The sequence below is a fragment of the Acomys minous genome, assembly GCF_964271855.1.
Source record: "Acomys minous genome assembly, chromosome: 5".
NCBI classification, from domain to species: Eukaryota; Metazoa; Chordata; class Mammalia; order Rodentia; family Muridae; genus Acomys; species Acomys minous.
Genome location: NC_140494.1, coordinates 129,619,079 through 129,740,974, shown reverse-complemented (window position 1 = coordinate 129,740,974; position 121,896 = coordinate 129,619,079). Strand labels below are relative to the sequence as shown.

General features: G+C 45.2%; 2 protein-coding genes and 1 pseudogene across 20 annotated transcripts; all 3 read left to right on the top strand.

The window, feature by feature from the left end:
* Positions 1-12,982: 12,982 nt before the first annotated feature.
* On the top strand, positions 12,983-98,915 carry RNF111 (ring finger protein 111). Of its 17 annotated transcripts, none has more exons than XM_084782703.1 (15): positions 12,983-13,088; positions 61,074-61,966; positions 65,994-66,120; positions 68,341-68,501; positions 70,492-70,545; positions 72,725-72,919; positions 78,311-78,630; positions 81,108-81,363; positions 84,345-84,678; positions 86,751-86,903; positions 88,135-88,261; positions 92,680-92,772; positions 93,870-93,965; positions 94,972-95,099; positions 97,237-98,915. In XM_084782703.1, the coding sequence occupies exons 2-15, from the start codon at positions 61,093-61,095 to the stop codon at positions 97,352-97,354; spliced, it is 3,036 nt and encodes a 1,011-aa protein (XP_084638829.1). In that variant the 5' UTR covers positions 12,983-13,088; positions 61,074-61,092; the 3' UTR covers positions 97,355-98,915. The 17 variants fall into 17 exon arrangements, with proteins under 17 accessions (XP_084638829.1, XP_084638828.1, XP_084638842.1 ...); XM_084782702.1 differs by lacking the exon at positions 12,983-13,088 and adding an exon at positions 17,850-17,942; XM_084782716.1 differs by lacking the exon at positions 12,983-13,088 and adding an exon at positions 18,177-18,470.
* LOC311598000 (heterogeneous nuclear ribonucleoprotein K-like) lies at positions 68,516-70,485 on the top strand (annotated as a pseudogene). Its single transcript has 2 exons — positions 68,516-69,131; positions 69,297-70,485. The product of its transcript is annotated as a heterogeneous nuclear ribonucleoprotein K-like (transcript).
* Positions 98,916-103,386: 4,471 nt separating the features above from the next.
* Positions 103,387-117,632, top strand: CCNB2 (cyclin B2). Of its 2 annotated transcripts, XM_084783428.1 has the most exons (9): positions 103,388-103,563; positions 105,904-106,032; positions 106,119-106,232; positions 110,959-111,129; positions 111,231-111,389; positions 114,669-114,905; positions 115,497-115,637; positions 116,164-116,274; positions 117,308-117,632. In XM_084783428.1, the coding sequence occupies exons 1-9, from the start codon at positions 103,540-103,542 to the stop codon at positions 117,416-117,418; spliced, it is 1,197 nt and encodes a 398-aa protein (XP_084639554.1). In that variant the 5' UTR covers positions 103,388-103,539; the 3' UTR covers positions 117,419-117,632. The 2 variants fall into 2 exon arrangements, with proteins under 2 accessions (XP_084639555.1, XP_084639554.1); XM_084783429.1 differs by lacking the exon at positions 114,669-114,905 and having other exon boundaries at positions 103,387-103,563.
* Positions 117,633-121,896: the final 4,264 nt, after the last annotated feature.

The following is a 121,896-nucleotide window of genomic DNA, read 5'->3' as shown; positions in this document are numbered from 1 at the left end:
CATTGAGCCACCTTTCCAGCCACAAGTTAGTGTAATCTTAGGAAACAACTGCTGTACACATGACCCACTGCTGAACACAGATATACATTCAATTTGCCTGCCTCTGCCTCCCAAGTGCTGGGGTTTTAGGCATGCACCACCATGCCCAGGTAATTTTATATGTTTTTAATACTTATGATAAATCTAGATACTATTTACTCTTTGGGGGTCTCTCTCACACACCACAATTTGTGAAGTGATGTTGGTGCATGTATCAATAGTCTGTTTTGCTGAAATATGCTGCGTGATGTTACATCGTCTGAATTTACCACAGTTAATGACTCAGTTTCCTCTCAATAGTTACTTAGACCATTCACAGTTTGTGGCTGTTGTAAGAAACGCTGAGGATGACTGAAGAGGGCACCCTCTAACTAGACAAGTCTCCCAGTAGAGGGAGGGGAACACCAGCCCACCCACAAAAACTTCAACCTAAAATTCACCCTGCCTACAAGATGTACAGGGATAAAGATAGAGCAGATAGAACTAGAGGTTGAGGGAAGGTCCAGCCGGTGCCTGGCCCAGCCCAAACCCAGCCCGTGGGAGAGAGCAACCCCTGATACTACTAGTGATGCTCTGCTATGATTGCAGAAAGGAGCCTAGCAGACCTGTCCTCTGAGAGGCTCCACCCAGCAGCTGTTTGAAACAGATGCTGAGACTCACAGCCAAGCACTGGGTGATGCATAGGGAGTCTTATAGAAAGGTTGGAGGAAGAAGAAAAGGACCTGGAGGTGACAGGGGCTCCATAAGAAGACCAACAGAGCCAACCAGCCAGGGCCCAGAGGGACTTGCTGAGACTGAAGCACCAACCAAGGACCGTCCATAGCATGGACTTAGGCCTCCTATACAGATCAAGCCAACGGGCAGCTCAGGCTTCATGTGGGTCCCCTAGTAAGGGGAGCTGGGGCTGCATCTGATATAGACTCTGATGCCAGATTTTTGACACTTCCTTCTGGCAGGACTGCCTTGCCAGGTCCCAGTGGGAGACGACACACACAGTCCTGATGTGACTCTATGAGCTGGGGTGGATGGGAAGGGGGCTCCCCTTTTCTGAGGAATAGGAGAAAGGAGGGGGAAAGAGGGAGAGACGGTGGGGTTTAGAGGAGAGGATGGGTGGGGCTATGACCAGGATGTGAAGTGAAGAAAGAAAGAGAGAAGAGAGAAAGAAATCTGAAAAATAAGGCTATGAAAATTCTTGTGGCTGGGCAGTGGTGGCGCATGCCTTTAATCCCAGCACTCAGGAGGCAGAGGTAGGTGGATCGTTGTAAGTTCAAAGCCATCCTGGTCCACAAAGTGAGTCCAGGACAGCCAAGGCGACACAGAGAAACCCTGTCTTGAAAAGAAAAAAGAAAAGAAAAGAAAAGAAAAGAAAAGAAAGAAAAGAAAAAGAAAAAAAAACCAAAGGAAAAAGAAAAGAAAATTCCTTTGGTTGTCTTTGCTGTTGTTGTGGGCAAACTTTGGTAAGGAAATGCTTTCCTGGTTCCTTCTTCTCCAGTCTGTTCAGGCATGCTTCTAACAACATCAGAATCCGCTGGATTCGTGACAGTGTGCATTCTGGGTAGTATTTTCCACATGCTGTGCCCAGCTCAGTATTATTGCCCCTGCACTAAAGGACACTGGTTCTGGCCAACATGACATAGTATTCTATTTCAGATTTTCTCTATGCAAGTCAGTTGGCAGGAATGACTAGCTGTGCTTTGCCCTGACTGGTCTCCAGAGTCAGCTTGTACCCCAGCATGTACTGTCCGCTTTTCATAAAAACTTGTAGCTATAGTTGATCGATGCCAGAAACTTTTCGTCACCTTTGTGGTTACCATCTTCCTGATTTAAGTGCAAGGTGGCTCCCAACCAAGAATGATCGCCATCCGGGCAGTGGTGGCACATGCCTCTAATCCCAGCGCTTAGGAGGTAGAGGCAGGTGGATCGCTGTGAGTCCAAGGCCAGCCTGGTCTACAAAGTGAGTCCAGGACAGTTAAGGCTACACAGAGAAACCCTGTCTTGAAAAACAAAAACAAACAAACAAACAAAAAGAACGATCACCAGCCGACGAGGCCTAGCAGTGAGAAAGGCTTGCATGTGTCCTTTATAGATATATGTCTCTAGTATTTGAAATTACATGTCTATTGGTAGAATTACCAGCCTGGTCTACAAAGAGAGTCCAGGACAGCCAAGGCTGTTACACAGAAAAATCCCTTTCTCAACAAAAAACAAAAATAAAACAAACCCCCCCAAAAGAAAAAACAAACAAAAAAGAATTACTAAGCACAGGCTAGGCATATATTTATCATGGTGGCACATGCCTTTAAATCCCAGCACTCGGGAGGCAGAGGCAGGCAGATCTTTATGAGTTCGAGGCCAGCCTGGTCTACACAGTGAGTCCAGGACAGCCAAGACTACATAGAGAAACCCTGTCTCAAAACAAACAAAAAGGGGCAGAGATTTCCAGAATAGGGATTGGTGGGATTTCAGGGCCTGAGTTTGGGGAGTTCTGGGATTGGTGGTTTTTTGTTTTTGTTTTGTTGGTGGTGGTGTTTTGTGTGTGTGTGTGTGTGTGTGTGTACTGTGAAGCTTAAAATCCTGCTCAGGGATTGGTATGTTTTTGTTTGGACATTTCACCTAAAATTAGCATAATCTGGGGCTATTGAGGGGCTGGCGATGACCTTTGTGACAATTACAGAGGCTGGAAATGATGTTACGACAGAGAGGTCTGGGGGAGGGGCCAGGCTGCTGGAGAGCCTCAGGAAAGAGCCTGGCCACTATTCAAGTTTACAGAGGGATTCCAGGGCAAGGAAGCTTTTCCCTGCAGCGTTAATAGCTGGCAGAGACTGGAGAGGAGACGATGCCTTTTGGACACTTCCCATGAAGGCAGTAGGCTGAGGCAGGCAAGGTCACCATGGACAGTTCCATTTTGACATAATGCCATTTTGACAGGAGCCACCATTTTGACTGCTCCTGTGGCTGCACGGCAGGAAGGAGGGACTCTGACAACTCTGGCAGCTTGCTGCTCAGTGACTACTCCGACAGCTCTTGCATGGGGGGTTGAGGGGGGCGGTGGCAGCAGCGCTCTCTCTCTCTCTCTCTCTCTCTCTCTCTCCTGTTCTTCTGTAAGTCGCCTCTCTTTCCTCCCTCTTCTAATGCAAGTTGGGCATAATCTATTCTGACTTATTCCGTTAAAATCTTTCTCTGATTCGTCACTTTGTCTGCCTCTCAGTTAGACATCACTTTCAAACATGGGGGCTTTTTTCTACAAACTAACTTTACCTTCATTGGGATTAAAGATGTGGGCTAAGGGCATGTCTCCATTCCAAGCAGATCAAACAGACCTAGACCATCTTTGAATATGATAAGAACAGCCATGTTGCAGGATTAAAATTACAAGAGTGTGGGGGGGGGTGGCACACACTTTTAATCCCACCACTCAGGAGGCAGAGGCAGGCTGATCGTTGTGAGTTCGAGGCCAACATGGTAAACAAAGTGAGTCCAGGACAGCCAAGGCTACACAGAGTAAGACTTCCTTGCCATTGCATTTGGCCATAACAAGATCTGCCTGCCTCTGCCTCCCAAGTGCTGGGATTAAACATGTTGCCACCACTGCCCGGCTTTTATAACCTCTTAATGAGTTATCAACCAATGCTCATGCAAATAGTAGTAAATACAGACTCTTCCTTTAGATGGTCAGGGTAGAGTACAAAATGGAAAGGTAAAGTGGATTTATTGGGTAAGGTGTGACCCCCCCCCTCAGAGAATAACATCATTTGACCAAAGCGAAGGAGAGAAACAGGTCCAACAGCAGACTTTATGGCCAGCTTTCTGTGTTCTTAATCTTTTTTTTTAAAATAGACTTATAAGCCGGGCATGGTGGCACATGCCTTTAGTCCCAGCACTCAGGAGGCAGAGGCAGGTGGATCACTGTGAGTTCGAGGCCAGTCTGGTCTACAAAGTGAGTCCAGGACAGCCAAGGCTACACAGAGAGACCCTGTCTCGAAAAAACCAAATAAAATAAAATAAAATAAAATAAAATAAAGACTTATTTCTTTATTATATATACAGTACTCAGCCTGCATGTGAGCCAGCAGGTCAGAAGAGGGCATCAGATTACACTGTAGATGGCTGTGAGTCACTATGTGGTTGCTGGAAATTGAACCCAGGACATCTGGAAGAGCAGCCAGTGCTCCCATCCTCTGAGCCGTCGCTCCAGCCCTTTGTTCCTAGTCTTAGAGGGAAAAGATTCAGACTTTCATTGTAAAGTATAATGGATATTATTTGTAGATACTGTTTCTTTTTTAATTTTTTAAAAATTTTCTCTCTCTCTCTTTTTTATGAGACAGGGTTTGTCTGTGTTGCCCTGCCTGTCCTGGAACTCTCTTTATAGACCAGGCTGGCCTGGAACTCACAGCAATCCTCCTGCTTCTGCTTCCAGAGTGCTGGGATTAAAGTTGTGTGCTACCACATCCGACTAGATGCCAGGGTTTGTTGTTGTTGTTGTTGTTTGTTTTGTTTTTTGTTTTTCCAATACAGAGTTTCTCTGTGTAGCCTTGGTTGTCCTGGACTCACTTTGTAGACCAGGCTGGCCTCGAACTCACAACGATTTCCCTGCTTCTGCTTCCCAAGTGCTGGGATTAAAGTTGTGAGCCACCACCACCACCACCGCCCAGCCTAGATACCGGTTTTTTTACTTGAAGACATTTATACTTAAACACATTTTATTTATTTTTATGTGTATGAGTGTTTTGTCCGTTTGTCTGTCTGTCTGTATGTATGTACAGCACATGCATGCCTGGTGCTGGCATCGGCTAGGAGAGGGCACTAGATTAGAATAGGAGTTAACCATGGTGGATTTGCATGGGTGCTGGGCACTGACGCTGGGTCTTTCAGACAAGCAGCCAGTGCTCTGAAATAAACTGCTGAGCCCACTGTGTATGGTGGCGCGCACCTGTAATCCCAGGGCTCAGGAGGCAGAGGCAGGTGGATCTCTGTGAGTTCAAGGCCAGCCTGGTCTACAAAGCGAGTCCAGGACAGCCAAGGCTACACAGAGAAACCCTGTCTCGGAAAAAAATAAAAAATAAACCAAACTCAAAAAGCAAACAAACAAACAAACAAAGAACAAACTGCTGAGCCCTCTTTCCAGCCCGTGAAGAGCTTTTAAATTATTTTATTTATTCTTTGTGAATTTTGTACTGTGTCCAGTATGTTTTGCTTATACCCACTTCCCCACTGATCCTCTTGGGCGTCTCCCAAGTCCAAGCTTCCTCTTTGTTGGAGGAAGGTCCAACTGCATTCTCTTTCTTTCTTTCTTTTTTTCTTTTTTTGGTTTTTTGAGACAGGTTTTCTCTGTGTTATCTTGGCTGTCCTGGACTCCCTTTGCAGACCAGGCTGGCCTCACACTCACAGCAATCCACCTACTTCTGCCACCCAAGTCCTGGGATTAAAGGCGTGCACCTGAAAAAAGAGGGGGAGTGGTGGGCTGGAGAGATGGCTCAGGGGTTAAGAGCACTGGCTACTCTTCCAGAGGTCCTGAGTTCAATTCCCAGCAACCACGTGGTGGCTCACAACCATCTATAATGTGATCTGGGGCCCTCTTCTGGCCTGCAGGTGTACATGCAGACAGGGTACTGTATACATAATAAATAGTAATTTTTTTAAAAAAGGCATGTGCCTGGCTCCAACTGCATTTTCTTTTCTTTTTTCCAACTGTATTTTCAAATGCTAATTTCAGTGCCTTGAGACTGGTTACCGCCCTGCCACGGGCATTGTTATGAATGTTGAACTATCTCCTGTAACCCTGTGATGATGATAAGGAATGTTCTCCAATTATCTCTGATTGGCTAAATAATAAAATGCTGAAGCCTATGACTGGGTAGAAGAGGGGGAGGGGGAGTTTTAGGTGCAGGGACTTGGGTTGTGGGGGTGGGGGAGGAAACAAGAGGAAGAGGAGAAGGGAGGGAAGACTCCAATAAAGGAAGATGGCGCTGAGCAGGTGTCTGTAGAAACTGACGGAGCAGAAGCCTCCTCAAGAGTCATCAGACTGGCAAGTGATTGTTTTTTTTATGTGTGTTTTAAAGCTACTAGGATTAGCATATCTTAGAATCTGCCCAGCACAGTGCTCACAGCTTAATAATAAATCATTGTCTATGTCAGTCATTGGTGAACCAGCTGCCTTAATAACTTACTGTATTGATTAAAATATAGAGAATAATTCGTCTTTCTACAACACCTCCCCCAACAACACTGAGTCCAAATTAGTGTTTGCAATATACACCCCAATGTGGGGCCATCCACTGTAGTATTGGCAATCTACAAGTGGCCACACCTCACAGAGAAAATGACTTTCCCTTGCTCTGCAGCCATTAATGGCCAATAGCTGCTCAGCCAGAAGTGGGGACCAGTGTGAGTTCCCTCCTTATCCGCGCTGGAATTTTCACTTTCTTGATTTTGTGCCAGTGACCACAGCTGTGAGCGCAACAGCCGCGGATCATCTTGAGGACTTAGTTTTTCAGGACTTTTAAGAAAAAAGTCCGGGCAGTGGTGGCGCAAGCCTTTAATCCCAGCACTTGGGAGGCAGAGGCAGGCGGATCTCTGTGAGTTCAAGGCCAGCCTGGTCTACAAAGTGAGTCCAGGACAGCCAAGGCTACGCAGATAAACCCTGTCTCGAAAAACTTAAAAAAAAAAAAAAACTTAAAAATTGTATGTGTGTGGTTGTTTTGCCCAATATATGAATGTTTACCTTCTGGGGACCTTTGGGAACCAGGAGCAGGAGTCAGATCCCCTGAACCTGGAGTTGTAGACATCTGAGAGCCACCGTGTGCGTGCCAGGAACTGAACCCAGGTCCTCTTCAAGAGTAGCAAGTGCCTTTAATGCTTGAGGCATCTTTCTAGCCTCTCACTTTGAGGACCTTTTAAATTTAGAGTTTGCTGTGAGCTATCATGAGTGGCAGTTGAATTTCGTCAAGTGATAATTTTTGAAGCTATTGGAATAATTATAAAACTTTTCAATGTGAGAATATAGTGGCTTTAATGGGCTATTTTTACATAAAGTTAGGGCATGTACCCTGTGATAATCACATTTGGTGAGTGCAGGTGCTTGTGGGTGATAAGACTGAACCGGTCCACATTCTGCTTAAACTTGCAAATTCCTTCCCTGTATTTAGTATTTTCCTGTTTGTTGTTTGATGCCTTGTGACTTTTTTCTTTGTTCTTTTTTTTTTTTTTTTCCTTTTCTTTTGGTTTTTCGAGACAGGGTAGCTATGGCTGTCCTGGACTCACTGTGTAGACCAGGCTGGCCTTGAACTCATAAGGACCCACCTGCCCCTGACTCTGCCTTCTGAGTGCTGGGATAAATGGTGTGCCCCCCAAGCCCAGTCTCTTTTTTGGTTTTTCAAGACAAGGTCTTTTCTGTGTAGCTTTGGCTGTCCTGGACTTGCTCTGTAGACCAGGCTGGCTTCAAACTCACAAACATCCGCCTGCCTCTGCCTCCTGAGTGCTGAGATAAAAGGTGTGCGCCCTCCACCCCCAAGCACCCCCCACCCCCACCACTGCCACAGCCACCCTGCATCCTATGTGGCCGACTTTGATGTGTGATGGACTGGCTAGACTCCTAGGCTCTTCTAGGCTGTGTGTGCTCATGTCCGTGAGTGGTCTCTCCAGTCCCATCACTGAAGAGCGTAAGGACCTTTGTATCTTTATGATGACTGTTCCTCTAAAAATTTCTTTTCCTACTTTTGGTTTCGGTTTTTCACCCTGATCATACAAGTTGAGACATTCACCCATCTATTTCCTAGAAAGAGTTCGTATAGAATTAGTGTATCTTGCCCTTAAATGTTTTATAAAATTCATTGGCAAAGCCATTTGGACCTAAAGTTAAAAACAAACAAACAAACAAGGCTGGGCAGTGGTGGTGCACGACTGTAATCCCAGCACTCAGGAGGCAAAGGCAGGTGGCTCTCTGATTTTGAGGCCAGCCTGGTCTACAAAGTTAGTCCAGGACAGCTAAGGCCACATAGAGAAACCCTGTCTCAAAAAACTAAAACTAAAACCAAACAAACAAAAAGCCCACAAAACACACAAAGGTGTGGGTGTGTGCTGGTGTCTTCCATCTTATTCCGGATACCAGCAATCTGTTTCCAGTTTTCACAAACAGCACAGCTTAGCTGTTCAGTTGATCTCGTAGAGTCAGAGCTGGTTCTCACCGTTTTGTTTGTTTGTTTGTTTGTTTGTTTTTGGTTTTTCGAGACAGGGTTTCTCTGTGTAGCCTTGGCTGTCCTAGAATCACTTTGTAGACCAGGCTGGCCTCGAACTCACAGAGATCCACCTGCCTCTGCCTACTGAGTGCTGGGATTAAAGGCCTGCACCACCACACCCAGCCTCACCATTTCTTTTTTTCTTTCCTCTTTGTTTTTTTTCTTCCTTCCTTGTTTGTGTGTTTTTTTTTAAAAAGATTTATTTATTATGTATACAGAATGCACCAGATCACATTATAGGTAGTTGTGAACCACCATGTGGTTGCTGGGAATTGAACTCAGGACCACTGGAAGAGTAGAGTAGTCAATGCTCTTAACTGCTGAGCAATCAGCCAGGCGTGGTGGCGCACACCTTTAATCCCAGCACTTGGGAGGCAGAGGCAGGTGGATCGCTGTGAGTTCGAGGCCAACCTGGTCTACAAAGTGAGTCTAGGACAGCCAAGGCTAACACAAAGAAACCCTGTCTTGAAAAACAAAAAACAAAAACTGCTGAGCAATCTCTCCAGCCACGTGTGTTTTGTTTTTTGAGACAGGGCTTCTTTGTGGGTTGGTTTATTTAATTAATTAATTTATTTATTTATTTATTTATTTATTTTTGGTTTTTTTGAGACAGGGTTTTTCTGTGTAGCCTTGGCTGTCCTGGACTCACTTTGTAGACCAGGCTGGTGTCGAACTCACAGCGATTCACCTGCCTCTGCCTCCTGAGTTCTGGGATTAAAGGCGTGCGCCACCACGCCCGGCTGCATTTTCTTAATTTAGAGATGGATGAGGCCCATCTGTGGATAGTTCCACCCCTGGGCTTGGTCCTGCAGGCTGAGCCAGCAGTGGAGTGCAAACCACTAAGCAGCACTCCTCCATGGCCTGCTGCCTCCAGGTTCCTGCCATTTGAGTTCCTGTCCTGACTTCCTATGATGGTGAGAGGTGATATAGACGTGTAAGCCAAATAAACCCTTTCCTCTCCAAGCGACTTTGGTCATGGGGTTTCATCTCAGCAATAGTAAACCAAATGTCTTTGATAGAATTTTGAGTTTTCAGGCAAATAATTTTCTTAAATATTTACCCCCACCCATCTCCCCGACCCTGGCCGGGCGGTGGTGGCACACGTCTTTATTCCCAGCACTCGGGAGGCAGTGGCAGGCAGATCACTGTGAGTTCGAGGCCAACCTGGTCTACAAAGTGAGTCCAGGACAGCCAAGGCTAACACAGAGAAACCCTGTCTTGAAAAACAAAAAAAACCAAACCAAACCAAACCAAACAAAACCAAAAAAGAAAAACCAAAATAAATAAGTAAATAAATAAATAAGTCTAGAAAAGAATGCATAAGCTGTAACTTTGGAGTCAAGAATTGAATGACACAGATATAAATCTGGTTGTCTGCCTCTTTGAGCTTGGAGTTCTCATGAAATAATAGGGTGGAGACATAGAATAGGCAAGATTGGGATAAAGATATAAAACTGAGATATCAGCACACATGCAAAGCTGCATACATAATTCCTCAGGAAAGATCGTACAGGCAGAACATCTGGGCTAGATAAATGGTACTTGGCATGCCACTGTGGATAACTAAAGAGATCTAAAATTCATAAAACATCCTGTAATTTTTTTTAGGAATTAGAAACAAGACATGAGCTAGCTCTATGGCCCAGAGTGAACCATTTGGAAGCAGGTTTTTGTTATATTCCGTGCAGACCCTGTGGAGGCAAATGGGACACTGCGATGCTTATGGAAGCCTTCCTGGGCTGCAGGAATGAAGGCTGGGATACAACAGTAGCCCTTACAGGATGGCAATCCACACCAGATTTTGCATGGGGGCATGGCAAGCTGTGTTCTGAGAGGGAGGGTGTGGACCACAGTCCTTCAGGCCGGGGGTGGCCAGGGGTGGCCAAGGAAACCAAGCTCCTTAGTCCTGTACTGCTCACTGTTTTGAGCACTTGGCAGGTACAACCAGAATCCTTCGAGGAGGAAGTTACAAGGTGATGCCTGTAAAAATCACTTCAAGCTCAATATCCTGAACTCAGGAAAAGAGAAAGAGATGAAAGTCACAAGGCAGAACCGTTAGGAAAAACAAGTGACAGGGTATGCACTGGAATTCCAGAGAATGGAATTACCAGACGCAGACCTTAGACGTGGGTTCTGGGAACTGTACCTGGGTCTTTGGTTTTTCCAGACACGGTCTCTCCGTGTAGGCTTGACTGACCTAGTCTCCCTTTGTAAACCAGGCTGGCCTCAAACTCACAGTGATCCTCCTGCCTCTGCCTCCCGAGTGCTGGAATTAAAGGTGTGGGCCACCAAGGCTCTGAACCCAGGTTTTAATGGCTAAACCATCCTTCCAGCACATTATAAGGTTTTGATTTTATTTTATTATTTACTTATTATGTATACAATGCTCTGCCTGCATGCAGGCCAGAAGAGGGCACCAGATCTCATTATAGATGGTTGTGAGCCACCATGTGGTTCCTGGGAGTTGAACTCAGGACTTCTGGAAGAGCAGTCAGTGCTCTTAACCACTGAGCCATCTCTCCAGCTCTTTGATTTTATTTTTTATATTTATTCAAGATAGGGTTTCTCCGTGCAGCCCTGGTTATCCTGCAACTCACACCACCTACCTCTGCCTCTTGAGTGCTGGATCAAAGGCATTTGCCAAAACTGTCTAGCAGGCTTTGATTTTTTTCTTTAAAAAGATAATGATAATTAAAAAAGAATAATTTATTTACTTTTATTTTACGTGCATTGGTGTTTTGCCTGCATTCATGTCTGTGTGAGGATGTCAGATCTTGGAGTTACAGACAGTTGTGAGCTGCCATGCAAGTGCTGGGAATTGAACCTGGGTCCTTTGGAAGAGTTGCCAGTGCTCTTAACTGCTGAGCCATCCCTCCAGCCCAGATAATGCTAATTTTTAAGATACTCACAAAATAACCCCTCCCCACCGCCCCAAACCACTGTGACTGTAATGATTAGAAATGAGATGCCAGGCAGCACATATGATTTGGAGCTGGAGACGTTTACTATAGAAGTGTGGGAGAGGAGAGGGGAGGGGCAGCCCAGAGAGAGACAAGAAAGAGGAAGAGAGAGGAGGGAAGAGAGGAAGAGAAAAGCAGGAGAGGTGAGAAAGGAAGAGAGGCAAGAGAGGAGCCAAGGGGCAGGAGACATAAGAGGGTTTTCCCTTTTTATGCCTGGGCAGCTGGCCTGCCTAGCGTCAGGCAGCTAATGATGTCATAGGATGCTAGACAGACAGACTAGGGGCAGTACGCCAACAGTGACCACAATACACCAGCACACACACACACACACACACACACACACACACACACACACACCGCCACTTGGATGACTATTATCAAAAAGGCAAGTTGTGAACACACGACTTTAATCCCAGCACTCAGGAGGCAGAGGCAGGCGGATCGCTGTGAGTTCGAGGCCAGCCTGGTCTACAAAGTGAGTCCAGGACAGCCAAGGCTACGCAGAGAGACCCTGTCTCGGAAAAAGGAAGAAGGAAAGAAACTCTGGTGGTAATCGTGCATGCCTTTGATCCCAACACTCAAGAGCCAGAGTTAGTTGGATCTCTGCACTCAAGGCCAGCCTGGTCTACAGAGTTCTAAAACAGCCAGAGCTACACAGAGAAACCTTGTCTCGAAAAACCAATAACTAATTGTACCCTTACATTTTCTTTCATATTGATATTCTCATTCTCTCTCTCTCTCTCTCTCTCTCTCTCTCTCTCGCTCTGTGGACCAGACCAGGCTGGTCCTGAACCCACAGTGCTTCATCTGCCTGTGCCACCTCGCCCAGTCTTTGCTTTTTTACATCTTGAAAGATTTTAGCGCTTTTATCCTTCAGCATTTCTACTGAATTGTAATCTTTGCAACCATAATTTCAGTATCCAAGTATTCTGCCATGATTTCTTCATGACCTTTGGTCCCTGTCATAAGACTGCAGTGATGGGCCAGAGAGATGACTCATCTGCTAAGAGCCCTGACTGCTCTTCTAGAAGACCCAGGTTCAAGTCCCGGCGACAACATGGTGCCTCACAACTGACTGTAGCTCCAGTTCCAGAGGATCTCGTGCCCTTTTCAGGCCTCTCTGAATGCTCCTCACATGTGGTGCACAGACATAAATGCAGGGAAAATACTAATATAACATTTTTACAAAATTTGGATTTTTTTTTTTGAGACAGTTTCTCTGTGTAGCCTTGGCTGTCCTGGGTTTGTTTTGTAGACCAGGCTGGCCTCCAACTCACAGATACCTGCCTGCGCATAACTGTTTTTAAAGCTTAAAAAAAAAAAAGTGCTGCATTTTAAACGTTTGAGTATATTAGAGAATTTACAATATGTTTGCCTCTGTTTGTTGAATTACCTCCACCCTCTTAGTCATTCAAAAACATTTACCTACGTCTCTTTCATAGTCAAGGTTCTCATAAAACTGGCATTTTCTTAGCTGTCAATAAATATTTACGAATGTTGTAGTCTTAAAAACCAAACCTGAAGTCTGCACAGAGGGGTGTCACCTACTGCTAGGCAAGTGCGGGCAGGTTCAGCCCGGAGCCTTAGAATGGGAAGTGTTCCTCACAGCTTGTCCCACCAGCTGCTCTGGTTCTCCAGAACTAGCTCAATGGGTCTCTCTGCGCCACTCCCTTCCACGCTCTCCAGCCAGGATTTAAAGGCCCAGGCACCATATTCTTCAGGTGCGGTGAAGAGACAGGCGGAGCCACCAGGCCCCTCTGGCAGGAATCTGTGTGTGCTGCTGCCATTCCCGCTGTGCCACAGGATTGCCTGGACACCTGAATTCTCCTCCGGACATTCGCGTGTCTTGTGTTAGGTTTGTACCATTTAATTCCTTTGCTAGTTGTCAGGAGATGCTGGGATGATAAACACCCGTAGACAGCCTCTTATCTTTGACTGAAAGGAAAGATTAAGTTAAAGCAAAGACTATTTGCTCTGTAAAGATCCTTTCAAATGTACATTAAAAAAAGAAATCGCAGGGGAAGCCATACCACGCCTGAGGAGTGAGCGGGTCAGGAGACAACTTTTAGGAACTAGTGCTTTCCGTCCACTGTGCGGGTTCAGGGTCTTGAATTCAAGTCGTCGCACCTGCTGAGTTATCTCACAGGCCCTCGGATGTACATTTTTGAGAAAATAATTATCTCACATTCTTCAAAATGAACTGGTTTGTTCCGTTGCTTCAGTAACTGATTCAGTAGGTGGCACCGGTTCCCAGCTCAACACTATCCTACATTAAAGATTGAAGGGCTGAGTTCTACTTCCCTCCTAATTAAAAGGAATGGGTTTCAGAGTTTGACGTCATCAGGGGGAGGGGCTAACTAACTGCCTAAACCTCAACCAAAATCTCTAAAACCTTTCACGTTCCTGAGGCATTAGCATAATGATGACTTAGGCTCTATGGGCTGGTCCTCCCACGCCTGAGTTAAGATCCTGTGTTTGCCCAGCACCTTAAAACATTACCAGCAGCTGCTGGGCGTGGTGGCACACGCCTGTAATCCCAGCACTCGGGGAGTCGGAGGCAGGCGGATGTCTGTGAGTTCAAGGCCAGCCTTGTCTACAAAGCGAGTCCAGGACTGCAAAGAAACCCTGTTTCAAAAAAAAACAACCAAACCAAAAAACCCCCCAAACAAACAAAACATTGCCAGCAGCGCTCAGTCCAGGAGCATTAAGATTCAAGCTGTGACGTAGTTCTTAGATTCCCGGTGAGGCTGCTTAGAGGACTACTCTTGGTGAGATTCTGGATTCAATTCCCAGCACCCTTGTGGGGTGGGTCACAACCACCTGTCGCTCCAGATCCTGTTCCATGAGCACTTGCACACACAAATCCTTTTTTTTTTTTTTGATTCCGCCTTTAAATATTAAAATATTTTTCCTTCTGTTTATTGAATGATCTCCACCCTCTTAGTCATTCAAAAACATTTACCCACGTCTCTTTCACGGTCGAGCGTCTCATAAAACTGGTATCATTATTATTATTATTATTATTATTATTATTATTATTATTATTATTATTATTATTATTTTATTTACTTTGATTTGAGACAGGGTTTCTCTGTGAAGCTTTGGCTTTCCTGGACTCATTTTGTAGACCAGGCTGGCCTTGAACTCACATCGATTGGCCTGGGCCTGCCTCTGCCTCCCGGGTGCTGGGATTAAAAGCATGCCAGGCTGGAAAACTGGCATTTCTTAACTGTCAACTAATATTCAGGCACTGAGTACTGCTGGTAATATGTTTTAACATTAACATATTTAGCATATCAACACAGGAGCTTTTCCTTTCTTTTCTTTTCTTTTTTTTTTTTCCGAGACAGGGTTACTCTGTGCAGCTTTGGCTGTCCTGGACTCACTTTGTAGGCCAGCCTGGTCTACAAAGTGACTCCAGGACAGCCAAGGCTACACAGAGAAACCCTGTCTCGAAAAACAACAACAACAACAACAAAATAAATAAAATAAATAAAGGCCCAGCTACCAAGCACATGGTCTTAATGCAGGCTTGGTAAGTGTTTTCTCTGTGATCAGCATGGCCAGCCTACAGAGCGTAAGTCATCACTGTCCTTTCTCCTTCGTGCTAAACTTTAGAGGAAACATACATTACAGCCTCTCCCCCCCTAGTCAGTCAAGATATATCTTATACAGTTAAAGCAACATTAAGGCAGTAACTTTGTTTTTGAAGAACTTTCCCTGGTCTATTAATAAGAAGAAAATGTATAGAGGCATCTTTACTTTCTCTTTTGAATTTACCAGAAACTTTAACCAGTATGTAAATCACATGTGAAATTATAATCTTCTCAGGGTTCGTACAAACCTGACTACTAAACATAAAATGTGAGAACTCTGAGGGTCTTTGCTGTGCATGGAGCCTTAGTTTTCAGTAGTCAGAAACTCGGCTGCTAGAGGTGAGCACTTCAGAAGTTATGGATTTCAAAAACAGCATTGCAGATCTTAGAAAACCGAAGGTCAAAGTTCAGAGTGGAGCCTGTGCTGCTCCCACCCCCCCCCTACCCCCCCCCCATGCAGGAAAGGCCACAGTACACACCTTTAATCCCAGCACTCGGGAGGCCAAGGCTGCACAGAGAAACCTTGTCTCAGAACCACCCCCCCCCCCCAAAAAAAAATTCTTTCCTGGAACCAGCTGGCCTCACTAGTGCCCAGAATTGAATGTCTGAGCATGCATGAACTTTCAAGTGCTTATCTTCAAAGTTCTGGGCAAGCCTTTTATCTGAAGGATGGGTGGTGTGGGTGGGTGGTTTTGAGACAGGGTCCCACACACATACTGTGCAGTCCAGGCTGGCCTTGGTCAGGACCTTCCTGCCCCTGTATCCTGACTGATGGAGGCACAAGTGTGTGCCATCATGTGTGACTAAAATTCCAGGCACTTTGTATTACTTTGTCGGGACGTTAGCTTTTCAGATACCAAGTGTTTGTTACTAATGATTCCTAATATCTTGAAGGTCATATTCAATGCAATTAGAGAAAATTAAAGGATAGTAAATATACTTAAAAAATCTCTTTTGAGCTGGGTGTGGTGGTGCAGGCCTTTAGCCCCAGGACTTGGGAGGCAGAGGCAGAAGCAGGTGGATCTCTGTGAGTTTCCAGGATAGCCAGAGGTACATAAGAGAGACACCTTGTCTCAACAAAACAAAACAAAAAAAATCTTTTTTGAGGTTATCCTTGCATCAAGTAGCTCTCAATAAAGGTTACTGACTGCCTATGTCTTTTTTTTTTTTTTTTTTGAGACAGGGTTTCTCTGTGTAGCCTTGGCTGTCCTGGACTCCCTTTGTAGACCAGGCTGGCTTCCAACTCACAGCGATCCGCCTGCCTCTGCCTCACGAGTGCTGGGATTAAAGGTGTGCGCCACCACGCCCGGCTTCCTATGTCTTTGTATATACAATAACAGTCATTGTAGTTGTACCATGAGCTACATGGTCTCTGCAATCAAGTTACCTAAAAATCTCACTTCTAGATAAACAATGTCAGGAAAGTGTTTGCCACATAAATATGAGGCCCTGAGTTCAGTCCCCCAGCACCTGTATAAAAAGCCAGGTGTTGGCACTGCCTATAGTCCTAGAGACGAAGAGATCCTGGGGCTCACTGGTGGGCCAGACGTGCCTAATTGGTCAACTAAAGAGTCAATAAGAGACCCAACCTGGGTGTGGTGGCGCACGCCTTTAATCCCAGCACTCTGCAGGCAGAGGCAGGCGGATAGCTGTGAGTTCGAGGCCAGCCTGGTCAACAAATCGAGTCCAGGACAGCCAAGGCTAACACAGAGAAACCCTGTCTCCAATAACAAAAACAAAAACAAACAAACAAAAAATAAGAGACCCGATTTATAAAAATAAGATGGATGGCTCCACCAAGATGTAGCTTTGGCCTCCATGAGCACCTATACACACATGCACACATATCCACACACGTGTGTACACGGAGGAGCTGGCTCCACTAGCTAAGCTTGCAGTTATGGGGTCTACCATGTTCCTTTCAGCCTCAATTCCCAGTGCACCCATAAGGAGTAAATACTGTAAATCATTGAGTGTTCTCTTTTTCTCTTTTCTTTTTTCCAGAGACAGGGTTTCTTTTCTTTTCTTTCTTTCTTTCTTTCTTTTTTTTTTTTTTTTTTTTTTGGTTATTCCAGACAGGGTTTCTCTGTGTAGCCTTGGCTGTCCTGGAGTCATTTTGTAGTCCAGGCTGACCTCGAACTCACATCGGTCTGCCTGCCCTCTGCCTCCGCCACCCGAGTGCTGGGATTAAAGGTGCGCCCAGCATGCCCGACTCTCCACGTTTTTTATTATTAATTTTCAAAAATATTTATTTATTTATTGTATATGGCTGCTTTATCTGCAGAAGAGGGCATCAGATCACATTATAGATGGTTTTGAGCCACCATGTGGTTGCTGGGAATTGAACTCAGGACCTTTGGAAGAGCAGGCAGTGCTCTTAACCACTGAGCCATCTCTCCAGCTCTACTAATAATTTTTAATTATGGTTTTTACATTTATTCCAGGGAGGTGCTCACATGTGGAGGTCAGAGAACAACCCTCAGGGGTCAGCTATCCCATCCTTGTGGGCTTCAGGGATAAACTTTCCATTGTCAGACCCAGTGGCAAATCCCCTACCCACACACATACTGAGCCATCTCAACTGCCCCAGTTTTTTTTTTTTTTTTCGAGACAGGGTTTCTCTGTGTAGCCTTGGCTGTCCTAGACTCGCTTTGTAGACCAGGCTGGCCTTGAACTCACAGTGATCTGTCTGCCCCAGTATTTCCATGATCAGACCAAGCTCCTAAAATTCTTCCCTTAAATAAACACAGAGTTAGACACTGCTGGCCCTTGAACTCAGGCTAACGTGTTAAACTTTATTTTGCTACAGTTTCTTTTTCTTTTTTCTTTTCTGTTCTTTTATTTTTTGTTTGTTTTTTGTTTTTTTTGCTTTTTCGAGACAGGGTTTCTCTTTGTAGCCTTGGCTGTCCTGGACCCGCTTTGTAGACCAGGCTGGCCTTGAACTCACAGCGATCCACCTGCCTCTGCCTCCCGAGTGCTGAGATTATAGGCGTGCGCCACCACGCCCGGCTTTTTTGCTGCAGTTTCAAGAAGTCAGATCTGGGGTGGAATGCAGACGGTTGACCCTCGTCTTCCCTACAAGTAACTTCCGTTAACTGCTTCAATAATTACAGGTTTGTATTATCTTGGCCATCCAATTGACTCTAGACTCCAAAGCTCACTTCTCAGAACAGGGCTGTTTTTCTGACAAAGGGAGAAAAACATTTTCTTTGATCTTAGTATTTTGGAAGATAGAGGGGAGTATATACATGTGGATGGAAGAGACTGCAAAAAAGGAGGCGAGATTCCTGCCGGCATTGAGAGAGATAAGGGTGTGCCTCCGGCCATTGAGAGAGATAAGGGTATGCCTCGGGGGAGAGCTTGGAAGAAGGCAGAAGCAGATGAGACGCAGCAGGGGGAGTGTGGAGGAGAAGCTGGAGTCCTCTTGGTTCGTCTAAGGGAAGGAGACAGTTGAACAAGTGAGGCAAAAACCCCACAAGTCTTCCTATGGAGGCAGGTGGTTAATGATCCAGTGAATTAGCCTTGGGTCGGGGAAGGGCACCTTCTCCTCCAACTGGCAGCAGCAGCAGCAGCAGCAACAACAGCAACAGAACTTGACTGTACAAACCGAAGGCTGTCAGTTTTAGAGAGCAAAACCCAAGGTTGGTACTGAAAGACCGCACCATACATTTTGTTTGCTTGCTTCATTTTGAAAATTCTATTTCAAGTTTAAAAAGACTACTGAAATGCACACATGGGGTCGGGGCAGAGTGGTGAGAGCTGGCATGACAAGGCACTGGGAGAACCTGGGTTTTGAGTGCTTTGTTAAACTACGGCTTTAGGACCGGAAGGTGATGAATTAAAGGGTCTTGAGCAGTTTGTTGCCTCCAGGCTTACTTTGGGCTGACAGCTCTTTAGGGTAGAGCTGATGGTGGGAAGGGAGTACAGGGAATCCCCCCAGGAAACTAGAAGAAGCCTATTGCATTAGTTCAGATGCCAGCGCTCTCCTACCTTGTGTCTCCCCTAATGCTGCAGACACAGCACCTCGCCTTTCAGTCTAGTATTTCCTAACCCAGGTGTCCTGTTTTGGTTTGTCATCATCATCCCTGCTGCTGTGACAGAGGCTATTCTAATGTTTTGGCTTAACAAAAAAAAAAAAGATATTTATTTATTTATTATGTATACAGCGTTCTGCCTGTATGTACACCTACATGCCAGAAGAGGGCATCAGATCTCACCATAGATGGTTATGAGCCACCATGTGGTTCCTGGGAATTGAACTCAGGACCTCTGGAGGAATAGTCAGTGCTCTTAACCCCTGAGCCATCTCGTCAGCCCCCCAATGGTTTTTTTTTTGTTTTTGTTTTGCTTTTGTTTTTTTTCTGTTTTCCAAGACAGAGTTTTTCTGTGTGGCACTGACTATCCTGGAACTTACTCGAACTCAAAGGTCCACCTCCCCTTCCCTCCTGAGTGCTGTGCGCCACCGCTGCCCAACTATTCCAATGTTTTTAACTTCTGTGTTCTAATCACTCTCCACTCAGCCACTTCCAACTTTCTGTCTTGGCAAATGGCACTCTTGTCTTTCAGTAGAGAAATGAAGGCCTTTCATCGGGCAGGCTTGAGTCCCCGTAAGCAAACAAACTGTATTTCATTTATCCAATCACTTCTTTTCAGCTGTTTCAGTAGGATGACTAATATCATACATCTGAGCGCCCATTGTCCTCCGAGGATAGTGGATCCATCCTCATCTACCTCTTTATTTTTCTCTTTCCCCTTCAACAGAGCAAACGGATTTAAATCCTCACTTTTTTGACTATGTACCCTGCTATATTTGCCTCCTTTTTTTTTTCATGTTGTAGAGGGTTATTGTTGTTGAATGAGCATGGGGGGAGAAGGAAAAGGGGGAAGGGTATGAGCGAGAGGCAGAGAGAGAGAGACAGACACAGAGACAGACAGAGACAGACAGAGAGACAGAGAGACAGAAAGGAGGAGAGGAGAGGAAGCAGAGAGGTAAGAGAGAGCCTACATGGAGGGTCGGTCCTTTTATACAGCCCCCATGGCAGGTAAGCAATGACATCACAGGTAGGTAGACTAAAATTTGTCTCTTTCATTCACTACCAATTTAACAAAATAGTGTCAGTTCTAGTGTAACTGGTGTTCAATACTTTCCACACTGGGACTTTTCAACTAAGATATTGACATTTTAGCCTAGATGACTCTTTTTTGTTTGTTTGTTTGTTTGTTTTGTTTGTTTGTTTTTTTAGAGAAAGGGTTTCTCTGTGTAGCCTTGCTGTCCTGGACTTGCACTGTGTACCAGGCTGGCCTAGGACTCACGGAGATCCTCTTGCCTTTCCCTCCCTGAAAATAATGTCTTCTTCAGGCAGTGCTGAGGACTGAAGCCAGGGCCTTGCATATGCCGGGCCAGGTGGTGGTGGTGCATGCTTTTAGTCCCAGCACTTGGGAGGCAGAGGCAGGCAGATCGCTGTGAGTCCAAGGCCAGCCTGGTCTTCAAAGTGAGTCCAGGACAGCCAAGGCTAACACAGAGAAACTCTGTCTTAAAACAAACAAACAAAAAGATCATGTGTGAAACTGGTTGTGTTTCATGAATCTTTGATCACACATTCCATTGTTGAAACTCCTTTGACTTTTACTACCTGTGAGTCTCTCTCTCTCTCTCTCTCTTTCTCTCTCTCTCTCTCTCTCTCTCACACACACACGCTCATACATTCATTCTTCCTGGAATTTCTTTTTGTTCTTCAGCCCTTTAGGTAGCAAATATTCCAGGTATCTGTTTCCTTTAACTTCTACACTGGTTGGCCTCACCGAAATCACCTGTCAGATATGTAAGCTAATGACTCCAAAAGCCCATCCTCAGGCCAGTGGTCTCCTGAATTTCAGACCTATATGCCCAACAACCAACTGGAGTCAACCCTATGGGTGAGTGTTGGACACTTCGAAACTCTACTTGCACGCAATAGACAAGTTCTTCTGCTAACCTAATGCCCCTCTCCCACGAAGCTGAGGTTTGTAAACCTGACTTTCTTTCTTTCTTTTTTTTTTTGGTTTTTCAAGACAGGGTTTCTCTGTGTAGCCTTGGCAATCCTGGACTCACTTTGTAGACCAGGCTGGCCTTGAACTCACAGCGATCCACCTGCCTCTGCCTCCTGAGTGCTGGGATTAAAGGCGTGCGCCACCATGCCCGGATAAACCTGACTTTCTTGAATGGCATGAGAACTCAAACATTTACCTACCACCTTTACGGTAGAGTTAAAAAAAAAAAAAGAATCAGAGACTTTTTTTTTTTAAAGATTTCTTTATTTATTATGTATACAATATCCTGCCTGCAAGCCAGAGAGGGCACCAGATCTCTTTATAGATGGTTGTGAGCCACCATGTGGTTGCTGGGAATTGAACTCATTACCTTTGGAAGAGCAGTCAGTGTTCTTAACCTCTGAGCCATCTCTCCAGCCCCCCCAGAGACTCTTCTTTATTGCAAACACCACTGGCCACCACTGGTCATCTCATTCTCCTTCCTATTGTCACATCCTTACTCAGTTGCCATCCTGGCTTGTCTCTCACCAGCACTCTTGCACTTTTCCTAGCCCACCCTCTGCTCCGCATCTGGCATCTCTAGTACTCAAGTCTGATGACCAGTGCTCAGATTATGTTTTTCCTTTTGAGACAAAATCTTGATATTAAGATTACTTTTCCTTAAAGGCTTTCCATAATTTTAAGTAAAAAAAAAAAGATATTTTAAACTTATCCTAGTTAAAGAATAAAGTTCAAAAGTCCCCAATCAACTTCTCTCTGCTCCTCTTCCCGCATCTATTGATTACTCCCAGAAAGACAGTCAGGAGGGGCCAGGAGGAAATTTGCTTGGTGCTGTTTCAGGCACAGCATTCTCAGCGCATGTGGCTCTCTCTGCCCAGCTGTCTCTATTTGCTTCATTTAGCTGTATTTTCCTCATGTTGCAAAATTTGCTTTAGACCTTGCTTCCTCCAGGCTTCTCTCTCATGAGCCCTCCTCTTGTTTTCACTGCACTATCACACCCTCTAAGCACTTCCGCATTGAGTGTAAGTGACTTCCTTCCTGGATCCTGTGAAAACACTGCAAGTAGGGCAGTGACAATGTATTTAGTACTTGCAGTGGCTAGAAAACAGCAAATGCATGATCGATGCTCAGTAAACAAACATCGAAGAGAGTCGAAGCCTTGCCGGGTGAGAAATAGACACATGGTGAGAGTGGGTTAGAAATGTCTGAGGAAGAAATGGAAGAATGTATCACTCAATTAGAGGTAGGAAGTGAGGGAGAAAGATACGAGGCCAATGCCTTGGCGTTCCATTTGGTGTTATTGACAGAGCTAGGAGAGGACGAGATAGTTGAAGAGCATATACAATAAACGTGTATAGTCACTCATTTTGGACATGATGTGTATGAGATGCCTGTGTCCAATAAAAATATGTTTGTAAGAGAAAATATACCTTTCAAGTTCCTGGGAATGATAGTAAAGTTTTGTGGATTTTTTTTTTTTTTGGAGTGAATAAAGCTTAATGGTATTTTCTTTCAAGAAAATCTTTTCCTGTTGGTGTTTTTGTTTTTTTGAGGCAGGGTTTCTCTGTGTGATAGCCTTGGATGTCCTGGACTTGCCTTGTAGACCAGGGTGGCCTTGAACTCACAGTGATCCTCCTACCTCTGCCTCCCGAGTGCTGGGATTAAAGGCATGTGCCACCAATGCCTGGCTGATAGTCTTTTGTTTTTGTTTTTGTTTTTTTAACCCAGAGTCTCTCAACCCTGATTACTCTTTAGGCCAAGGCTTAGGACGTGGTTCAGTGGTGGCATGTATGAGGTGCTCAGTTTGATTCCAGTCACTACAAGAAGAAAACAAGCAAACAAATGAAGAAACAGTTTTGGTATGGAGAATTTTGTTGTGGAGGGCTCTCCTGTGCAAAAAGGGCCTGTTAGCTGTATCCCTTGTTTTTGCTTGATAGATGTCCATCCACTTTTTATTATGACAACACAAAACATCTCCAGATGGTATCAGTGACTTGGAAGGAACATCCATCTGTGCCTTGGCATGTATGGTGTGCAGCTAGAACTCCCAGACTATTTAATACCATGTTGGACTTCATTTCAGAATCAATTCACCAGAATATTGAGCTATTCTGATCTTTATGTCAATATTGCATATGATTTTGGGAATCATTTGTTGGGAAAGACACTTCAGACCATCTTGATTATCTATTAATTTAGCCCAACAAAATAAAAATATTACGTTAACATAAAATCAATGGTAAAAGGTATTGATTGGGCTTCTCAACGTTTTTGTATTCTAGTTCTGAAAATTGATGTAGCTAATGCAAACTTGAGAGTGCTTTATTTCAGGTGTTCAAGAGCCATATGTATCTCTCTTTTTTAATTAATTAATTAATTTTGTATACAGTGCTTTGCAGGCATGCAGACCAGAAGAGGGCATCAGATCTCATTATAGATGGTTGTGAGTCACTATGTGGTTGCTGGGAACTGAACCCAGGACCTCTGGAAGAGCAGTCAGTGCTCTTAACCTCTGAGCCATCTCTCCAGCCCCATATGTGTCTCTTATTCTTTTTCTTTCTTTATTTTTTTCTTTTCTTTCTTTCTTTCTTTTTTTTTTTTTTTTTTTTTTGGTTTTTCGAGACAGGGTTTCTCTGTGTAGCCTTGGCTGTCCTGGACCCGCTTTGTAGGCCAGGTGGGCCTCGAACTCACGGCGATCCGCCCGCCTCTGCCTCCCGAGTGCTGGGATTATAGGCGTGCGCCACCATGCCTGCCTGTGTCTCTTATTCTTGTTAAAGAACACAGGTCAAAAGTTTTAGGGGTAGGGGAAGGAGAGGCATAGAAATAAGAAGCTTTGAGACACACGAGTGACAAGCCCTGAGTGTCGAGAGTTCAGGTGCAATTCTACTTTTAGAGAGGCAGTTAGGGGGCCTGAGGAAATCCAGATCCAAAACTCTTCCATTTCCCCTTCTTTTTTTTTTTTTTTTTTTGTCTTGGTTTTTTTGTTTTTCGAGACAGGGTCTCTCTGTGTAGCCTTGACCTTCCTGGACTCACTTTGTAGACCAGGCTGGTCTCGAACTCACAGCGATCCGCCCGCCTCTGCCTCCCAAGTGCTGAAATTAAAGGCGTGCGCCACCACGCCCGGCTCCCCTTCTTATATAACTTTAAAAACACTTTCTTCACTGAATATGGAGAATATGAGTGAATAAAAGCATTGAAGAGCTGGTGTGTAAGGAGGGAACTAATGTTTATTGAACACTGCATTGGCAACATCTGGAACTTTATATAAATCGTCATACTTGACCTCAAAAGATCGTTTTGAACCATATAAGGTTACCGTGGTTTATAAAGGAGGAAACTGAGATTTATAAAGGTGTTAATAAGTCGGCTTGGGTGGCCTCACCCAGCTCTGTGACCGGAAGTCTGTCTGATTGCCTGCCTAGCCCATGTGCGGTTCTCACTTCCTTCTACGGCACACAATGAAACATTGTTGTCTTTTGGTTTTGTGAAGTTAAAGCTCCCAGGTTATCTAATTCCACACTTGAACTCACTCTGGAAAAAGCTCGCTTGAATGGCGACATGTGATCTCTGGTTTGGATATCGTCTGCTGGGAAAAAACTAACCCATGTTTTTGCTTTCAGAGCACCGCAAGTGCAGTCAGTAAGCTGTAGCTGTTTTAGTTAGAGAAAAAGTAACTAGGATGCAGGCGGCGTTGTGTCGGAGTATTGTTGAGCCCGAAACCGCGGAAGAAAGTGAACCCAGCGAGCTTATTTTTAACACAGCTCAACCCGGCCAACAGTCCGGGAAAGCCAGTGCAAAGGGGGAAGGACTCGGACGCAGTGGGGCGGGGCCGCAGGGGCCGCGCACGCGCAGACGGACCGGCGCGCTCGCTTTCCGAACTGTCGTAAAAGGCCCCCGGTGTCGCGCTCGCGCAGTCGGGGAGGGCCGGGCCAGGCTGCAGCGGCGGCGATGGTGGCTGGGCGCCGGGGTTGCGCGGCGTAGGTACGCCGGCCGTTCGGGGTCGCGAGCGCGCGTGGGCCGCGATCGGGCGCTCCGAGCCGGGTCGGGCGGAGTCGGGCGCAGCCTCCCGCTCGGCCGCGGCGCTGACAGGCGCCCTTGTGAGGAGAGCCGCCCGGCCCTCGCCAGCCGCGCCCGGCCGAGCGGCGCTCGCCAGCCCGCGCCAGCGAGCCCGGGACCTGGCCGCACGGGGGCTGCGGACTCGGGTGAAGGCGCCGGCGGAAGGAGGGTGCGGGGGAGGGGAGGGAGGGGAGCGGCGCGGCGGCGCTTGCGCGCGGCGGGGGAGGGGCCGAGCCGTAGGGAGAAAGAGGAAGGGCCGCGGCGGGCGGCCGGGGTCGGCGGCAGGGGGATGACCGCGGGTCCCGGGCGGCGCGGGGTGGCTCATTGTGTCCCGGCGAGAGTCCGCCCGCGGACACACCCACAGCCTCCGGCGAGCGGGTGGGTGAGGGGATCGTCGCTCCCTGCCGCCGCCGCTCGCCCGCAGGACGGGGGCTGAGGGCCGGGGCGGTGGGGGTGACAATGGAGTGAGGACGGTAACCCGGGCCGGCAGCCGGGAGCCGCCCGGTGCGGACGGGCACGCGCAGTCCGCGGGAGCAGAAGACCCGACGCGCCTGATAGTGTGTGGAGTTGGCTGGTTAGTCATTAAAAAAAGATGTTTTCTTTATCCTGCCTAGATAATTGATCGGAGTCAGCAGTGGTGCGGTGGAAACACTGGGTTTTGTTCTGGAGAAACAGAGGTTTGTCACCACACTTCCTAGATTATAGGGCTTTGTAGATAATGTCTTAGAGCGATGTGAGTTTTTAGCGTGCAAATATGTATATATATCAGGAAATTAAGACGACTTCATTCAATTGCTCATATTTTTAGTGTGGGGATGACTCCACCGTATTGTTGAGAGCTTTCCTGTTCCTTGATGTACGTGCAGAGAGAGTTTAGAACTCCTGAGTAGCAGTGAGCCAGCTGATAGACACTTGACTGGGAGAGTTTCTGATGGCTCTTGAACCTGACTTGATCCAAACTTCATCCCGTTTGGCATTTTATCCTTAATTTTCCTGTTTTGGGGCATCTCTTTAACCAAAAGGAGCAGAATGTGAAAAAGATGGAACTGAAGGTTCCGTATGTGCAAAGTCTGTCATGTGATTTTTGAGTTAATATAGGTGTTCTTTCTTTATTTATGGTTTTACCTAATTTGTTAGGACAGCGATCTATGCAAAACCAAAAATCATACTTATGTGCGTATGTCACTGTGTGGGTGTGTGCATGTGAGCGTGGGTGCCTGTGGCGGCCGGAAGAGGGTCTTATTCTCTGGAGCTGGAGGTAAGGGAGGTTTTGCACTGCTCCTCTGTGTAGGTGCTGGGACCCGAAGTTGGGTTCTTTTTGAGAATAGTAAGCAATCTTGACTCCAGATGGTTTCTCCAGCTCTGGATCTGTATTTTGATAGATTTTTGTTACTATGTATTTTGCTTTTTCCTTCCAGTAAAAACCTTTATGTAGTAACATATTTTGTTACATTGTGTTATAGGTTATAAGGAAGCTTTTCTACTCTGAAAAGAAACAAATTATTTAGCTTTAAATATTACTTTTGTAGGAGGAGCGCTGGGTGTGATGGCTCAAGCCTTTAATCCCTACATTTTGGAGGTAGGAGCTACCCTGGCCTACATAGTGAGTTCTAGGACAGCCCAAGCCACGTAGAGAGACCCTGTCTTAAATACTTACCCTCAAAATATATTACCTTTGATACTCTTAGGGTTTAACCATGGACAAGTTATTTCATTGTATCCTTGTTTATTTGTGAGTTGGTTTGAATGATACTAGGGAAAATAAGCAAGAATATTTTTTTTTATTTTTTATTTTATTTTTTTGGTCTCTCTGTGTTAGCTTAGCTGTCCTGGACTTGCTTTGTAGATCAGGCTGGCATGGAACTCAACAGCAATCCCCCTGCCTCTGTCTCCTGAGTGCTGAGATTAAAGGCGCCACGATGCCCGGCAGAATAGTTTAAGACAGGTGTGGTGGCGCATGCCTTTAATCCCAATCCCAGCACTCGGGAGGTAGAGGCAGGTGGATCTCTGAGTTCCGAGGCCAGCCTGGTCTACAAAGCGAGTCCAGGACAACCAAGGCTACACAGAGAAACCCTGTCTTGAAAAACAAACAAACAAACAAAAAGACAGGTGTGGTGGCACAAATCGAGACAAGGCTATACAGAGAAACCCTGCATAGGGGGGAAAAAAAGAATAGGTTTTTCTTTTTCTTTATTTTTTATTTTTAGGCAAGGTTTCTCTGTGTAGCCTTGGCTGTCCTAGACTCCCTTTGTAGACCAGGCTGGCCTCAAACTCACAGCAATCCGCCTGCCTCTGCCTCCCAAGTGCTGGAATTAAAGGCGTGTGCTATCACGCCCGGCAAGAATAGTTTTCTCTTAGTAGTTGGGTGTCATGTGTGTGTGGTTTCCTCATTGGTCTCTGTCTGCTGGTCACTTGTATCCCAGATGTTTTACTAGTGTTAGTGGGCCTCCTGCTCCTCCACTTGGGGTCTTCCTGCCTCAGCTGCCTCAGGAGCTGGCACTGCAGGTTTCTGTCTTTGTACTTGGGTCTGTCTAGAATTTGTGTTTGAAGAAAGCTATAATAAAAACTAACTAGGTTTAGTGAAGAATGTGTGCTGGCTGAAGTTGTGTTCGGCAAGTTTGGCTCTGGTGCTTCATATTTGTGAGGAAGTGAGACGTGGTTCTACAGATGTTCCAAGAGGACAGCGTTCTTTGACAGAGCCCAGAAGGGGAGCAGTGGGTCGTCAGCAGCAGCTACATCTGAGTAATGTTTTTTCCCTTTCACGATGAAATATGGACTAGAAAACTCATTGCATCAAAAATTTGAGAGTTTTATTTCTTTTATATGCAGTAAGGAAGGACTTTAGTTATGGCTGAGTTGTGTGTGCCCTGCTTTGACCCAAACCCCACGTACTGGGACTTTAATAGGGGGAAATGGGACTGAAAGTTAAAAAAAAAAAAAGTAATTAAGATTTGTTAACACAGAAAAACTTTGTCTCGTAAAAACAAACAAACAAAAAACTATTTGTTAGAATTTGGCACTAACATTGTGGGAGTGACATTATCTTAAAAATAGGTCTAGAGACATTAGATCTGGGTTTTAGTGTAGTGTGTGCTGTACATAGGATCTGTGAGTTTATTGTTAACCTTTCCTGGGCTTATAGTCTTCTCAATAAGTAAAATGAATATAAAATTGATAAATGTTAGCTGGGCGTGGTAGTGCACGCCTTTAGTCCCAGCACTCGGGAGGCAGAGGCAGGTGGATCACTGTGAGTTCGAGGCCAGCCTGGTCTACAAAGTGAGTCCAGGACAGCCAAGGCTACACAGAGAGACCCTGTCTCGAAAAACCAAAAAAAAAAAAAAAAATTTGATAAATGTTGTTCATTTCTAGTCTCTGGCTTTGGGTGTGCGTCTGTGCCACATTTAATAGTTTCTATTTTTAGTTCTTTCAGTATTATTCACTTACTGTTAGATTCATCAGGACAAATCTCCAGAAAGAAATGCTCTATGGGGAGTATAAATGATGCATGTATGCAAATAAACCAGATACATGTTCATTAACGTATGATGGAGCGGTATTTGTTCAAGGTAATAGGTAATTCTGTCCACTGGAGAAATTACTGAAAGTGTTTTGTTTGTTTTGTGTTTTCCTGAGATGGGGTGTGCTATAACCTGGTTTTCATTATGTATCCCAGACTGGCCTTTAAATTTTCAAAGTGCTGGAGATTAAAAGTGTGAGCTGCTAGGTCAAGCTTTACCAGTCTTTTACAACTTTCAGGAGGTTCTAAATATGAACGCTCTTCCTACCACTACCTTTTTTTGAGACCAGGCTCTTAGGTATCTCAGGTTGACCTTGAGCTCACACTGTAAAGGAAAAGAGTACCTTGAATTTTTTTTTTTTTGTTTGGTTTTTGAGACATGGTTTCTCAGTGTAGCCGTGGCTGTCCTAGACTCACTTTGTAGATCAGGCTGGCCTTGAACTCACAGCAATCCACCAGCATCTGCCTCCCGAGTGCTGAGATTCAAGGTGTGCACAAGCACAACCAGCATAATGCAATCTTCTTTCAGAAATGTGTGATTATTGCTTAGCAAAGATGGGAATTAATATTCAACCATCTTGTACTCTATTTTCTTGTATCTCCCAGGTTGCTGCCTGGGTTTCTGCAGGTAGTTAGAAAATACCATCAGATGAAAAGCAAGTTACAAATGATTAAAAATACTAGCAGAGCCGATGTTTTACATGGAGGGTCTTCTGTGCCTCCTGTTGTAGGCACTCGCACTGACTGGTCTGGAATGCAGGTGCTGCCTTATTGTGGACCGGCTCCCTCACAGATAGGATAGGCAAGGCCGTGTACAGAGCGAACGGGACTGCGGTTCCTGTATGGATTGAAAAGTGGTGCAGCCACTTGTTAGAGTTAATCTCAGATGCGATAGAGGCGACACTATGGTTGCTTATATAGGGACGTGTCCATAGAGTTTAGAGGTGATACTATGGTTGCTTATATAGGGACATGTCCATAGAGTTTAGAGGTGACACTATGGTTGCTTATATAGGGACATGTCCATAGAGTTTAGAGGTGATATTATGGTTGCTTATATAGGGACATGTCCATAGAGTTTAGAGGTGACACTATGGTTGCTTATATAGGGACATGTCCATAGAGTTTAGAGGTGATACTATGGTTGCTTATATAGGGACATGTCCATAGAGTTTAGAGGTGACACTATGGTTGCTTATATAGGGACATGTCCATAGAGTTTAGAGGTGATACTATGGTTGCTTATATAGGGACATGTCCATAGAGTTTAGAGGTGACATTATGGTTGCTTATATAGGGACATGTCCATAGAGTTTAGAGGTGATACTATGGTTGCTTATATAGGGACATGTCCATAGAGTTTAGAGGTGACATTATGGTTGCTTATATAGGGACATGTCCATAGAGTTTAGAGGTGATACTATGGTTGCTTATATAGGGACATGTCCATAGAGTTTAGAGGTGACACTATGGTTGCTTATATAGGGACATGTCCATAGAGTTTAGAGGTGATACTATGGTTGCTTATATAGGGACATGTCCATAGAGTTTAGAGGTGACACTATGGTTGCTTATATAGGGACATGTCCATAGAGTTTAGAGGTGATATTATGGTTGCTTATATAGGGACATGTCCATAGAGTTTAGAGGTGGAGACTGAAGAATGAGTGAGAAAAAGGGGTAGAGATTTAGCCCAAGGCAGAGTGAAAGTTTCAAGGGCTTGGGTTCAGTCTCCAGCACTGAGAGGATGATGACATGGGCGGGTCGGTAGTAGAGTTCTCGTCCGTCTTCTCGTGTCTGCATGTGTGTGTCTGCTCCTGTGCGGACGAGGGCAGAGGACAGCCGTGAGTGTTGCTGCATTGTCACAGTTCTTAAAAGGAGCAGAACTTACAGATCGAATCTATTTATATAAAGAAAGGGGATCTGCTGGAGTGGCTTACAGGCTGCGGTCCTGTAATGTAAGTAGTCCAACAACGTAAGAACCTGGTAGTAGTAGGGCTGGAGAGACGGCTCACAGGTTAAACACACTGCCTGAGTTCAATTCCCAGCAACCACATGGTGGCTCACAACCATCTAGAATGAGATCTGGTGCCCTCTTCTGGCCTGCAGGCAGCACTGCAAAAAAGAATGTAGTAGAGGTTCTGTTCACGAGGCTGGATATCTTAGCTCATACTGATGAAGACGTCAGTATACTGGATTCTTGGCAGCAGGAGTGAGGGCAAGAGGCAAAGAACAAAAACTTCCTTTCCCACGACCTTATATAGGCTTAGGCCAAAAGGTGGGGCATAGATTAAAAGTGGATCTTCTGGGCTGGAGAGATGGCTCAGCGGTTAAGAGCACTGGCTACTCTTCCAAAGGTCCTGAGTTCAATTCCTAGCAACCACATGGTGGCTCATAACCATCTGTAATGAGATCTGGTGCCCTCTATACATGCAGACAGAACACTGTATACATAATAAATAAATCTTTTTTTAAAAAAGTGGATCTTCCCACCTCAAAAAATCTGTATTAAAGGCAGGTCTTTTCACTTCAAATCATTTAGTTAAGAAAAATCCCTCACAGTGTGGTGGCGAAGGCCTTTAATCCCAGCACTCGGGAAGCAGAGGCAGGTGGATGCGTAGTTTGACGCTAGCCTGGCCTACAAAACAAGTCTAGGACAAAACAACCCTGTCTCAAAAAAACAAAAAAAAAGAAAAAGAAGGAAAGAACCAAAAGACAGAAAAATCCCTCACAAATATACCCAGCCACTTGGGTTTTAGTTAATTCCAGATGTAGTCAAGTTGACAGCCAAGGATAGTCATCACATGCTTGGTTTTTCTGGGGTTGGGGTGGAGGTAGAGGGAGGGATCAGGCCCTGTCATTGGCTGGCATTCAGGAGGCCAGGCTGGCTGTTGGTGAGTTTCAGGGACCCACCTGTATATAGCTAGGGAGCGTCCATAGTATAGGCATTTCCTATAACCTGTATATAGCTAGGGAGCGTCCATAGTATAGGCATATCCTATAACCTTTTGGCTGTTGGTGAGTTTCAGGGACCCACCTGTATATAGCTAGGGAGCGTCCATAGTATAGGCATTTCCTATAACCTGTATATAGCTAGGGAGCATCCATAGTATAGGCATTTCCTATAACCTGTATATAGCTAGGGAGCGTCCATAGTATAGGCATTTCCTATAACCTGTATATAGCTAGGGAGCATCCATAGTATAGGCATATCCTATAACCTTTTGGGATATTTCATAGCTGTCCTACCACCTGTGTGTGAGTATTTGTTTTATTATTTATCTTTGAGTGTGTCTGCATGTTTATTCCTGTCCTCCTTCGGGTGGTCCCCTGCCCTGCCCTGCCCTGCCCTACCCTCCACGGAATTGGATTCCAAGGGCTGTTCCAGACAACTGCCAATGTCACTGAGGGCTCTGCCCCAAAGCCCTGGGCCTAGGATCCATTAACCTAAATGTAGCTCCTTAGTGCTTATGTAGGAACCGTTGTTGCCTGCTGAGGGGCCCGGGGCCTTCAGCGGTGAACACTTCCTCCACACCACCCTCCCTCCAGACAGGATTTCTCTGTGTAGCCATGACAGTCCTGGGCTTGCTTTGTAGATCAGGCTGGCCTCCGCCTCCCAGGTGCTAGGATTAAAGGTGTGTGCCACAACTGCCCGGCACACTTCCTTGCTTTTTTCACATGTTCTATGAAATTGTTCACATGATCTGAAATAATGGAGAAAGAAAAAAAATTTTTTCTGCTTGCTTGTTAGGAGACAAGGTCTCATTATGTAGGCCAGGCTGGCCTTGAATTTATAGAGAAGTATCTCTGCCTCCCCAATGCCGAGATTAAAGGTGTGTGGCACCATGGCCAGCCTTATTTTTCATACTTTAACCTATTTTTCAGCAACATTTTGAGTTTATTTTTGAACCAGCTGCTGTTTGAACATGGTTTTAAAAATCAATTTCAGAAGGCTGAAAGTAAGAAATGCCAGCATTCCAAGTCACTCTAATATTTAGTTCCGCTGCTTAAAACAGAAACACTTTCTTTTTTTTTTTTTTTTTTTTTTTTTTGGTTTTTCAAGACAGGGTTTCTCCGTGTAGCCCTGGCCATCCTGGACTCACTCTGTAAACCAGGCTGGCCTCGAACTCACAGCGATCCGCCTGCCTCTGCCTCCCGAGTGCTGGGATTAAAGGCGTGCGCCACCACGCCCGGCTAACACTTTCTTTCTTAAAAAGTGCTTTCCTGGGGCTGGTGAGATGGCTCCGTGGGTAAAAGCCATGGCACACGTGTGCCCATGTACTCGTCACACACTCGTCAGTAGAAGGGGTGTGTATTTTTCTAGGGGCTATAGATGAGCTCACTGGTAAAGCTTTTGCCTAACACTGCCAGGTCCTAGGTTTGAACTGGAATACTGGAGGGAGAAGACAAAGACGGGACACTATGCTTTTCTTGTGTACACATCCCTCTTTCTTTCCTTTTCCCCCTTGCCTGCTGACTGGATTGAACAGACATGTGCTCTGCTGCTGAGCCTCATCCCTTCAGCTGCCAAGATCCTAGTACTTTGTAATATGTCTGTAGTTCTCTCTCTCATTTTAGACAGGGTCTCTATAGAACCCTGGCTGGCCTGGAGCTCACTTATGTAGACAAGGCTGGCCTTGAACTTACAGAGACCCAGCTGCCTCTGTCTCTTAAGCGTAAACCCTCCTCTTACTGTTGTATGCTGTCTAGAAAACAGTTCAATGTGTGTGGGGAGTTGAGTGTACCTCAAAAAGTCTGCCAGGTTGAAACCATTTCACAGTGGTAATGCATTTTTATTTGTTGTATTAATAATGTCATCAGGAGTTGACATTTGCAGTAAACATACAAAACACTCTAGCATAAGTCATGACAGTAGGCTGCTGCCCTGGCCGTCACTCTGTTTGTGATGATAGCAGTGGTAGAGTGAATACCATCACGGCAGTCATGGTGATGATAGTGGGGTACCATCACTGTACTCATGGTGATGATAGTGGGATACCATCACTGCAGTCATGGTGATGATAGTGGAGTACCATCACTGTACTCATGGTGATGATAGTGGGGTACCATCACTGTAGTCATGGTGATGATAGTGGGATATCATCCGGCAGTCATGGTGATGATAGTGGGGTACCATCACTGTACTCATGGTGATGATAGTGGGATATCATCCGGCAGTCATGGTGATGATAGTGGGGTACCATCACTGTACTCATGGTGATGATAGTGGGACACCATCACTGCAGTTATGGTGATGATAGTGGAGTACCATCACTGTAGTCATGGTGATGATAGTGAGATACCATCACTGCAGTCATGGTGATGATAGTGGGGTACCATCACTGTAGTCATGGCGATGATAGTGGAGTACCATCGCTCTGGTCATGGTAATGATAGTGGAGTACCATCACTGTGGTCATGGTGATGATAGCGGAGTGCCATCACTGTGGTCATGGTGATGATAGTGGGGTACCATCACTGTAGTCATGGTGATGATAGTGGGGTACCATCACTGTAGTCATGGTGATGATAGTGGGGTACCGTCACTGTAGTCATGGTGATGATAGTGGGGTACCATCACTGTGGTCATGGTGATGATAGTGGGGTACCATCACTGTAGTCATGGTGATGATAGTGGAGTACCATCACTGCAGTCATGGTGATGATGGTGGGCAGTTGTGTGACCATGGTACTCATAGGTACACACACTGTGGAAAAAAGGCTGCTGCACCTACACTTTTCTTGTTTTCTTTTTGTTTTATTAAGACAGGGCTTTTCTGTGTAGCCCTGGCTGTCCCAGACTTGATTTGTAGACCAGTTTGGCTTCAAGCCCAGCTGTCTCTGCTTCTGCCTCCCGAGTGCTGGAATTACAGGTCTGTGCCACCACCGCCTGTCAAGAATTTACTTTTTAAAATGTTTTAAAATTATTTTTTATTTTATGTGTATGGGTGTTCTGCCTGCCTGTATGTCTTTGTATTATATGTATTATATCAGAGAGACAAGAAGAGGGCATCAGGCTCTCTGGAAATGTAGTTCAGATGTTTGTGAGCCACTGTGTATGTGCTAGGAATTGAACCCAGGTCTTCCGGAGAAGCAGACAGTGCTCTTAACCATTTTCTTTTTTCTTTCTTTCTTTCTTTCTCCTCCTCCTCCTTTTTTCTGAGACAGAGTTTCTCTGTGTAGCCCTGGCTGCCCTGGAACTTGCTCTGTGGACCAGGCTTGCCTCGAACTCAAAAAGATCCTCTGCCAGCTTTGCCTCTTAAGTGGTGGGATTAAAGGCATGCGCCACCACGCCCGGCTGCATTTTCTAATGTGTCAGAGCACGAGGCTGACATGGTGGTGGATGCTTGTGGATGCCAGTTTTCAAGAGACTAAGACAGGATGGGTATGAGTTAAGGCTAGCCTCGACTTCAGGGGATTCTAGTCAAGCCTGGGCTCTAATAAAAGACTATCTCAGGGGAGTAAAAACTAGTCTGGGATGTAGCTCAGTTGATATAGTGATTTCCTAGCATAATAACCTGGGTTCAAGTCCAGTTGATCTGTTGCCATGGTAACACATGGCTCTTGGGGAGTAAAGGTACAAGAGCAGAAGTCAAGGTTATCACTCTAAATCAACTTTGAGGCCATTGTGGTGAACATGAAACTTGGTCTTAAAAACAGGAAAACAAAACCCAACAACAATAAGTATCCCGTAAGGTTTCCTGTGATGAAATAGGAAGGATGTTAGGTCAGGTCAGACTTCTGCATGTAGTCCTTGTCTGGAGGAAAAGAATGTAAGTAGTGACATGAACCTGTGATTTCAAGATAAACTGAACATCACATTCAGCTTTTAACCTTAGAGTAACCACTGTCATGACAAGCATGGCGATTTCTCAGAACCTCACTGAGAGGGGCTGATAGTCATAGCCGTGCTGGGGCAGTGGGGGAGCCTGAATCAGGCCCCGTGAGTGACCTGTGGGGGAGCTCTTTCACAGAGCTACAGTTGCCCAGGCTGGCTTCAGATTTGCATACCTGTCTCAGGCTCCTAAGTAGCTGGGATTACAAGCGAATGCTGTGTGCCTAGCTGTTGTTTTCTGAGACAGGATTTCTCTGTGTAGTCCTGGCTGTCCTGGACTCCTTTTGTAGACCTGGCTGACACGAATTCACAGAGATCCGCCTGCCTCTGCCTCCCTGAGTGCTGGGATTACAGTCATGTGCCACCGAGGTTGGCCTGTGTGCTGTTATATATATAAAAAATGTATTCACTTCTTCAAGGTGTGCGTTATTCAGTGTTTTTTTAACTGACTAGTTTATCACATTAAAAAGTCATGAGTAGCACTGGGCAGGGTGGCACCTGCCTGTAATCTCTCTGGAGGCAGAAGGAGTTGGGTCTCTGTGAGTTCAAGACCAGCCTGGAAAGTGAGTCCAGGACAACCAAGGTTACATAGAGAAACCCTGTTTCGAAAAACCAAAAACCCAAACCAAACCTCCCCTCCCCCCCCAAAAAAAAGAAAGAAAAAAAAAAGTCATGAGTAAAGGAAGGATCTGTAGAAATACAAGGTAGTAGGAGAGTTTTGTTTTTACTCTGAGATAGTGTCTCACAATGTTCCATGTAGTCCAGGCTAGTCTAGAGCTTGCTTTGTTGCTAAGCCTGGCACTTCTGCCTCAGACTCCTAGGTTTTAGTGTTATCAGCATGGGCCATACGTAGTGTTTGGCATGCAATAGACAGTGTGATCATACTGAGAAGTTAGGTTTCACACTGCAGCTGTCTCCTGTTAAATTTGGTACTAGACTTAGCCAAGAAGTTACTAAAAAGCACCACTTCCTTTTTATACTAAATAATTACATGACTTTGGATTTTCTTTTTTTTTTTTTTGAAAGATTTATTTTACAGTGTTCTTCCTGCAATACACCCTCAGGCCAGAAGAGGGCACCAGATTTCACTATAGATGGTTGTGAGCTACCATGTGGTTGCTGGGAATTGAACTCCGGACCTTTGAAAGAAGAGCCAGTGCTCTTAACCTCTGAGTCATTTCTCTAGCCCAGAAACTGGATTTTCTTACAATTTAACCAGCACAACCAAGTATAGGTTCAAACTAAGGCAGATACAGGAACTGGCTTGCTCCTGTGCATCCGATACATGTCGGCGAGTCATGACAATGCACAGCAGCTCTCCTCAGTATTTTGGAAACACTTACACGTGTTAGTTTCCTAACACTTACGTATGCAATAGTGTATGCATGTATGTAATAGTATGTAATACTATTATTGCCTTTACAAATAAGTTTTGGGTGTTTCTCAGTTTTACTTTTGAATGTGTTATTAGTAGATAAAAGCTATACTTTAAAATTTGAATCCTTCAAAAGCCAAAAAGTGCTGAGAACTGCTGATCTAGAGAGTTAACCAGTTGTAAGCATTATCTCTAAAACTTTTTATGTATCCAGGCACTTTAATCCCAGCACTCGGGAGGCAGAGGCGGGCGGATCGCTGTGAGTTCGAGGCCATCCTGGTCTACAAAGTGAGTCCAGGACAGCCAAGGCTACACAGAGAAACCCTGTTTCGAAAAACCAAAAAAAAAAAAAAAAAAAAAAGTAAGCAAATATACTTTACATATTTAGAGGGTGGATTGGTTTTTATAAAACCTAAGCTAAATTTAATACAGAATGGCTATTTAATGAAAAATATATAAGTATTTAATTAGAGAATTTAAAGCATGGCTTATGTATTTGATGACATTTTCTATAAAGTAACACATTTCTATAATTTCTCCTTTATTATAAACTGCTTAGTATAATACTTTACTTACTTTATTATAGTTCTTATTTACTCTATGTGTATGGTGCCTGTGGGGGTGGGCATGAGCACATCACAGGGCACATGCAGACGGAAAGAAGCTAACTTTAAAGAGTTGAGTCTCTTACCATGAAATCTAGGGACAGAACTCAGACCATAAGCTTTTAGAGAGCACTTTTACCCTGAGCATAATCTATGTGATTTATTTTTTATTTATTTATTTATTTTTGAGGCAGGGTTTCTCTGTGTAGTCCTGGCTGTCCTAGACTTACTTTGTAGACCAGGCTGGCCTCGAACTCACAGTGATCCATCTGCCTCTCCCTCCCCGAGTGCTGGGATTGAAGGCGTGTGCCACCACGCCTGACTGTCTCTGGCTTTCTTGGAACTTGTTTTGTAGATTAGGTTGGTCTTGAACTCACAGAGATCCTCCTTCTCTGGCCTCTTGAGTGCTGCTGGGGTTAAAGGCATGTGCCAGCAAGCCTGGCGGGGTTTGGCCTTTTCTTCAGGAGGAATTTGAGGTTTACCCTTTGAATGGGTAGGCATTACCTAGAGAACTGAAGAAAAGAAGGTTGCGGACTTTTTTGCTTAGATGATTTCTAAATCGATTTTGGATTTTAACTTTAAAAATAGTAGCATGGCCGGGCGTGGTGGGGCACGCCTTTAATCCCAGCACTCGGGAGGCAGAGGTAGGTGGATCGCTGTGAGTTCGAGGCCAGCCTGGTCTACAAAGTGAGTCCAGGATGGCCAAGGCTACACAGAGAGACCCTGTCTCGAAAAAATAAAAAACAAAAAAACAAAAAAGTAGCATTTTAGCTTTCATGTGCACACATTATTTTAATATTTACAGCTGTTTTCTGAGGTAAATATTTCACTTTCCTATTTCATTTACAGTTTCATGAAGACTTTTAGATAGAGGCTTATTAAGAACTTGCTAAGATATGTCATAGTGGCGGGGCTGGCCGGCTTCCGTCAGTAGAGTTTGAGCCAGCAAGTCAGAAATTTTTTGGAATTTCATTGTTTTTATATTGCTTTCCAAGGAATCAAGGTACTTTTATTCTTCCTAGGCTTACCTTGCCTTCAGCAAGAGAAGAGGGCTGATGATGCTTGGGAGGATAATTAGGAGGAACTTAATTTTTGTCTACTTCTCTGTATGCTAGCTTTTTAACAGTGTAGTTTAAAAATCAGCTGAACTGATAACAGTAGGGGCCATACACTTACAGGCTAGTGAGTTCTGGGAAATTTATATGTCCATGTAATGAACTGCCAGTCAGGCAAAATGGCCCATTACCCTGGAACTTTCCTTTGTGTTTCGTCATGCTCGGTCACCTCCATCCCCAGACAGCCAGCGTTGATGTTTGAGGCTTAGTTGTCTTTTGTTTGGAAATCTATGTGGTGCTCTGTCTGGTGCTTGTTCATCACATTTTTCTTCTAATATTTTATTAACAATTACAAATGCTAGCTGGGCACAGTGGTGCACACCTTTAATCCTAGCACTCGGAGGCAGAGACAGGAGGATGGCTGTGAGTTCTCAAGGCCTTTAATCCCAGCACTGGGAGGCAGAGGCAGGAGGATCGCTGTGAGTTCTCAAGGCCTTTAATCCCAGCAGCACAGTGAGGAGAAAGAAAACAAGTTACAGGCGTATGTGCATTTTTACCCTCTGTTCTACAGTTCCTACCTGGGGATGGTGTGCACACCTGCAACACCAGCACTGGAAAGTGGAAGCCCAAGGAATGCAAGTCTGTGGCTAGCCTGGGCTGCAGAGCAGAGTTTAGGAAAAAACAAAAGAAAACAAAAAACCAGATAGATTACATCCAAACAAATAAAAAGAATACAAGTTCATTTCATTAACTACTGTTGAACTTTTTTGTTTGTTTGTTTTTCAAGACAGGGTTTTACTTGTAGTCCTGGCTGTCCTTGACTCACTTTGTAGACCAGGCTGGCCTTGAGCTCACAGAGATCTGCCTGGCATTAAAAGCGTGCACCACATCTGGCTCACAAATGGCTCAGTTTTTAAAAAAATTATTTACCTTTATTTTATGTGCATTGTTTTTTTGCCTGCATGTGTATCCCTGTGAGGGTGTCAAATCTAGAGTTACAGATAGTTGTGAGCTGCCATGTGGGTGCTGGGATTTGAACCCTGGTCCTCTGAGCCGTCTCTCCAGTCCCACAGTTGAATATTTGTTTACATTTATTTGCCTTTAAATTTTACTGCAGTAAGATGCACCATCTTTTTGTTAAGCTTTGTCTCTTACTTGGTTACACTGAGCAGGAAGTGAGAGTGGATCACAGAGCAGTCGGTGCCTATTACTCCAGAAAGTGAAACAAAGGACTGTTTCTTCACAAATCGCCTTGGTATTTAGCTCAGTCTGCATGGAGCATGCAGTGTGAAGGGAGACGTTTCACAAGGGACTCGCCGCAGAGTGAATTGCCCTGAAGGAACCCCTCACCAGGAGTGGCCGGAACTGCCTCTTCAAGTGCCTGTCCTGTGAGGAGTCCTTTAAGTGGAGTCGTGCAGATGCTGTGTGGCTACTTTGCTCCCCTCGGCGGAGGTTCAGAGATTCTCCTGTGTTGCTGCCGCTCAGCATCTCATCTTTACTCTTTCTAAAATTGACCATGAAGAAAGCTGTGAGCATCCATATACAAGTCTTTTTGTCCATGTTTTTAGAACTTGGAGTAGAATTACTGGACGGAGGGGCAGATGTCTGGAAGCTAGAGGAGTGGCCGAGCACGCAGCATCTGGCTGTGCTGCTTCCTGGAGCTCGGCTCCTTTTCACCTTTTAGTGTGCGTGTGTGTCTGTGTGAGAGTGTCAGCTCGGGGAGTAACAAGACAGTTGCCGTGTGGTTGTGGGATTTGAACCAGGGTCCTCTGGAAGAGCTCTTAACTGCTGTGCCATCTCTCCAGCCCCAAGGTGGTTTCTTTTTACTTTTAGCCTTTTATTGGTTGTGTAGTGGCTTAACTGTAGTTTTAATTTATACTTTTCTGGTGATTTAGAGATGCTGAGCATTTTCCAGACATTTACTGGCTTTTTTTTTTAACAAATATCTTTTGCCCGCTTTTTATTTACCATGAGGTGTTAGTTTATCATGTATGTGTGCATAGATTAAAATTACGTACACATTTGTAATGTTCTCCATTCTTTTAGCTCCTCATTGGTATCTTTGATTTTAGTGCTGTCTAGTCCATCAGTTAAAAAAGAAACAGTTCCTTTTTACTTTTGATTGTCTTCCTATTTTCTTGCAAAAGTATTATGGTGCAGCTATTAGGATTAATTTTGTATTTGGTCGAGTGCAGATATTGAGACTCATTTCCCCCTTGTAGTCCTCTTTAGTTGTTGGAAAGATTATTCCTTCTCTGTTATCTTGTCACTGTTGTTAGAAATCATATGACGTTACTTATAATTATTTCTGAATTCTCTGCTGTTCCCTTTTGGTGGTAGTGCTGGGGGTGACACCAGGGCCTTGGACATGCTAGACAACCACCGAGCCACAGAACAAGTTACCCATCATCCTCTAGGGTCTCTGTAAGCTAGTGAGTGTCTGTCAGCCGCTTGCTTTCTGTGTGTTCCAGCTGTTTGGTACTCCGGTTTTCTTCCCTTCTCTTCCCTCTTTTCAGTGGATTACAATGTATTTTAACCCAACTGCTGGCTGATTTTTAGTTTGTCTATGTCTGTTTTCCATTTGTGTCACTTCGAGTTTATACTATACCTTTTAAACTTTTTTTTTTCAAGACAGGGATTCTCTGTGTAGCCTTACCTGTCCTGGACTCACTTTGTAGACCAGGCTGGCCTCGACCTCACAGAGATCTGACTGCCTCTGCCTCCCGAGTGCTGGGCTTAAAGGTGTGCGCCACCTTCCTTTTTAACTTTATCACACTCTGTCTGCCTTCAAGAAATAATGGGTTGTTGATTCATGTATAATGAAAGTAATTTCTACTGCTCTGGAGGTTGAGGCATGAGAATGACAAATTTGAGGATAGTTCCATACTTGCAACTTAGGAGATACTGTTTGAAAAGTGGGGGGAAAAGAGAGGACCCGGTGTGTCATGGTGGAGGCCCTCTGGCTCCAGAGCTGCCAGAGTGAAGGAGAAGACACATCAGGAGTAGTGTGTCTGACCGTTACTCCTATGGCCTGGGGGAGGTTTCTCTGGGTGAGTTGGCAAGAGTAATCCCTGTGTGTTCTAGGAGGGAGATGTTGACAGTGTTCGGGTTACTCCATTCTACTGTTTTTTTTCCAAGTCTCTTTTTATAAGTGACAAGAGGGTGGTGATTTATAGAGACCTTTACAACCTAAGTAGTTTATTTGTTGGTTTTTTAAGATAGTTTTGAAAACTGGACTCACTCTGTAGACCAGGCTGGCCTTGAACTCACAGAGATCCCCCTGCTTCTGCCTCCTGAGTGCTGGAATTTAAAGGCTTGTGCCACCACCACCTGGTTGAGTTTCATAAGTTCTGAACAGAGCTGGGTTTTTTGTTTTTGTTTTTGGATTTTCGAGATACGGTTTCTCTGTGTAGCCTTGGCTCTCCTGGACTCACTTTGTAGACCAGGCTGGCCTTGAACTGACAGCGATACACCTACCTCTGCCTCCCGAGTGCTGGGATTATAGGCGTGCACCACCACGCCCAGCTTGAACAGAGCTGTAATGCCTGAGTGAAGCAGGCGACTGGGTCCCGCACACTCTTCTAGAAGCAGTAGGGTTCCAAGCATTGGTGTGTGGTGCCTGAGGGCATAAAAAGATTCTTACACTGTACTTTTTATATGTAAGGTGAATTTGGCTTTTTGTTTTAAAATCGCCAGTTATTGTGAGTGTTTATGTTTATCCATTCAGGTTACATATAGCCCTTTTTAGGGCCATATCACCTGAGAACATGGTAAACAAAGTGTCTGTGTTCTTACATGATAGTGGAATATATGTTACAGACTAAATTTTAATTGTAAACTTCATTTATATCACTGATTGTTGCAATCTAGACAGATTTTGGAATTAATATTTTTTAAAAGAAAATTATTAATTTAGGCTGGAGAGATGGCTCAGAGGTCAGGAGCGTTGGCTGCTCTTCTAAAAGTCCTGAGTTCAATTCCCAGCAACCACATGGTGGGTCACAGCCATCTATAATGAGATCTGGTGCCCATTTCTGGCCTCCAGGCACACATTCAGGCAAAACACTGTATACATAATAAATAAATCTGAAAGAAAGAAAGAAAAGTATATAATTTAAAAATTTAAATATAGCCAGATGTAGCACAAGCCTATAATCCTAACACTGGGAGGCGGACGCAGGCGGATTGCTGTGAGTTTGAAGCTAGCCTCTGCAAAGCGAGTCCAGGTTAGACAGAGAAGCCCTGTTCCAAAAAACAAAAATTTACGTGTGTGTGTGTGTGTGTGTGTGTGTGTGTGTGTGTGTGAGAGAGAGAGAGAGAGAGAGAGAGAGAGAGAGAGAGAGAGAGAGAGAGAGAGAATATCACATATCTGCTCCTCCAGAGGGCCTGGGTTCAATTCCCAGAACCTACATGTGACCTCACAACTGTAACTCAAGTTCCATGGCACCTTACACACACACACACTCAACACACGTAGGCTGCCATTATATACGTTTAATGGAAAAACTACTCAGTCATGTCCTGCGCCATTTTTGCTCATTTTGTTGGATCTACAAGTCAGTGTAGACACTAGGCTCTGCAGCTCGTTTTACTTGTCTTCTCATGTCTGAGCCTAGGAAGTTTGAATCTGGATATTTGCACAAGTGGTGGAAGGATTTCAGTGTCACCCGTTTGTGTCATAGTGCTGGGTGGCATCAGTGTGTTGACTCTTCTGCTAAAGTCTAAGAAGTAGTTTTTTGCTGGAAGTGGTGGTGCACACTTTTAATCCCAGCACTCCGAGGCAGAGGCAGGATGATCTTGGAGTTCAAGGCCAGCCTGGTCTACAGATTGAGTCCAGGACAGCCAAGGCTACACAGAAATTCTGGCTCAACAAAACAAAACAAAAAAGTAGTTTTTGTTTGTTTGGGGTTAGGGTCTCCCTGCAGCCCATGCTGGCTTTGAACTCAGCCTTTGTGCCACAGCTTCCAGATTTCAGGACATCACCTTTTCTTTCTTCTCTTCCTTTTCCCTTCCCTCCCTCCCTCCCTTATTTTCTTTTCTTTTTTCCTTCGTTTTTGAGACAGTTTCACTATGTAACTTTTGGCCTAGAACTTGCTATATAGATGAGGCTGGTCTTGAACTCAAGAGATCTGCCTACCTGTCTGCTGACTCTTGGGATTAAAGGCTTGCACCACTGCACTGTAGTAGCACCAATTTACGAAGTGTGTGTGTGTGTGTGTGTGTGTGTGTGTGTGTGTGTTTTCAAGACAGCATTTTTTTGTGTAGTCCTGGCTATCCTGGAACTTGCTCTATAGACCAGGATGTCCTTGAACTCCAGTGATCCATTTAGAGAGTAGCTTTTAAAAATGACTGTTAAGGTTTTTACTTTTGAGTAGAGGGCCTGCGAGACTTCACAATTGGTAAAGAGGCACTTGATGCCGAGCCTGAGGGCCTGTGAATCCAGCAGAGTGGAAGGAGGGCTGGCTCGGGCAAGTTACCCTTGACCCTCACACACATGCATCTGGACATGGACACATACACACACGCTAACATTTAATAAAGATTTAAGTAAAAATTTCTAGAAGACTAGAAGGAATGTATATTTGTGTCATGTATGAATAAGGAAAATTAAACTTTTCTATTTTGTTCTTAGCCTTAAAAAAATCTTGCCTTGGTGCCAAGGGTAACTGTCCTGGTGGTGGTGATTATGAAACTTCCTAGAGAATTATCTTTGCCAATAACAATAAAATAATTATGATAATAATAGTGCTTTTTTTTTTTTTTAACAAATGATGTTAGTGCAAACTTTGCTTCTTCTTTTTTTTTTTTTTTTTTTTTTGGTTTTTCGAGACAGGGTTTCTCTGTATAGCCTTGGCCATCCTGGACTCACTTTGTAGACCAGGCTGGCCTCGAACTCACAGCGATCCACCTGCCTCTGCCTCCCGAGTGCTGGGATTAAAGGCGTGCGCCACCATGCCCGGCTAAGCTTTGCTTCTTTTAAATTTTCTTTTCAAATAATGGAGGCTCCCTCTTGTGTCCTTCTCCTCTTTGCTTCTTACCTCTCAGTAGCCTTTCTTTTTCTTTTAATTATAATGAGAATTATAATAAGAACGATGGTATCATGTGTGTGTGTGTGTGTTTGTGTGTGAGTGTGTGAGTGTGTGTGTGTGTGTGTGTGTGTGATTTGCATGTGTAGGCTACATGCACCATGCAGCTTTGGAGTCAGTTTTCTGAAACTCAAGCTGGAAGCAAGTACCCTCGTGTCTGAGCCGTCTTACCACCCCTTGCACTTTTTTTTTTTCAATCGTGGAAGTTCTTTAGAAGTGACTTCGGGCTTAGGGCAGCTAAAGGGGCTGGGTAATCTCTTTTATTTCTATAGTTCCATTTAATATGAATCGGAGCGTTCTGCCTACTTCTTAGAAATCCAGACATCCAGAAAGTAAATGAGCTGGCTTATAGAAGAGTTCGTTGTTGAGTTTACTTTTGTAAAACCTTGTTTGAAGAAACAGCAACAGTTTTAAGGAAGGTTTTGGTTAGAACAGTTCTTCCTTGTCCTAACAGTTGAAGGAAGAGCCAGTGAATTTTACAAAAAATTTAGGTTTTTTGAGTTTTCTCATTTCTTGTTTTGTTGTTGTTGCTGTTTTGGGACAGGGTTTCTCTGAGCAATAGCCCTGGCTGTCCTGGACTCTCTTTGTAGACTAGGCTGGTGTTGAACTCACAGCGATCTGCCTGCCTCTGCCTCCCTGACTGCTGGGGTTAAAAGCATGCGGCACCACACCCGGCTTATTTCGTGCCATTTAAAAATTCCATACTTAAAGTCTTTGCTACTTTGCCTTAGATTGTAGGATTTGTATCCATATAGGGACCAAGCTGGAAACTTAAAATTGTTTTTAATTTGCTTTATGATTTTTCTTAAAATGAATGATAAAAAAATAAAATGAACAAGCTGTTAGGTCAGTATAGGAGCTCACCTTTCTCTAGTGGCCCCGGGGGGTGGGGGGGGGGGAGATTATTCCTCACTCCTGTGTGCTGTCTACCCCAAGAAACAGCTCACTGTACTTTTGCCTCACCCTGCCGATACCAAATGGTAGCCTCAGTTGTAACCAGCGCTCACTGCCTCAGTAGGCTTGTTCTCTGGATAAGCAGATCTCAGCGGCACATACCTGTCCTCTGAGGTGGGATGGGAAGTTTGAGGCGACACACTGAGACACTGTGTATGTAAACTGCAGTGAGTGCACTTACTTACAGTCTGAGATGGTTATGGTAACTTAGCAAAAACAACAATACTAAGTCATTTACATTATTGACCAAAAATCTTAGTTTAAGATATTAAATGTAAATAGCCAAAACACTAAGAATGTAACATTTATATAATTCCTGATTGTTTCACACTTCTTCTTGCTATTGGTAGTTTATTGTATATAGTGTAATAATATACATGTACATGTAAAAATTAAGACATATAAATACCTCACAAAAAAGATATTAAATGTGCAGCTATAAAGACCTTAAGAACCTTAGCTCAATGAGAGAACCCTTGCTTACTATACCTGAAGCCTTGGATACACACACACACACACACACACACACACACACAGACACAGACACAGACACAGACAGACAGACAGACACACACAAACACACACAAACACACACACACACGGGCTAAATTAAGACCCTGTTTAGCAATGTGGTTTGATTCTATATTTCTTGTAGACTATTAAATATAATAGGTATGTGAAGTATCTTTTGTTATCATAAAAACATTCAGATGGACATGATGACTCACCTGTAAACAGAGCATTCAGAAAACAGCAATAACAGGCTGGAGAGATGGCTCAGTGGTTAGGAGCACCACCTGCTCTTCCAAAGGACCAGGGTTCAATTCCTGGCAACCACATGGCAGCTCACAACTGTCTGTAACTCTGAGATCAGACACCCTCACACCAACGCACATAAATTAAATTAAGTAAAATAATAAAAAAGAATGAAAACAGCAATAACATGAATATATAAAATATCAATTATTTTAAGTTTGCTTCTGTTACTTTGGAGCAGCCTTCAGCCTGCTGCCTCTCAGTCTCCAGAGAAACCTGGAGGCAGCTTGCAGTTCAGCTTTAGGAGGTGAAATAAGAAGTCTTTGCAGTTCATAAGTTTATTTTTATTTTTATTTTTATTTTTATTTTTTTTGTTGTTTTTTGAGACAAGTTTTCTCTGTTTAGCCCTGGCTGTCCTCGACTTACTTTGTAGACCAGGCTGGCCTCGAACTCACAGAGATCTATCTGCCTGCCTCTGCCTCCCGAGCACTGGAATTAAAGGTGTGCATCAACCATTGGGATATAACAAGAATAAATTAATAAAAAATTAAAAAAAAAAATAAAGGTGTGCATCACCATCCCTGGCTCCAACCCTTAACTTTTATATATTTATTTATTATGTGTACAGTGCTCTGCCTGTGTGTATACCTTCCTGCCAGAAGAGGGCATCAGATCACGTTATAGATGGTTGTGAGCCACCAAGTGGTTGCTGGGAATTGAATTCAGGACCTTTGGAAGAGCAATCAGTGCTCTTAACCTCTGAGCCATCTCTCCAGCCCCCTTCTCTCTGTTTCTCTCTCTCTGTTTGTCTCTCTCTGTCTCTCTCTCTCCCTTTCCTTCCTTCCTTCTTCCCTCCCTCCCTCCCTCCCTCTCTCCCTTCCTCCCTACCTTTCTTTTCCTTTGAGTCAGGGTATCTCTGTTGCCTTGGCTGTCCTGTGCTCAGACATCTGCCTCCCGAGGGCTGGGACTACAGGCGTGGGCCATGTGCCGGGACCTTTCCTATTTTGTAATTATGCAGGACTTAAAAATGGACCCGTGGTCAGGATCTAGCCAGTCCTCAGGTCTTCAGGGTTACTATGTAGAAGCTTGAGATTGAGATTTTATTTTATTTTTTTTTACAAAATGAATTTGATTTTTGACAATTTTATGCAGTTATTATAATTCATTTTGATTACTCTCACTTCCCACCCCTTCTTACCTCTCTCCTGTCCCTGTCAGCCTCTTCTCCCAAGAAATCCCCTTTCCACATTCATGCCTTTTATTTGTTTGTTTTGTCCAGGGCCATCTGTGTAGCTGTAGGCTTGGAGGCAGGTGGGCTCATTGTTGGGCACACAGCTAAAGACAGAGCTTGCCCTTCCCCAGGACCCCGGTGGCCAGTGGTTACTAGGGAGAGAGTGCCATGAGCTCTTCTCTGACCCATGACTGTCTGTGGAGAAGCCCGCTGTGCTTGGCCTTGTGCAAGCCACCATGGCTGCTGGGAGGTCATGATTACAGTGCTGTGGCTGGCCCTGAAGACACTATGTCTCATAACCCTTGTCCATGCATTCTGGCTCTTAGATTTGTTCTGTTGCCTCTTTCACAATGCTCTCTAACCCTTAGAGGAGGCGGTGCACGTTTGGGGCTTGAGCACATGCACAGCTGTCACTTACTCTGAACACTTGAAAAGCCATGATTCTGCATTCTCTTCTGTTTACTTTAAAGAGATCCTTCTCTGATTAAGGCTGAGAGTAGCATCCATCCATGGCTGTAAACATAAATATTTAGAAAGATGTTTGGTACCATGTCAGTTTAGCTAAACAATTAAATAATTGGTTTAATTCCCACTTAGGGCCTATGACCTTCTCAGCCATGGGTTTTAATTAGTTTTATAGTGCCAGGCCTGATTCTCTCTCTCGTGGAATTGCTCTCACATACAGTAACTGAGTGGTTGTTTATCTCCTTAAGACTCCACTCTCTGGGGCCTGGAGAGATGGCTCAGTGGTTAAGAGCACTGTCTGCTCTTCCAAAGCACCTGGGTTCAGCTCCCAGCATCCACCTGGCAGCTCACAACTGTCTGTAACTCTAGTTCCAAAGGATGTGACACCCTCACACCAATGCACATAAAATTAAAAAAAAAAAAAAAAAAAAAAAAAAAAAGACAACTGTCAAGCCACTGTTGCATCAGTGGGCACATCTCGGCTGGCATGTTAGTTAAGTTTGTAGGGTTCACAGCTGGATAAGACAGCAATGGCTTTTCTCGCTTCACAACCTATAAAGCACCTTCTGGCATCCTGAAAGCAAATGTGCAAGGAGGAAACTTATAGCTCAGCTCCAGCTTGATTGTTGTGTGTCTTGTAAGAAAGATACAAGGTGTCTTCAGCAGCAGGGTCTTCTCACCGTGTAGTATTGGTGGGCAGTCTAAAGCTGGAGGGGTTTTTTGTTTTTGTTTTGTGTTTTTTGGTTTGTTTTAATTTACTTATTTTATGTGTACTGGTATTTTGCCTGCATGTATGTCTGTGTGATGGCGTCAGATCTTGAAGTTACAGACAGTTGTGAGCTGCCATGTAGGTACTGGGAATCGAACCTGGGTCTTTTGGAAGAACAGTCTGCTCTCAACTTCTGAGCCATTTCTTCAGCCCAAGCTTGAGATCGATCTCTCAAGATTTGTTTTTTTTATTTATACATACAGTATTCTGCCTGCACAACAGAAGAGGGCACCAGATTTCATTGTAGATGGCTGTGAGCCACCATGTGATTGCTGGGAATTAAACTCAGGACCTTTGGAAGAGCAGTGATCTTAACTGTTGGGCCATCTCTCCAGCCTCAAGCTTGAGATCTTGACCTGCACTTCTTTCTTATTTGCTTATTGTTTATACAGCATCTGCCCGCATGTGTGCATGCACACCAGAAGAGGGCACCAGATCTCACTGTAGATGGTTGTGAGCCACCAGATGGTTGCTGGGAATAGAACTCAGGACCTTTGGAAGAACAGACAGTGTGTGCTCTTAACCTCTGAGCCATCCTGAATTGCAGTTCTTAAGCAGGTACTTTTTCCTTGGTTGAAGGTCTGTCTGCCAGGCACATATTCCTTGCTGCTGTAGATCACTCAGGAAAAAAGAAAAAAAATACCAAAGATAGAAAATTTAACCAAAGATCTCAGAGATAAGCAGAAGTCTTTGGAAAAGCATTGTAGGCCTGGAGAGCAACAGAGCCAAGGCCGCCACAGGTAAGGCCGGAAGCAGGACAGTTGGCTCTGCCGGGGACTTGAGAGGGGAGCCCAGAGCAGCCTAAGGGCAGGAAGGGTCAGGGGAGCCACTCAAGTGTTGGAGCTTTATTTTTGGAACATTTAGAAAACGCTGAAAGGTTTCTAGTGAGGGAATGGAATGTGATCTGATTTGTATTCTTAAGAGTTCATGCAAGTGCATAGAAAGGGGCTGTGAGAGACAGAAAACTAGGCCTCTGTGGCAGGGCTCCAAGGCAGGTCACGCTGCTTCAGCTAGATGACCGCAGGAGGTGCTTCCTGGGCAAAGGTCAACAGAACTGTGGTGATTCTCGATTTATACTTTTTTATCTTTTGAGACAGGGTTTTTCTGTGTAGCCCCATCTGTCCTTAAGCTCTGTAGTCCTTTTCTTTTTTCTTTTCTTTTTTTTTTTTTTAAAGATTTATTTATTATGTATACAGTGCTCTGCCCGCACATACACCTGCAGGCCAGAAAAGGGCATCAGATGACATCATAGATGGTTGTGAGCCAACATGTGGTTGCTGGGAATTGAACTCAGGACCTGTGGAAGACCAGTCAGTGCTCTAAACCATCTCTCCAGCCCCTGCTCTGTAGTCCGTAAGCTCTGTAGACCAGGCTAGCCTGGAATTCTCAGATCTACCTGCCTCTGCCTCCCAAGTGCTAGGATTAAAGGTGTGGACCACCGCTGCCACTGCCAGGCCTGGATTGTAGAAGCAGTGACATTTTAGTCATATTCTATCTACAGTTTTGGCCTCTTTTGATCCCTTTTTCATGTTGTGCTACTGGAGCCATTGAAAATGTAACTGTAGAGATGTAAATTTCAGTTTAAAAATTTAAAGATAGCTGAGGTGGTGGTACACCCCTTTAAATTGTAGCAGTTGAGAGGCAGAAGTAGGCAGATCTCTGAGTGTGAGGCCAGCCTGGTCTACAAAGCGAGCTCCAGGACAGCCAGGGCCACACAGAGAAACCCTAGCTCAAAAAACCAAAGAAAGGAAGGAAGGGAAAGAGAAGAAGAAAGATTTGAGAGGGATTAGAATGTCCTGCCTCCTCCTGGTGCCTGGTTGGATGTATCTGTCCTCTCCTTACTTGTCTTTAAAGTGGCGGGCTCCCCCCTTCCGCCCCGCCACTCTACGTCTCTGCTCGGCTTGCGTTTCTTTCAGCGTTCTCTCCTCTGTGTCTGTCTGTGACCTGGGTTTGTCTCCACTTCGTCCATTAATTCTTTGTGGGTCATTGTTGTGCAGCTCTGCAGGTTTTGGCTCTTGGAATGTGGGTCTCCTGCGTCCTTCAGCCACACCAGGGCAGATTTTCTAGAATTGTTGATTTCTACAAGAGTAGTTTTTATGTTGTATAATTTTATTTAGAGGGGTTTTGATGCTACCCTGCTTGTTTCTGTGCTGTGAAACAATACTCTAGGGCCTGGAGAGATGGCTTAGTGATTAAGAGTACTTGTTTTTGCAAAGGACCCAGGTTAAGTTCCCAGCACCCACGTGTTGTGAGGATTATTGTTAACTTTAGTTCGGAGGGATCTGGAACCTTCCTTTGCCATCTCCAGGCATCAGGCATGGTGCACGTGGACACATGGAGGGTGTGGTGGTTTGAATAAGCATGACTCAGCCGATAAGGAGTGGTGGCACTAAACAAGCGTTAGGAGGCGTGGCCTCGCTGGGGGAAGTGTGTCACTGCGGTGGGTGGGCTGTGGTGCTTCACACGCTCCTGCTGGGCCCAGCATCTCCATACTTGCTGCTGCCTACTGATCTGGATGTACAGCTCCCAGCTCCCTCTCCAGCACCGTGTCTGCCTGCATGCCACCGTGATTTCCACCGTGACAATAAAGGGTCAAACCTCTGAACTGTAAGCATCCCCAATTAAAAATTTTCCTTTATTAAGAGTTTGTCAGACTAGGTGTGGTCAGACACCTATAAATCCCAGCACTCTGTGATCTCTGTGAGTTCCAGGACAACCAAGGCTACACAGACAAACCCTGCCTTGAAAAACCAAGAGAAAGAAAAAGAATTGCTGAGTTGGGGGTGGCGGCGGCACATGACTTTAATCCCAGCACTCAGGGAGGCAGATCTCTCTGAGTTTGAGCTGGCCTGGTCTACAGAGAGAGTTCCAGGACAGCTAGAGCTACACAGAAACCCTGCCTTGAAAAAAAGAAAGAAAGAAAGAAACAAACAAAAAGAATAAAAAGCAAGGGGGAAAAAAGTTGCCATGGTCGTGGTGCCTCTTCACAGCAGTAGAACACTAAAACACAGGCCACACTCAGACATCTAAAATTAAGTCAATCTTAAAAAGAAATTAAAAGAAAATGCTACTCTTAGAGCAATTCTGAGTTGTCTCTGATCAATTTTATCTTGATTCCCATGGTCAAGGAGCCAAATGAATAGTGATTTATTTAATTATATTTTTTATTTAGGGGAAGTTGTTAAATCATTGATCTTTTTTGTTTTCATTTTTGATCCCTCCCTCCTCCTGCCCAGAGCTTCTCTGTGTAGCCCTGGCTGTCCTGGACTCACTCTGTAGACCAGGCTGGCCTCGAACTCACATTGATCTGCTTGCCTCTACCTCCCAATTGCTGGGATTAAACGTCTGCGCCACCACGCCCGGCTCCCAAATTTTTTTTTAAGGAAAAATTACTCACCCCTGTAGCCCAGGCAAGAAAGAAGACAGCAAGTTAGTTATTTGCTAACACATTTATCAAGGTTCTCACCACCCTTTTCATAACTGAGCGGATTAGACTCTGTGCGTAAACTTAATTCTAAGCACTTTGAAAATGTAGTTAAGATCTCAGAGTGATGCTTTTTGGGGAAATGTGTTTCCTGCTAACTCAGTTTTGATGTCTTAGAGCAGGGAAGGGAGCAGCTGTCTCCACGAAGTGTCAGCAGTGGTGGTTTGACAGCACTGAGTAGTAGGAATGAATTGGTCTGTCAGACAGTTGATGTACTATACTCAAGCAGGCAAAGTTTAAAATAACAGCCTTAGTTCTAAAGAGAATTAATTTTCAAACATCACCCCAACTGAGAAGTATTGTGGGCACATAATTTCCCCCTCTCCCCACTTAATTGTATAAAGCCTTATTTAAATAGCATTAGTGTGTCTGGTTTATTTTCTTATTATCTCCAGAATTTTTATAGAAAAATGTCAGATCTCCTATGGTTTAAAAAAAAAATCTTATTTAAGGTGGATATGGTAGCAGACATACTCGGGAGGCAGAGGCAGGTGGATCTCTGAGCTTGAAGCCAGCCTGGTCTACAAAGCAAGCCAAGGAAACACAGAGAAGCCCTGTCTTGAAAAAGAAAGCTGTTGTTACCAAATCCAAATCATTTTCTAGTAAGATAAAAGGCAAGACATGGTGGCATTTGGGAGATAGAGGCAGGGGGATGTCTGTGAGTTTGAGGCCTGCCTGGTCTACACAGTGAGTTCCAGGGCAGCCAGCCCAACCCAACCAAAAATGAAGATAGAAAGGGAAGTGAAAAGGGGTGGGCGTGTGGTACGCTTTGTGTCTGCACAACAGTAACTGCCCCCTAAGTTGTCATGCAAATGTTAAATCCAGCATCCTGCATTAACCTAGAGATTCTCTCTGAGGAACTACAGATTCCTGCTTTATTGTAAATTAAGAAAAAGGAGTAAGTTTGTGAGACAGAAAACAGAACACTGCGTGATCTTATTTTGTGTATTTGCTTAGTATGTGTTTCATGTGTGTGCGTGTAGGTTAGACGTCAGCCTTGGGAGTCATCTCTCAGGAGCCCACTCCTTGTTTTTGGAGCCAGCAAATCTCGATGGGACCTGGGACTCACCTATTAGGCCAAGGCTGGCTGACCAGCAGGCCCGGAACCCTCCGGTCTGCACTGTGCTCAGTTCTAATGTGAGTGCTGAGGATTAGGCTCAGGTTCAGTCAGCACTGTAGCCACTGACGTTCCCAGCCCCAAGTCTGCATTCTTAAACTAAAAATAATTAATTAAAAAAAAAGAAGGAAACAACAAAGGCCGTCTCAGACTATTTGAAAGTTATCACTATGTAGTCTTTTATCTCTGTAATGATTGGCAGGTGGTGTAAGTTACAAAAAAGGCAAAAGTATGCATGATACATCCATCTGCCGGACCGCATTATAACTTGTTAACTATTCCATACAGATTTGATATTGGAGCCACAATGGGATTCCCCTCTCTGCTGATCTGATACTCTGGAGTCACTGATCGTTCCAGAGTAAACTTTGCACTAAGCAGGCCCAACAGCTACAAAAATATTAATGCCAAACTAAAGTTAAGATTTGGGAGTTGGCAATGGCAGCACACATCCGTGTGTGTGTGTGTGTGTGTGTGTGTGTGTGTGTGTGCGCGCTCACACGCTAAGGGGGATTAAGATTCTTTATGATCCTGAGAAAGTCTCCTTACAGATTCCTGTAGACTTTTATGACCCACACCATCAATAATAAACTAAGTATTTATTTCTTTGTCTTCCTCTGCTCCTTCCTTCTCTGGTGAGGAAAAAGAGCCTTACATTCCTGGGCTTCAGCGATCCTTCTGTCTCAGCCTTCTGAATAGCTGGGACCACAGGCACACACCTCTGAACCTGGCTAGGTACTTGTTTAAGATTGTAAAGATTCTCGATTGTTATTTGAGACAGCATTTCTGCCTACCTCCAGAGTGCCAGGAGTTAGGGTATCATAGCTGGCCCAGTCTCACTATGTTTACGAAGAGAACCCTGAACTTTTTATTTTTCTTTCCAAGACAGGGCCTCTCTGTGTATCACTGGCTGTCCTGGACTCACTTTGTAGACCAGGCTGGCCTCGAACTCACAGTGATCTGCCCGCCTCTGCCTCCAAAGTGCTGGGATTAGAGGTTAAACTTGTTTTTGTTTTGTTTTGTTTTTAGTTTTTTGAGAGAGTGTTTCTCTGTGTAGCCTTGGCTATCCTGGACTTGCTTTGTAGGCCAGGCTGGCCTTGAACTCAGAGATCCCATTGCCTCTGCCTCTCAAGTGCTTAGATTAAAGGAGTTGCTCTCGCGCTCCCTCCTCCCCCTCTTGAACTTCAGATCCTGTCTCTACCGCCTACATCCAAGGGCAACCATGTCTGCTTTATTCCGCAGCGCCTGGGCTAACTCCAGGACTCTGGGGACATTACACAAGCCGCCTATCAGCCTTAAAGATTCAGCGTTACTTGACTATTAAACAAGATTTCTTTTTCCCTGAGGAGAAAAAGAAGAAACAAGAGAAACAAGGGTTTCTGTTTGTTAGCCTTGGCTGTCCTGGACTCATTTTGTAGACCAGGCTGGCCTTAAACTCACAGAGATTCACCTGCCTTTGCCTCTCCCAAATGCTGGGATTAAAGGCATGTGCTGCCATGCCTGGCCTTTCATCTTACTAGATAGAACTGACTAAAACCTCAACAGATTTAGCCAAAGAGAGTTCATTGCTTTGTCTTAGGAGTGTAATGTGATGTGAAGAGAAAAAGAGTGTTTTCTCAGAGATTTAAGTTCAGGAGAGCTGGATTTCTGGAAGAATCTCAGTACAAAGACATATCTCAAGCTCTATGTTATTGATGGGGTCCACAACTATCTGGTGCTCAGGAGTCCTCTTAATTTTCTTTGGATATTCAGTAACAGCTTCTTGAGACCCAGTGTCACCAGTTTCTGCATAGTCGTATTGAAGTCCAGTGTTGGTAGTTTCTATAGAATTGCAGAGTTAAACAGCTAACAACACAGTTTGAGGCACTTAATCCCCCCCCCCCCCAAAAAAAAGAAAGCCTTGTTTTGCAATCTATTAAATCATCTACAGCCTGAGGCAACCACCAATCTAATTTTTTAAAAAATTTATTTATTTATTATACAGTATTCTGCCTGTACACAGCAGAAGAGGGCACCAGATCTCATTGTAGATGGTTGTGAGCCACCATGTGGTTGCTGGGAATTGAACTCAGGACCTTTGGAAGAACAGCCAGTGCTCTTAACCTCTGAGCCATCTCTCCAGTCCCACCAATCTAATTTTTACCTCTAGGGATTTGACATTTCATATAAAAGACCTTTTTTACCTGTAGAGTCTTTTTTAAAAAACTAGATTTAATTTTATGTGTATGAGTACTTTGCATTTGTGTATGTGTGCCACATTGTGCCTAGCGCCCACAGAGGCAACTGGGAGTTAGAGGTGCTTGTGAGCTGCCTTGTGTATATTGGGAACTGGACTTTGGCCCTCCCCCTGCCCCTCCCCCTTCCTTCCCCTCCCCTCCCCTCCCCTCCCCCAATGTGATTTTTCTTTTCTTTCTTTCTTTCTTTCTTTCTTTCTTTCTTTCTTTCTTTTTTTGATAGGGTCTTACAATGAATCTCTAGCTAGCCTGGAACTTTCTTTGCGGACCAGTTTAGACTCAATCCCACAGAGATTTGCCTGCCTCTGCCTTCAAGTGCTGCGGTTGGAGGTGTGGGCCGCTACGCATGACTGATTCCGTTTCCTTGTGTCTCCTCCAACACCTCCTTTCCTCATGGTAACACCTGCCATTTTGAGCTGTTTGGTCCCTCTTGCCCTCGGTTGTGATGGTCTTGGTCTGGCTAGCTGGTTCCTGTAAATTTGTTGTTGGCTGCTCACTGTGTTTACTCACACTGCTGTACTGTAGGTAGGAATTGATGACTGACTTTGGACTAACCATTAAGAACATGGTCAAATGGCCGACGTCCTCCAGGGCAGGACAGTGCAGGCTGTGCTTTCCCGTGGTCTGTTCTGACAATAGAGCACACCACCCGTGAGGTTATGCATTTCGGTAACTGTTCTCCATGGAGAAGGAAAAAAATTCTTGATATCAAATACTTGTTTTGTGTTTAAGAAGTGGATTACAGATGTCTGTTGCGTGTGAAACACGCTGTCATGCTGGAAGTGAGGATGGCGGCCTCAGTTGTTGCCGGAAGGAAGTGATGAACATCGACACCCTTTCTGGCTGCAGTTGCACAAGAGCTTATGAAGCTGGAAGGTGTGCATGTTGCACTTAATAAAACGGATTTTGGAAATCAGGTGCAAAGTCAGGTGTGGCTGTAGTCAGCCCTACTTGAAACCGAGGAACAAGATGCCCTTGATCCTGCCAGTTTGAGACAGTCTCAGTGCCTTACTGAGAAAACATACAGACCATGTGACCCTGCCTAGATTCTCGTACTGTGCTGTAGTGCAGCACGTCACTTGTCAGGCCGCCTGCCTTTCTATGAGAGTTCTGCCTTGAGAGAGAGAGTTTTACACAGTCATCCTTCTTAATTAATTAACTAATTAATTTTGTGGGGGTTTTTTGAGACAGGGTTTCTTAGTGTAGCCTTGGCTGTCCTGGACTCACTTTGTAGACCAGGCTGACCTCAAATTCACAGAGATCCACCTGCCTCTGCCTCCTTGAGTGCTGTCATCCTTTTATGAACCAGAGTCATACTGAGTCAGCAAGATGGCCCAGCAGGTAAGGTGCTCGACATCCGGCCTTGCTGCCAGAGTTGGCTCTCTGAAGAGACTCAGCTCCACAAAGTTGTCTTGTGGTGTTCACACCCACACTGCGGTCAGGTGCCACATACATCATGCATGCAGTAATAATCAATAAAAAAGATTACATTGGTGTTGATGCTGTAAATTAAGTTCTCTTGGTCAGCAGTTCAGTTTCAGATGTGCAGTGATTTAAGCAGCTGTGGGAAGTTTGGTTTTATTTTCTGCTGTGTTGTTGGTTTAACAGTAATCATTAGCAAACTAGTCCTTGCTCTGAGTGTTTGGTACTGACACTAAATGTCAAGCTTCATTAGGCTCTCACTAGAAGAATAGACAGAGTCATAGGAAAAGGAAGCTGTATTTCCATTAGTTAATTGTTTACTGTAAAACCATCTACATGTGCAGTATTTATTAAAGAAGTAAACATGTTGTATCAAAGGGAAGGCATGAACTTTTTTTCTGAAGATAAATGAACAGATGTCTCTTTACCCAACCCTTATTGGGCACCAGTGACTGAAACAACCAATTCAGCTGTGACTTGGTGAACCAGTGGTGGGTAGCTGGGGTTTCGAGTGAGCAGGTGCCTACACTGTAGAAGCAGCTTGTCTCCGAGCAACAGTTATTTCCTGTCAGCTCTTGTAGAAAGATGTGACCTTATAAGCTCCCCAACCCCCAGCGGCTGTTAATAACCTGCATGCACATCCTGGGGGTGGGGTAACTCACAACCTCTGCTTTAGCAGTGGTTTTCTGTAAATTCTTGGGGAGAGGTAGGCCTCATGAGCCTCTTTGCTTTGGTGAGGTAAAGTTGATGGCCCAGTCTTGTATAGGTCTCTTGGCATTCAGATCTGCTGACAGTTGAAGAGGGCAGAGACCATGTTACACCCTGAAGCAGTCTTCTGCAACACATGGTGACAAACTGGTCTTTGGAATTCTTTTTTAGAGGGTGGGTAGGGCTGGGCAGGAATCCATTGCAGTACTCCTGATTCAGTCTCCAAAGTGTGTAAGTACACTTGGCCTTTTTTTTTTTTTTTAAAGATTTATTTACTATGTATACAGTGTTCTGCCTGCATGTACCCTGTGCACAAGAAGAGGGCCACAGATCTCATTATAGATGGTTATGAGCCACCATGTGGTTGCTGGGAATTGAACTCATGACCACTGAAAGAGCAGCCAGTGCTCTTAACCTCTGAGCCATCTCTCCAGCCCTTGACAGTTTTATTACATTTTTTCCTTAGAACTTAAATTACATTCAGTTTTTAAAGCTTTTACTAGCATGTATTAATTATATACAAAATGGCTTTTGTTAAGATATTTTTATCCAGGTATTTTGATCATATTCACCTCTATTTCCCCTCTCACGTCCATCTCACTCCCACTGATCCCTTCTAAGTTGTTGTTTTAACAAAATTTCAATTGTTCGCATTTACCAGTGAAGATGGTCGCTGGGGTGAAAGCCTGCTCGCCCATAGCGGCAGACACAGCACCCAGCTGACCTTCCTCCTCAGCGGGTTCCCAGAGGGAAGGACGGCGTCTCACTCCCTGAGCTGAAAGTCCCTCTCTTCTCTCTGTCCATTTTCCTCTCCCTGTCCTCCTGACTTTCTCTTCCTCTCAATGTTTTTCTTAATAAACCTATGCTCACTTCCTGTAAACTGGTTTCTTGCTCCACCTCTTGACTTGTGGTTGGCTTTTTAAAATCTTGTTTACAAATTTCAAGCATAAAGCTCTTGGATTAAAGGTGTGTACTAAGGGTAGCCACACCACAACTAAAAGCAGCCCCCCCCCCCCCAGTAAATAACACAATATTGAGGTTTACAGTGTGATCAAATGACCTGCAACACCGAGTAGACCTCAGTACATGTGTATTTTTTTAAAAATCTATTTTATTGTATCGGGATTTCTTGTCTCTTTATTCTCTGCCCCAGATCCCTCCTAATACCTTTTGAACCCCCAACACCAGGTAGAAATGAAAGAAGGTTAGTGGGGAGAGGAGGTGTCGTTCTCCTTTGCTGCTTCCTGCTGGTCAGCGTCATTGGGTTCCTTGGAGGAAAGTCCAGTCTTCGTTTTAGGATATCTCCAACTTCTTTTCCTTTTTATAAAGATTTATTTCTTCACTATTATGAACAGTGCTCTGTCTGCATTTACACCTGCCTGCCAGAAGAGGGCACCAGGTCTCATTATAGATGGTTGTGATCCACCATGTGGTTGCTGGGCATTAACTCAGGACCTCTGGAAGAGCAGCCAGTGCTCTTAACCTCTGAGCCATCTCTCCAGCCATATCGCTAACTTCTTATTTTCAAACCATGTCAACAGCAACCAGGAGCAGCAGGGTGAACACCAGCACCCTTTTTCTTTCTTTCTAGGAGTTCCTCTTCTCTTTCTGGCTCTGGAATGTATTCCCTCTCCAGAGTCCTCAGAATTAAAAACTATCTGCAACTGGCCAAGAGCCCTTTTCAGATCCTGCATGAGACAAATGGTTTGCTGCCGTGAACAAACTAAGAGCACCATGAGCTAGGCATGGTGGCTCGCCTGGGTATATGGATGGATGTGAGTTTGAGGGCAGCCTAGTCTACGAAGGGAGATCCTAGACAGCCAAGGCTACACAGAGAAAAAAGCAGTGCCAAATTCCACACTTGGAATTAAAACAAAAACATATATAATGTGTTTACATAGCATAAGTGAGCCCTGTCTCTCACCCCCGCCCCCGACAGGATTTCTCTGTGTAGCCCTGATTGTCCTGGACTTGCTTTGTGGACCAGGCTGGTCTTACAGATATCCGCCTATCCTTGCCTCCCAAGTGCTGGGATTAAAGGCGTGCGCCAACATGCCCGGCCATAACTTGAGTTTTTAAAGAAATCAAAACTTGGGCTGGAGAGATGGCTCAGAGGTTAAGAGCACTGACTACTCTTCCAAAGGTCCTAAGTTCAATTCCCAGCGACCACATGGTGGCTCACAACCATCTATAATGAGATCTGGTGCCCTCTTCTGGTGTGAGGCATACATACAAGCAAAACAGTGCATACTAAAATAAATAAATAAATATATTTAAAAAAAAAAAAAACCCAAAACTTCCACTGTAGCCCATCTGTTTTCACATCTCTGGTGGTGGTGAGCTAGAGCTTCGTTAGGGTTGCTAACAGGAGCATGAACAAGGGATTATTTATAGGAACATGGTCAGTTTTATCAGTGGCTACACTGGCGAAGAAAATGCCTCCCCTGCCCCCTAGCATCCATTGACTGCTTGTAGATTTTTGGGAGGAGTGTAGCCTCCCTAATTTTAGTTTTATAGCTTAAATGATACATAAAACTTAAATATTGTACATATTTTTCAGTGCCATGTGATGTGTTATAAGTATGTACATAGTGTGATGTTCCTGTGAGGTTAACATGTGCCTCCACAGACATCCTTCGCTAGCTGTTTGAAACACACAGTATAGCATCATCTGGAATCATTTCCAGCATCACCAAAAACTTGCTATTTACATGTAGCTATAAGTAGCACCTATTGACCAGCCTAGCCTACCCGCCACCCCGTCCTCCAGCCTCTGTTCTCAGCTTCTGTAAGTTAAGTTTAGTTGATCACACATGTGAATAAGGTCATGAGACACTTGCTTTTCTGACTGCCTTATTTCACTCAGTGTAATGATTTATAATTCAGGATGTTGTGGATTTCTCTTCTTTCTTTCTTCTTCATTCTTTCTTCCTTCTTTTCTCCTCCTCCTCCGGTCTTTTCAGAGAAGGACTTCTCTGTGTAGCCCTGGCTATCCTGGACTTGCTTTGTAGAGACTGCTACCTCTGCCTCCAGAGCGCTGGATTACAAGTGTGCACCACTGCACCTGGCTGGATTTCATTCTTTTTTGTGTGTGATTGGCATTCCATTGTGTATCTGCTGACTGCATTGTCTTCATCCTGTCATTCGGCTGTTGTTGTGGGTTATGCTGCAGTGAACTTGGGGGTACTGGAATCCGTAAACTGGTTTCTTTTGACTGTACCCAGTAATGGGACTGCTGAGGCAGATGATCGTGTAATGAAGTAAACTTTAAATGAAATGTTTGATTTTGACCAAATAGGCTATATTGTGAAAGCTAGCAGGGCTACTGTAAGGCCCATCCATTTGGTTACTAGAAGTCGTGAGGACTTGTGGGCTGGTTAGCATTTCTGTGGAGTGGAAACAGGTGTGAACAGTCACGTGGCTGGCTCTGTGCAGTCACGCTGTCCTCAGGGGGAAAGACAGTCCCATTGTGGCTGCTGAAGGCTTTAGTCGCTTGTGTAGCACAGAGATACTGAGTCTTTTAAATGTCTGGCTTTGTCTCCTAGGCCTTCCCTAAAGTTTCCCATGTCTCAATGGACTCCTGAATTCAACGAGCTCTACACCCTGAAAGTGGCTATGAAGAGTGGGAGTCCTGCTGAAGCGCCCACAGCACAGGAGGGTCTGAAGGGGGTCCTTCTGCACTCACAGCCCCTAGGGGCCGCCAAGGGCTTCCCTGCAGAAGTGGGGATGATCAACAGCAAAGTGGGGAGTGAGTTCGCTCACCTGTGTGATGAGTCTCAAAAACAAGAGAAGGACATGAATGGCACCCAGCAAGAACAAGAGAAAACCGGCGTCGTGAGGAAAAAGCGCAAAAGCCAGCAGGCTGGCCCCTCCTATGTGCAGAACTGCGTCAAAGATAATCAGGGAATCCTCGGGCTGCGGCAGCCCCTGGAGACACCGAGCGACGAGGAGAACTCTTCCTTCAGTGACTGCCTGTCGTCTCCCTCCTCTAGTCTCCATTTTGGAGACTCTGATACTGTGACTTCAGATGAGGACAAAGAAGTCTCAGTGAGACATTCCCAGCCTGTTCTGAGTGCTAAAAACAGAGGGCAGAGCGCACGCTCCCAAAAGTGGCCTCGCACTGAGGCAGAGTCTGTGTCAGGCTTGTTGATGAAAAGACCTTGTTTTCACGGGAGCACGCTGAGGAGACTACCATGCAGAAAGAGGCTGGTGAAGAGCAGCTCCTCACAGAGGACGCAGAAGCAGAAGGAGAGGCTGCTGGTGCAGAGGAAGAAGCGCGAGGTCCTGGCCCAGAGGAAGTATGCGCTTCTCCCCAGCTCCAGCAGCTCCAGTGAGAACGACCTCAGCAGTGACTCCTCCGCCAGCTCCTCCACGGATGGGGAAGAGGACCTGTGTGCGTCTGCCAGTGAGAACCCCGGCAACCCTGCTGCCCCCTCAGGTGTGTGCGTAGATTGTATTGTAAGCACCACTACAGTAATGGTGACAACAGTGGTGATGACGTGGATATGAGGCAGGGTCTCATTACATAGCTCTGGCTGGCCTGGGACTTAGTGTGTAGACCAGGTTGACCTTGAACTCACAGAGATCCACTTGTTTCTGCCTCCAGGCCATGCCACCATATCTGGCACATAACTAGTTTAACTTTTAAATGAGTTGATTTATAGCCCATGTTTTTTCTTTCAGTACTCTCAATATACTTCACTTTTATGCTTATTTTTACAGGTAACAATGATTTTCCAAATGTTTAATCCTGTTAAGGACATTTATAATCATTCTAAAAGTCTGCCTAATCTTACTTTTTACTGTCCCCTTCCCTCCCCTCCAGTCTCCTTATTGTGGCTGCCTTGAGCTCTTGATCTTTGTTTGTTTGTTTTTCTCAAGACAGTATTTCTCTGAGCTCTGGCTGTCCTGGAACTTGCTCTGTAGTCCAATCTAGGCTCCCTCAAACTCACGGAGACCCACCTGCCTCTGCCTCCCAAGTGTTGGGATTAAAGGCATGCACCACACTGCCTGGCCGAGCTCTGCATTTTAGCTTCTTAGTGCTTGGCTTTAGTGTTGATTTCTGTGCTTGTTAATGAGCTTTACCTGACCCACTGGTTTACTTGGTATTTTTGTTCATTTTAATTTTTCTAGACAATTATCTCATTTACTGTTATGTTTTACTTGAATATATGTTGTGCACTGTGTGTGTGTGTATTGTCTGCAGAGGCTAGGAAATGGAATTGGATCTCCTAGAAGACTGTTGTGAGCTACCATGTTGGTACTGGAGAATACAGGTCCTTTGTAAGACCACTGAGCCATTTCTGGCTAATTAATTTTTAAAAATTTATTTTATGTATACAAGTGTTCTATCTGCACGTACAACCTGCAGGCCAGAAGAGGGCATTATAGATGGCTGTGAGCCACCATGTGGTTGCTGAGAATTGAACTCAGGACCTCTGGTAGAGCAGACAGTGCTCTTAACCTCTGACCCTTCTTTCCATCCCTAATTTACTTTTTATGCTTATTGTTTTATACCACTAAAACCTTGGAATTCCCAGTTAGTTATGGATATGAGACTTTCTTATTATCTCTCTTGTGTGTGTGTGTGTGTGTGTGTGTGTGTGTGTGTGTGTGTGTGTTACATGTACTTGGCATAGTGTACACTTACATCTAGGTGTGCATACAATTGAGTATCTCTTCTTGGTTGGTCTTATTATTTTCTAACCTTTATTTTATTTGGAAAGAGTTGCGCTCGCTCTCTCTCTCTCTCTCTCTCTCTCTCTCTCTCTCTCTCTCTCTCTCTGTCTCTCTGTCTTTCCCTCTCTCCCTCCCTCCCAAGACAGGATTTCCTTGTGTAGCCTTGGCTGTTCTCAATTTGCTATGTAGACCAGGCTGGCCTTGAACTCACAGCGATCCACCTGCCTCTGCCTCTGGAGTGCTGGGATTACAGGCGTGCGCCACCATGCCTGGCTCAAGAGTTGGTCTCTTACTGAACCTGCAGCTTATTATTTGGCTAGGCTAGCTGGCCGTTGAGCACCAAGGATCCATTTGCGTCCACAGTTCCCCCAGTACTGGTGATAGGCACTGCTGCACTCAACTTTTTACATCGGTTCAGGGGACCTGAATTCATGTGGCTGTTCAGTTGTTCCCAAATCACCCATTAACATTTCCCTGCTGTGCATTTGAGATGCCACCTTTGTCACATGTTAAATTCTGTATGCATTTGGATTTACTATTGGAATTAAAAAAATATATACATTATTTACTGTATGTATGGAGGTGGTTGGCTGTATGTGTCAAGGTCAAAGAACAACTTGTGGGAGTTGGTTCTCTTTCCCTGTTTGGGTCCTAGTGAGAGAACTCAGAACAGCACAGCGGTTTTGGTAGCAACGTGCCTTTACCTGCAGAGCCACCTCTCCAGCCCTTTTGATAGGAATTTTAGTGTCTCATTTGTCTATGTATTCCTGCAGAAGAACACACTTTGATTATAGATTCTTTATAGTTTTCTCTGTTTTTGCTTATACTTTGAAATATCTTTTATAATAAATTTGCTTATCTGGGGATTTTATTTTTCTTGGGATTTTATACAGATTAAATTAGGAAGAATTGACATCTATATAGGATTTTAAGTTTTATATCATGTGGAGAAGTATGCATGTTTAGTGGCTTTGCTTTATTGGGGTATACTTTACATGTCAATTTATTTAGAGGTTCAATTTTTGTTGTTTACTTTTAGTCTTAAACAGTAAAACTGTGACCACAGTATAATTTAGAACATTTCTGAAACCTGCCTCCCGGGGAGTTTTTGTTTTGTTCTTTCACTTTCTGTATCTGCTTCTCTCCTCAGCCTCATGCAGCCTTTCATCTGTTTGCCGAATCTGGTTTGCCTCACTTGGGTGTTTTGTATAAATGAGCCATGATGTGTGGCTCTTCCTTTGTGCTGTCTTTGACTTAGCTAGCTAACACAAAGTCAAAAGGGGAGGGAAGAGGAGGAGGAGGAAGAAAGACATTTGAACTGTCATATTTGCCTGCTGTGAATATGTTGTCCTGAACAATCGTGTAAAATTTTCTGCGTATGTGCTTCTTGATTTATGCTGGGTGTTTTAAAGATTGTTCAGTATTCTGCCTGCATATATACCGTCAGGCCAGAAGAAGGCACCAGATCTCATTATAGATGGTCATTAGCCATGGTTGATGGGAATTGAACTCAGGACCTCTGAAAGAGCAGCCTTAACCATAACTTCCAACTTAACCTCAAAGCCATCTCTCCAGCCTTCTGTTGGATATTTTAAAGTAAAATAAGCAATCACAAAGTGTCAGAATACTATGCCATTTTAATTATGTGAGTCATCTGACACAGACAAGTTCTTAGAAAACAGCAGCCTGCTGATAGCGGAGTGCTGGGAGGAAAAGGAGAGATGCCTTTCATTTGCAGGATGAGCTTCTGGAGATTATTTCACAGCAGTGGGACCCTGCTCACCAGTGCAAACGAGCTTACCTACAGTCACTGTAGCTCTTAAAAAGCCACACTCCATTTCTCAGCATTAACAATAAAACACCATCTGAGCAGGGTGTGGTGGTGCACACCTTTAATCCCAGCACTCAGGAGGCAGAGGCAGGTAGATCGCTGTGAGTTCGAGGCCAGCCTGATCTACAAAGTGAGTCCAGGACAGCCAAGGCTACACAGAGAGACCCTGTCTCGAAAAATCAAAACAAACAAACAAACCACCATCTGCCTTAATTCTAATCGCCTACCAGTATAGGTGCTAGGTAAAAAACTATAAGCTATGTGGAGGAAGTTTCTCACACTCATGAGGTAAGAAGTGAACCTTTTCCCACCTGTGAGTTCATCCTTGCTGCCGTGTACAATGTCCTACACAGCTTCCTGAGGGCGACCTTCAGAGCTTTACAAGACATGTCATACCCAGCTCCTGGAGTGAGGGTCCAGTTCCAGGGCTCATGCCCATTACAGCCACGCCTCCTGCTTTCCCACGCAGGGCACCCTCCACTGCCAGCCTCCCATGCAGAGAACCCTCCGCTGCCAGCCTCCCATGCAGGGTACCCTCTGCAGCCAACCTCCCATGCAGGGCACCCTCTGCAGCCAACCTCCCACGCAGGGCACCCTCTGCAGCCAGCCTCCCACGCAGGGCACCCCCCACAGCCAGCCTCCCATGCAGGGCACCCCCCTCCCACCCCACGCTGCCAGCCTCCCACACAGGGAAACCCCCCCTCCCCCCTTCCCCCAGCCTCCTCCATTCCCTTTCCTGCCTTCCCCCTTTCACTTAACATTCTGGGGTTTTAGCAGCTTGCATTCTTAGCTTTAGGCTCATCGGTTGGCTTTTTAACAACAACAACAAAGAGATGCTGTATAACTGTCCATTGTTTTCATATTATTTTAATACTCTTCAAAGTCAAGATGAAAAGTTTTGCCTAGGAGTTAGCCTACACATGCCTTTTAAAAGGGTTTCTTTCTTTGTTTCCAGGAAGTATTGATGAAGATGTTGTGGTGATAGAAGCTTCCTTCACTCCCCAGGTCACTGCCAATGAAGAAATTAATGTTACCTCAACTGACAGTGAAGTGGAGATTGTTACGGTTGGAGAAAGCTACCGGTGAGATTTTAGTTCCTAGTTGTGTCCTTGGACATGCTTCTGTTACTGTCTGCCTCCAGAGCCCTGCTTGGTAATGACTTTATGGGAGCTGTGGCTTTAGAGCCTTAGATTCACCCTGGGGACAGGAAAAGGCACTGTTGCAACCCCAGACAGTAGGGCTAGAGGGGAAACAGTATTTTTATCCTCACCCCATTTGCCCTAATAAGCAGCTGTCTTACTTAATATTTTTGGTTGTGAGCCTAGCCTTTAACAGCTGAGCCATCTCTTCAGCCCTTTACTTAATATTTTTAAAAATGGGTTTTAATTTGTAATATGTAGAACTTGTGGACCTTGAAGTTCTGGAGGTGGAGTAACCTGTGAGGCTTTCACACAAAGCACAGCGAGCTGCCTGATAGTGACAGCTTCCAAGAGAAGACAGACAGACAGACCCCATACTGACTGTAGGCTTTGGGCGTCTCAGGAGCTTTTCCTTAAGATTTTTTTTTTCTTTTTTCTTTTTTAATTTAGCCCTGCCTCCAAGGCAGGCCATCCTGTAGCACTGGCTGTTCTAGAACTCACTCTGTAGCCTAGAGAGGCTTGAACTCAGAGATCTGCCTGCCTCTATCTCCCAAGTGCTGAGACTAAAGGCATGTGCCACCACCGCCCAGCTAATTTAGGTTATTTTTATTTTTTAGGTTTAGGTTTGTCTATTTCCTCTATGTATTTAGATGCATTATATGTGTGCCTGGTTCCCACACTAATCAGGAGAGGATGTTGGGCGCCCTAGAACTGTGGAGTGCTGTTGGGTGTGAGCTACCACTGTGGATGCTGGGAATGGAGTCAGCATCCTCTACAAGAACAATGAATTCTTTTAACCTCAAGAGTGTATGTGTGTGTGTCTGTCTCTGTCTGTCTGTCTGTCTGTGCATGAGTATGTACGCTTGAGTGTAGGTACTCACAGAGGCCAGAAGAGGATGCCGATTCCTTTGGGACTGGAATAACAGTTGTGAGTCACCTGATAAGGGTGCTGGTAACCAAACTATGATCATCTGTGGGAACAGTAAGTGTTCTTAACCAGTAAGCCATTTCTCTAGCTCTTTCTTAGAAAATTTTAATGGAGATATATTTGTCCTCATAAAAAAGTATTTTTTGTCTTTGATTTGTTCACAGTGATGGCTCATGATGTGCAATGCTTTCTCATATGTATTGTCTTTCTTTGGCTAGCATTGTTTTAGGAGTTACCTTTCTATCTTCAGAATTTGAGATTTTGATTTCCTTTTTAAACTCTTGGGCTCTAGCATTGTTAAGGACAGTTCAGCCCACTTTGAATTTAGGAATTTTTTTTCTTAATGGCGACACCCCTACTAACTTTGCATATTAGTGGATCTGCCTCACATTTGCCACAGATGCTGATGACAAACTTATAGTCTTACACTTAGTCTGAGCAGACAGAAAACACAAACTACATAACAACTTGTGATTGATTTGCCTCATTTTTCAAAAACAGATTTAGTTGCTCTCCTGAAGCCTTGGGTAGGCTAAGAATATTAGCATACTATCCCTAAGTACTCTCCCATCATGCTATGAATCCTTAAACACCTAAGTCCCCGTGCGTGATGGAGACGAGTGCAGTGTCATTGCTTACATACAGTATGTAAGGTTGTGAGTCGCTGCTTGAAGTAGTGCAAGCAGGTGGTGCTTTGTACGACTCAGAAACTCATGAACTAGATAGTCTCTCCGTCTCTGTCAGCTCCAGGCTCTCTGCTGTGTCTGCACTTTTGTGTGTTGTCTTAGGATAGGACCAGAAACTTGGCTTGGCACAGAGCTGCTAAAGTTAAATTCTGCAACCCTAGCCTGGGACATGATTATATGTACAAGACCGTGTGTCTTACTTGGGATTTGTATATGTGTTCCTTTATTATAGTGAAGAACTTGGCACATTACCTTACAGTGTACAGTAATACTTACACGCCAAATGAGTATTCAAAACAATGGCTGCCAAGCAGTCCTCCTGCCTTTTGCATACTGAGTGGCTGCCGTGATAGCGCCTTGTCTGCGTTGGGTGCTGGCTGCTTGACGTTGCACTCGGGGTTGTTCTTAGTCTGACGGTGGCTGTTCCTTGGGAGAAGTCTTACATGAGTAATGTGCTTTATAAGAAAAGCTTGTGGAGTTTTAGAGTGACTGAAAAAAAAAATCCATCCTTCAGTTATATTTACTAACTTGATGCTGACATCATTTAAGGTCTCGCTCAACCCTTGGGCACCCCAGATCTCACTGGAGCCAAGGGTCAAGTTCGCACACAGGGCGGCCACAGGAGCCTCGAAACCGCAGTAGGGTCTCTACTGTCATCCAGCCCCTGAGGCAGAGCGCAGAAGTTGTGGACCTGACTGTTGATGAAGATGGTAAGTCGGAATTGTAGCTGTTGGGTTATAAAGAGAATTTGATAAAATATCTTAAACGACCATTTTATGATCAGATGTTTGAAATTTATCATGCTCATAATTTAATTTTTACTAGAAAGTATTGATAAGTATTACTCTTAAAATCGATCTATATGGAGGCATTGGCGGACTCACATGATTGGTACATTCATTTAATTCAAGAAAATGGAGACCAAACAGCCAGAAGAAGCCTTTTCCACATGGAAACGAGTGGTGGGTTGGGTAAACTCCTTGCAGAAGGTACGGGAGAGGAACAAGCCTCTCAAGGGTCTAGAGATGCTGATGAGATGGTTGAATTGCGCATTTTGCTTCAGAGCACGAATGCTGGAGCAGTGATTGGAAAAGGAGGCAAGAATATTAAGGCTCGAAGCACAGACCACAGTGCCAATGTTTGAGCCGCAGGCAGCAGTGGCCCCGAGCACACACCGCGTGTCAGTGCTGGTACTGGGGAAATCATGAAGAAAATCATGCGTACCTTGGAAGAGGCCTGCAGCTGCCACCATGCACTACAACTAGCCAGCTCCCACTCGAATCTGTTGCTGTGGAATGCTTAAATTACCAACATTATAAAGGAAGTGACGGCCGGGCGTGGTGGCGCACGCCTTTAATCCCAGCACTCGGGAGGCAGAGGCAGGCGGATTGCTGTGAGTTCGAGGCCAACCTGGTCTACAAAGTGAGTCCAGGACAGTCAAGGCTACACAGAGAAACCCTGTCTCAAAAAACTAAATAAATAAATAAATAAATAAATAAATAAAGGAAGTGACTGTTGATTCATCAAAGCCTGGTAGGAGGAATTTGTGTTAAAGGTGCTAAAACCAGAGAACTTGGAGAAAACACTCAGACAACAATCAAGCTTTCCCAGAAGCGCTGCCTCGTTCTACTGACTCCGTGGTTCTTTCTGGAGGAAAACCCGACAGGGCGGCAGAGTGGGGCAAGGCCATCCTTGACCTTATAGCAGAGTCTCCCACCAGGGATCCTGCACAGCCCTATGATCCCTCAATGAAACCTATGATTACGGTGGTTTTACATGATGTTTGGTGACCGACGGGGACGGCCTGCGGGGTTTCCCATGTGGGGAAGAGGTGGTTTTGAGAGAATGTCTCCTGGTCGGGTGGGCGTCCCATGCCTCCTTCTAGAAGAGACTATGACATGAGCCCTTGTTGAGGACCTCCTCCACCCGCTCCTGACCGAGGTGGCCGGGTTGCAGCAAAGCCCGGAATCATCCTCTTCCTCCTCCTCCACCATCACCACCCAGAGTGGGAGATCTAACGGCTTATGACAGAGGAGGAAGGCCTGGAGACGGTTGGGTTCAGTGCTGATGAAACCTGGGGCCCTGCAGTTGACACATGGAGCCATCAGAATGGCAGTTGGCTTTTGAACCACGGGTGGCTCTGGATATGATCATTCCGACGCAGGGGCCACGGCTCGTATGATGGTGGTCTTGGCGGACCTACTATTACCACACAAGTAACTATTCCCAAAGATTTGGCTGGATCTATTATTGGCAAAGGTGGTCAGCATATTAAACAAATCTATCAGGAGTCAATAGCATCAATCAAAATTGATGAACCTTGTAGAAGGATCCGAAGATCGGATTATTACCATGACCAGACCACAGGACCAGACACAGAACGCACAGCATTTGCTGCAGAAGAGTGTGAAGCAATATTCTGGAAAGGCTTTCTAAGACTAGTGAAGAACTGAAGGGGTCCTGCATCTTTTTTTTTTTTTTTTTAATCTGCTTCTGTTTAAAAAGCCAACATTCCAGGGTTAGGGTTTGGGTTTAGCTCAGTGGTAGAGGACTTGCCTAGCAAGCACAAGGCCCTGGGTTCAGTCCTCAGCTCTGGGGGAAAAAAGCTAACATTCCTCTGTTTCATAGATGTTATGTATTTGAGGTGTAGTGGAATCTTTGCTGTTCACCAGATGTAATGTTTTATTTCCTTACAAACAGGGTTGAGAGGAGGGCATGTAAAAACAAACATTGAAATTTTGAAACAGCAGCAGAGTGAGTCTATTTTATTTTTCTTTCATTGTTGTTGTTGTTTTTTTTTTTTTTAAGAAAAAAAAAGTTCACCGGTGTAATTATTGTGAACACCTTGCTTTGTGGTCACTGTAACACTGGTGGTGGGACACGGAGGAAAGTAACAGTCCACATGTCCCTGGCGTTTGTTTAGAGCAGTGTGCAGAATGTAATGCTCTTTGTAAGAAATGTTTTATGATTTTTAAAATAAATTTAGTGACTCTGAAAAAAAACCCTACTCTGTCTATCTATATGTTTCTAGTTTGAGGGGCTGGAGAGATAGCTCTGACTCCTCTTCCAAAGGTCCTGAGTTCAGTTCCCAGAAACCACATGGAGGCTCATAACCCTCTATCTGTATGTGATCTGGTGCCCTCTTCTGGACTGCAGGCAGAACACTGTATACAAAATAATAATAAATAGATCTTTTTTAAAAAGTTTGAAAAACAAATGCATGAAAAATGGGATTAGCATAAATATTAAGAGTTACAGCTGATGTTGTGTAGTGGTTTCTGTGTGTACAGGGTGATACTGAGTGCATTATACGTGGTCACTTTGTGTCTGTGTGTACAGGGTGATACTGAGTGCATTATACGTGGTCACTTTGTGTCTGTGTGTACAGGGTGATACTGAGTGCATTATACGTGGTCACTTTGTCTCTGTGAGTACAGGGTGATACTGAGTGCATTATACGTGGTCACTTTGTCTCTGTGAGTACAGGGTGATACTGAGTGCATTATACGTGGTCACTTTGTGTCTGTGTGTACAGGGTGATACTGAGTGCATTATACGTGGTCACTTTGTCTCTGTGTGTACAGGGTGATACTGAGTGCATTATACGTGGTCACTTTGTGTCTGTGTGTACAGGGTGATACTGAGTGCATTATACGTGGTCACTTTGTCTCTGTGAGTACAGGGTGATACTGAGTGCATTATACACGGTCACTTTGTCTCTGTGAGTACAGGGTGATACTGAGTGCATTATACACGGTCACTTTGTCTCTGTGTGTACAGGGTGATACTGAGTGCATTATACGTGGTCACTTTGTCTCTGTGTGTACAGGGTGATACTGAGTGCATTATACGTGGTCACTTTGTCTCTGTGTGTACAAGGTGATACTGAGTGCATTATACGTGGTCACTTTGTCTCTGTGAGTACAGGGTGATACTGAGTGCATTATACACGGTCACTTTGTCTCTGTGTGTACAAGGTGATACTGAGTGCATTATACGTGGTCACTTTGTCTCTGTGAGTACAGGGTGATACTGAGTGCATTATACACGGTCACTTTGTCTCTGTGTGTACAAGGTGATACTGAGTGCATTATACGTGGTCACTTTGTCTCTGTGTGTACAAGGTGATACTGAGTGCATTATACACGGTCACTTTGTCTCTGTGGTTCTCTGTAGAACACCCGCTGCCTTAGTTTCCTGGCGAGGACATGGAAACTACTTAGGACCTTATAGAGTTGTCGTGCTATGGTAAAGTAAGAAGCACTGGCCTGGTCAGCCTGGCTGGCGATGATGCTGGCCAGAGAGTGCAGTTTGTGGCTTGGCAGTCTAACAACGTGGCCCAGGAGTGGAACTTGGACTTTGCTTTCACTCTTTCTTTGTGATAAATAGACCAGAAAAATTTGTAGGTACTGGAAACTGTTTTCTCTTGATACTGGGGATCAAACCTAGGGCCTCACGCCTGCTAGGTAAATACTTGACCACTGATATACACCCCTAGTCCTACTGAAAAACTCTTTTCTTTTCTTTTCTTTTTTTTTTTTTGAGACAGGATTTTTTCTGTGTCCTGGAACTCGCTCTGTAGTAAACATCTGTTTAACTAGATTATACATGCACATGTTGGGTTTTTTATGCAGTTCTTAACTTTCAATGACATTTGGTTTGATTTTGCTGTGAAGTTTCATGAAAGCTTTCTTTACTGTGTATTATACTGAGTAGGAAGTTTGCTCTTAATGCTTGCTTTTTTAGTTGTTATTATAGTAACATTAAGTTGTCCAGGTATGGGGCATGTGCCTGTAAGCAACACTTGATAGGCCATAGGAAGGGAATTCTGAGTCCAGCCTAGCTAAATATAGCAAAAGATTGTCTCAGAGGAGAAAAGAAGTTGCTAATTCAAATTCAAATGCAACCTGTTTTTATGTTTTGTGTCTTACAGAACCTACTGTAGTACCAACCACTTCTGTTAGAATGGAATCACAAACTACTAGCGCTTCCACTAACAACTCAAATCCATCTACCTCTGAGCAAGCCTCTGACACTCCGTCCGCTGCGGCCAGCAGCCAGCCTTCCGCGGCGTCAGAGACTGCAGCTGCTCTTACAAGCAATAGCGCATCCGGTTCTTCTGTGGGCGGTACGTAAGCGTGTTGAAGAATGTTGGCTTGCTCTTGTCACAGTGGTGCTGGGAGTGTATTCTTCCATGGTGAGGTACTTGAATTTTATGTGTTGTATGTGATTAAAGTATTTTAGCTCAACTACGAACTTGAAAACCAGGTGACTGGTAGTGAATTCCTGGACAGCAAAGCAGAAGGCAGATGAGGCGGATTTGATGAAGAGTTAAACCTCTTGTGCATCAGAATATCAAGAAAGTGGAAGGCAGTCCAGAGAGTGGATGTTTGCAAGAAAAGATAGTTGCAGGTCACGTCTGATAAGGGTCCAGAACCTAGGACACATGAAGAACTCTCGAATAAAAAAACATAGCAACCTAATTTTAAAATAGACAAAGGATTTGAACAGACACTTTCCAAAGGCTGGTGAACAGTGAGCCTCATGCAGGGATGCTCAGCATCACTGTTGATGAGTGCAGCGAGGTAGAGCCATGTTGAGATACGTGCTCACTTCACACCTACACAGGTGCCCATAATTTCAAAAGAACAAACAAGCAGAGTCACAAGAACTGGTCATAGGGAGAGAAATTGGGACTTTAGTGACATACTGGTAGGGTGCAGAAGGTAGAGCAGCTCCTCACAAAGTTAATCAGGGTCCCTCCTGGCCTACCAGGTTTCCTCCCTCTTAAAGACGTCAACGATGTCATTTTCTCTACTTTTGTTGTTTAATATTAATGTTTGGTCATATGTTTAGTAAAACCATATCTACTCATTAGTCAATAATGTCCCCAAATAACCATGCCGTGATACTGATTCATTCACACATAAGAACAGAGAGGTGAGCCTAACTAATCTGTTATCGCACTATGAATTTATCATCCTCCCTCCCAAGGCCCCGGCCGTGGGTTACCACCTTCTCTGGAATTCCTCAGTTCTCCTCCTCTCCTGAACCTTCTTTCTTGTACCCTCAAACCCCACCCCCTTCTCTTCTGCCAGATCCCAAGCTTCAGCACTTTTATTAACTAATCAACTTTAAAATAGGTGGAGCAGGGTCTGCACAACAAGGACAGGTGTGGTCAGAGTGTGCTCCTGTGAGCAGGGAGCAGATCGTGGGGCCCAGTAGCTGGCATTAGGTGCATAGCCCCAGACCCACCCCAGCACGTGCTGTCCCTCGTTCTTCCGGCATTGTAGATAAGAATCCTTGCCTAAGCAGTGTGTGTTGGACCCAGGGCCTCACATGCTCAGTGTGTTTTCTGTCACTGAGATACATGCCATACCCAGCCCAAAGAGATCGCGTTGTTTCTTATGCTTAAGTTAGCAGTTGTATTGCTGGCTCTTTCTCACTACCTTAGGTGGTGCAGACAGAGACTTACTAACAAGGACACACACAACAGATGCTGGCGCTCATAAAGTGACTACATCACTGTTTTGTTGTTGTTGTTTTTCAAGACAGAGTCATCCTGTCTGTCCTGGACTTGTTCTGTAGACCAGGCTGTCCTCCAACTCAGAGATCAGCCTGCCACCACACGTGGCTTATATCACTGTTTTTAATGAGAGCACTTTATGTTCTAAAATATTTTTTCTTTTAATTCCGATAACATCTCTGTGATTTACATTAAGCAAACTTAATGGCTGGATTAAAAAAGACTTTATTTTCTGGAAAACTGAAGACAAATTAGAACTATTCATGGAAATAGTTGCCATGGATCTCTTCTCTGATACGTTCTCCGAAAAGAAGTGTGGCAGACGCAAACTGGACTTTAATTTATTGAGTGTGTGTTCTTCCTTGGCACTTTACTTGGGAATTTGTTTTTGTTTTTGTTTTAGTTCAAACCATTTGTTTTAAATGCACAAATGTTGTGCTTATACATATGCCTGTCACTGAGTGTTTACCTGGTTCTTGTGGAAGCCAGAAGAGCCATTAGAAACTTCTGGAACTGGAGTTAGAGACAGTTGTGAGCTGCTGTGCTGGTGTTGGGAACCGAACCTGGACCTCCTGGAAGACCAGCCACATCGTGTTTTTTTGTTGTTGTTGTTGTTTTGTTTTAAAGATTTCTTTCTTTATTATGTATACACTATCCTGCCTGCAAGCCAGAAGAGGGCACCAGATCTCATTGTAGATGGTTGTGAGCCACCATGTGGTTGCTGGGAATTGAACTCATGAGCTTTGGAAGAGCAGTCAGTGCTCTTAACCTCTGAGCCATCTCTCCAGCGCCCCCCCCCCCTTTTTTTTTTTTTTTTTTTTTTGGTTTTTCGAGACAGGGTTTCTCTGTGTAGCCTTGACTGTCCTGGACTCCCTTTGTAGACCAGGCTGGCCTTGAACTCACAGCGATCCACCTGCCTCTGCCTCCCGAGTGCCCAGCTCTAGCCACATCTCTTACCCCTTGAGCTCTAGCCCCTTTTATTTGATTTTCTGTTACCAGTATTGGCGTTGCATTTCCCATTTTATATATGATGAAACCTCAAAAGTTAAATGATTGGGGTCATTAGCATCTTTGTGGTAAAAATCTCAGCTCCTCATTTACCCCTCTTCTGAGAGCATTAGGAGTGGTGTTTCTACCTACATTTCATAATCGTCTTAAAGCTTCCAGTTATGTGTTATGTATTTTTTAATTTTTATTTACTTATTTATTATTATATACACAATGCTCTGTCTGCATGTACACCTACAGGCCAGAAGGGGGCATCATAAAACATTATAGATCATTGTGAACCATCATGCGATTGCTGGGAATTAAACTCAGGACCTCTGGATGAATAGTCAGTGCTCTTCACCTCTGAGCCATGTCTCCAGCCCCTAAAAGTTTATTCTTGATATGAAACTATACCTGCCATCTTTGAGACAGATGATTGTGCCAGCCCAAATTGTTGTACAGAAACCTAATAAAAGTAGCATAGGTAGCCAGGCAAGGTGGCGCACATCTTTAATGCCAGCACTCGGGAAGCAGAGGCAGGCGGATCTCTGTGAGTTCAAGGCCAGCCTGGTGTACAAAGTGAGTCCAGGACAGCCAGGACTACACACAGAAACCCTGTCTCAAAAAACCTTTAAAAAGCCGGGTGTGGTGGTGCATGCCTTTAATCCCAGCACTTAGAAGGCAGAGGCAGGTGGATTGCTGTGAGTTCGAGGCCAGCCTGGACTACAAAGCGAGTCTAGGACAGCCAAGACTACACAGAGAAACCCTGTCTCGAAAAACCAAAACCAAACCAAACCAAAACAAAACAAAAACAAACCAAATTCCCCCCCCCCCAAAAAGTAGCATAGGCAGTCATACTGAATTAAGGCCATTGAATTAAGTTTCCTTTTTGCTTCTAAGACCTTATGGAATGTCACTTCAACTTTATGTGTTCCCAGCTTTATACAGATTTTCAACCTTAAATCGCTTAACCCAGCTAACTACACTCATGTCCAGATTCCTACGTGGTGCAGGTGATGGCCAGTGCCACAGGCTGCCGAGCCTCACAGTAGACTTTGGTAGTAATTCACCTCGGTGTCATGTGAGGCCTCTCCACACCATGATCTTGTAAAACTGCTTTTTTCCTCGAGGTTTTCCTCCCCTGTGGAAAGGAAGTTAGAAAATGAAGTATCCAGCATGTGCTCCTATGGCCCTTGAGGCTAGCCTTCGTATAAGCCTTTGTTTGCTTGTGCTGCAGTGCTTTCCAAATGCCTGATGTGCTGCTACCAACGGACTGTCCCTTCAGCGTTCCCGCTTCTGTGCTGCCCAGCCTTCTTTGCCTTCTTTGTCTTTGGCTCTTCATCAGTTTTAATTTCTGGTACATATACAGGTGCTCCTGTGTTGTCTGTGTACTTACTATGGGTTTCCACTATACATTCTTTTTCTGTTATTAAAAATACCTATTTTTTAGAGTGGGTGTGCGTGCACGCGCAGGAGCACACCATGGTGTGCATGGATGGAGATCATGGGGGCAACTTGGAGAAGTCAGTCTCTGCACAGTATGGTGTCCAGGCATTAAACCCTGGTCCTCAGGCTCAGTGGCAAGTGCTTTCACTCATTGTCTGACCCCTGTTCTGTAATGTGCTGCTGACTTCTTCCAGGCTGACTGGACATGCGCTGTACATCTGGTGACTATCTTGGGCCTCTCTTCTTCCAGGCTTTTCCTTTGGCCTCCCGTTTTATAATTGTGGTTGTTTTCACCCATCACCAGGAAGCTGTTGGCTGTCATTCTGTGGCTTTACATCATTGTCCTTGTTTTAACGTTTATATCTTGGGCTGGAGAGATGACACAGCGGTTAAAGAGTGCTGTCTGTTCTTCCAGAGGTTCTGAGTTCAATTCCCAGCACCCACATGGTGGCTCACAGCCATCTTTAATGTGATCTGATGCCCTCTTCGGGCCTTTACATGTATATGCAGAAAGAGTACTTTATACATAATAATAAATAAATACATCTTTTAAAAAAGTTTATGTATCCATCTGGACCATTTTGGAGTCATTTTTAAACTGATACTCAGAAAAGCTCACTTTTGTAGCCTGGGTGTATGATTGAATTGTGCTTTCCATATTTGAATGTCATGGGGTGATACTCAGTGTTATCAGGCGATTTTCTCCCCGTGTGATGAGACATAAGTCTTCATTCTAACAGATTCTATGTGGCATATATGTGTCTCCTCCATAAACAGCACATCACCATCTTCATAAGATACCAATAATCATCATTGCTATTACAAAAATAAAAAGCAAAACTGTTCAGCCCCATAATTGGACCTCAGTCCCATTGACCCCTGCTGTGTCTGTTCACTCTACAAGAGCAGTTGCTTAGATTCTCATTAGTCACATCTGAGTTTGGGCAGCAGAGGAAATGAAAGCATTGGCAAATAGTGGTCTAGCCAGATACAGAGGTGGGTGCCCTGTCCTCAAGTACACTTGAATATACCCAGCAGCCTGTCTATAGTAGAGGAAAGTGATACTATTACTGGCTCAAGGAATTCAGAGGACCATTTTCTTTGTAGCAAAGAGTGGAAGAGTTCACATGAAAAATTTGAAGCTTTATTGGTAACAAATATTAAGAAAAGATAATCTCTTGTCAGATTTATATATCATGATATATATAAGCTCCCCACAGAATTTATATTTTCAGAAAAATCATAGTAGAAATGTTGCATTATTACATACTGTGTGTGTGAAGCATGTGGCACCATCACACTCTTCGTTTTAAAAGTTACATCGATTGGTGTGTGTGTGTGTAGTTCAGAAGACAGTTTGAGGTAGTGATTTCTCTCCTTCCATTATTAGGTCCCAAGGATCGAAGTCAGGTGGTCAGACCCAGAGGCAAGGCCCGTACCACACTGTCAGTCTCACCAGTCCACCATCACAGTGGATTCTTACTTACAGATTGATGCACAGTACTTTGTTTTGTGCAGTGATATCTGATTATTCTTTGCGTTTGTTTCTGTTTCAAGATGAGGCGAGGAGAACTGCATCTAGTGCTGTCCCTGAAGCTGGCCCTCCTGCAATGCCAAGGCTACCTTCCTGCTGCCCCCAGCACTCACCATGCGGAGGGACATCACAGAGTCACCATGCATTAGCACATCCACACTCAAGTTGTTTTCAGCAGCATGGCCACCATTTTCAGCACCACCACCACCACCACCATACACCCCACCCAGCAGTCCCAGTCTCTCCTCCCTTCAGTGACCCTGCTTGCCCTGTGGAAAGACCTCCTCAAGTACAGGCGCCGTGTGGAGCAAATAGCAGCTCTGGTTCCAGCTACCATGACCAGGTGTGTGGGCTTTACAGTCATTTCCTCTCTCCCTTTACCCCTTCCTTCCATACTTTTTTTTTTTTTTAATTTTTACTGGTGTTGCCTTCAGAAAGAAGTAGACACCCCCATGAAGTATTTTAGTGTATGTGCTGCCCGAATGAGGGTGTGTATAAACTAAGCCATATTCTTGAAAGCAATGAATTTTTAAATTTAATCTTGATTTATAGAAACTTTAAATTATTGCAAACAATGACAAAGGGAACAAGGGTATGGAAATTGGCAAGGTGCATGGAAGATTGATGAGGTATATAAACAGTATTTTCTTTTGCCTGGAGTCAGTAGGTGACTTGTCTTTGCCAGTTGTGTTCACCTTAAAACAGTGGTTCTCAACCCATCCATGAGTCATAACCTGGGGCAGGGAGGGGTGTTGATCGACCCTTTTATAGGGGTCACCTAAGACCAAAGGAAAACATGGGTATTTACATTACCTTTTTTTTCTTTTCTTTTTTTTTTTAGACAGGGTTTCTCTGTGTAGCCTTGGCTGTCCTAGACTCACTTTGTAGACCAGGCTGGCCTCGAACTCACAGCAATCCACCTGCCTCTGCCTTCTAAGTGCTGGGATTAAAGGCGTGTGCCACCACACCCGGCTTTATGTTACAATTCTTAACAGCAGAGTTACAATTATAAAGTAGCAACAAAAACAATTTTATGGTTGGGATCACCACAATATGAGGAGCTGTGTTAGAGCGTCACAGCTTCAGGAAGGTTGAGAACCACTTCCTTAAAGGAAACATTGGCTTAGCTCACAGTTGTCTTGTGCATAAAAGACTGGTGCCAATGGGGACGAACTCCAGAGCTGTCTTCTCTGCCTTCCCAGGGCTGCGGGTCCAGCGGTGCACGCACGCCCTCATGTTGAACCATCTTCCTCGCCACGGTTGACTTTTGTTGAATAGAAGATCTTCACTGTGTAGGCTAGGCTGGCCTTGCTGCTCTTAATGAGAGCTGGAGTGACAGGATTATGTCAACCACACCAGGCAAAATCTGTTACTTTTCTTTTGAAAGCTACAACTATACTGAATCTAACTGGAAAACAATGTTTAAAATACTTAACAATACAAAAAAAAAAAAGAAAGAAAGAAAATAAAAGAGTAAAGCAATTCTTGCTTTATAATTGCTTCAGATCCAAATACTTACTTAGGGCTTTCCATATGTAGCACATAGTTTTTGTGATTTGGTACATGTATGTACCGTGTGGTGATTAACAGAATAGCCTTTGTGTCCATCACAAACAGTCATCATTGCCATGTAGGGAACATAGAGACTTTGTTTCTATTTTTTAAAGATTCATTTATTTTATGTATATGAGTGCTCTGTCTCTGGACGCCAGGAGAGGGCACCAGATCCCATTATAGATGGTAGTAAGCTACCACGTGGTTGCTGGGGATTGAACTCAGGACCTCTGGAAGAGCAGACAGTGCTCTTAACCACTGAACCAGCTGGGCAGTAGTGGGGCACGCCTTTAATCCCAGCACTCAGGAGGCAGAGGCAGGTGGATTGCTGTGAGTTCGAGGCCAGCCTGGTCTACAAAGTGAGTCCAGGACAGCCAAGGCTACACAGAGAAACCCTGTCTCGAAAAACAAAACAAAAAGGCCCCAAAATAACCATTGAGCTATCTCCAGCCCCACATGGAGACTCTTGTAGTTACTCTGAGATACTCATTGCTGTTGGCTATAGTTTCCCTACTGTGTACTTTGAACTTTTCAAGTCACAGGCTTTGAGGGGAGAAAATGTTAACTCTTTGTAACTCACTGTGAAGATCAGGCTGGCCTCTTGACTTGTAGAGATACCCCTGTCTCTGCTTCATAAGTATGGGGCTTAAAGCTGGGTGCCGCCATGCCCTGCTCTTTTTTCCCTTACTGTTAGAATTTTAATTGAGTTTCTGTTATAAAATAATGTAGAAAATTTTGACAGGTTTTTACTGTAATTCTAATAATTTAGTGCTGTGTAAATAGCTACAGCAGGTGTGCTTCCAGCCTTCTGTTCTCAGTTGTGCGTAATGTAAGAGAAATTAAGCGTTAGGTTTTCCCCAAGTTATTCTAGGTGTGTGTATGTATATGCCTGCTTCTCTGTGTCCCCACATTCACGCCGGTGCTCAGGGAGGCCAGGAGAGGGCGCTGGGTCTTCTGCAAAAGCATCAAGTGTCTTTAACCAATGAGCTATCTTTCCAACCTGGAGAAATAAATGTTAGAGTAACATATTAGTTAAATGTTTATCCTGTATCTTATACTTAAAGTTCAAATTTGTTTTGGTGGGGGTGTTTAGTTCCAGATAGGGTTTCTCTGTGTCACAGCCGTGGCTGTCCTGAAAATCTCTTTGTAGACCAGGCTGGCGATGATCTCTTTCCTAGAGAGTTCTAGGGATATTTTTGTTACATAACAAGAAATGATATTTTTGTGAAACTTTAGAAAGGTAAGCTCTACTTGTTCTTCATCCAGCAGGCATTGCCAGTGGATCTGAGCAGCAGTGCTCTCAGGACTCATGGAAGTGGGGGTTTCCATAGTGCGTCTGCCTTTGACCCCTGCTGCCCTGTCTCTTCTTCCCGGGCTGCAGTCTTCGGCCATCAGGCTGCTGCTGCCCCGACTCAGCCGTTATCAATAGATGGCTACGGCTCGAGCATGGTTGCACAGCCCCAGCCCCAGCCACCTCCACAGCCGTCCCTTTCGTCATGTCGGCATTACATGCCGCCTCCTTGTAAGTATGAGTTCAGTGGGCAAAGAGCTAGACTGTGTGAATGCAGCTTCGAGATCCCCCAGAGAGTTGCAATAATCTGAGTTTATAAGTTTTATTCTGCTTAAGAACGGGACTTATTTTTCTGTACAACTATCTGTGAATTCTTAAGTGGCACCTGTTATTTTGTTGTTTTGTTCTTTTTTTAAGTTTTATTTATTTTATGTAGATGAGTGCTCTATCTGCATGTACACCTACATGCCAGAAGATGGTGTCAGATCCCAGGACAGATCATGTGAGCCACCCTGTGGTTGCTGGGAATTGAACTCAGGACTTCTGGAAAAGCAGACAGCATTCTTAACCGCCGAGCCATCCTGGCATCTTGTATTCTTAACCAAGGAAGTTTTAAGGAGTTAGGCTTTGGTTTTTAGGAGTAACTGAAGAAATGTGAAATTTTCATAGTATTTCTAGGCTATGAAATTTTGTTCAAAAATTCTCAGATTTTATTGAAAGACACCTGAGTTAACTGAAGCATAAGAGGGGGCTGTAATGGAATGACTTGGCATTCGGGAAAAGGGTGTGTGCTCACATGGTATCGGCAGCTGCAGCAGAACCGAGCATGCAGCTGAAAAACATTGGAATCCTTTAGATTGCTTTAAAAATTAAATGGCCTTGGGCTGTGTGACATAGTGCTTTGTTTGAGTCTTGGCTAGTTATGGAATGGACGCACAACAGCTTACGGCAATAACTGATGCTGCAGTAACTGACTGAGTTCGTAAGGAAACTGCTTTTCCTTTGGTTGTGTGCGTTTCAGTTACTTATCTTCTTGAGTCCCTTTCAATTCTCTAGTAAAGTCTTATTCTTGGAGACAAACCTGGAATCAGGCCAAACTTTGAATAACGGAAGTAATGACAAATTATTTAGAGTCTCAGTATCACAACGTAAAATGCAAACTTTGAATTGGACAATGTTTAGAAAAAAATTTGTTTTGCAAAGATTGACCAGTTAGTGTGAGCGCTGGTGTCATGGTGAGCGGTCATGTCATGCTTGGCAGTAGCGCGCAGTCTGCCCCTTCCAGTCAGACCTTAGTGTGTGGCTTCCTCTCCCTCCCTTCCATATGTGAGGCAAGTCATGCAACTTAAATGTCCAGTTATGATAGATGTTTCAGACTTTTAAAAGTAGTTTTATCTTTATCATAAAAATGTGTCATGTGCATTCTACAATGCTTTTTGTTTGTTTTTTGGGGGTGTTTTTGTTGTAGGATTTATTTACTTATTATATATACAAAGTTCTGCCTGCACATATGACTGCCTGCCAGAAGAGGGCGCCAGATCTCATTATAGATGCTTGTGAGCCACCACGTGGTTGCTGGGAATTGAACTCAGGTCCTCTGGAAGAGCAGTCAGTGCTCTTAACCTCTGAGCCATCTCTCCAGCCCAACAAAAACTTCGTTGATAGGGAAACAAAGAAACCAGGGAAAATGTTTATCTTCTTTTATTATAAGGTTTCCACATACACAAATAGTATAACAAGAAAATCCCAAATAAATACTCAACAGAATACAAATCAGCAATTTGAAAAAAAGCAAATTATTAGAAAATAATTTTTTCCCAATAGGTTCACATTTACTTTGAAAAAATTGGGAGATGGAATGATGGTTAAGAATGGTGCTGTCTGTGCTGGAGAGACGGCTCAGCAGTTTGAGAGGGCTGGCTTCTCTTCCAGAGGACCTGGGTTTCTTTCCCAACACGCACGCACGCACGCGCGCGCGCGCGCGCACACACACACACACACACACAGCAGTTCACAGCTGTCTTAACTCCAAGATCTGACACCTTCACACAGACATACATGTGGGCAAAATAGCAATGCACTTAAAAGAAATAATTTTAAAAAGTGGAATGATACTGTTCTTCTAGTGGAAGAACGAGCACCCCAGCCACCTGGACCATCACTCCAGCTCCAGGGCTCCCTCTTCAGGCCTTTAAGGGCACCTACACATGTTACAAAGATAAACATGTGCTGGGCTGGAGAGGTAGTTCAGTGGTTAAGAGCGTTCATTGGCAGGTCTTTCAGAGGGCCTGTGTTCAATTCCCAGCAAGCACATGGTGGCTCACAACCATCTGTGTGTAACTGGATCGATGCCCTCTTCTGATTGGCTCCTTCTTCTGCCATGCAGGCATACACGCAAATAGAGCACTCGTGCACATAAAATAAATAAATAATCCTCAAAGACGTAACATATGCTAACATATAAGTAACAATAATAAAAATAAAAAAACATTTATTTATTTAATACATATACAGTGTTTTGCCTACATGTATGCCTGTATACTAGGAGAGGTCACCATATCTCATTACAGATGGTTGTGAGCCATCATGTTGTTGCTGGGAATTAAACTCAGAACCTCTGGAAGAGCAGCCAGTGCACTTAATCACTGAGCCATTTCCCCAGCCTGGAAATAAAATCTTTTGTTAAACATTTGGTTGGCTGTGTGAAGGTAATAATGTACACCTGAGCCCGGTGTGGTGGCGCACGCCTGTCACCCCAGCACTCGGGAGGCAGAGGCAGGAGGATCGCTGTGAGTTTGAGGCCAGCCTGGTCTACAAAGTGAGTCCAGGACAGCCAAGGCTACACAGAGAAACCCTGTCTTGGGGGGGGGAGGGGTGGCAGGGAGGGGAGTATACCTGTGTCTTGTATATGAATATATTAATTATTATAACCTTTAGGAAGCATGTTTTGTCAACAGCTATATGTATTTATTTAAGATATTTCTGACATACCTCCTTATACAAATTTTAATGTAGAAATGGTCAGTGTGTGTGTGTGTGTGTGTGTATGTGTGTGTGTGTGTGTAAGAGTGAGAAGGGAACAGCACACAGGGATGTTACCTCTTTACCAGTTTTTATCAGGGACTTCTCCAGAAATTTTGGTCCGACCTCATAGTACATGCTGTGAATGAAGTGAAGCCGTTGTGTATTGACAGGAAACACTTTTCTTGCAGATGCTTCCTTGACAAGACCACTGCACCATCAAGCCTCAGCTTGCCCGCATGCTCATGGAAACACCCCTGCTCAGCCTCAGCCGCCCCCTCACGTGGATTACGTCATTCCGCACCCTGTGCACGCTTTCCATCCTCAGATGTCTTCTCATGCAGCACCTCACCCTGCGGCTGCCCCACCCCCCACTGCTGCACCCATCCCTCAGCACCTTCCTCCTGCTCACCAGCCAATTGCACACCATATTCCAGCCCCAGCCCCTCCAGCCCAGAGACTGCACCCTCATGAAGTTATGCAGAGGATGGAAGTTCAGAGGAGGAGGATGATGCAGCACCCAACGTAGGTCTCATGGTGTGAAGGAAGTTGTGCTCACTTTTCTTCATGTTCCATTGGTCTTTCAAGTGTGCAGTGTTATGTTTTGAAACTACGTTTTGCTGTATAGACCAGACTGGCCTTAGCCACCTGTGCTCAGGTGACAGATACATACCCCCACACCCCAATGCGGAGACAAAATAGAACAGACAGTAAAAGCGGTGTGACTGTGGTACATCTTCTGCTTACTAGGAAACTTTAAAAAAAAATTTTTTTTTGCCATGCTGAGCGTTGAATCCGTGACCTTGTACCTAATAGACAAGGCTCTACCGCTGGCTGGTCTATATACCAGCCATAAAATAACCTTACTGTGTCCTTCCAAGGGGAGTGTTTTCAAGTGAAGAAAAGTGTCAGCCTTCATTTCAATAAGATTGAAAGATGTGTAAGAAATGATCTGATTGATCATGTTACTCACCCAGGGAAAGAATAGCAATATAAGTTTCAGAAACTGGCGCAAGGGTTGAGGAGCAGCTCAGTTGGTAGGTTGCTTGCCTAGCATTTATGAAGCTCTGGCTTTAGTACCTATAAGACTAAGTCAGCTGCTGTTGTTGTTTGACAATTCAGGATTTGATACAGTGATCTGATGCATGAATTATCAGGACTGTGGGTTGTTGGTCCAGCTCACTGTCCATTCCTGTAAGGAAAGTTGTATTAGAAGATAGCAGAGAAGGGGAACAGGAGGGACCAAACCCAGTTACGGAGTGAAAGAATTAACAGGGCTAGGTATGGTGGGGCACGCCTTTAATCCCAGGCAGAAGCAGGAGGATCGCCGTGAGTTCAAGGCCAGCCTGGTCTACAAAGCAAATCTGGGACAGCCAAGGCTACACAGAAACCCTGTCTCAAAAAGACCAAAAAAAAAAAAAAAAAAAAAAAAAGATTCCCCCCCCCCCCCATTGTCTGACCTTTTTGGTGCAATAGAGACTTAGCTGGTTAATATTTTCAGGGTTCTGTTTACCTGGTTAGCCTTCATGTACAATATCTGTGGAGCCAGTAAGATGGCTTAGTGGGTGAAGGCGCTTACTGCCTGCCAGGCTGACAGCCTGAGCGTGATCCCCAGGGATCCCTGATGAACTGAGAAGCCTGGTCCTGTAAGCTGTTTTCTGACCTGTCTTAAAAACACAAAAAGCCCTGATATTCTTATCTATTAACGTGACTGAATTTATAACCCAGTTTGGTGGCACACACTTTTAGTCCCAGGATTTAGGAGGCAGAAGCAGGTGGATCTCTGACTTGAGGGCCAACCTGGTCTACGCAGTGAGTTCTAGAAAGACCAGCACTACACAGAGAAACCCTGCCTCCAAAAACCAAAAAGTTTTTTTTTTAAGATTTTATTTATTTATTGTATATGAGTGCTTTATTTGCATGCATACCTGCATGCCAGAAGAGGGCCTTAGATCACAATGTTGATGGTTGGGAGCTGCCATGTGGTTGCTGGGAATTGAACTCAGGACCTCTGGAAGAACAGCCAGTGCCCTTAACCACTGAGCCATCTCTCCAGCCCTAAGGTTGAAGTTTTTAATGACTGTAGCAAAATAAGAATTTCTATTGTGCTGTTTTATCTGTTTATGTGAAGTGTCTAAATGCTTTGTACACACAGCATTTTATTTAGTTATTACATTTTGTTTAGTTGTTGAACTTTTTAAAAAGTTTTATTTCCATTCTACTGTTCTCCTAATTAAAATACATACTGGAAAAGCTTTTAAGAGAATGCCAAAATCACCTTTCTTGTGGAATGATTTTTGTTGTGTTTTCATTTCGAGGCAGGGCTGGTCTCATGATGTAGACCAGGCTAGCCCTGACCTTACAGAGACCTAGCTGCTTCCGCTTCTGGTTCCCAACTGCTGGGATTAAAGGTTTGCAACACTCTGCCCAGTGTCTGGGATGATATTTAAATTGGAAATGCAGAGAATATCATGGTCTTTAAAAAAAAATTTTTTTTTATAATAGATGTTTCTATTGTAATTTTCATTTAATGATTTTCATATTTTATCAGTATTTTTTCTACATTAAGAAATAACCAATTATTCAATTATTTCTAGTGGTCTTTTTGTGTTCTGTGTTTCCAGGCGGGCACATGAACGCCCCCCTCCCCATCCACATAGGATGCATCCAAACTATGGCCATGGGCATCATATTCATGTGCCTCAAACCATGTCCTCACATCCTCGACAGGCTCCGGAGAGAACTGCCTGGTCAGTACCTTATTTACTTTAAACTGCGCTTAGCAGCTTCTGGTAAAACTGGGGAGAGATCTCTTGCAGTGGACTGCGTGCCAGGCGACGGCTGTGTGGAAGGACTGCTCTGTCAGGAAGAGCTGCTCTGGCCTCTGAGACCTGGGAAGAAACAGCAGAATCTGGTGTCGTGGAGCAGCAACTGCCTGTGGCAGTGACGAGCTGTGTTCTGTTTGTTTTGTGTCAGAATAATTGTGTGGCCTGGGGACTTTGTAGAATGGTTGACTCAGGTAAATTAGCGTCACAGAACAGAGTGGCAACAGTGAAAGTGTGTACCTCTGTATTGGCCATTTCTCTATGATGCCATTTAAACCCCTGTTTAAGCAGTTTTGAGTGTTTATCTGTTGCTGCCCACTCAGCCACCAGGAGACACTGTGGAGCCCCGGGACTCAGGCCTGCTGGACTGCATGTTTATCTGTTGACCACAGTGCCATGGTCCCTTATGCCTTTCCTTCCTACACACACTTTCCAGCTCTCTGCAAATCAGTTTCACTTTGACAAATTTATACATAGATCAGAGGACAGGAGCTTTTTTCTGTTTTCGTGAGTGTGCACTGAGGTCACACTCGTGTGATGTGACCCTGTTTGCCTGGCTCCTTTAGACAACGCCCTGGTCTTGCTTATGTTCGCTGCACCTGCCATGTCCACTAGTGAAAAAAGAAATGGAGTTTGTATTCTGAAGAAATGAGAGGGGCCTGCAGTATGTTCCTTTTTAATCTGCTGGCTGCAGTCAGTGCAGCAGAGTGCAAACTGGGAGGCAGGAAGTGGGGCTTCAGGAGGAGCCATCTGCCCCTTTCTGCTCTGCTTTTTAGGCGTTGCAGAGTTTTTAGTTACAGAAGCTCTTCTATTTGTCATTGACACCAAAACCCAGCAAACATATGCCTGGGGTCAGCGCTATCTGGTGTGGTCTTCGAGGAGAGCCAGGTCCTTTGTCGAAAGACACCTTAGGAACTACCATGATCAGTCTTGTGTGAGGAGTCAACCTAAGTTGAAATGCTTTCCTGCTCATGTTCACAAAATGAAACTTTTTGAACATTTGTTTCTGAAATGTGCTTACAATTATTGGTAAAATTTGGGAAGCTAATTTGCCTTAGCTTTATAAGTTTAGGAAACTCCAGAGGATTTTTGAGATATGAGCCTGTGCTTCCATTTGGAAAGACACACAGCTAAGCTACTCTCGCTCCTTTTCCAGGGAGCTGGGGATGGAAGCTGGAGTGACTGCAGCTACCTACACGCCTGGAGCACTGCACCCTCACCTGGCTCATTACCACGCCCCGCCTCGACTCCATCACCTACAGTTAGGAGCACTTCCCTTAATGGTAAAGTGGGAATTGTTAATATCCTGACATGTTGGCCTTGAAAGTAACATTCCTATTCTTCCTCGCTTTTTTTTTATTTTCAAGACAGGGTTTCTCTGTGTAGCCTTAGCTGTCCTGGACTCTTTGTAGACTAGGCTGGCCTCGAACTCACAGAGATTCAGCTGCCTCTGCCTCCCTGAGTGCTGGGATTACAGGCGTGCACCCCTGCATCTGGCAACATTCCTTTTGTAAATTAAGTATTATATTAAACTCTTTGGTACAATAGATATTTTGCTATTTAAGAATAATTCCTCTAATTAGCTAGATGCTGTTATATAAAAAGATATTATATGTATTGACATCTAGGTTTGTAACTTGAATTATAAAATATACTCATGGTGCTCATAATGTGGAGTAGACTTTTCTGCATTGATCTGCTGTCACTGAGATGAGTACCTTGGTGAATTTGCCATCGTTGATTGGATCTGCTTCGACACCATCATACTTCTGATGGGCAGGTGCAGATTTTCTTGTTACAACACTTCTTAAAAATCTAAGCAGCTTACAGAGGCTGAGGCTGGTCAGGAGCTGTCAAACAGCCACAGGCTTGGGAGCCCAGTGTCTCCAGATGCACAGGCTGGGCCAGGCTGGGCAGAGCATCGGCAACACTAGTGCTCAGTACCACATGGAAGTGGGGAGAGGGAGAAAGAAAGAAACGGGGACTCAGAAGCCAGAGATGGGTATTTTGTTGTTGCTGCTGTTTGTTTGAAGACGGTCTCTCTTTGTAGCCATGGCTGCCTTTGAAGTCAGTATATAGACCAGGCTGACCGCTGCCTACCAGCTGAGATTTTCTGATTGTATTTGTTTTTGGAGTGATTTAATCTGGTTGCCCTGGAAAAGGATACACCTCCTCAGTGATGGGGAAAGTGGGGTTAGAGGTGGAAGAAGGCAGCTCCTTTACGTGCTGCGGTGATGAGTACCTGAGGTAGGCGTGCTGGCCGATGGCAGGAGAAGCCTAGGGCATTGAGTGATGCTTAGGCCGACTCCATGCTTCTAGTCCACGCTTGTGTTAAAAGCTGCACTGGCTTTCATGGTCTCAGAGAGTATTAGCTAGCTAGAGAAGAGGCTGGGCGGAAGATTCTGGATCCTGAATCTGAAATAGTTGTGTCCAGTAAGAAGTTATATTCTTTGCTCTGGGCTTCCAAAAATTCTGAGCTAAAGATAAGTTTTTTGACTTGACAAGATACTATACATTGCAAGGAATCTAAGGACGAGGAGCAGATTTCAGAGAGAATGTGTAACCATTAAGAGGGTGAGCGGAGGAGTGAAAACAGAGCATTCAAATGCCTCAGATGACACGGACTGGCTCAAAAGCTGAAAAACAAAGCTGGAGTAGTTTCCCAAACTCATGGTCAGCGGTGTCTCATCGGGCAAAAGTAAAGCTGGGACAGTGCTGGCATTGGAATGGGTTTTGTCAGTGGTAAGCAGTGGTGTGAGAGAGGTGGTTACGTTTTCTGTCCTTCCCTCTTTTTTTCCCAAGCCCCTTCCTTTTTTTGAGTCATAGAATTGAACTCAGTGTCCTGTGCTTTCTCTAGGTAATCACTCTACCACCGAGACACACTGCTAGTTCTTGCTACTTTTTAAGAAAGATGAGAACTTGCAGAAAGTGAATATGCAGTACTTTTAAAAAAATATTTATTTATTGTATATGAGCACTTTATCTGAGAAGAGGGCATCAGATCACATTATAGATGGTCGTGAGCCACCATCTCCTTGCCTGGAATTGAACTCAGGACCTTTGGAAGAGCAGGCAGCGCTCTTAACAACTGAGCCACCTCTCGAGCCCCACAGTACTTGTAGCTTGACTATGAAGGGCAGAATTGGTAGAAATTTCACGATTAAGGAGCATTGAGGTTTGGAGGGGAAAATGTTTTGAGCTGGGTGTGGTGGCGCACACTGGGGAGGGCAGGTAGGCAGATCTCTGTGAGTTTGGGGCCAGCCTAGTCTACACAGTGAGTCCAGGACAGCCAGGGCTATTACACAGAGAAACCCTGTCTTGAAAAACCAAACTCACCCACCCACCCACCCACCCCCCCACCCCCCCACCCCCAGAGAGAGGGGAGCGGAGAGAAATGTTTTGACTTGACAGAAAGCCAGTAGCAAGATGACTTGTTCAGAGAAAGAAGTAAGGAGCAGCCATTTATGTATGGACCAGTGTAGGGAAAACAGAAGAGTAAAGAGAAAATCTGAATAGACAAAGGAGAAGTAGCCACAGAAAGTAGGGAAAGAGATAGGGAGAGGGTCCCAAGGAAAGACTCAGAGTTTGTGGAGGAAGTCGCCACTGGCCTGGTGGAACTTGGTTATAAGTGAAGCTGCATATAATGTAAGAATGTGGCATTGAAGGTGTAGAGCTGCTGCTTTATATAGTTTGATTATTGTTTGTTTGTTTGGTTGGTTTGGTTTTTCGAGACAGGGTTTCTCTGTGTAGCCCTGGCTGTCCTGGACTCGCTTTGTAGACCAGGCTGGCCTTGAACTCACAGAGATCCACCAGCCTCTGCTTCTTAGGTGCTGGGATTAGAGGCGTGTGCTACCACGCCCGGCTATAGTTCTTTAACTTTGAATTATTTTTCATACGTGAGTTGTCAGCTGCTAGAAGTATGCTTTGATTCAGCAGAAGCTGATTTAAAAGTAATGCTGGAGAGGGCTGGAGAGATGGCTCAGCGCTTAAGAGCACTGGCTGCTCTTCCAGTGGTCCCAGGTTCAATTCCCAGCACCCACATGGCAACTCACAGCTGTCAGGGGATCCAACTCCCTCACACACGAAGGCAGAGCACTAAAGTACATAAAACAAGATAAACAATCAATTAAAAATAATGCTGGAGAAAGATAAGAAAAACAATTAAAAATCATGTTGAAGATTTATTTATAAATTGAAAATTATTTATAAAGATAGGATGGTGTTCTGTCTCCTTCATACATCCAGTTGACTTTTGATGTCTGCTGTGGAAATGGTGCTGCACAGTAGCTGGAAACACAACCATTACAGAGGAAGTGAGTGCTATAAGCTGGTCTTGAACCTTGGTTTGTCTGTGTTTATGTTTAATCACTGATCTGATGCATGTTGACGATTGGTTCACGGTAAGCGTGCACTGGCATCCAGAGCAAAGCGTACCTGACATAATGTTTGCTCCCCAGGCAAAACGCAGTCTCCATTGAGTATGATCCCTAGATGGTGCTTGAGAACTGTATTTTTTGTTTGTTTGTTTTGTTTTTTGTTTATTTTATTTTATTTTTTGAGACAGGGTTTCTTTGTGTAGCCTTGGCTGTCCTGGACTCACTTTGTAGACCAGGCTGGCCTCGAACTCACAGCGATCCGCCTGCCTCTGCCTCCCAAGTGCTGGGATTAAAGGCGTGCGCCACCACGCCCAGCGAGAATTGTTTTTTGAGGCACATTAAACATGAAAGAAGGCAAGCCCATGGTGAAAGTGTCACGGGAGAGGCGTGCTGCTGAAAAGATGTAGGAAAGCTGAGACAAAAGGTGGAGTCTGCTCAGCATCAGGGGGAGTACCAAGTCAGTTACATACTGCATAGCTGTAAATGGCCACAAAGAACAAGTGTCCCCAGAGTAATAAATAAATTTAACCTTGGCCAGCTCACAGAAAATGGAATCTGGAATATTCAGGTTTCACTGTACTGAATAAAAAAAAAATTTTTTTTTTAACCTGTTAAAATTAGATTCACTGACAGAATAAAAAGTCTTTCTTTCTTTTTTTTCTTTTTTTCCTTTTGGTTTTTGGGAAAGGGTTTCTCTTTGTAGCCTTGGCTGTCCTGGACTCGCTTTGTAGACCAGGCTGGGCTTGTCTGCGTCTGCTTTCTGAATGCTGGGATTAAAGGCTTGTGCCACCACATTCCATTTGGCTTTTTTTTTTTTAAACAACAAGATCTTGCTCTATAGCCCTGGCTGGTTCTGGAACTCATTATATAGACCAAATTGGCCTCAGACTCACAGAGTTCTACCTGACTGCTTCTTGAGTGCTGGGAATCAAAGACAGGAGCTACCATATTTGGTTCTTAATATTTTTTTAGGTTGACTGTATTTTGCTTTGTTGCCCAGGCTGACCTTGAAATTAGAGCTAGCCTCAAACCAGCTCAGTCTGCCTCAGTCTTCTGAGTAACCAGGGATGAGTATGCCACATAGCGTCCAGCTATATGCAAAGTTCTTTGTGTAAGAAATTTGTTATGTCATGAAAGAGCTGTTTCCTTGTTTCTTCTGACCTCGTTTTCACAGGTGAGAGGTTGTACTGGCCCTGACCCTGTCCCTCTCAGTGGAGTGTGAAGTTGGTGTTATGCTTCTCTCTGAGCTGAGTTTATGGAGTGAGTGGAGATTGAGCATCTTCCTCAATCTTAATTGACTTCAACCATCTCTTGTATTACAATAGGTCCCTGACATGGCAGGCTATCCTCACATCCGCTACATTTCTTCAGGACTGGATGGAACATCATTCAGAGGTCCTTTCAGGGGCAATTTTGAGGTATGAAATAAAATAAGCGAAGCTATTTGCTGTGGTGATTTTAGTGCAGAGTGAATTGTTGTGTCTTCATGGTTAAGTAGGATGGCTACTGTGGCTGGGAATCAGAAAGCAGTAAAATGTTTTTTCCTGTTGCTCTGGAACCTTTACAAAGATTGACGAACAATATCTTAAGTTCAAAATTAACTATTTAGAGGAGAGTAAATGCAGCCCAACACCTGAGAGTCAAAGGCCGGTATGCCTAATGAGTTCCAGGACAGGTAGCAGGTAATAAGACCATGTCTTAAAGAACACAAAAAGGGGGGTGGGTAGGTGGTTCAGTGGTTATGACCGCTGGTTGCTCTTCTAGAGGTCAGTTCTCAGTAACCACATGGTGGCTCACAACTGTCTGTACCTCCCGTTCCAGGGCATTCAGTGCCCTCTTCTGATCTCCTCAGACACCAGGTGTGCACATAGTTTACAGATGTATTACAGGCAAGACACCATCCACAGAAAATTAAAAAATGTAAAACCTACTAAGTCACCGGGTATGGTAGCACACACCTTTAATCCCAGCACTCTGGGAGGCAGAGGCAGGCAGATCACTGTGAGTTTGAGGCCAGCCTGGTCTACAAAGCAAGTCCAGGACAGCCAAGGCTACACAGAGAAACCCTGTCTTGAAAGAAACTTAACAACAACAAAACAAAAAACAACCTGCTAAGTTCTCAGTATAAACATCCAATAAAGAGCCATTGAATGTAGGAGGAAAATCACAGCTGTTTTCACTGAGCTTTACTGGTAGAGAAACAGTCTGGAGGAAGGAAAGCCAAGTGGTTTGTGTCCAGCTGAGGGTCTTCTCGTCTGTGACGGGTGTGATGGAGAGCAGCTACTCTTCTCCTTGATGTGACGGATGGGTCCCAGCTTCTGCACCATGCACATCCTGACTTCCCTGTGCCACGGGGTCATGTCCCGGTTCCCAAGGACAGTGCCACAATGCCAACATTTATAGTGTTCATGCTGCAGGGTTATGAACACTTGAATTTGTTGCATTTGCAAATATTGACACTGCTCTTAAAGGTGCATTCATTGTGGTTTTAATACTAGTTAACTTTTACTTTTAGGAATTGATCCATCTGGAAGAAAGACTAGGAAACGTCAATCGTGGCGCATCACAGGGAACAATTGAAAGGTGCACGTATCCACACAAATACAAGAAGGTGAGGGTCCAGTCTGCAGAACTAGATCATTATGGAAATGGATGGGGTGGGATGTTACAAACCCTTGAATCTGTGAGTGGTTCCCAGAGTGGAAAACTATCTGAAGTACATACTCTGAGTCTCTTCCCGTAATCCTTGGTCTTCCTTTTTGCATAGGAAGTCACAGGCTTCTTCGGGGTTCAGGGAACTTCCGTCCATTTTATATACTCTTACAGTATTTATATGTATATATTGCTTCTTCTAGTTATAAAGCCTTGTGCACCACCTCTTACTTGTGTAGCCGCCCTGGGCTTTCCTTGGTGCAGGTGACACGGTGCTGCCGTGTAGCCCAGTTGATGGAAGTTGAGCTTCCATCTTCTCTTCAGTAGCTTGTGCAAAATTCCATCATATGTTAATACTACAGTTTTGTGAACTACTCTGTTAGGCCTAATGTGGTGGCTGCACCTGTAATCCCAGCACTAGAGAGCCTGAGACAAAGCAATTGCCATGAGTTTGAGGCCAGCTTATTCTTGCAAAGTAAAATAAACAACAACAATAAAAACAATGATAGAAAGGGGGAAACAGCTAAAACAGCCAGCTCTCGTTGTTGGTGTTTATTTCATTCATGTTTCTCATAACTTAGTCCTCATTCTACACCTAGCGTTAATAGGTGGAAATTCCAAACTAGACATGTGAAATAAGCTGTACAGGAACAAAATGGGAGTTACTGTTGGAATTTTTCATGTTTTCTAAGATTGTTGATCAGGCATTACCACTAACTGTATATCCTGTCTAACCTAAATGCTGTGATTGGAATTAATTTATAAAGACGTTTGAAGTAGCCATCTGAAGACTAACTTACCTGACAGTTGAAATGGTAATTACAAAGATGTCGTTGTCATGAGTTAGCAGGGACAGGGCTTGACCTAGAATGTGTATGAATATGTGGTCTTGTGTTGTTTTTTGTTTGTTTTAAATAAACACAGACTTTACTCAGTTGTTCAATAATGTCGTCTCTGCTAATAAGGTAACAACTGATTGGTTCTCACAGAGGAAACTGCACTGCAAACAAGATGGGGAAGAAGGGACTGAGGAAGACACAGAGGAAAAATGTACTATCTGTTTGTCTATTTTAGAGGAAGGTGAAGATGTGAGGTAACTAGATATTTCTTATTGAAAGTACACTTTCTTAAGCAGGAAACTCTGGATTATGACCTGGTGGCAAAGTTCTTGTACCACAGATAGGTCAGCGGGTCTTAAAGGGGCATGCATTTAAACGTAAACTGGAAGCCATAGAAAGACGACTGCTGATCTGCCCGTAGCCAGCTCTGTAGGCGGAAGAGTAAAACCCGAGTCTCCATGTAGCCAGCAAAGCGGGGAGGGAGCGCACGTCCGCTGTGGTCCACGGAGTGAGAACTGTCTTCTGTCAACCTTGCAGGACTGAGAATTGCAAACAGTCAAGATCATCTCTATGCACTTTGTTGACAGTACTTTTTCTTCCCCTTTTAGTTTTCTGAGGCAGGATCTCACTTTATAGCCCTGGCTAGCCTCAGAGTCACAGAGAGCCATTTGCCTCTGACTCAGGGAGCGCTGGGATTACAGGAATGTGATTCGGTGCCCTGTGTAGCCATGCTTTCTTATGTGATTTTTTTTTTTAAAGCACATGTTCTCATCCTGATCTAGTATTTATTTGAAGGTATTTTCTTCACATAGTTGCTAAGATAATTATGTTGTTACCATCTTGGCTTTTAAAATAATAATATAATAATTAAGCACAGCAGAGCTATGGGTAGTAGTTTTGTCTCTGTAAGCACATTGATTCCAGGGAAGGCATGTGTGTGGGGGGGGTTGTTTGTTTTTTCTGAGACAGAGTTTCTCTGTGTAGCCCTGGCTGTCCTGCACTTACTTTATAGACCAGGCTGGCCTTGAACTCACAGAGATCCACCTGCTTCTGCCTCCTGAGTGCTGGGATTACAGGTGTGCACCACCACTCCCGGCTGTCATGTAGCTATTAAATCACTCTCTTTACAGTGTTACTGAGAGTGTCCAAGAAGGAAGAGAACACGCTGGGCTTTACTTACGGGAAGTAAGCTAGGCTATTGGGATGTGAACAGCAGCTCCTAATAGGAAGCAGGTGTGGAAAGCTGCTGAAGCAGCAACTTCGATCCTACTCGTAAGTGTAGGTTTAGTCTGGAGGCTTTAGTTTTCAGTTCCTAACTGGCAATTTGGTGTGATGTTATGAAGTGAACGTTTCTCTGTATCCACCTACAAAGCTAAGTGGGTGTGCCGATTCTCCTGTGAACACGGCATTCCTTAGCTCAAGCACGTGACTCAGCCTGAGGGTATAAAGAGCCTCAGGGTTGAAGTAACGTTCCATGCCACAGTGTTCTTTACTCCCTGCGGCACAGCTACTGCTGCAGCAGTCTCTAAAGCCTTTGGAAGGCAAGTCAATGGCTGTGTGTTTCAGAGAATCTTCACAAGCATCATAATGATTTGGTACTTAAAAGTGTTTGCAACAAGGCTGGGCGTGGTGGCGCACACCTTTAATCCCAGCACGTGGGAGGCAGAGGCTGGTGGATCTCTGTGAGTTCGAGGCCAGCCTGGTCTACAAAGCAAGTCCAGGACAGCCAAGGCTACACAGAGGGACCCTGTCTCGAAAAACAAACAAACAAAAACAAAAAAGCAACAACAGGGTGTTTTCTCTCCAACACATTAGCCGCTCATGTACAAGAGGAAGCTAGAGTAATTGCCAGGGTGAGCCTTGATTTGTCAGTTCTCAGGGTTTTGTACAGTTGCCTCCATAGACATGTCAGCTACTTGTCTTGGCAACTCATACATTATAGTGTCTGAACGCCAGTTTTATAATGAGCAGTTCTACTTAGAGAAGGTGTGTACGCTTGCATGCATGTGAGTGCCACAGTGCATATTTGTAGGTCAGAGAACAACCATAAGTATTGGTCCACACTCTCTGCCCCCACGCAACAAGGTCTTTGCTTTTGTCCACTGTTGTGTGCACGGGCTAGTTGGCTATCCAGCGTGTGGGAAGTTATCCGCCTGGGGCGGCCTGGGCTGCAGGAGCTGTTCTTGTAGGCTCTGAGCTCAGCTTGTCAGGCTCACACAGCACTGTTTGCCCAGTGAGCAATCCTGCCAGCCCTAATCTTTGTGTTTTTAACATGCTTGCAACTTCAGAATATTATTAAATTCCTAGGTATAATATATATTTGCAAATTAGTGCCTCATAGAATTGTCATGAAATTAATTTTTGCTTTTTGTTTTCCTCACCAATGTAAAGACGCCTTCCGTGTATGCACCTTTTCCACCAAGTGTGTGTGGATCAGTGGCTCATCACCAACAAGAAGTGCCCCATATGCAGAGTGGACATCGAGGCCCAGCTGCCCAGTGAGAGTTGACGTCTTGTTTCAGAACTCTTGCTGTCCCTCTCAGTCCCGTCCTTCCTGGTACTGCAGTCAACCAAAGATGGCATGACTTACCTGCGCAGATCTGGAAGCCTTGACCTCGGAGTGCTGACTCTGCTACATGGTACAGCTCCCGCTAGACCTACAACTTATGTACACAGTTGATTTTTGATGTATTTATAAAAAGCTTTTTTTTTTTCTTTTTTTTTTTTTCCTAGATTTGACATTTCTTCCTGTATCATTTTACTGTATTTTTGCATGATTCCTTGTATTGCATTTCTTTGCACATATTATGGGCTTGTGACCCTAAACTTGCAGGCAAGATTAGCTGCTTTAGTAAGTAGTATTTTTGTGGTCTTTTTTGTTTTGTTTTTGTGTTTGTTTGTTTTTTTTTTTTTTACCTAATACCTTGAGAATTATGAATTTTTTATCCATTACTAACCTTTAATTTAATCAATCATGTACTTTAGTTTAATGTACAAAGATCTTCTAGAAAATGATAATATTGTGTATTAAGACATTCCTTACTTAAATTAGGACAAAATGGCTGCTGTGTATTTACAATATGGAGTTCTGAGTTCAGTACTGCCCCTAACCCTGGGAACAGAGTGCAGCCCACGTCAGTCAGACGCAGGTGGTACTCACACGACCAGAGTGATCAGTAGGAGTTTTCTTGGTGTCTCCTTTCTTCCAGCACAGTGCAAGATAGAGTTGCTGTTGATGCCGTATGTTTAGACTGCTGTTCTGACCCTATTTATCTTTCTCTATGCCATTTGGAACTTTATTCCTTAATCCAATTTTTGCTGCTGTGAAACAGCTTTGATGAACACTAAATATTAATTTGAGTTAGCTGGATTGTATATACTTGCAGATTTAAAAAGAATAGGGAAATTGAAAAAGACATGTAGAGTTTTGTTAGGTCTTCTGCTCAGCACGGATAATTAAGATATCTGCTTATATTAATTTTATAAAGTTATTCAGTCAGGATTTAGGATTCAGTCATTGGCAGGTATCTATGCATTCGTAGAACTTCTAAGGGTCCCAGGATCACTTTTAAGGAATTTTTTTTTATAGTTTAAATAAAGTCAGCTGAATCTACATGTCTCTTGTTTTATTTCTCTCTAAACTTGAAAACAATAAATCTGCAGATACTGTGAGGCACAGATGATATTGTCAAGCTACTGTTGCTATGGTTATAGACGCCCACTTCAGACATTACCAAGAGTCGATCACTGACTTAAAAATTCTAATTTCTATAGTTAAAGATTTACAACATAATATAGAGTGAAAGTTAACATACTAACATTTCTCCTTTGGAGGAAGTTTTAATCCACTTCAGGATGCATATTATCAAGATACTTTCATATACAGGATAGCCTAATTTTATTTGTTTAAATATGCTTAATATGCCCAAGATTGCAAATGCATCCAGTCAGTAATACCACTGTCTGTATGTGGAAGACATGTTCCCATGGATCATATGTGAAGATGTCAATAAGCTTGCATTAAGCCACCTGCTTTGTAAGTGGATTGATTAATAAATAACTTATATTTCTATTGTCTTTGTGTTTCATAATTAGTGTTTAAAAATGGTTTACATTGGACATCTTGGATTTGAAGTGATCTCTGCCTACCTGATACTAGCATAATCTGGTGCTTGTATCCGTTCAGTCTTGCCTTTCGTATTAGTAAATTTCTAGATAGAGTAATTTCATTATTATCAACACAAGTCTACAGAGTATGCATGCAGATGGAGGGTGTATGCAGTTAAAAGTACACTTGTGAACAAGCGTGTAGCCTGATGTTAGAACATTGCCAGACTTCAGGGGGCCGGAGTTCCACGTCTGGTTACCAGTCTCCATCATAGAAGGTCAGGAAGGAGTGGACCGGCAGTGTCTGCCATCTCACTGGGGAAAGCCAAAAAGTAGACTGGCATTAGAGAGCCTAAGTCTGACCCGGGCGTGGTGGCGCACACCTTTAATCCCAGTACCCCGGAGGCAGAGGCATGCGGATTGCTGTGAGTTCGAGGCCAGCCTGGTCTACACAGAAACCCTGTCTTGAGAACTTGAGGGGTGGGGGGAGCGCACCTGAGTCTGTGCGAGGGATTGAGAACACAGAGGGGAAAGGGGCAGTGTGGAGACATGACTCACGGCGGAGAGGGCAGTGCCCAGCACCCATGTCAGGTAGTTTCCAGCTCCAGAGAGAGCTGACACCTCTGGCCTCTGCAGAACCTGCACTTTATGTGTACACATATACATACGGTTTTTCAAAAGTTAAAATGAGGAGAATTGCATGCTATGGGGTCCTACTGGTGTTCGGTTTAGTTACATACTCATTGACCGGTTTTATAATTGATAGTGATTGAATTGATAGCGACTCACCTACGTTTATTTTACTATTTTGTTTTTTGTGAGACATGGTCTTACTCTGTAAAGCCCTGGCTTGGAATTCATTATGTAGGCTAGACTGGCTGAGATACACTTGCCTCTGCCTCTCAAGTGCTGGAGTTTTCTATTACACCACACACAGAGATACACATACACGGTGCTAAAAATAATAAATCTTAAAAAGAGAATATAAATTATTGCTTTAATTCCCCAAAGTTTGTCCTTTCAGAGCACATGCAGTGTCATGAGGAATGCTGACATTTCTACCACACCTGTGTCGAGGCAACGTCACTACATGGGAGAAAAAAGGCCTCTTGGGCATTAGTGAGGTCGCTAGTGTCCTTTTGTCCTATAGTCTGCATGCTTTTGGCTTCTCACCCTGTAATCACAGCATCAGTATGCATGGGCACTGCTTAATAGTATGTCATAGTCAGCTGCTGCTGGAGGGTGAGGGTTGATGCCCTCTGCTGTAAAGTGTGTGTGTGTGTGGGTGTGTGGGTGTGGGTATACCTACCTAGTGCTTTCAAAGTAGGGTTCTTGCCCAGACCTTGCTCTGGGCATGCTTACTGTCCTTTGCAGGTGAACAGTCTCCCTGACTGGTGTCAGGGGGGGCGTCTCAGATCCCCACCTGCATCTGGTTCCTGCTTCCTTGTAAAGACTCAGGCAAATGGCAAAACATCTGGAAATGGCAAATGCACTCACTTTTTCCACTCAAAGCATTTACCAAGATAGCACTGAGAGTTCAGCTTTTACAGGGATCACCTCTTCCGGCTACTACAGCATGTATGTTAGCCAAGCTGTGGCCCCACAAGAAGACAATGCATAGGTAGCCAACAGAGAAGGCTTATTGTAAGTCATAGAAATACGTGTATCTGTTAGTGTTTTGTGACAAACCACCACGAAATTGGGTTTTAGCCTCTTTTATTTGCTCACAATACTCAATTTAGGCAATGCTAGTGGAGTCTAGCAATAATTTATATTCTCTTTTTAAGATTTATTTATTATTTTTAGCACTGTGTATGTGTATCTCTGTGTGTGGTGTAATAGAAAACTCCAGCACTTGAGAGGCAGAGGCAAGTGTATCTCAGCCAGTCTAGCCTACATAATGAATTCCAAGCCAGGGCTTTACAGAGTAAGACCATGTCTCACAAAAAATAAAATAGTAAAAGAGAAAGATCTTTTATTGTGATCTTTCTGTAGCTGCATTCAGCTTGGGAATGAGTCTAGGACAGCCAAGGCTACACGGAGAAACCCTGTCTCAAAAAAAAAAAAAAGAAAAAGAAAAAAAAGAAAGAAATTCAAAGTCGGGTTGGAGAAATGGCTCAGAGCACTGGCTGCTCTTCCAGAGGTCCTGAGTTCAATTCCCAGCAACCACATGGTGGCTCACAGCCATCTAGAATGAGATCTGGCACCCTCTTGTGTACTATAGGCACACATGCGAGCAGAATACTGTATAAATAATAAAACTTGAAAAATAAGAATAGGGGCTGGAGAGATGGCTCAGTGGTTAAGAGCATTGATTGCTCTTCCAGAGATCATGAGTTCAATTCCCAGCAACCATATGGTGGCTCACAACCATCTGTAATGTGATCTGATGCCCTCTTCAGCACTGTATGCGTAATAATAAATAAATCTTAAAAAAAAAAAAAAAGTCATGGATGGCTCAGAGGTTAAGAGCACTGTCCTTCCAAAGTTCCTGAGTTTGACTCCCAGCAACCACATGGTGGCTCACAGTCATCTACAATGAGATCTGGTGCCCCCTTCTGGCCTGCAGGCACACATGTGGGCAGAACGCAGTATAAATAGTATTTTTAAAAGTTCAGTGTCATTCTCAACTACACAGTAAGTTTAAATCAGCCTAAGGTACATGTAAAGTTCAACACAGTACCTTCAGCACAGCCCACTGTTTTGTATTTTAGCATTTTTAGCATTTTAGCCTCATTTCATTTAGACATGGGGTGAGTATTGCCAAGCTGGTGCTACAGTCATGAGCTTAAGGGATCTTACTGCACTATCCTTCCAAGTAGCAGGAATTACAGGCATGTGCCATAGCACAGCTGCCCAGCACATTTTCTTCCTCAACCTAAACCAAAGCTTCCCAGGAAGAGAAGGCTATTTATGACGTCTGTGATGCCAAGAGTGATGGACAAGCCAGGCGTGGTGGCGCATGCCTTTATTCCCAGCGCTCGGGAGGCAGAGGCAGGTGGATCGTTGTGACTTCAAGGCCAGCCTGGTCTACAAAGTTGTGCAGCCACGCTACAGAGAGAAACTCTGTGTGGAAAAACAAAACAAGAAGGAAAAAAAAAAAGGGACAGAGGAGTTAGCAGCCACAGAACTTTCATTTCCCAAAACAGGTATTTGAGAGAAATTAATGGAATATAAATAGCTATTTCTGCTCTTTTGATTCCCCCTATTCCTTGTATAATTTAGATGGAGGAGTAATTCTGCCAACCTGTTTTTTTAGGTGGAAGTGTCAGACACTGGTCCTTCAGACTCAGATTGGAAATGTAAGATGTGTTACAACCAAGGCATTTGCATAGAGGCGGGCATCCGTCCTGGGCAGTCAGCCTTACTTAAGGCTCTCCAACCATAGTAGTTATTTCCCAAATAAAGGAGACTCGGACTAAAAGTGATGGGGAAGCCCGATATGAGCCAAGTGTCACATGGAGCCTGATCATCTTAAATCGATCCACTGCCTTTGCGCACTGGACCATTTTCTGTGTTGTGTTGACCTCTCTGTCCTGGGGACCACATCTTCAGGGCTTTGCACATGCATCATCCCACTAAGCAACGGCTTCCTCTTAAGCCACCTTCTGTCTTGATCACCACCTTGGTTTCCCCAGGATGACCTCTCCTCTCACTGTTCACGACTTGGGATACACTTTATTTTTCTTTTGGAACTTTGTTTTGTTTTAAATTTATATGTATGAGTGCTCTGTCCGCATGCACACCTGCAGGCCAGAAGAGGGCACTAGATCACATATAGATGTCGGTGAGCCTCTTGTGGTTGCTGGATATTAACTCAGGACCTCTGGAAGAGCAGCCAGTGCTCTTAACCTCTGAGCCACCTCTCCAGCCCTCCTTGTGAAACCTTGTACACGTCACATAGTCATTTGACAAATACTTTGTGAGACCGGCTGTATTGTGCTGGGACTCACACAAGTCACTTTTAGCTTGATTTGTGACTCTGCTAGGGATCTGTTGTTTTGGGAAGGCCGTGCATGTTCGATTCCCAGTCACCTCGTAGCCCTGAACGACCTGGAGACAATGGCTCCATTCTCCAGACCAACCCTATCCAAACTCCCAAGTGGAGGTTTCCGGAAGAGGAAACAAGATCAAAAGTAGCACTTCCAGAATGTTCTCTCTAGAATACAATTCTACCCGCCCAGAACAAACTGCTGAAGACATCTGTACGTGGATGACTGATTTGTTGTGTTTTGCCAAAATTCGGATTATAACCCAGTGAGAAGAAAACTTTTTTTATCTCGGGGACTAGGATTTAAAAAAAAAAAAAAAAAAAAGCAGTAGGCAAGGACAACAGCAAAGCCCTGCGGCATCGCTGGTTGCCATGACAAGCAAACACAAGACAGCCAATCAGCGTGCAGAAAGGCCTCCAGGCCTTAGCCAATGGGGAGCGCGCGCCGCGAGGGCGGCCACCCAATGGGGCGCGAGCGGCGCGGTGTTTGAATCGCGGCCCGGGCCGTGGGCGGGGAGTGGCGAGGCCCTGAGACGCCCAACGGTGCTGGGGACCCCGGTGGCTGCGCCTCGTCGGCTCTTCCCAGGGCGGCCCTCATGGCGCTGCTCCGACGCCCGACGGTGAGTGCGCCCGGGCTACGCTGCCCTGCTGTGCCCGGTGACCCCGGGGGCCGCGGGCGGGGCCTGGCGGCGGGGAGTGGGGTCTCCATTGCTGTCACCGCTGGGGATGAGGACCGGGAGGAACCGGGAAGCCAGGCCGGTGTCGTTTCCACTTTGGTTGAGCTGCCCTTTCGCGTCTGCGCACTGACTGCCTTCCTGGCCAAGTTCACTGAAGTGTGGGTTTGTCCTCTTAGCAAAACAAAACAAAAATAACAAGGACGAAACCTACCCAGGTGTAATAGGAAGAGTCCAAAATTTGGACCCTAGGATTGCAGACGGTTCTGGGTGGAGTGGAGTGGGGAGGGGGAGAGTTCAAAATTCATTTGTCTTTTCGAGAATGAAAGTATTACTGATTTTTAGGCTCGAACTCTACCTGGGTCTGCTTTTCCCTTTGTTGAAAAGAGGACGGGCCCTGACGCAGCTGCCGTTGTCCTGGCTAGTTAAAAGCCGCCAGTTCCTCTTTACGAGGCTTCTACTGACAAGACACTGAACTTTCTTTTCTGGTTCCTCAAGACTGGGTTTCTCTGTGTTTCCTTGGCTGTCCTGGAATCATTCTGTAGAGCAGGTAGGCCTCGAACTCAGATCAGCCTGCCTCTGCCTCCGGAGTGCTGGGATTAACGGTGTGTGCCACCGGCCGAGACACTTAACTTTCAAACACATTTTTGAAATTAGCCGTAGGGTGTTAGCAGTAAAGTCTGAGCAGCTTTGCTATTGGGATCAGAGTCCTAAACAACGTTGAACATACAGTCAGCGTTCATGACCTGCCACCGGCAAGTAACTCTTGTCTAATGTGTCCTTTCCAGTTATTTAATAATTAAACTTTCTATTGGGGTCACAGTTTTATCTGGTCTATCCTGATAGGTCAGCTTTTTAAAAAGTTCCCATTAGGAGGTGGTTTTTGTTTTGTTTTGTTTTGTTTTGTTTGTGGTTTGTTTTTGTTTTGTTTTTTAGGATCACAGACTCCTTAACTCTCAGCAAGTGAAGTGTTTTTCTTGTTAATATTTACTACCTTACCACAGTGTGAACTTTGGGTATGAATAGCAAGTCTTATTTCTTACCTATATTCTAGATAGACAACTAAGGTCAACTGACAGTAATTTTTCCCCCTTTTCATACAAGTATAACTCTCCTAATATTTGAGAGGTAAAGTTCTCTTACCCATCTGTTGCCATTGTAAATATCATTAATTTGAGAGATCTGTGCTGTAAAAGGCTGTGTTTCTGAAGGTCCATCTCTGTAGGTGCTGTTTCCTGCTCTCTGGCTGGCATTTTAATCCAAGCTGGCGTTACGTCTGTGGTGAGAAGTGTTAAACACCTGGGCCTGTTATTAACTATTAGTATCAAAGCTCTTTATCATTACAGATAAACTCTGGGAAGGGAGGTTTCTAACTAAATGACTTCACCTACAAGGATCACTTAACAAGATACACTGGCTATTTATGAGAAACAATCATTTAGGTGTGAATGTTTGACGCCTCTTAAAAACTGCCTGAACGACTGTAACCCCAGCACTTGGGAGGCAGAGGCAGGTGGATCTCTGTAAGTTTGAGGGCAGCCTGTTCTACTGAGTGTGTCTAGGACAGCCAAGGCTACACAGAGAAACCCTGTCTCAAAAAACCAAACAACAACAACAAAAACCCCCAAAAAGAAAAAAAACAAAAAGCAAAAACTGCTTGAAATACAAAACAATTTATAAAATCAGTAGGTAAGGTAGGTGAGTGCTAATTGAGGGTGCTATTTCAAACAGCATTTTTAGATTTCCTAAAATGTAATTTTTTAACCTTTTAAAATAATTAAGCTTTAAAAAAAAAAAGCTGGGCATGGTGGCGCACCCCTTTAATCCAAACACTCAGCAGGCAGAGATAGGCGAATCTCTGTGAGTTATCGGTCAGGCTGGTCTACAGAATGAGTTCCACAGAGAAACCCTGTCTAAAAAAACAAAACAAAACAAATGAAGCTTTTGTTGTGCATAAATAAAGCGCACCATGTGTGTGCAGTGCTCTCCTGGGCCAGAAGAGGAAGTCAGATCCCCTGGACCTGGAGATGGCTGTAGGCTGCTGTGGGGAGCCTGGGAATTGAACCGCCGTCCACAGCAGGAGCAGCCAGTGCTCTGAGCTGCTGAGAGCCATCTCCAGCCTCACCTTCCCCCTTCTCAGTAGACTTGCGCATAGTCCTCTTTCTTAGAGCAGTTCTGAATTGGAGCGTCTGACGTTAGATAGGCAGGCATTTTTCATTTTCCCTGTGTTTAATGGCTTTTTCTTTTGTTTGCTTGTTGTCGCTTGTGGTGTTGTTTTGTTTTAAGGTGTCCAGTGATTTGAAGACTATTGACACAGGAGCTAATCCTAAAGCTAAGAGCCATGTGACTGTTCGGCGGGCAGTTTTAGAAGAAATTGGAAATAAAGTCAGAACCAGAGCCACCCAAGTGGCCAAGGTAACAGGGCCAGGTGACTTGTGGAGAGCCACGCTGCTCGGGGCCGCACTGGTCGTCTCGCTCCTCACTCTTCTTCTCCCTCATAGAAACCTCAGAGCACCAAAGCACCGGTTCAGCTCGCCAAAGTGACAAATGTCAGCAAACAGCCGAAACCTACAGCTTCTGTGAAGCCAGTGCAGATGGAGACGCTGGCTCCGAAGGTAGGAGGCCCCAGGCGGGCAGCATGCAGGGAGCGCCTTCAATTTTACATGTATGCGCGCACTTTGCCTGCATATATGTCTGTGCACCTTGGTTGAGTCTGGTGCCCTCAGGGCAAAAAAGTAACATCATATCCCCTGTAACTAAAGATACAGATGGTTGTGAGCTGCCGTGTGGGTGCTGGGAACACGCCTGGGTTCTCTGGAAGAGATGCCAGGGCTCTTAACCACTGAGTCATCTCTCCAGCCCCGACTTCATGGGTTTCATTAAAATAATACACAGTAGGGATGACCCTCCTTACAACTGGAAGTCCACTGTTCTGAGTCTAAAACTCACGTAAAAAATAAGGAAATACCTCAATAGTACATTGATTAATGGTGGCCTCTGTGACCGAGCTCACCTGATGTAAGAGTCAGAAGGGACTTGGTGGCTTACCTGTCTTCTAAGTGTATACTTGCTCTCTTACACACTATGAGATGACATTGTCTGGGTGCCAAGTACTCGCTTACTTCTTCTCTCTGGTGTGTGTGTGTGTGTGTGTGAGAGAGAGAGAGAGAGAGAGAGAGAGAGAGAGTGTGTGTGTGTGTGTGAGAGAGAGAGAGAGAGAGAGAGAGAGAGAGAGAGTGTGTGTGTGTGTGTGAGAGAGAGAGAGAGAGAGAGAGAGTGTGTGTGTGTGTGAGAGAGAGAGAGAGAGAGAGAGAGAGAGAGAGAGAGAGAGAGAGAGAGAGAGTGTGCGCGCGCATTTGGGGGTCAGAGGACAACTTTCCAGAGTTGCTGTTCTCCTTCCTCATGTGGTCCCAGGGTTAAGGTGGCAGCAAGTGCCTTTATTCACCGAACCATCTGACAGGACCATTCTCTCTTCTTTCTCCCCCTCCCACCTCTCTTTCAGGGTCTTGTATTAGAGCTCAGGCTGACCTCAAGCTTAGAGCAGTCTCCCTGCCTTGGCCTCCGGAACACTGGAACCATAGGCATGTGTCGCTGCCATGCCTGGCCAATGAATGTCTCATTCCATGAGATTCTATGTACCCGTGAATATGAATTTGTACAGCAACTAAAGATGTCAAAATGTCTAGAACTTTAAGTGGCAGCATCATTATTATAACACTTATACATTGTGTAAAACCAGATTTGCTTTTTTTTTTTAAGATTTATTTATTTATTTATTTATTTATTTATTATGTATACAGGGTTCTGCCTGCATGCACACCTGTAGGTCAGGAGAGGGTATCAGATCACATTACAGATGGTTGTGAACTACCATGTGGGTGCTGGGAATTGAACTCAGGTCCTCTGGAAGAGCAGGTGGCACTCTTAACCACTGAGCCATCTCTCCAGCCCCAGATTTGTTCTTAAAAGAATAGATTTGTATAAAATATTAGTGGTAGTCTTATTTTTTTTAATATCGACTTCCGTTTTAAAAATTTCAGGCTTGCTAGTAGTGTTGACGCACACTTTTAATAACCAGCACTCAGGGAGGCAGAGGCAGGCAGATCTCTGTGAGTTCGAGGCGAGGCTGGTCCACAGAGTGAGTTTCTGGACAGCCAGGGCTGCACAGAGAAACCCTGTCTCAAAATACAAAACAAAGTAATAGTAATAGAAGAAAGCGTTGTTTCTTCCTGTGACCTTCAATGCTCCCCTCTTTCTGGTTTCCTTGACTCCATGGCTTTTTCCTCTGTTTTCTAACAAATGTGGGCTAAGCTCTCAGTCCATGTAAAAAACACCGAGGGGCTGGAGAGATGGATGCCTCCGCGGTTAAGGTGCCCCTCTCACAGGGGACTGGTGTTGGGCGGCTCACATAACTTCTCTTCAGGGGATTAAACCAGCGCCCCTCTTCTGGCCTCTGTGGCACCTGCACTCATGTGCAGACCCTACCCACCCACCCACCCACATAACTAAAAATCAATCTTTAAAATGCTACTTGTATGTACTGGATGTTGTGCCTTTGGAAGTACCAGGGATTGAGGCACAGTTAGTTACTCCACGTCAGATGCATAGACCTCAGAATCTCAGTGTGGGGATTCTGTGGGAAGGCACACTGTAGGACCCTGGGTAGAAGAGCCCCACCTGTGGCAGGAGAGCCCTCTTCTTGCCTAGCAGTGGCTGTTACCTGCCCTGCTTTGCAGTCTCTGCTTGTGCACACCCCAGTGGAACATGGGTTCTAGGAACTTCCCTGGAAAGCTATTGACCCATATGTCCGTGGAAGCAGCTATTCCCAGAATCCTAGCTGTGCAAACCTTCTTACTGTGTGGACCAGGTAGCTGCTTCTCAAATGGCTGACTTAATTCGGCATTCATAGTATTCATCACACAGCATTTGGGGGGGGGGGGGAGTCCATTGTTTGTTTGCTTATTTGTTTGTTTTGAGTTATAAGGCTTTGATAAATACTGAATAATTTGAGGGAAGAAGGGTTTTGCTCTGCACTGGGCGAGCAAGCAGGGTCCAGGCATGCCAGGAAGCCAGGGGTCTGCTTGGGCAGTCCACTCCATCCACTGCATTACAAAAATAGCATGTGAGCCGAGTGTGCTGGTACACGCCTTTAATCCCAGCACTCGGGAGGCAGAGACAGGCGATCTCTGTGAGTTCAGGGCCAGCCTGGTCTACAAAATGAGTCTAGGACAGCCAAGGCTACACAGAGAAACCCTGTCTCAAAAAAAACAACAACAACAATAAACAACCAAAAAACAAAAACAGTGTGTGGTGGCATATGCCCCAGCACCGAGAGGGTAGGGATAGAGGATCAGGTTAAGGTCACGGAGTTCAACGTCAGCCTGGGCTACATGACACCTGTCTCCATAGGAAGGAGAGAAGGGAGGGAAGGAGGGAGGAAGGGAGGGAAGGAGGGAGGGAGGGAGGGAAGGAGGAGGGAAGGAAACTGCAAGTGAAAGGAAAATAAGCAGAGTGCTCTCAGTTTTTTAAATAAAAGGAGTAAAATTCACAAGAAGTATCCATAAGGCAGGAGGCAGGGAGCCAGAGTGCACAGAGACAAGCCTCCTGGCGTCAGGTGCTGCGTTCCTGAAGCTAGTCACAGTATAGGCTCTGCTTGCACCGCGGCCGTGCTGAGTGACCCCAGTGCTTGTTCACTGAGACAAGTTCATCTGTTCTTTTCTGCACTTTTCTACCCTAAGTCCAGTAGGTTGCTGAGCGTGGCTGTCCTTCTGTAGCCCAGCACTGAGGCTGAGGCAGTAGGAGTGGAAGGGCCAGGACAGCCTGGTGCTACACAGCAAAACCCTGTCAGGAAAAGAACACTGAGCAAGTCAGCACTGTAGCCACCTGCAAACCTGAAGCTCACTGCGCTTGCGCCTTCTGCCTGCTGCTGGCTGGCTGGCTGCTGGCTAGACTCTGGGGCCTCACTCCCCACCAAGGCCTTCACCCCTCCAAATAAGAGGCCCCTGAGTTAAGGCAGATGGCACATCCTCAGCTTCTGACTGCACTTTTAGTCGTCCCTGACAACCGATAGGCTTCTTTCTTAGTCTGTTGTGAAGGGGTTTTTTGTTTTGTTTTGGTTTTTGGTTTTTCAAGACAGGGTTTCTCTGTGTAGCCTTTGCTGTCCTAGACTCACTTTGCAGACCAGGCTGGCCTCGAACTTGCAGTGATCCGCCTGCCTCTGCCTCCTGAGTGCTGGGTTTAAAGGTGTACCCAACCACACTGGTAAATTCCTCCCTTTTGGTTTGCAGTGATTGCCGAGTTGGTGCTGGGTGGGCAGGAATCTAGAAAAGCAAGTGGCTTTGGCTCTGGGACCAAAGGACTTAGTTTCAGGAATTGTCGATATTCAACTAAAATGGAGAAGCAAAACCTGTGTAGTTTTGCTTTAATTTTTGCTATTTTGGACTCATGTTCTCCCTCTAGCCAAGATTACCCTGGAACTCTATCGCTCTATCGCTCAGGCTAGAGTCTAGCTCCAAGCCTCCCAGTGCTGAGCCTGCAGGCCTGAGTAGGCAGGCACACCAGCTTTTACACCTGCTGGGTCTCACCAACTGTGCTCTAGTTCTGTGTGGTTTGCCTTAGTGTGGATTCTTTATGGTCTAGAAGTCCTGTTGGGCACTTCGAAAAGGGCCACTTGCTCTTTTTCAAATATTGGTTTATTTATACTTCACTATGAATTATTTGAGCTGCATAACTTTTTAATTGTGTGAGTTTTATAAATAACCACCCTATCAGCAGAAGTAAAGTACAGGACTACATCCTTGCTAAGTCTTTGGGGTTTTTTGTTTGTTGGTTGGATTTTTTTGTTGTTGTTGTTTTGATTTTCTGAGACAGGGTTTCTCTGTGTAGACTTGGCTGTCCAGGACTCACTCTGTAGACCAGGCTGGCCTCGAACTCACAGACATCCACCTGCCTCTGCCTCCTGAGTGCTTGGATCACAGGCGTGCGCCACCACGCCCAGCTCTTGCCAGGTGTTTGTATCTTCCTGCTTTATCCAGACTGGAGCACACCCTTCTGCTTCCTGCTTGCCAGAGGCTTAATTTAGAAGGAAGCAGTGGGGTAGATAAAACACAACGCAGGAGAGGTTGCTGCCAGGAATGCCATCAATTCCAGTGTCTCTGAGCCCAGTGGTTGTTCGCATCCATCCCTGAGGTGCTACTGTGTGAGGCCTCATGTAAGTGTGAATGAAGCTAGCTGACTGTACCAGGAGACAGAAAAGAAGCCGCATGCTGTGTCAGCACTGTAGGATGCAGGTTATCTGCCCTCTAGCCGCGCACTAATAAAGTCTTCCACTTGCTGGCACAGGACCCTTTGCCTGCCCCTGAAGATGCCTCCATGAAGGAGGAGAGTCTCTGCCAAGCTTTCTCTGATGCTTTGCTCTGCAAGATTGAGGACATAGACAGTGAGGATGGCGGGAGCCCTCAGCTCTGCAGTGACTATGTGAAGGACATCTACCAGTATCTCAGGCAGCTCGAGGTGGGCGGGCCCTGATGTCTGGGTTGCACGAGCAGTGTGGACTTAGCAGGGAGGAGGAGGAAAGGATGTCAACTTGTTATACTGCTGAATTCCACCAACAGCTCCTGCAGTCCATCAACCCACACTTCCTGGATGGAAGGGATATAAATGGCCGTATGCGCGCAATCCTGGTGGACTGGCTGGTCCAGGTCCATTCCAAGTTCCGACTTCTGCAGGAAACTCTGTACATGTGTATCGCCGTCATGGACCGTTTCCTACAGGTAAGTGCAACAGGAGGAGGAGGAGCAGCAGGAGTAGGAGGAGGAGCAGCAGCAAGAGGAGCAGTAGGATCAGTAGGGGGAGGAGGAGCAGCAGGAGGAACAGCGGGAGCAGGAGGAGCAGCAGGAGTAGGAGCAGCAGAAGGAGGAGGAGGAGCAGCAGTAGGAAGAGGAGCAAGAGCAGCAGGAGCAGGAGGAGAAGTAGTAGAAGGAGCATCAGGAAGAGGAGCAGGAGGAGCAGCAGCAGGAAGAGGAGTAGGAGGAGGAGGAGGAGCAGGAGGAAGAGCAGCAGCAGGAGGACCAGGAGGAGTAGCAGGAGGAAGGGGAGGAGGAGCAGCAGCAGGAGGAGAAGCAGAAAGAGGAGGAGCAGAAGCAGCAAGAGGAGCAGGAGCAGCAGGAGGAGGAGCAGGAACAAGAGCAGGAACAGGAGGAGCAGCAGCAAGAGGAGGAGCAGGAGGAGCAGCAGGAGGAGCAGCAGGACCAGGAGGAGGAGTAACAGGAGCAGGAGGAAGGGGAGGAGGAGCAGGAGGAGGAAGAGCAGCAGCAGGAGGTGCAGCAGGAGGAGGAGGAGCAGCAGGAGAAGCAGAAGCAGGAGGAGAAGCAAGACCAGGAGGAGGAGCAGGAGAAGCAGAAGCAGGAGCAGCAGCAGCAGGAGGAGGAGCAGCAGCAGGAGGAGCAGGAGAAGCAGAAGCAGGAGGAGCAGCAGCAGGAGGAAGGAGAGGAGGAACAGGAGCAGGAGAAGCAGAAGCAGGAGGAGCAGCAGCAGGAGGAGGAGCAGCGGGAGGAGCAGGAGAAGCAGAAGCAGGAAGAGCAGCAGCAGGAGGAGGAGCAGCAGCAGGCAGTAGTAGTACCCTTTCCTCAAGTGCTTGAGACCAGAATCTTTTTTTTTTTTTCGAACATAAACATTTTTAAAAATTTTTGTTTTCCTATAATTTTTTTAACATTTATTTTATGTGTATGTGTATGACTGCTCTGTGTTCACACACACCAGAAGAGGGGATCAGATTCCATTACAGATGGTTGTAAGCCCCCATGTGCTTGCTGGGACTCGAACTCAGGACCTCTGGAAGAGCAGTTGGTGCCGTCTCTCCAGCCCTTGTTTTGTTTTTTAAGACAAGGTTTCTCTGTAACAGCCTTGGCTGTCCTATACTCACGTTGTAGACCAGGCTGACCTTTAACTACAGAGATCCACCTGCCTCTGCCTCCTGAGTGTGGGGATCACAGACATGGGCCACCACGCCTGGCTATATATTTTTTTTTAATTTGATTTGATTTGCACATAGAAAATGGAAGTGTCTTGGGGACAGGCCCTGTGTCTAACCCTGAGGTCCCGGTAGGTGCACGTGCCTCTTACACACTCATTCTCATATGCTTATGTTTTGACTGCAGCTTTCACACATGGGTGTCATGGCAACAGTGTAAACGGTTAGGATTTCGGAGCATGTTGGGTTTAGGGCTTTTGCTTTTTGTTCAATGGGTCCTGATAGCTGCAGTCCTTTACTAGGGAAAATACACTACCGCCCGGCACAGACGTGAGCCGCAGCCCCCATGCCTCCCATGCTGTCGTTCTAGCCTGTCCACCCCGTCTTCAACATCTGTCCTCTTTGGCGTCAGTATTTCCTTCTCTCAGAATGAGCTGAGCGAGAGCATCAGCTCACTAGTGGTTTCTAGTCAGCATGCCAACGGGTCACTATAGAAATGAGAGGACGCCAAATTCTTCCAAAAACAAAGAGCAGGTGCTTGCGTGGGGCAGACTGAGGCTCTGTGGGAAGAGGCGCACGGAGTGGCTGAGACATAGATGCCTTTGCGTATTATCAGCTGTGGGGTGGGTAGAAGCGGCGTCAGGTGCATTCTTTCACCTCCCCGCGGTGCCGGTGGAGCCCGCAAGCCACTCTACCACTGAGCTCCACCCAGCCCTGAGACGCCAGACAACGAAGACCGAGCATGTCGTCCATAGCAGCAGCTTTGCACACGAGGACTGAGTTAAGCCAATGCTCAGGGACTGTGGTGACAGTTACCACTCACATTAGTGGCTGGGAGATAACTCCAGATCCTGGCGTTATACTCACTGGGCAGCAAAATGCAGCAAAATTTTATGTAGACCTCAATAATGAAAGCAGAAGCAAGAAAAGCAAAGTTCTAGTTAAAACCAAAAACTTTAGAACAACCCACGCTTTTACTTATGTATGTTTGGGCATGGGTGTTCCATAGCACACGGGTGCAGGGCGGTCGTTCGCAGCTCTGCCGTGTGGGTTCCTGGGACTGACCTCGGGTCATCAGGCTTGGCAGCATGCTCCTTTACCCACTGAGATGTGTCTCTGTCCTACCTCACCTGTTGTTTTAAGAAGTTTACATTTGGGCTGGAGAGATGGCTCAGAGGTTAAGAGCACTAGCTGCTCTTCCAAAGGTCTTGAGTTCAATTCCCAGCAACCACGTGGTGGCTCACAACCATCTATAATGAGACCTGGTGCCCTCTTCTGGCCTGCTGGCTCACATGTGTGCAGAAATAATAAATACATAAATCTTTTTTTTTTTTTAAAGAGTAGTTGTTTCCATTTACCTAGGTTAGAAGACAGCTTTGGGGAGTTGGGGGCTCACTTTGTGGACTCAGAGCTTGAGCTCAGGACCAGGGCTGGCCACCGTCCAGACTTTGCTGCTGAGCTGTCTCACCAACCCTGTTTTAGGAAGGTTAAAGCAGACTTTTTTTTTTCTCTTTTGGTTTTTCAGGACAGGGTCTCTCTGTGTAGCCTTGGCTGTCCTGGACTGGACTTCTTTGTAGACCAGGCTGGCCTCGAACTCACAAAGATCCACCTGCCTCTGCCTTCCGAGTGCTGGGATTAAAGGCGTGCGACTCTTAAACACTGTAGTGCATTGAGGTCTCTCCCCAACTCTGAAGCATCAGTGAGAGATTGTGTGCGTGTGTTGTTAGGGTTAATTGGTAAGAGGTTCTTCACGGTGGCTGGTGGGTGCACTTAGCGCAGGGATTATTTCAGCTTGTCGTTTAGTTCTTTTTGTGGTGACTTATCTCTCTACAGAGCATTCTGAGTACAGGTCAAGGCTGCTGTGGACACTTGGGACTGATACCTGAATCTCTGGTGTCAGGTCACCTGTTGTAAAAATTACCCTTTGAGGGTTTGGGGGAGGGCCCACTGAGACAGTGCATACTGGAGTCTTATCACTGTGCTCAGCGTAGTTACTACAGTAACAGTGGTTAGCCCCAATGGCTCAGGTCTCCTGGGTCCACCCTGGCCAGTGGTGACTGGCTCTGTTGTTTTCAATTAGGCTCAGCCGGTCTGCCGGAAGAAGCTGCAGCTGGTTGGGATCACAGCTCTGCTCTTGGCTTCCAAATATGAGGAGATGTTTTCTCCAAATATCGAAGACTTTGTTTATATCACAGACAATGCTTACACCAGTTCCCAAATCCGAGAAATGGAGACTCTAATTTTGAAAGAGCTGAAATTCGAGTTGGGCCGGCCTTTGCCACTCCACTTCCTAAGGCGAGCCTCAAAAGCCGGAGAGGTGAGTGCCAGCCACCATCTCTGTGGGGAGGTTGACTTGTGCTGAGTCTCACCCCAAAACATAGGACAGTGGTTCTCAACCTGTGGGTCACAACCCCTTTGGGGTTCAAACAACCCCTTCACAGAGGTCACTTAAGACCACCTGCATATCAGATATTTGCATTATGGTTCATAACAGAAACAAGATTACAGTCATAAAGTAGCAATGAAAATATTTTATGGGGCCAGGCGTGGTGGCGCACGCCTTTAATCCCAGCACTCGGGAGGCAGAGGCAGGTTGATCTCTGAATTCAAGGCCAGCCTGGTCTACAAAGCACCTCCAGGACAGCCAGGGCTACACAGAGAAACCCTGTCTCAAAAAAACAAAAAGAAAGAAAGAAAATACTTTTATGGTTGGGGTCCCCACAACACAAGGAGCTGTATTAAAGGGCCCCAGCATCAGGAAGGCTGAGGACCGCTGCTCTAAGAGAAAGCTGCTTTAGAGAGGTGTTGGTACTCACCATTGTGTTCCTGAGACGGCGGGGGCGACGTGGGCCGAGTTCCTAGGTCGCCTCCGCTTCCATCGGACGCTCACGGTACTGCTCTCTCCTAGGTTGACGTGGAACAGCACACTTTAGCCAAGTATCTGATGGAGCTGACGCTCGCGGACTATGACATGGTGCATTATCATCCTTCGCAGGTTGCGGCTGCCGCTTCCTGCCTGGCTCAGAAGGTGCTGGGCCAAGGGAAATGGGTGAGTGGAAGGAAGGCGCTGCCCTCGGGGTCCTGTGGCACGCACTGAGCCACCCCTCAGCCCTGAATGTGTTAGACTAGCACTGCCCACCTGCTGCGAGGCAGCGTCCGCCTGGGAGGGGGTGGACACTGTGTATGTGTCCTGCTCCGTCCCGGCTTCCAGCAAGGGGTGGAAGTGTGCTTGTTGCGCCCTCCAGACCTGTACAACTTTCAAACCTGCCATGAGCACCTGGTAGGCTAGAACTAGGAGCCTCTTGCCGCTCTGTCGCTAGCCCTGCCGCAGGGACAGAGCTGTGCCATATGTGCTGGGAAGCAGTTAGGCTGGACTGAGTTTCACAAGGTAAGAATCTACCTACTGCTTTATATTTTTATTTTAGTAGTACTGGGGACTGAACCCAGGCCCTCGTACACGCTAGGCATGTGCTTTGTCACGGCTCTGTCATGGCTGTCTGTTATTACTGTGATACGCAGATGTGCTCTCCTGAAGGGAAGGCGGCATTCCCTCATGTCTCCTGTTTGCATTTCAGAATTTAAAGCAGCAGTATTACACAGGGTACACGGAGAGTGAGGTCCTGGAAGTCATGCAGCACATGGCCAAGAACGTGGTGAAAGTCAATGAGAACCTCACCAAGTTCATTGTGAGTGCTGAGCTCGGGACCATCCGACTCTGGGCTGGGGCAGGGTTTTGCTAGCAGGCACTCTGTGTCTTAGGAGTGCACTGTACTGATTGGTTAGCATGTCCTAGCTACGGTCAGTGTGCTCCGCCAGCCCATGGTTCCCACGCTCGTCAGCAGGCAGGGAAGCTGTTCCCCTATGATAGCCTCATGCTTCCGTGGTGTTCCTCAGCCTCTAAGGTCCTAGTGGACAAACATGGAGAAGGGAGGGACCTGTGAGGGGAAAGCTTGGGGTGCCCTGTGCCTGTGGGACCAAGTATCAGACTACCCCTGAGGGTCAGTGACAGAGGACAAAGCATTTGTGTCCTCACCACATGATCTGCTTGAGAACATGTACTTTTGATGTGACTCTGACCTGTGGAGGCACGGTGGCTGGGATTTGAACTAGTTGCCACACATATGTGGGTGTTTTGCACGCATCTCACATATGTGCCAGGTGCCTGTACAGGCAGAAGACAGTGCAAGTCCCTAGGCCTGGAGTTACACATGGTTGTGGGTGCTGGGAATTGAACTCAGGTCCTTTGGAGGAGCCGCCAGTGCTCTTAGCCACAGAGCCATGTCTCCAGCCCCTTTTTTCCAGTTTGTGCTGCCCTTCCCAGTAGCACTTACCAATGAGAGAGCTCCTAAGAGGCCTTGTTTTTCAGATTTTTAAAAAAGGTTTCTTTATTATGTATACAGTGCTCTGCCTATACTTGCAGGCCAGAAGAGGGCACCAGATCTGATTGTAGGTGGTTGTGAGCCATCATGTGGTTGCTGGGAATTAAACTCAGGACCTTTGGGAACAGTAGCCCTAACGCTCTGAGCCATCTTTCCAGCTCATTTCTCAGATCTTGAAAACTATTTCCCCAGCTGTCTAGTGACCAGCAGGGTTGGAGGACAAGCCTGGTGCGGGTGTTCTGGGGAGAGAGGGCAGTCCCAGCCAGCCTTCACACTTGTGGGATAGACTAGGGGTGCCGGGAGGCCCTGAAACGCATGTAACCACCGCTGACGTCTGTAGGCTGTCAAGAACAAGTACGCCAGCAGCAGACTCCTGAAGATCAGCACGATCCCTCAGCTGAACTCCAGAACCATCAAAGACCTGGCCTCTCCGCTGCTGGGCAGGCCCTAGGCAGCCGCTTCCCTCCTGCACGCCTCGGGTTTGTACATACTCTACTTCACAAAATCGTTTCTCAGACTAATTTTCTAATTGTGTATTGAGGAAAAATAAAGCTATTGATTTTCTTAAGGTATTCCATGTATATTTGTATACTCTATACTGAAGAAATGTAGAGTGACCTACCATAACTGCTCTGGATGGAGGAAAAATAAAGCCATTGATTTTCTTAAGGTGTCCCATGTGTATTTGAATACTCTATACTGAAGAAATGTAGAGTGACCTGCCATAACTACTCTGGATGGAGGAAAAATAAAGCCATTGATTTTCTTAAGGTGTCCCATGTGTATTTGTATAGTCCACACTGAAGAGCTGCAGAGTGACCTGCTGTAACCATGCGTAGCCTCGGAGTGGGATTAGCAGCAGCTAGAGCTCTATCCAACCGTGGCTGCTGGCATGGGGATGGACAAGCAGTCCTTTGAGTCTTTAAACTTTATAAAGTCATGAGTAGGTGGGGGGCAGTGAGTACCCAGGATTGAGCCAATAGAAGTATCTGCTTTTACCTAACCCGAGACAGTCCCTGGCCAGACTTGAGGTGACCAACTGCTTTACAACCAGCTGCTTGTGTATCTGTAAGTGGCAGGAAACAGCCCCAAAATCTTCGTACCCTCATCTTTAGGCTAACGAGGACTATAGATACAGGCAGGTCATGTCCCCAGAAATATTGGGGCCATGCCTCCTGACAAAAGAAAGCTTTTGTTTGCGTATCCAAGGGTCTAGTTCTGACTAGTGTTTGAGAGGGCAGCTGAGTGGTGACTTGAGAGTAATCTTGGGAGTCTAAGGTGCCGTGGTCAGGCCACCCTGCTTTACTCTCTACCTGGATGTGCACGTCCAGCCTGTCCAGCGAGAAGAGGGAGCAGCTAGTACTGTCTGGGCTATCCCAAGGAGAGAGGCTGGACTCCCCGGGACTAATGGGCTATCCCAGGGAGAGAGGCTGGACTCCCCGGGACTAATGGGCTATCCCAGGGAGAGAGGCTGGACTCCCCGGGACTAATGGGCTATCCCAGGGAGAGGCTGCACACTGCTCAGGCCCCTGCCAGCTCCCTTTTCCTTTAGTCTGCCTTTGGGCCACATTGCCATCTTGTCTCTGGCCATAGGAACTCAGGGCCAGGTCCCCTATAGCTCCATTTGTTCGTGGCTGCCAGTCCTTAAAAACACTTGATTTGGGCTGGAGAGATGGCTCAGAGGTTAAGAGCACTGTCTGCTCTTCTAAAGGCCATGAGTTCAATTCCCAGCGACCACATGGTGGTTCACAGCCATCTATAATGAGATCTGGTGCCCTCTTCTGGCATGCAGGTGTACATGAGGGCAGAATACTCTATATAATATTTAAAAAGAAACAAAACAAACAAACAACACTTGATTTGCCCTAAGAACCACTTTCTTGTGAGCCACACCAGCCCCACAAGGTGCCAGAAGCTCCATTTACCAAGCTCACTGAACACATGTAATGCGATGGCCACCGCTCTGCGGTAGTCTCACATGATCTCAAGCCCAAGGTTAAAGCATGTCCAGTTGCCTGATGGTGGTGGTGGTGGTGGCGCACACCTTTAATCCCAGCACTTGGGAAGCAGAGGCACGCAGATCACTGTGAGTTCTAGGCCAGACTGGTCTACCAAGCGAGTCCAGGACAGCCAGGGTAACAGAGAAACCCTGTCTTGAAAAAAACCGCGCACATACAAAAGCATTTCCAGTGATCAGTTCGCCCAAGTTCACAGGGCTGGATGGAGGTAGCCAGACTCAGAAACACCCACCAGTGGTCTACTAGGGGAGAGCCTGGGGCTGTGATTCATCATGAATACCTTCTAAGATGTTCAGAATTGGGGTTCTGCCTCATTCTGGGACCTGTCCACCTGCCAATTCAGAAATTCTTGTGTTAGTTGCTTGTAGAAACCCCAGAGAGCCTATTCTAATGACCAGTCACAACCAGCATGCGGGGTTAGCCCCTCCTCACGCTTGCCTCTGGTGCCCTTCATATTCCTATCTGGTCCTGTGGGAGAGCTTCGCACCTTTGATGGGGCCCCGAGTCTAGGGCCACCCAACTAGTCCTATCCACCTTCTTTGGTACATTTCGCTGTACAACCACGAGGCCAAGGCTTCAAGATCATGCAGGTAGCACCTGGAACAGAGGAAGAAGCAGTCCCAGAGAGGGCGGACCCTCAGCAGGGAGAGGTCTAAGGTCATCCCTGGTGTCAGGACTTCTGTTTGGGAGGAAAAGTGGCCATAGTCCCAAAGACAGAATACATCCAAAGACACTTCAAGACTAGGATAACAGTATCCTCCGAGCTCAGGAGATGCCCTGGCCAGGGGGACCAGGTGGAGGGCAGGCTAAGGGGGGTGGGCAGTATCTGACTTGGAAAACCACTATCAGGAACAATGAAAAGTGGATGCTACACACTTTTAAACTATGGGAAGCCAGAGCCAGGTGGTGGTGGCACATACCTTTAATCCCAGGAGGCAGAGATAGGATTTCTGAGTTCAAGGCCAGCTTGGTCTACAGATTGAGTTCCAGGACAGCCAGGGATACACAGAGAAACCCTGTCTCAAACAAAACCCACAAGAACAGCCAGGTATGGTGGCACATGCTTTTAATCCCAGCACTCGGGAGGCAGAGGCAGGCGGATCGCTGTGAGTTCAAGGCCAGCCTGGTCTACAAAGGGAGTCCAGGACAGTTAAGGCTACACAGAGAAACCCTGTCTCAGGAAACAAAAACAAAAACAAAAACCAGGGCTGGAGAAGGGGCTCAGCAGTTAAGAGCACACTGACTGCTCTTCCAGAGATCCTGAGTACAATTCCCAGCAACCACGTGGTGGCCCTCAGCCATCTGTAATGTGATCTAATGCCCTCTTCTGGCGGGCAGGCAGAGCACTGTATACATAATAAATAAATCTAAAAAACAAAACAAAATAAACCCAAAAAACCAAACCAAAAACAAAAAAAAGTAACAAAAAAGCATGGGAAGCCAGAACCTCAATGAGAACCACCCAGGTGCTCATAGCAGATTGATTTGGGAGCCCCAACAACTGCTTCTGGTTCTCCTGACCCTACAGCAGTGAGTAATGTGCCCCCCTGTTGCCTCTGAGGACTGCCCTGAAAGTGTTTCCTATATAGAAAGCACCTGGCAGATGTTGTGCCACCCTTAGGAAACATAGGACTGCAGCAGCCTCTCAAGCTCCACCCAGCAAGGGACTGGTCCACTGAACTCTCTGCCCATGCCAGGATCTGCTCACAGCCTTGGAGGCTTTGTGCCTTGTTGATTTACTCACCAAGCAGTTAACCTACTCCAATAGGGGCTGCTTTCTTATCCTCCTGCTTATACGTAGGCCAGGCTCATGTGCAGAAAATACTGCGTGTGCCTTTTCCCCCTTCATTAATTAATTAATTTACATCCCGATTGAAGCTTTCTTCCCTCCCTCCACCTTCCCCCACCTCCCTTCCCCCAACCCCATTCCCTCCTCCCTTTCTCCTCAGAAACTGGGAGGCCTCCCATGGATAGCAACCCACCTTGGCATATCAAGTTAAGGCACAGCTTTTCCTATTGAGGCTAAACAAAGCAGCCCAGTTAGGGGAAAGGGATCCAAAGGCAGGCAGCAGAGTCAGAGACAGCCCTGCTCCTGCTGTTAGGGGTCCCACATGGAAACCAAGCTGCACATCTGCTACATGTGTGTAGGGGGCCTACATAGGGTCTGTCCCATGCACACTCTCTGGTTGGTGGTTCAGTTACTATGAGCCTCTATGGGTCCAGGTCAGTAGATTCTGTAAGTTTTCTTTTTTCTTTTTCGGTTTTTTGAGACAGGGTTTCTCTGTGTAGCCTTGGCTGTCCTGGACTCACTTTGTAGACCAGGCTGGCCTCGAACTCACCGCAATCCGCCTGCCTCTGCCTCCTGAGTGCTGGGATTAAAGGCGTGCATCACCACCGCCTGGCCTATCTATAAGTTTTCTTATGGTGTCTTTGAACTCTCTGGTTACTTCAATCCTTTGTCCTCCTCTTCCAGGGGGACAGGATTCCCTGAGCTCTACCTAGCGTCTGTCTGTGGGTCTCAGCATCTGCTCCATCAGCTGCTGGGTGGACCCTCTCAGGGGACAGTTATGCTGGGCTCCTCTCTGCAAGAATACCAGAGTATCATGACTAGTGTCGGGGTGGGCTCTCTCTTATGGGACGAATCTCAAGTTGGACCAGTCATTGGTTGACCATCCCCTCAATTTCTGCTTCATCTTTATCCCTGTGCATCTTGTAGGCAGGGCAGGTTTTGTTGGTGGGCTGTTGTCCCCCCATCCCTCCACTGGAGTCTTGTGTGGTTACAGGAGGTGGCCATTTCAGGTTCCATATCCCCTGCTGCTAGGAGGGAGGGGGTTGGATACAAAATTAACCTTAAAAAAAATCAGTAGCCCTCTTGTATACAAACACTAAGTGGGCTAAGAAAGAAATGAGG

What these genes read in the sequence shown, in the direction of transcription:
- RNF111 (XM_084782703.1), top strand. Translation starts at nt 61,093, where the DNA reads ATGTCTCAATGGACTCCTGAATTCAACGAGCTCTACACCCTGAAAGTG. An exon ending in CCTGACTGTTGATGAAGATG is followed by an intron (nt 68,502 to 70,491) that starts GTAAGTCGGAAT and finishes CCTTACAAACAG; the next exon opens with GGTTGAGAGGAGGGCATGTA. An exon ending in AATTTTGAAACAGCAGCAGA is followed by an intron (nt 70,546 to 72,724) that starts GTGAGTCTATTT and finishes TGTGTCTTACAG; the next exon opens with AACCTACTGTAGTACCAACC.
- CCNB2 (XM_084783428.1), top strand. Translation starts at nt 103,540, where the DNA reads ATGGCGCTGCTCCGACGCCCGACG. An exon ending in AGTATCTCAGGCAGCTCGAG is followed by an intron (nt 111,130 to 111,230) that starts GTGGGCGGGCCC and finishes TTCCACCAACAG; the next exon opens with CTCCTGCAGTCCATCAACCC. An exon ending in TGCTGGGCCAAGGGAAATGG is followed by an intron (nt 115,638 to 116,163) that starts GTGAGTGGAAGG and finishes TTTGCATTTCAG; the next exon opens with AATTTAAAGCAGCAGTATTA.